The sequence below is a fragment of the Erigeron canadensis genome, chromosome 6, assembly GCF_010389155.1.
Source record: "Erigeron canadensis isolate Cc75 chromosome 6, C_canadensis_v1, whole genome shotgun sequence".
NCBI lineage: Eukaryota > Viridiplantae > Streptophyta > Magnoliopsida > Asterales > Asteraceae > Erigeron > Erigeron canadensis.
In genome coordinates, this window is record NC_057766.1 from 29,229,758 (window position 1) to 29,347,406 (window position 117,649).

Below are 117,649 nucleotides of genomic sequence, written 5' to 3' on the forward strand. Positions count from 1 at the left end.
ATAAAATATCATAATTTTCGTAGCGAGTTCATAATATATAGATTAACTATGATGCATGCATGTCTACTTGAATGAGAGATGAATGTGTATTTTATTATGTAAAACTTGTGACATGTGGTATCGTGTCAGTAGAAAGGGTGTCTTTTGATTTTCGCTATAGTGAGGGTTCCTGCCGTATACTGAATTATTGATACGTGGAATAGGTTCTTGGCCATCAGAAAAAGTCTTTGCTTATTATTGTTTATCTCTACTATACTTAATCAGGATGCTGTATAAGTTTTGTATCTTTCGTTGATTCAGTTATGTCTTGCTTATTTTCTTTTTCTATTTGTACGTGTGGAGGAACTTGCGAACAAAAAGAAGCATATCCTAATCCCTATAATTACTATAGCTTTCTTACCAGTTCAGGTCTAAGAGAGTGATAGTACTTGGATCAGGATACGGCCTAACAGCCTTACCAATTTGAATTTTCATAAAGGCATACAGTAGAATGTAGAGGTTGGGTAAATGGTGAAAATGGATTCGGGTTGAAATGGGTCATTTTTTAGTACATGTAGAAAACGGGCTGGTTGGGTTTGGTTGACCCACAAACACTTCTTTGTCTATTTTTAAATTTATCAAGTATTAATAGACTTTGGGCTACTTTCAATCCGTTTATCAATAACTAAAATCTATCCCAGCTTTGCTCATATCTTTGCCGTACTTTCTTCAAAGAATTCCATAAAGGCCTTGTTTAAACTTTGAAATGCTTATTAATTAAGGAATGAAGGGCCATCAGATGTCATTATTTTGGGCCCTAAAAAAGGCAAGTCATTAGATGATTGCAATTCACAGTTGATGATCCATCCACAACACGTATGAGAAGGATCACTGCTACCCCTTATTGGTCAGAATTACACTACTTCAATACTGAAGGTTTTTCATAGATACTTTTTGCCTTTACTTATGTTACCTGACTTTAGCACGAGTCCATCCTCGTTTTTCTGGCTGACTCACTACATTTTCTTCAATAAAGCAGAATGCATGGCTGCAAAGGGGTATTGATTTCTAAAGCATTTCTCTACGTCGTTAAAATATGCACACAATAATATCATAAGAAGATATCAAATTCAACAAGGAAATCGACATATGTAACATCATGCTGATGATAAAATTGATGAAATGCGTTTAATGCTAGCCTGTCATTATCAATTTCATAGTTAACGCCATGTTTGAATTCCAAGCAAACACATATATACTTCATACAAAAATATCACTAGTATTTCTTCACCGACGCTTCACCGCGGAATCGGGAAAAAAATCAGATTTTTGAAAAACGATGTGTGCAAACCATACTCGTATATGTACGCCGTAGGCAACTTCTATATTTATTCACGTTCAACACCATATATCCTCACTATCTACTTTTCCCTAAATATACAACCCATATACAGGGACGGAACCAGAATGTTTTTGGTAAGGGAACAAATTTAAAAGTCGTTTATTATATTAATCAAAGTCATTTTAAAAAAAAAATTTACTGTAAGAAAAAGGCTCTAGCTATAAAAAAAAATGAGCTCCTAAATAATTTGGTTAACATCGGGTTTAGTCAAATTATCAACAGTCAGTGTTGAGATGGTCGAATTTCGCTGAGGTAAGTGCAATCTATAGGAACGACTATCTTTAACATCGGTCTTTGAAAATTTGGAACATGTTATGACGAAGGAGTTGCGTTATATTAAACAAAATAAGGGTAAGTTCATCGAAATCAATGACATAAACTAGCTTCTACATTATACTATTATGATTACTATTATATAATCATCTGAAAAGAAAATAACATTTACACATACACTATATTATTAATGTATTATATGTTTACCCAAACAAAGAAAACCCCTTTTTTTTCAACCTTTCTTATTCTAATCTATTAATAATCAAAATAATTCAAGATTTTTACTTTATCGATAGAAAGATTTATCTCAAAATTAATGCTTCCAGTGATATACTTTCGAATAAGAGGCTTATGACAATGAAGATGATATTTGTATGTATTCTCTATTTGTTTATATTTTTGAAAAAAAATATACGTACAAATTTACATTTAAAAAAATTTACATTGTACCAAAATTGGACTGGGGTAGTTGCCCACAATGCCCCCATTGTAGCTCGTCCATGCCCATATATCACCATTTCTTACCATTCCACCATTATTATTTATTACTATAAAATATATAGTATTAAATGAAAATAATACATATTAATAATAATAATAATAATAATAATAATAATAATAATAATAATAATAATATAGAAAATGAGATTATATGATGTATAGTGTATATATATATACAACATAAACACCACATACAGGAAAACAACTTACACCTCTTTATCTTTCTCAATTGATCTTTCTCTTTCTCACGCACCTCATTTAATCTATATTAATTAATAGTTATATCAAAAAAATTTAACTTATGTAGAAAACATGAAACTGAAACATTTCAAAGAAATTAATAACCTCGGGAATAACAGGACAAGGTAGGTAGCTAATTGATAACCTCGGGAATAACAGGACAAGGTAGGTAGCTAATTGGCAGGTGTGTCGCATTCAACCATATGAAAGAATCTGCTAAAATTCTTGGGCTAATTGGCAATTTGGATCCTTCCGTCTTTGACCGGGGTGGGTAACACTGCGCACAAACCTTCTGGGATCCAAGTAGGACCCATGAATATGGGTCGACCCCATCCAAAATCTGCCTCATATATAGAAAGCCCAGCCCAGCCCAGTTAGAAACCCCAAGGTTTGGACATGAAAATGTTTGCGGCCCACGAACCAGAGCATTCATATACGAATGTAGTTCCAATTAGTCAATTGTTACCTTTATGGAACCACTGAGAGGTGATCGACATACAGAATTGCTAACAAATAGACAACAAAACAAATTATCATAATTTTTATTGATACGTACATTAGAAATTTTTAAACCATATGATTATTAGTTAACCCATTAGTGATCTACGAAAGTTACATTATACAGTAATATGTAACTTTTGTACATTAGAAAATTTTGAAATGATATGATTATTAGTTAACCCATTAGCTTTAAAAAAATAAAATATATAATTGCTAATGTACAGTTACATTATAATATATCAGATGTACAAAAGTTCAGATTTAAAAAGTAAAAAATGGACCCAAAATGTTAACAAAAGGTAATTAGAGAGAATCTGATTAATAGATATATACTTTTTCAAACGAAATATAAATAGAATAACGCTACTAAACAAAAAATAAAAATAAAAAAATATGATCGCAGCCGCCTCGGGACCCGATAAAGATATGTCCTTGATTATCGGGTATAATATGATATATTTATTTAACATTTTAAAATATTTAATATCTTTAGAGATGCCTTAAGTTTCTTTCTTAAATTTATTTTTTATTTTATTTTTATTTGTGCAGTTTGTGTGCCATACAGCCATGTGCGTTGAAAGATTTTTTTTTTTTAAGCTACACCTTTCTATATTGGATCTAACTATTTTTAAATTATGTAATATTATACAGTATTATACTACAATTTATAATGTCAGTAGCAAAAGAGACCTCTATGGCTCCATTCAAAATAATAGAAGTCAGTACAAAAGTACAAAACTATAATTATCATTACAATTACAAAGTCTAAAAAAACAACATGCGAAGGTTAGTTATTTGCAGCTGGGGATCTTCAAAAAATTTTAACGGTGGAGTTTACGATTTGTTACAAACCATTATGATAAAACTGTTCATTTATTTGGAATTGAATATCGGTGTAATTTATAGCACCAAGTATTGCTTGATCAGCCGGAAGATCTTTTTTACCAAAAGCTACATAAAGAAAATATTATTTTGTTTTTTATCTTATAACATTCTTTACATTTGAACTGAATAGTTAGTTTTTATGTATATCTTCAACTTTGAAATTATAAGTTTTTATTACTTTAATGTATAAATATCTAATATTAATAATATCATAAGTCCCGTGTCGACACGGGTCTAAAATCTAGTTTAGATATTATATTTGGGTCTCTAAATTTTCTTCAATTGTCGTGAGCTATAAAAAATTAAATATGTAGTTGGTTTTTTTAAAAGATAAAATATGTAGTTATTAATGTCTAAAAAAAAAAAAGGTTTAGATTTAAAAAAAGTGGACCCAAAATTTTAAGAAATCAAATAAGAAGCGGAGAATAAATGGCTAACCCCTACGGGGTGTCCATACCGGTTCGACTTCTGTTAACGCCCGAAAGGGTTTGTTCGCAATGTGTTTGATAAATATAGCGTTGTTAATGGTGTTAACCAAGTAGTCAGGAAGTTTTCTCGAATATCATTTTCTCCAAAAAAAATTTCAAATTCAAATTTTATTACATGTAAATACATATAGACTAAACCAAAAAATGTGGGGGAGGGAAGACCGAAGCCTTCATAAAGATCCATCCATTATTGGGAGTAACTAGAATCTTTATCCGGGTATTGTCTTGGTTCGCGTTGCATTATGTAAACATACATCTAGCATTGTTTAAAAGTTTGGACACTTAAAGTTATTATAAAGGGTAGAAAGTTAAAATAATGGAAGTTTGGACACTTAAAGTTACTATAAAGGGTAGAAAGTTAAAATAATGGGTAGCCAAAGTTGAAAAAACTAAAAGTTCGATTATAAAAGTTAGATACCTTATAATAACAGAAAGTAAAATGTAAAAGTTTGATTATTAAAGTTAAAAAACATAACCTATACTTCAACTTTGTAGACTTAGACCATATTTAAATTTGTATAATAATGTCAGACCAAAGTTAAAAAAACAAAAAGTTAAATGGTAAAAATATGAAAATCTAAAAATGTACCATTGTAAAAAAATAAATAGAAAAAGACAAAATTAATGATATCAGCATGATGTCAGTCGGGGTACTGTAACTAAGGTTGTAGATAATATGATATCTTTATTTACCATTTTTAATTCTTTATTATTGTCAAAGATGCTTTAAGATTTTTTTTAGTTTTTCTTTTATTTTATTTTTTATTTTTGTAGACCTGTGCCATGTGCATTGAAAAATTTATAGCAATACTTAAACTACAACTTTGACTTACTATAGATCTAACTATTTTATATACTGTATTATTTTATATTACATTACATTACACATTACTATTTTTTAAAACGTCAATAATAAAAGAAGCATCTATCAAAATATCAGAAGCTAATACAAATCCTTATTCACAAAGGCGAACCACTGGTTCCACTGTGTAGGGGTTTTGCTGCAAGCCCATATAAACCCCAAGAATCACAAACCAAAAAATAACAACTCCACAAACACGAATATAAAAAAAAAAAAAATTCGAAACCACTCATTCAATGACAGACACATTTTACACATTTTGCACCACCTACTCATGACTCATAATAAGGATTGAGAGACAATGAGATCGAATATTCAATTTGACTTGTTAAGTTTTTATGTATAATTTTGATCATAGATATTTTTGGTTATGTTATATAATCTTTGATGTAAATAAATAAACAGATTGACTTTTAAATTATCTTAATCTATATAATTTTTATCATATTTTTTCATTTTTATTCAATTCTATATATGTGTACTAGTGCCCAAGTCCGTCCAATGAACGAGTATTCTCAAAATATATTAATCAAAGTTAAAAAACTGAAATTCAAGTATATTAATTAAATAGATACCGAATAAAATTAAAATACCTAAAAATAAAACATAAAACGATTCAAATAAGACAAAAGGTTGAAGAAGTAATGCGTAATAAACTAATCTTTCGGGGAATGCCTATCATACATATCGGAATCTTACTCATTATCAAAACATAAACATATATTGATAATTAAAAAATAAAGAAGTTGTATTGCATAATAAATCTTAATGGGTAAGTTTCTGCTTAATAAATCTCTATATATATATTTTTAATAAATTGATTCTTAATGACAACTTTTGATTATAGACGAATTAAAAATTTACACAATAACATTATAAGTCATCAATATGACCAATATCACAACTTAATCAATACGAAAGTTAAAGAAGAAACATATGAAAATTAACTTAATATAAATATTGATGACATTTTACCCTTTTTTTTTCAACTTTAGTTAAATAAAAAAAGAAACAAAAGGTGTACAGTATATAATTTGAAAAATACATACCAATTCATCAACAAAGACCATCTCGAATGTTTTGATTTTTTTCAGGTTGTTCCATTTCGAAACAGTCCATATATGCACAACACGGAGTCGTAGATGATAGTTAACATTTGTTGGTTTAAGATTTTCAAGATGAACTAATGTGATCTTATTTTTTGTTGTTGAAAAAGAAGTTATAATGAACCTATAACGGATAACAAACTAAACTAAAAAAGATAATAATAATAATAATAATAACATAAGAATTCAATGTTAAATAATAATAATAATAATAATAATAATAATTATCATTATTATTATTATTATTAAATATGAACAAAGTATATAATAAAAAAAACTCGTTTGGTAGTCGATCATAGGTGTGTTTTTTTCTTGCCGTAAGGTTTTTTTTTTGTTGAAAATATGTTAGTGTTTTTTCTAGGTTGTATATATATAAATAATAATAATAATAATAATAATAATGATAATGATAATGATAATAATAATAATAATAATAATAATAATAATAATAATAATAAAGATTTTTTTTATTAAAGGTCAGCCATTATTTATTAAATAAATATTAAAAAATAAAGGATTAATAAATATAGAGTATTAGGCTAAAGGAGAGAGATTAGGGGTGTCAAATGTACCCCCAACCCCCTATTTATGAAAGTTCATTGCATATAATAAATTCGTGTATAATCATTACAATTCGGGATCCTAAACCTTTGCATATATTGATAGATTATAATAAATGGTATATGAATGAAATACAACCTAAAATAAAAGAAATTAATTATGTGGGTATTTTTTTGAATCACCAGTAAGGACTTATGTTTTAGATCTCATAATCTAGGGTACGTGTAAAATTTCACCATTATACAGTGAAGTGTTCTATGATGTCGCATATCGACTAACTATTAAAAAAAATTAATTATATTAAAAAAGAAACCGAACAAAAGTAGATGTCGTACTCGTATAATTTGAGATAAATAAAAATAATAATATGATTGCTAAGTTGGTAAGTTTTGTTTATATACACGGCATGTATCTTGCTATGTTAGTTTTTTATTTTTATTTCTTTATCTTTATTTTAACCATATCTTTTTAAGTTTTGTCTATAATAATACACCGCATGTATCTTGCTATGTTAGTTTTTTATTCATATTTCTTTATTTAATCAAAATAAATTTAAAAAAGACCAACTAATATGCAACCTCGTTTTTTGTATGTGACATTTCAATGGCTATAAGTACGTATCAACTAAAGTTCTTTAAGGAGCCGCACCACGACATCGATGGATCTGATTTTGTTAACATGGGTGCTTGACAAAAAAACGACAACTCGGGCCGCAATATGGATGGTCATGGAATTTTTAAATATGTATTAGTTGTAGTTTTATTTTAATTTTTGTAATGGACTTTATCGTATTTTTCTTTTTATTAGTTATGTAATGGACTTTTAAGTTTAATGCAATACTATAGTTAAATTTAAATTTTTGGTTTTATCTACAAAATAAAAGGGAAAAATATATTTGGAGCGTTGAAAATTTATCGACTGTCAGTATAAATAGTTGGAAGAGTTGGTTAGGGGTTAAAAGGTTAAATCAAATTGCAAAAATATAATGTATTTAAATAAATATATATTTGATATGACAAACATTTAAATTGATACATGATTGAATATTTTTTAATGTGAATAGTGTGACATCTATTAGGGTTGTGACATGTGGCATTTCAACTTTGAAATTTTTTTTATTCTTTCACATTTTTTATTTTTGATTGGTTGCACAAAATAAAAAGTTTTATTTTTTTAGAACCGCAAAGTATCTTTACTATTTTATAAAGCATTTTAAGTTTTTTATTTATAATATGTCTTAAGAAAGAGAAATGATTAATCATCTTAACCAAATAGCTTAATAATCCTTCTATCTATAAGATAATGACATGTGGAAAAATCAGAGGGCAAGATTACAAAAGAGAATTAGTGGATACCACATGTCACCTTCCTGTATCCACTAATTCTCTTTTGTAATCTTGCCCCCTGATTTTTCTACATGTCATCATCTCATAGTTAGGAGGATTATTAGGCTATTTGGTCAGAAGGATTTATCATTTTACCTTAAGAAATTAAGCATATTTTTTATTCCCAAAAAACCTCTTTCAACATACTCATGGTTCCCAAAACGTCCCTTCACACACTAAAACAATAAATTATCATATCTATCCTTATAACAAATTATCATTACTAAAACAAAATTCCGTCGCAACGCACGGATATTATGCTCGTATAAATATAAAAAGGATCTAGCAAAGTACTAGAAACCCAAAGTACAAGAGATAATTACGATAAAATTACAAAAGCAATCACGCTATCTAGAACATGTAAACAACACCTAGATCCTTCCTATGGCTTGAACTGTGAGGATTGCAACTTATAAACCTTTAAAAGTCATTGTGGTATCTTTTTTATTATTATAATTGACAACTTAAACTTTATATTAGCATAAACTTATAAAATGATTAACCGAAATTAACCGACTTTATCGGGTAACCAAAATTAACGGTTTAAAATTTTTAACTAATCGAACCGAACCAAAACCTGAAAAACGGTTCGAATCTTTTAGCTAACCGAACCGAACCATTTACAGCCCTAAGCATAACGTGGTTCTTTTTTTTTTACAAGTGAATTTTACATCAGACGCGATGATGTGTGCTAATCGCACAACGAAAGGGTCCCTCACTAAGCGGATTTTAAATAGTCTTTCTCACCATACCACCTCTTTAATTGAAAAATATCGCTGAGGAGAACCTACCAAGAGTCAAACTCGAGACATTAAAGTAAACTCTCCCGGGGCCCCGCATAGCAGGTTTAGTGAAATACCCGTGCCACTGGGGTTTAACCCAGTGGTTGCATAACGTGGTTCTCTTGCAAAATATATATATATATATATATATATAATATATATACATATAGAGGAAAGTTATTTTGAGAACTTAAAAAAAAAGAACTCAGGAACCAATGTGGATCTCTCATTTTCTTATATTTTCTCTCTCCTCCATTAAATAAGAAAATTCACCCAAATCATTTAAAATGCTTTATCTCACAAACCGTAAATCGTTAGACAAAACAAAAAACATGGGTAGTCTTATAATTTTATCCTCTTTCATTAGAGATCCAATTCGATATAATTTTGATGACTTTTTAATTTTCATTTTTTTTCCCATCACGTTCATCCTACACATGTGTAGGTTCATCCTACACATGTGTAGGATCATTGTTTTCAGATGTAAATTAGTAAATGAACATATGTACACAACAATGAAGGTCAAGGGCGGAGCCCATCAATCTATGGCAGAGCCATGGTGGCCAAAGACGGAGCCCGTCAATCCATGGCGGAGCCATAGCAGCTAAGGGCGGAGCCCATTAGGTAGATCACCCCTCACTGGTCACCCCCTATGACCTATCACCCTATGACCTATCACCCTCTATGACCTATGACCTATCACCCAATGACCTATCACCCTCTATGACCTATCACCCCCACTAGCTTTGGTTTATGAATATCCTTAAGGGCGAAGCCCATTCCGAATCATAATTTTTGTTCAACCTACACATGTGTAAGTTCAACCTACACATGTGTAAGTTCAACCTACCCATGTATAAGTTATGTGTAACTACAAAAAAAAATGAAAATTAAAAAGTCATCAAAAGTATACCGAATTGGATCTCTAATGAAAGAGGACGAAATTTTAAGACTACCCATGCTTTTTGTTTCGTCTAACGATTTACGGTTTGTGAGTTAGAACATTTTGAATGATTTGGGTGAATTTTATTATTTAATTAAAGAGAGAAAAAGAGGGAAAGAATGTGTGGTCTAGATTGGTTCATGAGTTTTTTTTTAAGAGTTCTCAAAATATATATATATATATATATATATATAGAGGAAAGTTATTTTGAGAACCATAAAAAAAAAAGAACACGAGAACCAATCTGGGCCACACATCTCATCTCCTTTTTTCTCTCTCATCACTTTCATCCAAATTTTTCAAAACGTTTTATCTCACAAACCGTGCATCGTTAGACGAAAAAAAAACCATGGGTAGTCTTAAAATTTCGTTCTCTTTCATTAGAGATGCGACTTGATATACTTTTGACAAACTTTTAAATTTCGAAAATTTTTTTTTTTTCGAAAATTTTTTTTTACCTGCACATGTGTAGGACATACCTACACATGTGTAGGATGTATAACTTACACATGTGTAGGATGTGTATGATGTATACCCTCTGCACATCTGTAGGATTATCGCTAAAAAAAAAAAATTAAAAAAAAAATCGAAATTTAAAAGTTTGTCAAAAGTATATCAAGTCGCATCTCTAATGAAAGAGCACGAAATTTTAAGACTACCCATGCTTTTTTTTCGTTTAACAATGTACGGTTTGTGAGATAAAACCATTTGAATGAATTGGGTGAAAATGAGGAGAGAGAAAATTAAATATCATCAAGATCAAAATCAATGGCCAGGATTGGTTCTCGCGTTCCTTTTTTTTTTTTTATGGTTCTCAAAATAACCCACCCCTATATATATATATATATATATATTTGATATTTGAAACTTTTGAGCATAAAGGTAATGTGTTTAGCTAAATATATATTTAATAAGATAAACTTTTGCGTTAACATATATAGGATTGACTAGTTTTCTTTTTTTTAAACGATTGTGATTCAACCAAAGCCACTAGCAAACGTAATCTCAATGACAAACGTAATCTCAATAGTTGAAGTCTTACAACGCACGAGCCGGATTACCTAGTATTTATTTGAATAGTTAGTACAACTGTACATGTCATCTTTAAGGATTTATGATTTTAGGACAAGTTTAGAAAAAAAAAAAAACTTTTAGAGTAGACATTACAAATTAAATTATATTGACTTTTTTTAGGACATTAAATATTAAGTATTATATCAACAAACATAGTAAAATTAATCATATATAAAAAGTTTAACAAAATAAAGGAATTTTCGTACTTCTCTTTATAACTCACTGGTTGAGGACCAGCTTACATGCTGTAAATCACGAGTTTAAGACATAGAATAAACATTTCAAGAAATTTCACAAATAAAGTATTTCAATGAAACAAGTTTGAGTCTTGCAGATGGGGCATAGTTTGATCTCAATTAAATGTCGTGCCTTTGGACTGTTTAATTGGAGAATTCTCCTCCTACTAGGTATTGAGGGCGAGGGGCTCTATAGCGCTGACCTAATTAAGACAACGTAATCTAAATCCCTTATTGCGAGCAAATGATCTAAACTTTCTATTTTTTTAAAAGAATTTTCAAAGATAAAGACATAACTATTAATTTATCTATACTCCATTAATAAGCAAACTACTTCACCCCCCTTTTAACACCTCTACCTTTAAAATGTCTTTTATGCCCTCCTAATTTACACTACCCTATTTTTCTCCATCACGCTCATTACACACACATACGTTCATCCGATTTCCGAATTTCTCTCCCTTCCCACTTCTCTGATTTTCTCCCCCCATAAACATCATCCATCACCGCCCCAAATACCACCATCCACCGTCGCAATCCACCTTCTATGTACGCTATCCCCCATAAACACCATCCACCACCGCCCCAAAAACCACCATCAAACCACTATCCACTGCCGCCGGTTTATTTTTATTTTTTTTTCATCGTCGCCGCCCCACAAACCACCGGCATTTTTTTCTTATTCCCCGCTGCATCGCGCGGGTACAATGCTAATACTACTGAATTAAGTTCAATCCCATTTAAAATGTAATTAATTAACTCAATCATTGATTTGACGTTCCTTATATTATTGCTTGTTCTCAATAAAGAAATAACTAGTACTGTATCTGCATAATGTGTAAGTGGTCGTGACGGCGACGGCGACAGTGTGATGGTGTGAACAATTGTCGGTGGTGGAGGCGACGTCAATAGATGTAGATAATCGATATAAAGGTTACTAATTTAAAGAGTTATTAGAGATATTTTAAAAGATAAAAAAGTTGATAGTATATTTTTACTAATTAATGTTAAGAAGATAGTGTATATAAAAATATTTTAAGATATACTAGATTAAAATATTACATAATATAAATTAAAAAGGATATTTTTAACATTTCCCTTCATGTAACTTCCAATCAGGTTTTTTAATTAATAAGTAGTATAAATGAGAAAATACTCTTTTTCCCGTGACAAGAAATAGCGAAAATATATTTTTATTAACAAAATGCATATGTTTTTTATGGTATAAATTATATGATTTCAAATTTTTAATGGGTTTACTTGACTATGTATTTATACTATATTATCTTCTCGCGTGATACGTGAAATGTACAGTTAAAAATTTTTTAATAACATATTTATATAGGTTAATAAGATTTGTATGCTGTATATTTCTATACGATGTTGTAAAGTTAAATACAAATGATCTTGTAGATTAGTCTGTAGCTAGCATATGTTTGTTATATCTTTGTAAATGTTTTACAATTTATATCCTTTTAACTTGTAAATCAAAGTAATTTTTTTCATTTTGCATACTCTAATTATATTTATTATTCATATGATGGGGGCTCACTAGAGGGGTTCATATTGCGGTCCAAACCGAGAAAACCGGAAAACCGAACCTACATTGGACTGAAACCGAATAGAACCGAAGAAATCGGTCCGGTTCTCGGTCCTATAAAATCGTCCAATTCGGTTCTCGGTCCAGTCCATGTATAAACCGAGAAATTGCATGTTCGGAACCAAACCGAGAAACTAATACAAGTAATTTCAAGTGAGATTCTAAGTTCCTTCTAGTTCACTTTTCAAAGATAATAGTGAGCTTATATTAATCTCATTATCATGGATTCCTAGTATCCTATTATATATTGTGTATAAATTCTTGTACATGCATATCATAGTGCTTACTGCCACGTACATGCTCATTCATAAATTATGTTAGATTTGATTACATCTCTAATAGAATTAATTTACTTGTACGCATGACATGTAACATATCTATCTCTTTTATTTTGGACCGTGAATACCTCCTTTATAGAATTGACTTTGCTTTGGAATAAAGAACGTGGTCAAAACTCATTACATGTTAGACTTTAGTATATAAAAGTCATGTTATTTAAATTAAAAAACTCATATAATGATCTTATAAAAAGAAGACACAAAGTATGTAAATAATTTAATGTTACTTACGAATTTTATACTCATTGTTACTTGGTCTCGGTCTAACACTTTAAACCTGAGGACCGAGCACGGCCTGAGCATGAACCGAACCGATTTAGTTGGTCCGGTTCTCGGTCCTATATTTTCCTATAATCGGTTTTCGGTCCGGTCCCGGGTTGGTCCAGTTTAGTAATTAATGAAGTAACCCTCTCTTTAAAAGTTATGGAGTAATTATCTAAAATACAATTAATAAATATCAATCATTTATCCAAAATATATGCATTAACCTTTTACATCAATTATCTTTACATCACTTATTTACATCACTCGACGCTGCATTCACCACTAACAGTCGACCCTACCACCACACCATTGTCGTCACAACCACTGCCGCATTGCGCAGGTACTATGGTATCATATTTTACTTGTAAAAAACCTAAAGTATATCATAAAAGTTTTATTGATTTTTTGGGAGGTCTGACTATTTTGTCTTAATTGCATGTGCAATTATTTTAATTACATTGATTATTTTAAAGTACAGTATATAAGTATGAAAGTTATATAAAAAAACTTAATTATTTTAAAGTACAGTATATAAGTATGAAAGTTATATAAAAAAACTTAATATCAAATTAAAGTAAAATCTTAACAAATAGGAGTAGAAAATCTTAACAAATAGAAGTAGAATATTAGAAGGGAACTTTTCCTAAATCACGTCTGATGTAATATTAATGATTCTTCATTATTTAATATTTACATTACAATATATTATGTGGGTATATTTTTACCAATTATTTTATTAGTTTGTAGACTTATTATCAATTTAAATACGAAGATATAATTAAAATTATATAACTATGATCCAATTCCATATTTGTTTCGAAAATAAATTAAATATAAAAAGCAAATTGAAACATAAAGAGGTTTTGTTAAAGTTTATACGGCTATCCTCTAATCTTGACATATTATCATTTTACATATGTGTCAAATTCTTATATTTTTCCCATTTATCTTTTTTATTAATATATTTTGACTCATCTAATATTAATCATAATCATGCTTTAACATATTTGAAATATATCATATACTTATAAAATCCGTAATCTGATAACTTTTATCATATCATAAACTATGAATAATACAGTAACTTTCAGTATATTTGTCATTTACGTTTTCAATCAGACCCAGACAACCCATAAATATAAAGTAGTCGATCAATTGTTCAGATTAACATAGAAAAATGAAATAAAATTTAACCAATTAAAAAAAATGAAGAAAAAATATATATAGAAATTAACATAAACTATATTTAAATTATTTGAAACTTGTAGCCAATTCAATGAAATCAAAAACAAAACAAAAAAATCAAAAATCAATTAGAAATTCAGAACAAAAGTACTCAATATAACTAAGAATAGAATAAACTTTTTAAGTCCATGATTTTTTATTATGTTTTAATTTGGAATAAACATATGTAGTATTAATTAGTAAGTTTATTGAAGAATTAGTTTATTTTAGTTTAGTAAAAGTCTAAACATAGAAGATGATGTAAGAAAACTATTTAAAGGTTCTAATTCAATTTTGCTTTTCATTCAAGGGTTGTGGTATTTCTTTAAAAAAGAACTTAGCGGGCTCTTTTATTGCTATTTGGAGATGGAGATACTAGCGCATTCTCGCACGATGTGGCAGCGATGATAGTAGTGGTTGAGATGTGGTGGTAACAGCAATAGGTGGTGGTGGCGTGATAAATAATGGTGGTGGCGATATCTGGCGGTGACGGTGATGAGTGGTGGTTTTGAGCTATTAATGTAAAATACGGTATTATATAATTATTTTAACGGTCAACATATATGTTGTAAATTATATACAATATTAAAAAATAAGAATATTGTATTATACCGTAAGCCGTCCACGACTATATGTTTAGTGTATATATAGAGAGAGAGACAGACATATGGTTCGATCATCTTCATAATTGAGTTGGTTACAATTTGTTTTATCAACAATGAAAACCATCACAAACCAAGAAACCATCAAACCATCATCCCCAACACCCCCTCACCTCAACCGTTATAACCTTTCATTCGTAGAATTGAAGATGCCCAACATTCACGTGCCAGCCATCTTCTTCTACGAAAGCTACAACAAAGATCATGACGTCATCAACAACTTAAAAAAATCTTTGTCAAATTGTTTAACAAAATACTATCCATTCGCAGGTAGGATCCCATCACCGCCTGCGTGTTACATCGAATGTAACGACGAAGGAGTCGAGTTCTTGGAAGCTTCCATCGATCTTCCACTCCAAGAATTCGTTCTCAATAGAGACCCAGATGAAACCTTAGTTAGCCAACTCGCTCCTAACGTTGGTTTCGGAAGTAACCGTTTGCTTGAGGTCCAAGTCAACCATTTTTCTTGCGGTGGAATTGCGGTGGCTGTTTCACTCTCACATAAAGTTGCTGATGGATCTTCGGTGGCGAATTTCGTTAACTATTGGGCGACTGTTACACGTGGTGGATCGCCAATTATAGATCCAACTTTCATTTCTTACCCCGTAAGAGATATAGGTACTGTTCAAGGTGGTCCGCCTATGAAATCACCATCCAAAGATAAGTATTCAACAAAAAGATTTGTATTTTCTAATTCAAAATTGACTGATCTCAAAAGCAAGATAAATAATATGTCGGGTGTGACTCCGTTGAACCCTAGTCGGTTGGAATCATTGGTATCTTTACTTTTTAAATGCGCGGTGAATGCGGCCACAACCAAGGCTGGAGGCTCTTTTCGGCCTTCAAAGTTGAGTCTAGCGATGAACATGAGAGAAAAGGTTGCTAGTACCGCTTCTATTAATAACCTGGTAGGAAACGTCGTAAATCTAGCCGTTGCAAAAATGGCTAATGATGATGACCAGCTAAACGATGTGATTACGAGTTTGAGGAAAGATAGAATGGAGCTGCAAGGGGGGGTAATAAAAGATGTTGATGAAAATGGGGAAATATTTTTAAAAAGGAAAATGGGCTTAGTACTAGATCAAAGCCATCGGATATATTCATGTACGAGTCTATGTAATTCTCCGATTAATAAGGTGGATTTTGGATGGGGAAAGCCAGCGCGTGTGATTAGACCAACTAATATGTTGGATGCAGCTAGCTATTTTATTTTCATGGATACGGCTTCTGGAGATGGAATTGAAGCAGTAGTGAAATTGATAGAAGAAGAGATGCATATTTTTCAAAATGACAAAGAATTCCTTGCTTTTGTCCAAGACTAGCAAATTGAATAAGAGTAGTTCAATTGGGTGATGACCCGGTCCACTCCATGATTCCCATGTTTACAGGTCATGTTTGCCTCTGCCAAGATTTTACTAATTTTTATCATGTGATTTAGTATGAGAGTTTTTTTTCAATATCCAATCAAGTGCATGTAGCACAAATCATGGGTTACCCACGATTTAGTAATTAACCGTTTATGTTATTGTTTTTTTATGTACTACTTAATTGTGAAATGAATAAGGCACAGAGTTTTAACCCCAAATATAATATATTATCTCTTGTTCTTGATAGCTCCATTCCTTATCCTAATCATGGCAGTTTAGGTGGTGAACTTTGTAGAGCCAATTGAAGCCTAGTGGTGATCAGTCTTTATCTAGATTTTAATTGACTTAGCTCTGCAACTTCAATTGTTTGGTGATTCTGTATCATAATTGAATAGAATTTCTAAGTTTTCGAGACAGATCCGACTATCCGAGTATTACAAGACAGTGGTTTGAGTAAATAATTAGAGTATATCGATACGTGTTGAACTCTTTGGCTATGTCATTCCATTTATGTAGTTTTGTTCTGTTTTGTTAAGTCAACTACTTTCCTTTTGTAATTTAACATCATCTTTACGGATTTGCTAACTAATACTCTAATACGTTAGTAAAACCATTTAATGAACTTATTATTTCCTTATTAATCAAAAATTATATTTAATGTTAATTAATTCAACTTAACAATTATAAAAACACAACATTTCATTAAAATAAAAAATACATTTAACAATATTTATAAAAAAAATTTCTAAAAACTTAAATTAAAATTTACCTTAAAAAAAAGAATCATTGAACAATTTTTATGCTTTTGCTTCCCCGGGATGTCTTTTTCTTCCCGCGCACATCAACTTATCGTACGTCCTCTTCTTCCTCTTTTTGATCCATATCACTACTACATAACTGTCATATTCCGACAGAAAATTCTATCGGAAATCCGTCGCTACGCTCATCACCGACAGATTTCCAACGGAAATATGTAATATCAATAAGTATAATTATTCATAAAGGTAAATTCGTATATAAAAAAGTAGGTAAAAAAGATGCGATTATGGAAATAATTCTATCATAAATAATTCCAACTTTCACACACGGATGTTGAAGTGTAGATATATGATCCGATGTTCGAGAGATATATAATCGACACAACAATATGCGACCAAAGTGAAAAGATAAATAGAGGATTAATTTATATATAAATGCTAATCATAAAATTAGAGGATAAATATTATGTTTATAATTGTATCTTTATTTTATTAATTAATAATAATAATGCAGTTAATTGGCTACATGGCATTCATATTTTCTATTAATCTATAATAATATAACTAAAAGAGTAGGTTGGGGTACATTTGGTACCCCTAATTTTCCTCCTTGAGTCTAATTCTCCATCCTAATTACTCCTCTACTTTTTTTTATATTTTTTAAAAAATTTTCTAGGCCAACATATATTCTATTAAAAAATAAAAAACAAATCTTCTTATGCTTAAAACTCTCCAAAAGATTATTATATATATACAACCTAATAAATAAACCCTCACGAATTTTCAACAAAAAAAAAGGTTCAACTAACTCACGAAATCTCAATAAAAAAAAAGTTCGACTTACTCAACAAACATAAAGGGTTTTTTTAATATATAATTTGTTCATGTTTAATCATTATTATTTGACATTGAATTCTTATGTTATTATTATTATTCATCTCTTTTAATTTAGTTCTAGGATAAAATCTTCACGAATTCTAAAAAAAATAAAGTTCGACTACCTCATGAATTCTCAACAAATAAAAAGTCCGACTTACTCAACAAACAAAAAAGCTTTTTTTATATATATATTTTGTGTTTAATCATTATTATTTGACACTGAATTGTGATGTTATTATTATTATTTATCTCTTTTAATTTAGTTTGTGTCTATTATAAGTTTATTATGGTTTCTTCTTCAACTACAAAATATAAGACAACGTTAGTTCATCTTGAAGATCTTAACCAAATACATGTTAACCACCATCTATGACTCCATCCTTACAAAAAAAATGTTATTTATTCATACTTACTAATAAGAAGTGAGAAAAAATTTCTTAACTTGTTCACACTTTAAAAAGTTTAAAAAGTATTCATATTTAAAAGTATAAAGGAATTTGAAAAATCATAACTTTTTCACACTTAAATATGTGGGGGGGGGGGGGGGGGGGGGAGTTCAAATCTCCAAGTGTGTAAAATTATATCAATTGCTCACACTTAAAAATATAAAGATTAATTTATAACACCAAATTTCTTCACACAAGAAAGGTGTGAAGAAATTTGGTGCTACAATTTGACTTTCACACTTTTAAGTATGAATATATTTGACATGTCTTCATACTTTTAGGTGTTAATTTTTTCTTTTCACATATATAAGTGTGAAAAAGTTATAATTTTTTTACACTTTTACATGTGTATACTTTGTAAACATTTTTAAGTGAAAAAATTAAGAAAATTCTTCACACTTCTTTAAAATAAATGTGAATAAATGAAATTTGTGTTGTAGTGCATGTTGTGCATGTATGAACTGTTTCGGATTGAAACAATCCGAAGAAAATCAAAATATTCGAGATGGTCTTTAAATTGGTGTGCATTTTTATAATTTTTAAAGTTTCTACTATATCTGCATATTTGTTTTTGGGTTTTTTTAAAACATGTTGCATATTTGTTTTTGTGTATCTTTTCAGTCTTTGGGCACACATATAAATATATAACCTAGGAAAAAGGGTAAGAATGTATATTGGTTACAACTTCAGGAGATCGAAAGATCTAACTGATTGTCTTTACCTCTTTCATTATCTGTCATCTTTCTTTTTTTTTTTCCTTCAAACTGCAAATTATTTATTTTAACTACTTATTACAAATTAAAAAACTAAAATAACGAATTTTTCAATAAAAAAGAAGATGAAAAAAAAGTTAATTGAAATCGATATTGATATGGAGTTCATCTTTATATGTTTCGTTTTTTAATTTGTACTTTATCTATTTAAATTTTATTTTGTTTTTATTTAACATACTTCAAAAAATTTTAAAAACTTTGATTTTAATATTTTGAGACTATCGTTCCTAACGACTAGTTTGATTACAAAGGGTCATTGTTATTGTAATAATCATCTAAATCTCGGAATAAATAAATTTAGGAGGATTTATGTATTGTAAATACATATTAAAGATAGACGTTGGGCTACTTTCAAGATGTTTAACCCATATTTATTTAAGTAGTAGTAGCTAGTTTATCTCTTAATGTATAATGGGCCACATAACAAATATACCTGCATGTTTAAAATTCCAATTAAACACATACTTAATGTATAAATGTCAAACATTTTTTACTTAGAAAACATCAAAAATAAAATTGAAACTGAAACATTTTAAAGAAATCACCATCAAAATAACAGGACAAGGTAGGTAACTACTTGGCGGGTGCGTCTTATTCAAACATATGAAAGAATCTGCTAAATTTCTGCATATGTTGCGCTCGAAGAGAAATGGCAATAGAGACTCTTCTGTCATTAACTGGGTTTGGGTCCTTCACTTGCTAGTGCAGTGGTTGGACACTCTGGATGTTGTAACAAGGGTGACATATTCGAATCTCGTCTCGAGCATTGTTACTAGCCAATATTCTTGGCGTGCGAGTTGAATTTACCGGATGGGGCGGGCGGGGGAGGAGATCGGGTAGGCCCTCGGTATCTAGTCCGGATACCCGTGGTCCGGCTTTTCGCTATTCTAAAAATAAAAAATAAATAAACCCGGGTTTGGTAATACACTACGCTCAAACCGTTTGCGATCCAAGCAGGACCCATGAATATAGGCCGAGCCCACCCAAAATCCGCCTTATATATGGGGAGCCCAGCCCAATTAGAAATCCCAAGATTAGGACATCAAAATGATTGCGGCCCACGAACCAGAGCATTCAGATCTGGCTGTAGTTCAAGATATTCAATTGTTGACTATATATAATCGTTATTCACATGTGCTATTGCATCATGGATTTTATTTGCAGCATAATAAATAGTACTGTTCGATTGAAGCTTGCCGGCTAATGATTTAGGAGCGGCCATTAAAATGGCATTCCCAAAATAACCTAGTGGCAAAGGAGGATCAAGACGAGACCGCCCATCAACTGGGATGTAGACAATTGTCTCCCGGTCATATCGTAGCCCACGGGCTTTAGTCACCGACCTCCAAATATGGCCTGCGAGAATTTGGTAGGAGCTGAATTTGATTGTGCTTCCATCTTTGTTGGATTTTGCTTTGAGTACTTTCATTTCATCTCGTGTCAACTTGAAAATACAACTCACGGTTTTATCATAAGGTAATTTTAATAGTGGATTTAGTTGGAATTCGTTGTGTTCGTAGTAGGTCGTGATGGGTCTCGAGCACAGAGGAGAATCCTGTCTAGGAAGGGTTGGATAGTAGCGGCAAGGCCACGGGCAATATTGGACCAGGAATTCGTGAAGTGAACCGCTGATGAGCCATCCACAACACGATGGTGGGTCCCAAATCCAAGGGAAACTCCTCCACATTTGAAACAAGTCACCTGCATGTTCAAACAGTCAAATTGACATATGATACTCAACGGTTAATGGTACATAACAGTGGTATTATAACTTTATAAGGTCTCGCGCGGATCTAAAAATAAAAATCATTTATGTCTAATTAATTACTTCAAATGATTTAAAATGCTTTCTTTATAATTTGATCCATAGTTTTAAATAGCATGTGTCCAAACATTATTTTCCATATTCATGCTAATTTAAATTTTTTTTATCTAACTTAACTATGTCAATGTTAAAACTTGTGTAATATTTACACATAACACGCCTTAAATATTTTAATCTACACTACTCTTTAACATTAATAATTAAATTACATTATTAATCATTTATCGTCCAAAATATCTTCATTAACCCTTTATATCAATTACTCATATATCAATAATTTACCCTAATCGACACCACCTCCGCCACCAACCGTCGCCCTCACCACCACACTGTCGCTGAGACAACCACTGCCGCCGCATTGTGCAGATACCGTGCTAGTATATATTATATAGTTGACTCCATAATCTTTATGCTTTTACTCATGTCTCTACCAAATATAATTCCCACACGGTTATTTTGTACGTAATTTGAGGATTAATATAGGCAAAAAAAACATGGCGTTTTATTATCTATTAGTATTATACACAGAGGCGAAGCTAAGATTTAACGTTGAGAGGGGTTGTTTGTAATTTGGTTGTTGACAACACTAACCACTATTAGTCCCTGTCATTATTACATAAGAAAAATTTAACTATAACCAAGTTTCAGTAATTAATTTTGTACAACACTCTCAGTATAACACTAATGAACGACTAATCTAATACTAAAAATTTATATAACTTTACATTTAAATAATAGAAACTTAACTTAGCTTTAATAATTTAAATTAAAATATTACTGTATATTAATAATAAGAAATATATTTCAATAACAAAAGTTAATAAAATATTATAACATCTAATAAATAAAAATAATGATTACTGAGTTAAAAAGATTACAAGTGTTACATTGAAAAAATTAAACAACATTACACAAAGACAAATGATTTTAAAAGAAAAGTAGTTCTAAATTTAAAATACTATTTAATTTATACCAAAAAGTTTAAACTTTCTACAAATACAGGGTCAAAATGTAATATTTAACTACTAGAAGGATCTTATTAGAAAAGAATAAAGAAAAGAAAGAGGAAAACTGCTAGATGTCGACATCCTCCTGGTAGAAAGCCTTCAAATCACCTTCAGCATTAACACACAACTTGAAGCTTTTCTTCCCATCTAAATACAAATATAAAACACAAAACGCTGGTCATCACTATGTTAAGAGGTTGTTTGCAAGTTGGGGGTGGCTTGGAACATGCCGCCCCCTTATCAGATCCGCCATCAACTAGAGCAATGAAAGCTTCCTTCTCAAGAACCTTTAAATATTATTGGTACAAAATTTTCAATGTTGGTTTATTATTCATTATTTTGCGTAATCTTTTTTAATTTAACCAAAATTTTTAAGGGCTAGTGCCTGCTTAAAACATTAAAAAGGAAATGGGTCGAAATACTACCCTTTTTCAATTTTATAGATTTTATGGTAAAAGATATAGAATGAGGGTTCTTTTTTTTTTGGTTCAGTCTAAATCCGGGATGGCTCACATCAATGGTTTACTAATTTGATACGTCGCGGCTTTAGGAGACATTCGTTGGGTAATTCGGCAAAAGACCACACAGGCGATAGGTGACGGCTCTTAACTAATTAATGCCTTGCTAATTTGATACAAAAATAAAAAAAAATTGCTTTATTGAACCTCTCGGATCGGCCTGACATACAAGATAGCAAACAAACAACAAACCAAATATTATCATCATACATACATAGATTGATACATTAGAAATTTTTAAACCATAGATAGATGTGATAGAATGCTCGGTATTTCATTCTCAAATATGCTGATAGAAGCATGCATCTGTTTAGCACCAAGGGACAAGCCGAACTCCAGATCTCCTGGTGATTCTCGGCTCGCATCAACAGTGATCACATCAATTACGGCGTTGTCATTCATGATAGCCTCATGCCTTTTCGGCTTTCTCCATCCAAAATCAAAATCGTAAACGTTGAACTTTGGAGATCCTGCCACACTTATTGCCGGGACATGTAAGGAACTAAATTTGAGCAACCATGTCTCCGCATCTTTCAATATGTCTTTCTTAATATTAATTGATGGTTTCTCTTATACATTTTACTAGACCTTCAACAGCAACTGGAAATCCTTTGTTTCACCAGAGTTATTTTTGTATTTAAGTATATATTTATATATAAAATATTTCTACCAATTAATCACTTTAATTGTTTAATTTTGTGAAGGATATATAGAAATTAATTGTGCATCGATCATGAACTACTAAAGCAAATTTTCCTATATAAATAAGAGTGAAGGTGCTTATATTGTATATAGAAATTTTCCTAATAAATTATTTAATGAATAATATGATTGAATTGAGTTGTGAATAAAAATGTTTTTAAAAACTAGGATTGTTACACATTGTTACTAAGGCAATACAAAAATAAATAAATAAATAAATGAGAAATGTTAAATGTATTCTCCGGGGTTATAGAATATAGTTAATTTGTAAACATGCATGATATTATTATACATTGATATTTATGCATATTTTTAGGAAATGGTTATATGAAATGTAACATTTTTAAACATGTCTTGATAAATTAAAGTTAGATGTGGGACTATGTTTATCATTTCCCATAATTATTTAATAAATTATATGGCTGAATCGGGTTGTTAGTTTTCACAAATTATCATCTACTTGTTACTAACCACATAAGGACCAGATATCAATTTATATCAACGGGGCCCAACAGGAAATACTATGACCCCTCCACGTGCTAATTAGTATCATACTCTCATGCGGACCACACTTTATTTTGTAGGCCCAGACCCGGTCACACGTAAATAGTCATATGTGTATAATTGCTAGCATTTTAGATAGGCCCAATATAATGGAAATAATCATATATAATAGTGATATTTATACTGTACTAAAAAATTATAGAAATGTACAAGTAAATTATGCGGAAAATGTATAAGTTCGTATAGCACATAATAAACTTTTACCATATTTCATTTTTAACCACATAAACTTTCTATCTTTTAACTTTTATCCCATATTAAAGTTTTCGTTTTTATTTTATTGACACTAAATTATTGGATTCTCATGTTTTCATCAAATAACTTTCGGCTGATCACGATTTTACTTTTAAACATTTGGTTTGACTATTTTTATTCATCTTTTTATATACATAACGTTTTTTAATTTGTCCCATATCAAAGTTTTCGTATTTATTTTCTTGACACTGAATTTCTGGGTTCTAATGTTTTCATCAAATAACTTTCACCTGGTCATGATTTTGCTTTTAAACATTTGGTTTGACTATTTTTATTCGTCTTTTATATACATAACGTTTTTAAATTTGCCCACATCAAAGTTTTCGTTTTTATTTTCTTGACACTGAATTTCTGGGTTCTAACGTTTTCATCAAATAACTTTCACATGATTACGATTTTACTTTTTAAATAAAAAGTTTTGTTAATGAAAGTACTTATGGATGTCGGTATTAATTTTCTTGACACTGAATTTCTGGGTTCTAACGTTTTCATCAAATAACTTTCACATAATACGATTTTACTTTTTAAATAAAAAGTTTTGTTAATGAAAGTACTTAAGGATGTCGGTATTAATTAATTTGATACATTAAAGTTTGTATTTTGTCTTATAAAAATTCAGGAAGGCGGTTATTGATATATAAAGTACTACTTTTTATGCATGTAATAAGCCCCTTAATGACAACCCTTTGAGTTGTCATTATCATTTTCCTTAAATATATAACGTTTTTAAGTTTGCCCCACATCAAATTTTTTGTTTTTATTTTCTTGACTATTTTTTGGATTCTCATGTTTTTATCAAATAACTTTCACATGGTTACAATTTTACTGTTTAAAAGTTTATATTAAATTTAAAATATTACTTAATATAGTTATTGTTTATGTTTTTATAAATCTTATAACACGTTTAAATTTTTCTTTATTATTGTTACATGTTTAATTGTCTTTTTTATTTTTTAGTTCAAATATTTGACATAAATTTGAGTCTAAAATTTTGTCGTGTATAAAGCGTACCCCGCGGCAACGCGCGGGTACGATAACTAGTTTGTATCTAATAATGCATAATAAGGGGTTACATAATGTAAAACAAGTATTAAAGTAAAACAAACAATACACGATATTGACCTTTAGATCATGCTTAAATTGATGCACGAAGATTCACGAAGCAATTGATATAAGATGAATTTATGATTCACGGTGATTATCGTTGTAGAAAAACCTATTGTTTTCTTTGTTTTACATTAATACTTGTTTTATAACTTATAGGAATGTACAAATAAATTATGCGCAAAATGTAAAAGTTCGTATAGCACATAATAAACTTTTACCATATTTCATTTTTAACCTCCTAAACTTTCTATCTTTTAACTTTTGTCGCACATTAAAGTTTTCGTTTTTATTTTCTTGACACTAAATTATTGGGTTCTCATGTTTTAATCAAATAACTTTCGTCTGGTCACGATTTTACTTTTAAACATTTGGTTTGACTATTTTTATTCGTCTTTTTATATACATAAGGTTTTTTAATTTGTCCCACATCAAAGTTTTCGTTTTTGTTTTCTTGACACTGAATTTCTGGGTTCTAATGTTTTCATTAAATAACTTTCACCTGGTCACGATTTTGCGTTTAAACATTTGGTTTGACTATTTTTATTCGTCTTTTATATATATAATGTTTTTAATTTTGCCCGCATCAAAGTTTTCGTTTTTATTTTCTTGACACTGAATTTCTGGGTTCTAACTTTTTCATCAAATAACTTTCACATGATTACGATTTTACTTTTTAAATAAAGAGTTTTGTTAATTAAAGTAATTCGGGATGTCGATATTAATTAATTTGATGCAATAAAGTTCTTTGGGCCGTCATTATCATTTTCCTTAAATATATAACGTTTTTAAATTTGCTCCACATCAAAGTTTTCGTTTTTGTTTTCTTGACTAATTTTTGGGTTCTCATGTTTTTATCAAATAACTTTCACATTGTTACAATTTTACTGTTTAAAAGTTTATATTATATTTAAAATATTACTCAATATAGTTATTGTTTATGTTTTTATACATCTTATAACACTTTTAAATTTTTTTTTATTGTTATTGTTACATGTTAATTTTGTCGTGTAGAAAGCGTACCCCGCGGAGATGAAGAAGAAGAAGAAGAAGAGGTGGAGGAGGAAGAGGTAGAAGCAATACCCGAGACCCAAGTCTCGGTTAAAGGTAAAAGAGAGTGTCGAAATTGGGGGAAGGATGAAGAGGCGTGTTTGGAAAAATCTTGGTTAAACGTTTCCGAGGATCCATACGTCGGAAACGCCCAAACGGCGGGTTCGTTTTGGAAGAAGGTGAAGTTTCAGTTGGACTCACACTTGAACCGTGAGTCAGGACGTACCCCAGAAATGTGTCGGTCGAAATGGAAGGATTTGAAGCATAAGGTGTTGGGTTTTTGTGGTATTTACAATGTGAAGAAAAGTAAGATGTCGAGTGGCCAAAGTGACGAGGATGTGTTTAAGTCGGCTGTGGCATTGTATATGCGGAAATACAATAACAAGTCCGGTTTCCGCATGTAGAGGCGTGGCAGTTTTGAGGAGAGGACCGAAATGGTCGGAGGTTCTTACTTTGGAGGGGATTTGTGAGGAGTCGGGTAGCAAAAGGGCAAGAACGGAAGGGTCTGTCCATGTACGTTCATCAGGGGAGCCGTCGGTGCATATTGACTTGAATGATGACCACTTGGAGCAAGAAGGGGAGGGAGGGAACAACATGGATGATGCACCAGTACATCAGGCTAGACCCGTGCCACCCCGCCGTAAAGCTAAGGGTAAGCAGGCTGCTCCTTCCGCCTCTACTACATCTGAGGAGTTCTTGAAGATGGTCGCGGAGTTGAAATGCGATAATGAGGATAAAAAACGATCTCGAGAGGAGAAGATGCAGATGTAGAAGGCGATGATGGATAGCTATATGGCGGCGGAGGAGGCTAGGAAGAAACGGGAGAAGGAGATGACACGGATGGTCCAGAGTCAGCAGCGACAAAATGATATGGACTTCGTGATCAGGCCACACGATCACCTCAGCGGGCCGATGTTGGAGATGGTTTTGGCGCAGAAACGCGCCATTTATGAGCAGTACGGATGACCGGCGCCTTAGTTGTATGTGTTACTTGTTTTTGTGTGTTAGAATAAAAATTATGTGTTTTAATTGTGTTTTAAGTTGTATTAGTTTTAATTTGTTAAATAAAATATTTTAGTTTTTAAAAATAAATATAAATTAAATTAAATAGAAAAGGGTGGGGAGGGAAGGGGAGGGGTGGCGAGGTGCTCCTAGCAATCGGGGAGGGGAGGGGAGGAGATGAAAAATCAGGGAGGGGAGGGGAGGAGTGGGCAAACCCTCCCCCCACCCTAACAGCCATTTATTCACTTTTCTGTAGATATATATATATATATATAAAACATATATGAAAAAAATGAGTATAAATTTGTTAGAGGGTATATAAGCCCTCAAATATGAATTTTTTAATATTTATTATATAATCGTTAAATAATTGGCTCCATGTTTTTTATGGATTAAAAAGTTAAATTGTAAAGGATTCTATATCCAAGCTTAAGTATCTAACAGTCACATATTCTGTTACGCCAGTTTTTTTTTTTTTAAAAAAAGAAAACTTCCTTTATTTTTCTATAGATAAATATGTATTCAGTAAATACATATTTATTCGACAATGCCGAATACTATTTTATTTCAAACGACACAATGTAAAAATTAGAAATTTCAACATGATCTCATCGTAATATCAACAATCAATACCTGCTAGTTTTCAAAACAACCTGCTTTAAACAACCAAAATACTTGACACGACTCAGTTTAATGACTACATTACCAATTTAAAGTAATCGGCACATCAAGTTCGTAAAATATGGGCTAGTAATGTAACAAGCATAATATACTCGGCTGTAATTTAAAGATAACACTTGTGTAAACCTTCTGCAAGTGTTCATCCACGGCTATGGCTTCTTAGGGCTCATCCTTTATGGTTGTTTATCACTAGCACCGAATCCCTTTGTACCTACAACATTTATAATTAAAAGGATAAGCACATCGCTTAGTGAATATATAGAAAGTAAACATATTAACCTTCTGCATTATATAAACTGCGTGTATATATATATATATATTAACTTTCTGCATTATATAAACTACGTGCATATCGTACTGCGTAAGATAAACTGCATGATAGTCGGCAACTATAATCTGCCAGTTATTCAGTAATATGGACCATACTACACGCATATAGTCAACCTCCATATAATCAACTCTGACTCTGCCTGCTAAAATAGATTAATTGTGACAAACTATAAGAAAGTAAATAATATAGCTCTTTGCATCAAGGATTAACTGTTTCTACATCGTCAAATCGCATATATCCACAAAATCTACACATTAGCCTGACGTATCCAAATTAACAATACACAATCACATAACACTTAAGGCATGTTTGATTACATAACATACACACTTAGACAACAAAACATCTACATACACATAACAACATAACTAACACAATTTTACGATCACATAACAATTAAAGCACGTGTAGTTGAATATAATACACACTTATGGATGTCGGTATTAATTTTCTTGACACTGAATTTCTGGGTTCTAACGTTTTCATCAAATAACTTTCACATAATTACGATTTTACTTTTTAAATAAAAAGTTTTGTTAATGAAAGTACTTAGGGATGTCGGTATTAATTAATTTGATACATTAAAGTTTGTACTTTGTCTTATAAAAATTCAGGAGGCGGTTATTGATATATAAAGTACTACTTTTTATGCATGTAATAAGCCCCTTAATGACAACCCTTTGAGCTGTCATTATCATTTTCCTTAAATATATAACGTTTTTAAGTTTGCCCCACATCAAATTTTTTGTTTTTATTTTCTTGACTATTTTTTGGATTCTCATGTTTTTATCAAATAACTTTCACATGGTTACAATTTTACTGTTTAAAAGTTTATATTATATTTAAAATATTACTTAATATAGTTATTAACATGTTTTTATAAATCTTATAACACGTTTAAATTTTTCTTTATTATTGTTACATGTTTAATTGTCTTTTTTATTTTTTAGTTCGAATATTTGACATAAATTTGAGTCTAAAATTTTGTCGTGTATAAAGCGTACCCCGCGGCAACGCGCGGGTACGATAACTAGTTTGTATCTAATAATGCATAATAAGGGGTTACATAATGTAAAACAAGTATTAAAGTAAAACAAACAATACACGATATTGACCTTTAGATCATGCTTAAATTGATGCACGAAGATTCACGAAGCAATTGATATAAGATGACTTTTTTGATTCACGGTGATTATCGTTGTAGAAAAACCTATTGTTTTCTTTGTTTTACATTAATACTTGTTTTATAACTTATAGGAATGTACAAATAAATTATGCGCAAAATGTAAAAGTTCGTATAGCACATAATAAACTTTTACCATATTTCATTTTTAACCTCCTAAACTTTCTATCTTTTAACTTTTGTCCCACATTAAAGTTTTCGTTTTTATTTTCTTGACACTAAATTATTGGGTTCTCATGTTTTAATCAAATAAGTTTCGTCTGGTCACAATTTTACTTTTAAACATTTGGTTTGACTATTTTTATTCGTCTTTTTATATACATAAGGTTTTTTAATTTGTCCCACATCAAAGTTTTCGTTTTTGTTTTCTTGACACTGAATTTCTGGGTTCTAATGTTTTCATTAAATAACTTTCACCTGGTCACGATTTTGCGTTTAAACATTTGGTTTGACTATTTTTATTCGTCTTTTATATATATAATGTTTTTAATTTTGCCTGCATCAAAGTTTTTGTTTTTATTTTCTTGACACTGAATTTCTGGGTTCTAACGTTTTCATCAAATAACTTTCACATGATTACGATTTTACTTTTTAAATAAAGAGTTTTGTTAATTAAAGTAATTCGGGATGTCGGTATTAATTAATTTGATGCAATAAAGTTTGTACTTTGTCTTATGAAAATTCAGAAGGGCGGTTATCGATATATAAAGTACTAATTTTTATGCATGTAATAAGGCCTTAATAACAACCCTTTGGGCCGTCATTATCATTTTCCTTAAATATATAACGTTTTTAAATTTGCTCCACATCAAAGTTTTCATTTTTGTTTTCTTGACTAATTTTTGGGTTCTCATGCTTTTATCAAATAACTTTCACATTGTTACAATTTTAATGTTTAAAAGTTTATATTATATTTAAAATATTACTCAATATAGTTATTGTTTATGTTTTTATACATCTTATAACACTTTTAAAATTTTTTTTATTGTTATTGTTACATGTTAATTTTGTCGTGTAGAAAGCGTACCCCACGGCAACGTGCGGGTACGATAACTAGTTTATATCTAATAATGCATAATAAGGGGTTAGATACTGTAAAACAAGTATCAAAGTAAAACAAATAAGACACGATATTAACCTTTAGATCATAGTTAAATTGATGCACAAAGATTCACGAAACAATTGATGTAAGATGATTTTTATGATGCACGGTGATTATCGTTGTAGAAATACCTATTGTTTTATTTGTTTTACATTAATACTTGTTTTATTTTATCTATAACCTGCATAATAATAATAAATTTATCAAATTTTGTGACACAAATAATACTTTTATTATGTAATATGGGAACTAATTTAAGTGGTTAATTAATTAATATTAATTTTGTATTAGTTTTTTCGAAACAATTGATCATTTTAACTAAATGAACCAAAAAAACATCTCCTAAGGCTGGACGGAGTGAAGTAGGCACCGGACCGGTACCGGGCCAGTACCAGATGGCACACCGCCCCGACCCCCCGGTACCGGTTGGGTGGGGAGGATACTGGGCACAATGGTGCCAGTTTGGGTGCCCAAAAATTTGAACGTTACAAAAAAAAAGGCCGTGGGTCCCATTTTTCCTCTTTCTCTCTTTCTCTTTTCTTTCTCTTCTCTTTCTCTTTTCTTCTTCACTTTTCCTCTTTTTTTTTTTCTGGCCGACGCTGCTTCTTTCTTTCTTCTTTTTTTTTTCCAACCAAATCATCCATCTAAACCCACAAAAATGAATAGGGGGAAGAAACCAAAAGAACCCAGTTACTCAAATCTACTAAAAAAACGCAGAAACGCGCCACCGCCAAACAATCGCGATATTATGCCACCTCCTCTTTCGCAAAAAAATACGGCCGAAGATGTGTATAGGCCACAACATGTTGAAGATTTCTTGAATAGTATGGATCCATTGTTTTTTGAATCTGTCCCGTCAAGTGTCCAACCGAATACCGGGTTTTTTCGGGTTTTGCGAATGAAACTCAACCCGGGTTTTCGGGTTTTGCGGGTGGTTCATCATCACACTTCGTGAGTCAGTAGGTTCAAGATGAAGAAGAAGAAGAAGAAGAAGAAGAAGAAGAAGAAGAAGAAGCAGAAGAGGTGGAGGAGGAAGAGGTGGAAGCAATACCCGAGACCCAAGTCTCGGTTAAAGGTAAAAGAGAGTGTCGAAATTGGGGGAAGGATGAAGAGGCGTGTTTGGAAAAATCTTGGTTAAACGTTTCCGAGGATCCATACGTCGGAAACGCCCAAACGGCAGGTTCGCTTTGGAAGAAGGTGAAGTTTCAGTTGGACTCACACTTGAACCGTGAGTCAGGACGTACCCCAGAAATGTGTCGGTCGAAATGGAAGGATTTGAAGCATAAGGTGTCGGGTTTTTGTGGTATTTACAATGTGAAGAAAAGTAAGATGTCGAGTGGCCAAAGTGACGAGGATGTGTTTAAGTCGGCTGTGGCATTGTATATGCGGAAATACAATAACAAGTCCGGGTTTCCGCATGTAGAGGCGTGGCAGGTTTTGAGGAGAGGACCGAAATGGTCGGAGGTTCTTACTTTGGACGGGATTTGTGAGGAGTCGGGTAGCAAAAGGGCAAGAACGGAAGGGTCTGTCCATGTACGTTCATCAGGGGAGCCGTCGGTGCATATTGACTTGAATGATGACCACTTGGAGCAAGAAGAGGAGGGAGGGAACAACATGGATGATGCACCAGTACATCAGGCTAGACCCGTGCCACCCCGCCGTAAAGCTAAGGGTAAGCAGGTTGCTCCTTCCGCCTCTACTACATCTGAGGAGTTCTTGAAGATGGTCGCGGAGTTGAAATGCGATAATGAGGATAAAAAACGAGCTCGGGAGGAGAAGATGCAGATGCAGAAGGCGATGATGGATAGCTATATGGCGGCGGAGGAGGCTAGGAAGAAACGGGAGGAGGAGATGACACGGATGGTCCAGAGTCAGCAGCGACAAAATGATATGGACTTCGTGATCAGGCCACACGATCACCTCAGCGGGCCGATGTTGGAGATGGTTTTGGCGCAGAAACGCGCCCTTTATGAGTAGTACGGATGACCGGCGCCTTAGTTGTATGTTTTACTTGTTTTTGTGTGTTAGAATAAAATTATGTGTTTTAATTGTGTTTTAAGTTGTATTAGTTTTAATTTGTTAAATAAAATGTTTTAGTTTTTAAAAATAAATATAAATTAAATTAAATAGAAAAGGGTGGGGAGAGAAGGGGAGGGGTGGCGAGGTGCTCCTAGCAATCGGGGAGGGGAGGAGATGAAAAATCAGGGAGGGGAGGGGAGGGGAGGAGTGGGCAAACCCTCCCCCCACCCTAACAACCATTTATTCACTTTTCTGTATATATATATATATATATAAACATATATGAAAAAAATGAGTATAAATTTGTTAGAGGGTATATAACCCCTCAAATATGAATTTTTTAATATTTATTATATAATCGTTAAATAATTGGCTCCATGTTTTTTATGGATTAAAAAGTTAAATTGTAAAGGATTCTATATCCAAGCTTAAGTATCTAACAGTCACATATTCTGTTACGCCAGTTTTTTTTTTTTTTAAAAAAAGAAAACTTCCTTTATTTTTCTATAGATAAATATGTATTCAGTAAATACATATTTATTCGACAATGCCGAATACTATTTTATTTCAAACGACACAATGTAAAAATTAGAAATTTCGACATGATCTCATCGTAATATCAACAATCAATACCTGCTAGTTTTCAAAACAACTTGCTTTAAACAACCAAAATACTTGACACGACTCAGTTTAATGACTACATTACCAATTTAAAGTAATCGGCACATCAAGTTCGTAAAATATGGGCTAGTAATGTAACAAGCATAATATACTCGGCTGTAATTTAAAGATAACACTTGCGTAAACCTTCTGCAAGTGTTCATCCACGGCTATGGCTTCTTAGGGCTCATCCTTTATGGTTGTTTATCACTAGCACCGAATCCATTTGTACCTACAACATTTATAATTAAAAGGATAAGCACATCGCTTAGTGAATATATAGAAAGTAAACATATTAACCTTCTGCATTATATAAACTGCGTGTATATATATATATATATTAACTTTCTGCATTATATAAACTACGTGCATATCGTACTGCGTAAGATAAACTGCATGATAGTCGGCAACTATAATCTGCCAGTTATTCAGTAATATGGACCATACTACACGCATATAGTCAACTTTCATATAATCAACTCTGACTCTGCCTGCTAAAATAGATTAATTGTGACAAACTATAAGAAAGTAAATAATATAGCTCTTTGCATAAAGGATTAACTGTTTCTACATCGTCAAATAGCATATATCCACAAAATCTACACATTAGCCTGACGTATCCAAATTAACAATACACAATCACATAACACTTAAGGCATGTTTGATTACATAACATACACACTTAGACAACAAAACATCTACATACACATAACAACATAACTAACACAATTTTACGATCACATAACAATTAAAGCACGTGTAGTTGAATATAATACACACTTGCACAGCAAAACATCTAGGTAACACATTGTTAATCCAACAAACAACACGGATATCACCAATCTAGCCTCCTTAGTGTTCTATCTCACAATTAAGTCGATTTAGCGTTATAATCATACCTCAATATACAACATCAACTGCCTAAATTCTGCTTCTGGCATGATCATTATCTAAGGCCAATAACAATGTTTAACTGCAAATACTAGCTATTAATCTTCAGGTTGCTTATTTATTGCTTAAAACTTACAACTACAATAAGTTTTCTGCTCATTATATTAGAAGTTAAATATTATCGATAACAACCAATTTTACCACTAACTTCTCTATTACCCTGCTAATTACCATAATCTTATCAAATGAGTACTCTCATTGTTATAACTTATTTATCTTCATAATTTTAATAAAACCAGATCACATAACTAAACAATACTGCACAACTACTACTATATTAGTTCCAACTGCATTATTACATGAAATCGATCACACATATATATTCGAGTTCCATATAATTCAATGTTACGGCTCAATCCTGCATAATGTAATTAATAACAGCAATTTCAACATATATTTCCAACCATTAAAACAACTAAACCAATACGGCATTACATAACTATATGATCATATGAGATCTCTTACGTACAAGTAATCTGCCATAATATAATTAACCTGCTAGCTTAAATCATATATACTCACCTGTGGTCCTGCTACAACATACACTTGTATTACTCAAAATCCTTGGTTACCTATTAACCATATTCATATAATCCATCAGCATCTATATATATTGTCTTTAATTTCTAACTTTTTCTTACCCAATACTTCTTATGTCAATTATTTTTACTTCCTTATCATTATTTCATCAGTGCATTACAAAATCATAATTTTGTTGAACATTTTATGCACATAAGGTGACACAAAAACTATCTCCAAATCTTACAAAGTTTTAATATATGCTTCCTAGCTTAGCCCGGATACTAACAAATTAATATGAACTTAAACAACCACCTTTTATTGACCTAGGTTATTTTTATATAACTATTAATTAGACTAGAAAACTAAGAAATAGTACCTTAAAAAGATGATAATCAAAGCCTATAAGCGATTAAGAATAATTTGGCATATTTAGTTTGATCAGAAAGCCACTATTTCTTGACCCTTGAAGTTATCCCAATTTGAGGGGTAAAGTTTGGAGGATCTTGACCCTTGAATTAAAATCAAAGGTTAAGATTCAAAAATGATTATCAAATCTTAACCCTTGATTTTAATTCAAGGGTTGAGATCATCCTAACTTTACCCCTCAAGTTGATGATAACTTGAGAGAATCCCCACTCTATTACTTCTATGCGTGTAACAGTTAAAAATTTAAGCTTGGGAAAATTTGGACCCCGGACGTACTTTTATGCCATCCATATATGTTAGTGAGTCACTTGGTTTATATATAGAGAGACACATATATATGTGGTTCATTTGCATAATTGAGTTAGTTACCATTTGCGTTATCTACAATGAAAACCATCACAGACCAAGAAACCATCAAACCATCATCCCCAACACCCCCTCACCTCAACCGTTATAATCTTTCATTCATAGAATGCAAGATGCCGAACATTCACTTGCCAGTGATTTTCTTCTACGAAAACAACACCAAAAATCATGACGTCATCAACAACTTAAAAAAATCTTTGTCAAATTGTTTAACAAAATACTATCCATTCGCGGGTAGGCTCCCATCACCGTCTCCTGCGTCTTACGTTGAATGTAACGATGAAGGAGTCGAGTTCTTGGAAGCTTCCATCGATCTTCCACTCCAAGAATTCGTTCTCAAAAGAGACCCAGACGATACCGTAGTTAACAAACTCGCTCCTGACCTTGGTATCGAAAGTAATCGTTTGCTGGAGGTCCAAGTGAACCATTTTTCTTGCGGTGGATTTGCGGTGGGTGTTTCACTCTCACATAAAGTTGCTGATGGTTCCTCGGTGGCGAATTTCGTTAACTATTGGGCGACTGTTACACGTGGTGGATCGCCAATAGATCCAACTTTCATTTCTTACCCCGTAAGAGACTTAGATAATAATAATAATCAAGGTGGTCGGTCTCATGATGATCGTATGAAATCACAATCCAAAGATAAGTATTCAACAAAAAGATTTGTGTTTTCGAACTCAAAATTAAATGATCTAAAAAACAAGATAAATAATATGAATGTAACTCCATTGAACCCTAGTCGGGTTGAATCATTAGCATCTCTACTGTTTAAATGTGCGGTGAATGCCGCCACAACAAAAACAGGTTCTTTCAAGCCTTCAAAGTTGAGTCTCACTATAAACATGAGAGAAAAGGTTATTAGTACCGCTTCTCTTAATAATGTGGTAGGAAACGTAGTAAATCTAGCCGTTGCGAAGATGGCAACGGATGATATCCAATTAAACGAGGTGATAACGAGTTTGAGGAAAGATAGAATGGAGATGCAAGGAGGAATAATAAAAGATGTTGATGAAAATGGGGAAATGTTTATAAAAAGGAAAATGGGCTTAGTACTAGACCAAAGTCATAGGACTTATACATGTACTAGTTTATGTAACTCTCCGATTTATAAGGTGGATTTTGGATGGGGAAAGCCAGTGCGTGTAATTAGACCAACTGATAAATGGGATACAGCTAGCTATTTAATTTTCATGGATACGGCTTCTGGAGATGGAATTGAAGCAACAGTGAAATTGATTGAAGAAGAGATGAATATTTTTCAAAATGACAAAGAGTTTCTGGCATTTGTCCAAGACTAGCAGCTAGCTTCATTATTGTGATAGCTGAAGAAGGTATATGCTAGCTAGTAATTTCTTAAAATAAAATAGTTTCTTTAAGATGATAATAATGGTCAACGTTTGTTTTGTGTTGAAGTACTTCTTTTGGCATTCGTTCCTTGTCTACTTTTACTTCTTTGCTAGCTTGATTTATCTATTTTTGTTAAAAGTGTTTTGTATTGTTGCACTATATATATATATATATATATATGTCACTGTTATTTTGTTTTAAATGTATAGCTTCAAAAATAAGCTGCTTTACTTTTCACAATGATTAGTGTCGTTTGCAACTACTCCACTTTTGTAATTTATCGTCACATATATATATATATATATATATATATATGAGAGCTGCAAACGACACTATAGCTGCAACAACCATATATATGTGTCGCTGTGTCTCGGCTGTGAAGGCTCTGAGCCACATGGATAGTTCAATGTGCTCATCAGCGCCTGACCCTGAGATGTGGATCATATATCAATATCAATACCAAGTGTTAAATCATATCGACTAGCTACTTTTATACGTTGTTATTTCAGTGTTGTTGCTATATTATAATCCGTCTGACATTGTTCAGTGTTCACCCGTGACTTATCCAATTAATTAGCACTATCATCGTCAGAGTGGAGCTAGCTTGTTGTACCTGGATTTGTTTACTTAAGCTTCAAGAACTAGCCCCATTATGCAAAGAGTAGTAGTAGTAGCAGCAGTAGCTGGTAAACTGTAATCCTAACTATATAGTCTATAATGAATCTGGAAATAGTAGATTAAAGTAAGAAATTCAGTACCATTTGTTTACTTAGCTACTTTGGTTGTTGTTGCATAGTTTTTGGGAGATTTGCAGAGGCCTAAAATACCTTGTAACCATTTTTATAAAATATTTACAATACGAGACAAAATATCCGTGTGTTGGGCGGTAAGATGGTGGGGTAATAGGTCATAGAGTATGATAGGTCATAGGAAGTGATATGTCATAGAGTGTGATAGCCAAATGCTTTAGCCGTACGGGCTCCGCCATTGGATTTAAAAATTCGTCGAAAGTATAGCGAATGATATCTCTAATGAAAGAGCACGAAATGTTAAGAATAACCATATAATTTTTATAATTTATCGATATACGGTTTTTGAGATAAAAGATTTTGAATGAATTAGATGAATAAAATGACTTTTAGAAGAGAGAACAATAATGAGTGGTTGAGATTTGAGGAGAGAGAAATTAAGTAGTTGAGATGTATATAGATGTATTGTACATTATGTATTAGTAGATATACATTGTTGAAAAGTTAAAAATTTTTGAAGAAAACAAATGTTTTATAATATTGTAAAGCTGTAGAGATAAGGATAGTAAATATAGAGTTAGTCCATTATTTCAATATATCCACACGTTTTTTAATTTAATATTAGAAATCCCTTACTCCAGCATTACCGTTGTACATAGAACCCTGTTTTGTCCCATGCGTTCCTGTTGTACGTAGAAACCACCTACACACCTATAAAAGTGTGATTGAGATTATTTAAAATTCAAATAAACTTTATAAGTAAAGTTAAGAGATTTTAATCATTTAATTAAAATCAATGGTCAAAGTTAAAAAATTAATTTTAAATTTTAATATTTAATTTTAATCCAAAGGTCAAAATTCATCCAACTTTACCTATAAAATTATTTTAACTTTAAATGATCTTTATCCATAAAACTGCATGCTACATATTGATCTGAAAATTAAATATCCTCACATGTACGTATTCGATTTATGTGGATCACATATTCACATGCCTCATGTTTATTTCAATTATTTTTGATTCATTTTCAATCCAAGATAGGTATAATAATTGAATAAATATCTAGATATTTTTGAAATGTGTATACCGAAGAAAACTCTCGATCCACATCCCGTGGATATTAATTTTTTGAAAAATGCTAAATGACTTTACTTAATATGTATAAAAAGATTGTACATTTTCATATTAAAAGTATACCTCTGAATTTTATGATAAGAGTACAACTAATTAATACACCTTAACGAAAACCCTTAGACCTTCGTTTAACAAAACTCTAATTTTTTACAATAATTAATACAATTTAATGCATACATGTGCATATATATATATATATATATATAATTTCCTTATTTTGAGAACCATTTTTAAAAAAAAAACTAGAGTATGTGATGTACGTTTTTGAGATTCTATGTTAAATCAAGAAGTAATGCAGTGTAAGAAAAGTATCCAATTATTCATTGTAGACTATAGTCAATATTTCTTATATTTTACATTGCAGACTTTTGCATTTTAGGTATTACAAGCTTTTAAACGATCTGTGTATAAGATTTTTGGATTTATAAATAGCATAACGCAATCGCATCAATTAACGTACATACGTAAACACGATAGTTAATGCCCCGTAACACGAGGCTTATTAATCCCACTAGTTTCTACTAATACAACAATAGTATAATAAACTAAGAGGATTAGTATTTCAAAATGTAAACAATTTAATATGAATTGTCATAGTGTGTATTGAACTTCAATCTTGTGCATTGTATGTAATTAACTTCCAAATCTTGTGCATTGTATGTATCCAAACAATTAAAAATTTACAAGTGGCCGTTTATATGATTTTCACATATGCTCAGATACTTACAATGCACAAGATTTGAAAGTTTATTACATACAATGCATAGAATTGAAGTTCCATACACACTATAACAATTCGTGTAAAGTTGTTTACATTCTGAGCTCCTTAATCTTAAACTAAAAAATGTATATAGATGCATCCCAGATTATATATACTTTCAAAGTTTCAATACATGCACAAACTTGAGACGAATTTTATAATAAACTTTACCTTTTCCTTTTGACCAACTGACCTCAACTTTGACGTATTGTCATCTGAGGTACGTGCCCTTATCTCACTTACATGTTTCATAACACTAGACTAATGCGTCCACGATGCAATGAGGATGATGGTAGCACGCGAAGGGGGTGGGGGATACCTGGTGACAGTTGCGGCGGGTAATTTACTCATTCTAGAAGTTGAAGGTTAAATGTTGTAATTTATTATATTAATGGTATTTTTGATAGATCATGTATATTATTTGGTAAAGTGTGGTGAATGACGGAAGGTATATCAACATTAATATAGATAGTTTTATATAATCTAAGAGTATGTTATGTGTACGGTATGAATTACTATACTACAGAAAATAAGTCAAATATCACAATATTGTTTTAGCCATATATTCACACTTAATTGTGTACCAGATTAATAATTAGTATAGATAAAAATGATGTGCCAAATGATTAAATATGTGAGTTTATATCTAAGATAGTACAATTTTAAAACTCTACATTTTTTTAGTGTCAATAAATTTCTATATATTTAAATGATAACTTTTGTAGTTTATAATACATATCGTGTAAAATTAAAATTGTGAACTTTTAGTTCAATATAGTTTTATATACATTAAAATGTGATTATAGTTGTTTGTAATAAATAAAAGTGTGAATAGTAGTAATATTTTGTGTAATGTCAGAAAAGGGGAAGTGTATGTATTTATCAAGGACAATCTATGCGCAATTCCTTTATGTTTTGGATTCTAAAATAGTGTGATATTGGGCTTCCGTTGTGGGAATATTGGGCGGAATAACAAACTGAAGCCCATAAACTAGAAGTTGGACCCTTCCCTTTACTTTCACAAATTAAGAGATGATAGTATCCTGTCATCAACAAGAAGTGTTATAGTGTTTCGACATAAATAGCTATAGTATGGTATGATTTGAAAACTAAACTTTTCGTAAAACTTAAAAACTGACCAAAACACATTATGATCTGAATTTAACACAATGTGTTTTTAACTTTTTTTTGTAGAAAACACATTGTGTTAAATTTATATCACGGTGTGTTTGAACAATTTTCTGATTTTCACGCGCTATCAAAAACACACTGTGATTTAAAACTTAACACAATGTGTTTTTATATTACACAATAAAAACACATTGTGTTAGATTCAGATCACAGTGTATTTTAGTCAGTATTCTAGTTTTCACAGAAATTTTAATCTTCAAATGAATATTTCACGGTATGGTATATATGACTGTTACACTTCATTTTTTTTTTTAACAGCCAAAAATTCTAAGATTAGAAAGCTTTTGGCAAGAAATCGAAAGCAAAAGTTACTTCAAACAATTCGGACCTACATGCCATAGAGGCCACATTAGTTTGTCTTTCCTACTTCAACAATTGATCCAAAAGAAGATAATCGACTTTGGCAAACTTTTAACCGAATTTTTAACCAATGTTCCAAGTTTCTATCTATGGAAATTTAACTTACTTTGAACCCATGTAGTGACAAATCAGGTATTCAGATGGTATAGGATTCACTTTTGTGTTCATCTCTCCATGTGAGTTATCAAAAACAAGCATACAAAAAGCCAAACAATATTCACATGACTGATGTCTAAATTGTCTAATTGTTGTTATACAGTTTAAATTAAATGGTGGTGGTTGTTATATTCCTTTTTCAAAGTTATGCTTTAAAATTTCGTTATCAAATCTTCTGCACATAGTATAGAATTAAATTAAATTTATTAAAGGTATATTTGAGATTTTGCTCGATCTTATAAGAAAAATGGGTAAATATAATGAATACATGCAAAACGTAAGACCAACGTTTTAAATTAGTCACTCGAGAAAATTTTTCCGGCTGTCTTTTTGGTTCCGTTCCAGGTTACATGGTACAGCTCGATTATTAGATCCAAATACAAAATACTTAGTTTTAATAAGACAAAACATGAGAAGTGTCAATCATGTATTCATATGACGAGTACATGTGAGGGAAACATATATGCTATAAGAATTAGTTAATCCATGTGTTTATAGGTTATATCGAATCCATGCTTTCATTATCGTTTGCACTCCTTATTATCCTTTTTCTTTCAAGTATTTTGTTTACATAGTTTTGGAAATTCCTTGGCATATTCTTCATTTTCTTTGCCATAAGATGGCGACACACGTTTGTGTGAGTAAGAAGAGAAAGTATCAAGCAAATATGAAAAGCAAAAAATAGATAAATAAAAATATGACTAGAAAACTAGATGTCTAAATAAAAAATTTTTTTTTTTTTACATAACTTTTTACTTTCTCTTTTAAGTAGAAAGTGTTAGATGTTATGGATCAAAATAGCATCCATGGTAGACAGTATTCTAAAAACTAAAGTTTGCACACTCCTGCAGAACAAGAGTTATAACATGTATATACTCAAGCTTAAAAAATAAATGTCTAAAACCATAAGAAAACAAGATTCAATCATGAGTCTTCCAAACCAACATGAGGTGGCCCAAACGTAAGTGGTTAGATGTCTACATAAAAATAGATAGACTAAATCCTTTTCTCCGAATATTTAAAATTTAAATTAATGATACACATAATATCTTAGACTCATAGGAGTACTATGAATTAAAAGACTATATTTGAGGATATTTACAAGCATTTAATTTCCACTTATGATGAGCTTAGATGAGTTTTTCTCTCCAAATCAATGGATGTAGATGTTTCTCATCAAAGTTTTAAATTGGGAATCTATTCAATGAAAAAACTTTCTGGCACGGACTCAATTAATATGACGTAACTTAGACCTTCCAATATTTTGTGAATAATTCACACCTTTAAAAAATAAATTAAAATACTACTTCATACAAAAAACAAAGGATATACCTAACAAAGTTAACTTATAGTTGAAACTGGATTGTTAGCTTGTAGTTAAAATTTTTGGCAGTTTAATGGGTTTTAATAAATATAGTTTTAGCAAATAGATTGATAAAGTTAGGGCGCGTTTGGTTCACAGAATGTTTTGGAAAGGAATGAAATCTTTCAAAGGAATTGGAATTTGAAAGAATGAAATTTGACGGAATGTTTTTAATTTTTTGAAAATTCAAGTCCTTCCTCCATCCCCAAGGAATGGAGATTCCATCAAATGATGGAATATTTACATTCTTATGTAATGAGATTCTCTCTTCTTTGTGCAACCAAAAGCACTAAGGAATGAAATTCAATTCCATCAAATTCCATCAAATTATATGAACCAAACGCGACCTTAGAATAAACTTGGCAGGGGATCCCTTCCCATAATGATGTATAAAAAATAGGAATGACAATGAGTCGGGTTTGGGGCGGGTAGTGCCATACTCGAACCCGATCCCGATAAGAAAAACACTACTCGAACCCGATCCGATACCCATGGGTACTTTATAAGGGGCCCCATTGGGGATAATCTATTATCCAAAACCGACCAGAAACCCGAGCCCATTAAAAACTCAAAACCCGACCCGATAGTACATGGGTTATTAGTTCCGTTTATAAACAAACTTGAATGAAACTATAGCTAAAGTTATACAGAACGTGGCATGTGTTATTAGTTGGTTTATAAACAAACTTGAATGAAACTATAGCTAAAGATATACCTAACGTGGCATGTTTTATTAGTTTGTTTATTATTTAATAGTTTAATATAGCTTTTGCTTTTAGTTGTTCATGTATCCATTTTCTATTAATTGAAGAATACAGTAAGTAGATTTTCATTTCATAGCCATATTTTTTTTTTTAACTTCGTGTATATATATTGATATACTTACAGTCACAGGTGCATAATTAGGGTCTTAACAAATAAACGTTGCTCGCATATTTGGTCGATGTCATGCATTACCAATAAAAAGAGTATTAAAGCACTTGAAGGAATGGAAAAAACTATTATTAGAATGTATAAAGATAGCAAATATATGTATATACATATTATCGGGTTCGGTTCGGGTCGGGATAGGCATACCTTGGGGTATAAATGAGTCAACTCTGCTCGCGAAATACTCAAAATCGATTCGTAAAAAGCTCGTTTCGAGTCGAGCTTAAACGAGCTCGAGCCGAATTCGAGCTTAACTGTTGACTCGTTTAGTAAATGAGCTCGAGCTTTCAATCCATAACTCGATTAAGCTCGCGAGCCTAAACGAGCTTTCATATACTAATCGAGCCGAACATAAACGAGCTTTTTTCACGAACCTCTGATAATCGAGCTTAGTTTTGATCACTTACCAAGCTCGATCTCGAGCCAAACTCGGACTTATTTAGTTTTTTTGACAGCTCGAGATTTCTTAACAAATCACGAGCTGAGCTCGAGTTTATATGCTAAGGCTTGAACGAGCCCGAGCTCCTTAAACGATCTCGAGCTCGGGCTCGGCTCGGCTCGTTTACACCCCTAGACATACCCCAGGACCCGAAAAAAGTACTCAATAATTGCCCCGAAACCCGACCCGTGACCCGATAAGCTTGTCCTGACCCAATTTTTTCGGATATCGGGTATCTATGTTAATTTCACAAGTTTGTTGCCAAGAATACCCAAAATACATATTGTATAAAGATATGGAAACGGCATGAATCATCATCATCATATAATATAATTGTTTACTAATATACGGCATGAATCATGAATCATGGTAATTGTTTAATTATAATGTACAAAATGTAATGTAACTGTTTATTATTCTCTTTCAAAGAAAATTAATTTAAGAGGCCTTTTAATAACTTGAAATAGAAATTGATTAATAATATAGTAAAAATATTAGATTTAGACATGTGTTTAAATACACGGATTGTTTATAACTTATTAAAAATAAAATCAAATATGTGTGATTAAAGAAAAGTTGTGAAAGAACAAAACAGTAAATTAAAATATAAAAAATGTGATGAAGATCAAAGTAACATAATTTAATATTGGAACATTGACAAAAACGTTCAACTTGTTCGTCTATTAATAGCATGTCAAGGCTTGTTGTCCGTTTTCTTAACAATACAATTAAAAAGTTTTTTGTAGTTTTTATTGTGATATTTGTTTTTCAGGAAAGTTTTAAATTTTAGATAATAATTAATTTACTCTTACTATAGAATACAAATTAAATAACCACTATTTGGATAAGAAACTTAATTAGGTGTTTGGTTTGTAAGTATAGGAATGAGAAATTGAGAAGTGTTTCCACCTCTAATATAGATATTTAATTTAATTTATAAAGATTGGATTGCCAAAAATTGGGAATCAACCTGTTACATCTACATTACAGTACAACCTTGCGAGTAACAAAACATTGGTCTTCAATTCCTTGATCTTAAAAGAATGTACATATATCTATATGTGAATATATAGTTCCATTTTCGAACCGCTAAAATATACAATTGGCCACATCAATTGGAAAATTAAGCCATTTTGGAGAGCTACATTTAATCGGCTTGTGTAAAATGAATTAGCTAGCCATCTAGCTTCTTCTATAACATCCAAACCAACCTCAATATGAAAACAAAAAACATAACATAAGATAAACCAAAACTTTTAGCCAATGAGCCGCTGCCGCTACTGTCAGCCGATTGGCCAGCTCCCGTGGTTTTGCGGCTGCACGAATTTTAATAATTTTCAGATTACCCAAGCATATAAAAACTATAAAATAATTTCCTAGATTTTGATAATATTATTATTATACAAATAAGTGAAGTCGATATGGGGATTGATCTACCATATAACACGGTAGCGTGGGCGGCATATATTATGTTTCCAAAATGTATTTATTTGTTTTTATATATATTGTTTTCATTTAGTCGGCACACCGACTTTGGACAGGCACATGTATCCAAATATTTTTATTTTATACCTCTTTTTCAAGTAGTAACAAAAAATTTAAATTTAACTATATATCTTTTATAAAAATAAATTTTATTAAGTCGATGTTCAGGATCGAATAAAAGACAAAGACTCGCAGCTTTTGCTTGAACCATTAGACCAAAAGTTTATTGGCACTTAGGTACTTAACTACTTATAAAGCTACAATATTTAACAAACATCCAATTAGGTCTACGTAATTAATCATAACATAATTTTGAGTAGGTAAAAGTTTAAAACGAATAATTTAATCAAGTAAGCATAAGTTTTGACACTTAGAAAAGGAGAGATAGCAAAATACATACACTAATTTACATATATACTTGAAACTTGGAAAATTCCTACACCGAGTAAAATTAAGAATATCTGTACAATATATGAATTCGAAATTGATAAGTTTGTTTTTTGATAAGACAAGAAAGTGTACCTACATTCATGTCATGGACCTAAATTTGGCCAACCATAATAAAGATGTGGTGACTGTTGCATTATATATAGCTAGCCTTGATTGACATATATAATAGAACGAACAATGGTTTTGTCGACACGAAAACGTTACACTTTTTCAAGGCTAAAATAGTAAAATTAGTTTGAGTGTACATAGTTCGTGGCTAGCTAGACATAAATAAACCAAAAACTTGCCGATTATAGCTGGTTACTATATTAAGGTTTATTTTTGGAAGCTGTTCAAAAAAAAAAGTTTATTTTTGAAAGGAAATTGATTAATCCTCTTAACAAAATAGCCAAAAAATCCTCCTATCTATTGGATTATGACATGTGGAAAAATCAGGGGGCAAGATTAAGAAAGAGAATTAATGGATGCCACATGTCACCTTCTTAAACTATTAGCAGGATTTTTAGGCTATTTTGTTAGGAGGATTAGACATTTTTCTTTTTGAAAACAATAAACTTTATATTATAGTATAAGAATATAGGAACAACTAAAAAAATAATAATAAAATACTTGAACTAGCAAAACTACGTACCTGTTGGCCGGCGTAGGACAGAAAGTGATGACATAATTAGCGGATAAACAAGTAAAGGTGCTTGTTCCATCATCATAGGCGTAGCTATAAGCCGTGGGACATGCCGTTTTAAAATACTGTGAATACGACGTCGGATTGCACGTTTGTGGAGTCGAGTATGCTCCGCTACAACAATACATTGGATCACCAAATGCCTCGCACGCACTTTTACACGCAACTGATTCGTCAACGTTGTTGGTGCTTGTTAATCGGAGCTCCAACGGGCAGTTCTTGTTTAAGTCGACTACACATCCTGTGATGTTACAGTTTCCGCCTGTCCCGCCTTGTGGCACCACCATCATTGGAAGATTGTACCTAATTAATATTAATTGCACATTAGATTAGATGTATTTAGAGACATACAATATATTATTATTAAATCATATTACTAGCATCTATAGAAACGATATCATTAACGGAAATCAACTCTCATTTACCGTTAAATAAAAATACACAAACTTTAACATAACTATTTACCAATGTCTAAAGTTCATTTTTATTTTTCACATTTCTAATAGATACTATTCAATAATTAATATGATGATGAACTATTTTATTTATATCAATAACATTATATATGGTTTTATGACGTCTCTAAACAAATCTAATTAAGTAAAAAACACTAGAAGATTTCGTTACCCATCAACAAGGCTGACATCATAAAAGTCCATTCCATTAGCTCCATTAAGTGTGAATTCAGCCAAGGTGGCCGGAGGTGCAGCTCCACCACCGTTACATTCCATTGTTCCAGACCCACAATCACCTGTGACACAAGTAAACCTGCCAGTGGAATCTGTTGAGCAAAGGGTACGACCCCATATGCGTCCGGACCAGCTCGGTGGCATGGAAACCGAATTCGATTGGCCCGGTTGGAGAGGGAAGCCAGTTGTGGGCAATGGAGGTGTCCCTGCCCCGGATAGAAGACCTGTCCAAACCGGATAGCTGCATTGGTTTGTAAGCGTAAATGTTGATGACTGAATGAAGTGAAAACATGATATTAGATATAGAGTTAGGATGGCTATATATATTTGAAGTTTAGCCATTGTGAAAAAGAATGTTGATCGATCGTTGGTGAGTTTGGTTTGTTTGAAGTTATTTATAGACAAAAATTTGCCATTTTGACCCAAATATTTTAGGGAATACGTCGTATTGACCCTTTACTCACATTGAAGCTTTCAATAAATATTATATATAGAAGATTTCTTCTTCTAGATATATTAGAGATATAGATAGACAAAGTGTATATTATATCTTATCGATCTGCATCATAATATTACAAATTACAATTACAATCGATGTTGTTATATTATGTATGACTATAGTCAATTAAAATAGAAAAAGTTGTTTCATATACAATATCTTGTATAGCAATAAGAAAAAGAGTATTGATGGTACAAATGGATTACAAATCCTCTTATGTTTTATAAAAAAAATTTAATCGAATATTTTAATAAAATTCTTCCGTTGTTCTAAAAAAAACTCTTTGCTTCTTCATCATCGATTTTTTTCTATTCTGTGTAGTATCATGAATGCAAGTATGGGCACAGCTTTATAAGTACATATATAGGAGCGGGTCTGAATTGGCCTTTCGAAAACTCTTTGAACTATGCTATATTGCTATACAAATTTTATAAAGGTTTTATCAATAAGAAATTTTATGGATGAGTTGGTTAAAGACTACCTCGTATATACAAGTCATCTACTGCCATCTTTCTTATCTAGGTAAGCTAATATTGGTTTTCAATGGAAATCAATATATTACGAATAAGATAAACGCTTTTTGAGACTATCGTTTTTCACTTTTTGGTTGACAAATAGGAACTGACCTAATGGTAACAGCCCACCAGCTAAAATATTATAGGTTCAATCAAGTCTTATTAGAAACGAGAGAGAAAGCTAGTGTCCGTACGTTGCGGCGGTGAGATGGTGGGGATGATAGGTCATAGGAGGTGATAAGTCATAGAGTGTGATAGTCAAATGCTTTAGCTGTACGGGCTCCGCCATCAGATTTAAAAAATCCGTGGAAAGATCAAATGACATCTCTAATGAAAGAGAATGAAATTTTAGGAAAACACTCATACAATTGTCTATAAATTATCGATATACGATTTTTGAGATAAAATATTTTGAATGAATTAGAAGAATGATTTATGGATGAGACAAAAAAAATGAGTGATTGAGATTTGAGGAGAGAGAAAAAAATGAGTGGTTGAGATTTTAGGGTATTATAGGTATATTAGGTAGATATATTTAAATTAGTGAATAAAAAAGAGGAGTATATTAGGCATTTCAATTCATTAATTGAGAATTTAGGTAAAGGCGTTCCTTCTTTATAATGTACAAGAGATAGTACCCGCACGTTGCGGCGGTGAGATGGTGGGAGTGATAGGTCAAGTCATAGAGTATGATAACCAAATGTCTTAACCGTACATGCTCCTCCCTCGGATTTAAAAATTCATCGAAAGTATATCGAATGACATCTCTAATGAAAGAGCATGAAATTTTAAGAACACTCATACAATTTTTATAATTTATCGATATACGGTTTTTGAGATAAAAGATTTTGAATGAATTAGAGTAATAAAATAATTTATGTTGGAGAGAGAAAAAAATGAGTGATTGATATTTAAGGATAGAGAAAAATGAATGGTTGAGATTTAAGGGTATTATAGGTATATTAGGTAGAGATGTTTAAATTGGTGAACAAAGAAGAAGGGTAATTTACGCAATTCAATTACTTAATTGAGATTTGAAAAAACGGCAAAATGTTTTATAAAATAGTAGTTAATGGAAGAGAACGTACTTGCACGTTGCAACGGTGAGATGGTGAGGGTGATCATAGGAGGTGATAAGTCATAGAGTGTAATAGCCAAATGCTTTAGCCGTACAAATTTTAAGAACACCCATATAATTTTTATAATTTATCGACATACGGTTTTTGAGATAAAAGATTTTGAATAAATTAGAGGAATAAAATGGTTTTTGGATGAGAGAGAAAAATGAGTGGTGTATATTATAGGTATATTAGGTAAATATGTTTAAATTAATGAATAAAGAAGATAAGCAATTTAGGTAGTTCAAATCCTTAATTAAGATTTTAAAAAAAAATTGCTCTTATATATAGTATTATAGAAGATTATAGATTATAGATTATAGATATAGATACTGAAATAGAAACACATGTACGTGAGAATAATGATACGAAAATAAAACTGAATATATGTATTTTAACAAAAAGAAAATTCAAGTAAATCTTGATATATCATATTTAAGAAGAAGATAGCATGTCTCAAATTTTATTAATCACTGATGCACGAAATGTTATAATATTCCATGGCTTTGGACTAAATGACTTGTAAGATTATCAGTTACTATCTTGTACAAATATATGCACACTAAATGGATAATGTCGTCCAAAGATTATGTTTCAGTGTATGTTTCTCACTAACTACAATATAGTGTGTATTTAGGAATTAGAATACAACCCCAAGTATAAAAAATACAGTAGTTTATTACAATATAATGGGCTTTTGGGCTATGATTTGGGATACCAAAGCCCCAAGGGTCGGGCTAATGTTCAATGTCCAGCCAAATACATCGTTGTCTACCTCCTCGGCTCCTCCTATTGTCTTTGTTTAATTGACTTTTTGGAAACGTTCGTTTTGGATATTTGAAAAGGTAAAACTCGTCAGCCATTCCAAAACGCCTCCATTGTCGTCGTTTTCATCCTCTATTTTGTTTATGGATTTTGCTGGTCAGTAAAGAACAGCTAAATGCATTGAAATTTGTATTTTAGTGTGAGGAAATTCATAATGTTCGATAAGATTATCATTTTTTTTATATATACTATATTATTAGAATGGTACTTACACAATACGAAGATGTAAATACGTTTCCCAACTTTTTAAACTAAATCTAGAAGAATTGCGACTAAAGTTGATGATGTAAATACGTTTCCCAGCTTTTTAAACTAAATCTAGAAGAACCACATAACTATAAATTCAGCTATCAAATTAAGTATTGTGTTTTTATTGTTGATAAAATCTTTAGTGTTGTTTTATTGTATATTAATGAACTTACTATAATTTTGTTATTCTTAAAATTTCAAATTACAAAACCTTAAGTTAAATGCTATATAAAATAATATATATATATATATATATATATATATAGATCATGTAGATTACTTGTAAATTAATGAACTTACCATAGCTTTATTATTTTTGAAGTTCTAAATTTAAAACTCTTTACAAATGTTTTGTATGATAATCTACCAATAAACTAAAACAGAATTAAGATATTTTTAAAAAGATACGTAGCGTAATTTTTTATCGACATGTGTCTTTTTAATTTATTTGTTTTAAAAAATTAGTTTTTTTAATTGTATATGGATTTAATTTTCTTATTAGACTTAGAACTAAACTCTAACTCTTGGTTTATAGATAAAAAAAAAAAAAACTCATTATAACTTTATTTGATTGATCATTTTCTCATTAATAAAATTGTATTTTTTTTTTCTTAATTTTTCAACTTCTATTACTTCTATTACTTATAATAAGTTATTAACATGAATTTAAAGTTTTGAGTTTACGATTGGAAATCATAAGGCTATTTGCCGTCATCCACTATGCTTACAAATTTTGATTTTGATATGATTGTAAAAGTTTAAGGTAAAATCAAAAATTTAACTAAACACACACACACACACACACACACATATATATATATATATTATATTTATCATCACTGTTTATTATAACTTAACTTCAATCATCGGTTTACTATGACCACAATTTATTTCATACACACAGATTGAAGCATATTCGAATTTCTTTATGATATAATCTATTATCATACATCGTACGAGTATTAGGACTAGTATCTACCAATAAACTAAAACAGGATTGACATGTTTTTTTTAAACGACACGTGGCGTAATCCTTGATCGACACGTGTCCTTTTAATTTATTTTTTTTATTAAATTAGCTTTTCTAATTGTATATAAATTCAATTTCCTTATTAGACTTATAATTAAATTCCAACTCTTGGCTTATAAATACAAAATGCATTATAACATTATTTGATTGATCGTTTTTTCATTAATAAAATTATCTCTTTTTCTTTCTCAATTTTTTAACTCCTATTACTCTAACTTCGATCATCAGTTTACTTTAACCATCATTTTTTTCTACTCACGAATCATGTATGATGCACATTTGAATTTTTTATGATACAATTTATATAGCTACCGTACATCTTATGGGTATTAGGACTAGTAATGGGATAATTTATCTACCAAACTGGTGTAATGGGAAAATTTATTAACCAAATTAGTATGGTTTTAAAAGTATTTACCATTACTAAAATGATAAATATTTTTAGAACCATACTAGTTTGGTAAATAAATTTTCTTATTACACCAATTTGTGAATATATATATATATATATATATAATAAGTTATTGACAACTTTTAAAGTGTCATTATCAATTTCCTTTATATATGTTGAGTGGTGTCTTAACATATAAACCAAAATAATAGATTACCTTATCTAAATAAGCAATATGTGATGTGAATTACTACTAGTCCCCTATTGACTTTCACCTTTTGAATGTAAGAGGCGAATTTATGTCTCATGCTGTCATGCACATATTAATGAATTTATTGATTTATTCACATTATCGCACATGAGACAAGTTGTTATTTTAAAGCTTTGAATTAACAAACACGACAAGTAACAAGTTCTTGAGATCATATGTTGTCATCTTTACTCGACACCAACTTGGAACTTGCGAGTTGCGACTTTATGAATTACAACTAGAACCAGCAACTCAGCAAGCCATAATAGCAACCCATAACGAGGTTGGTTAACATGTATACGAAATCAATCTTTACGAAACTAGGCCTCGTATAATCCATGAGTTGATGTCGTTAATTATACGCAAAAATCATGGCTTTCGTTGTAATCGTGGCAAATGCCGAACTACTGATCGATGGGGAGTCACGACTATCCATGCTTCTATAAGAAGCTAGAGACCGTATGTCAAATTGACATATATTGTATGCCCATAAAACATATTGTACAATTTAGTGTGAAACATATGAATAAAATTATTCAAAAAGCTACCACAAACGACCGTGGGAGCTCAAAACTAAAATATTCTTACTCATATGTGATATGTTAATCTTCGCCTTCATAGCTCATGTTTAGCAAAATGCATTAATATATTAAGAACTGATGGATCCAAACATTTAAGCTAATGAGGGCTAAAAACAAAAGAATTCATTGTCGGGGTATAATATATATCAAATTTCTATTGTTCGGCTACAAGGATGTAAACGAGTCAATCTTTAAATGAACTACTCTCCAGTTTGAGGTCGTTTAAGTCAAATTCGATCATAGTAGTTTTTAAAGTCCAGTTGATCTCAACACAGACTTACCGCTCAATTAGCTTCATGAATTAAGCTTGAGAAGTTAATACTTATTGACTCGGCTTTTTCGAAAATTAGTTTTAGTTTTTCAAATAGAGGGCTTCACGAGATAAACAAACCCAATGAACTTAGTTCAAGTGAGATTTTTTAAACTATATGATTAGTTTATTCATGATCAAAGATATGATCATTTAAGCTTGAGTTCAAGTACTAAGAAGAATTTATCAAGTTTGAGGTCGTGAAATATAATTACATAAAAAGGCTATAAAAACGTAAACGAATATAAGCCCAAACGATAACTAAATATTCAAGCTTGGACTTGAACGCACTTCATTCACGCTCAAGTCAAGGCAAATAATTATTAAGCAAGCCAAACCTAAAATTTCCCTCTCGACTCAAATCGGCTCATTGAGTCGACATATATAATAATAACAATTGACAAAAATTTAACATTTTATACAACTACTCAAGTAATTTCAAAATCATAAACCCATCGCATGACATATATGGGGGAAATACATCAAACTTAAAGAATACTCCCGAGTAAATGCCAAAACATTTGTTGAAATATGAACAGAAAACTGTAAAATCATAAATATATTATATACATATAAAAAAAAAGTAACACTATCACTACCTATGCTTTTATATGCAAACACTCATTTCCAAGCAAATGAAACAAGTCTCCATTGTTGCCATTTCCCTGCAAATGAAACAAGCACTCTCAAAGATATCTATGGGATTGTATTAGGTGTACTTATGTAACTATCCGTGAACCCATGCTTGCAGTTCTTAACAACCTACGAAACTCCGACAAGCTAATTTTACCATCTTTGTCAATATCGGCTTCTTCCAGAAGTGGATCTATTGAACCCTTCAAGCCAGTATGCTGCAAACCAATGAAAACAGTTTGGTTGAGAAAAAGATACATAGTTTGACGTTTAAAGCGAAAGCAACTACTGATATTTAACTTAAAATTGAAAGAGAGTTAGATGTTTTCAAAAGAACTATGAAGTCTAGTTCAGTTCTATAATAAAGGGTAAGATAAAACATATGAAATTGTGGTGTTGACCCAAAAAGCCAAAAATCATTTTTAACAACAAAACTCGGAAAGTAGCAGCTTTGACCTCAAAGTCACACCATTACTATACCTTTTGAAAGTTATACTAGAGGTCAGAATGTTTAAAAGAGAACTTAAAAGCAATGGCATACCATTCGGAGTTCTTCTGGAGTTATATATCCATCCCTATCAACATCAAATTTCTCAAATGCAGCTTGTGATATATGTTGCCATTTTTCAGAGTTGTGCTCCTCCAACTGATGAACATGAAGAGTGGCTGCAACAAACTCCTCAAAATCAACACGCCCATCAGTGTTGCTATCAATCTGCATCAGAAAGATATAACCATAAAAATTCACACAAAAGAAGTTAAGGGGCTGTTTGATGTGCATTTCAAAGTGAATCAGATATTGAATAAGCAGAATTACATAATAAAGTCGATAATAAATAGTGTTTGGTTGTGTTAATTGTGTTTGAGGTTGTAATACTGATAATAAAATCAAATGATTGGCAAGATTTTACTTCTAAGGAATTAATACAAGATTACCATAAGATGACTTTATGTGAAAGAAATACACATGTTTTACGAAATGGAAATATAAGTTTCTCAAATAATGTTCAAAAAGAGGTGATCAAGTTCAAGCCATCCTAATTTACCCTTAGACAATCAAAAAATGTAGATGGTATAACAGATGCCAAATATGTTTCCAGGTATCAAACTTTTACTATTGTGACAGTCACAATACCAAATGTAAACCCAGAGACACCCTATGAAATGTTGTGGTTATAAATTTTTTGACTTTTGATGTCAAATGGACCGAAATCTAACAGTCATATTTCGAAAGGATGGTCTTACTGCTTCCAGAATCTCTGAAACACGAGATTCGTTCATCTTCCAAGGAAGATCTTTAGCAAGGGCCTGTCACAAAATCAAAATACTTAGTAACAATACAGAATGCAATAGTTCTGTTTAGTTAGAACTTTGAGGTTAAATATACCTCCTTCATTTCCTCAAGACTAATAGCACCATTTTTATCTACATCAATTGCATGAAATTGATCTCTGAGATCTGACAGCTCCTCTTCATCAAGCGTGCTAGCCAATGCCTATGCAAGAATTTCGAGTCTTAGAATAAGTTATTCTCAATGATAGTTATAATACGATATAAAGTACTCGTAATACTTACCCGTAGAGCAAACTGTTTTAGGCGACTATATTTCACAAATTCACGCATGTTGGACAGAACGGAAATGTCAAGAGGAATTTCAGAAGCATTGCCACCTTCCCGAACCCATGGGTGTGCTATAAAAGTCAGATATACACTTAGCTTAACAGAATGATCTCATTGCACCAAGGGACTCTGGATGATAAAGTCACCTTGCATATTTGTTAGAAGTGGCATATTTAAATAAGTCACTTATTAATGAGCTAATTCACTTGCATTGCATATTTAATGGGTCAAATGAGTAAAAATTAGTAGTTTAAAATAAAATAAAAAACTATAGAAAACCTCCTAAATCATTTATCGAAAATTTTAGATTATAATTGGAAATAATATAAGATTGCAATCATAATTAACACACTAACTACTTAAATAACTAAAACTTTGGAATAAAATGTTCTGGGTCAAACTAAGGTGACTCATTCAGACCCATTTAAAATTTTACCTCCAGTTGGTCCATTACTCTACCCAACCTGTGCCCATTTACAGCCTTTAAATCCGTAGTGATATTTTTGTGGCTAAAACTAGTAACTTTCTACACATAAATAAACAAGAACAAGAGAACTGATACATACATAGGGCTTGAGCAGCAGTAAATCTTGTCCGAGGATCTTTCACAAGCAATTTCTTTATAAAATCTTTGGCACTCGGGCTAATGTTTGGCCATGGTTTGCGTCGAAAATCAGGTTTGTTTCTTAATACCTATCAGTTCATAACACTCTTGTAATTATCATTTAGTAATTCTCCAAATAACAATTTAGTATTATTAAATTACCTCTTTAAAAATCCCATTTTCAGTTTTATCCCAAAAGGGACGACGGCCACATAGTAGAATGTATGTGATGACGCCTATGCTCCAAACATCTGATTGGGGGCCTGATTTACGCTTCAATACTTCAGGAGCAACATAGTATGCACTCCCAACAATATCAGTAAACTTCTTGCCTATAAAGAAAAAACAAAGATTTCTGTCTAAAGACGCATCCATAGAAAAACATTTGCTGAAAATGTAGCTCTTATGTATATACTACTTCCACTAGATAATAACATTAAATTTCTCAACCATTGCGTCGTTTTCATGCAGCAAAGCATTATTCGTGTGGAAAAGGAGAAAACTATACACATTACATAAGAATGAGAATTTCGGTCAAATTGTGCATACGTAGATCCAAAACTGACCACACTTCTTGGAACCCTTGTCCAAAAATCACTCCTCAAAGAGAAGTTTGAAGGGTCTTTGGATGTGGAATTTTGCAGCTTGACATTGTAAAACAAGTTCCAATGTTTAGATAAACAAGTCCTGTTTTTGTTTATTTAGGGTCTACGGGTCAAATTACCAGTTCCATACAAATGCAACAATACTCACTATTCAAGGGTAAAACAAAATTATCTAACTACCCCTTTTTTTACTAGACTTGAGACTTGCACTTTCATTTCACAAGATGCCTCTTCTTCTTTTTGTATTCCTTACAATTGACTTACCTTGACACTATCCCAGCTGGGGGTTATGTGGGTACCAATTTGGTACATGAGATCAAGCGGTTCCTATCAATCTACCGTTTTTTTTTACAACTGTCATTTTGAGTCGTTTTATGTATAGTTCCTTATACTCAAACAGTTTACTCAGTATTAAATGATTATGACAACTTCAAACTGTGGATTGAAAGTCTAAACATCGTGTCCCAAGACCTGATTTATTGCATCTAGTTTTCTGATTATTCAACATCAGATGATCACTTTTAAAAACACGTCCAAACACCCACTTAGAGTTATTAGTGTACTCCAGCAAATCTTGCCTTGTTTTGAACAAATAAAAAATATAAATTTGATGGTTTGATGAGGTATACACTCAAAAAACTTACAAAAAAATATAAAACTAACCTGGCTTGATAAAATCGGATAGACCAAAATCTACAGCCTTTAGGTGTGAATCATCTTTTTGCGACTTGAAAAGAAAATTCTATCAGAAATAAGTACGAGACAAGGTTAGCATTCTTCAGGAAAGTCGAAATAACATAACTGAGGTTATTTGTTTTGATACCTCTGGTTTCATGTCACGGTGTACCAAACCTTGTAAATGGCACTCTGCAGCAACTTTAAGCATTTGTCTTACAACAATTGCTGCATCTTTCTCCGAGTAACGGCTATCTTTCCTGGATAAAGAAAAAAACAACGCTAAGTGATAGAACCATACCAGAAAAGATGTATTTTACTTATTTGGTCGAAAGGATTAGTATCTTATTGAAGTGATTAAGGTGTATAGACTTTATACCGAAAAAGGATTAGTATCTTATTGAAGTGATTAAGGTGTATAGACTTTATACCGAAACTCAGTACATTCTGCGGTTACTACTGCTAACAGAAACTTATGAATGTTAAACTTTCCCAAAAACTAATTCAATAGTGAATTTAGAAACTACTAATTTAACCAATGGCAACATGAGCGTAGAAAAGGATGGGAGTTCTTACTTTCCTAAAATCCGGTCCAACAACTCACCACCCTCGCATAACCTGAAAAGGGTGTCCAATAACATAAAGTCAAGTCCTTGATACTTAAGAACAAAGCATTGAAGAAAAGGTAACGACTTTATACAACATACTCCATAACTATGTACACGTAGGAGTTATCTTCATATGCGTTATGAAATTGAACCACATTTTCATGCCCACTTAAAGCTTGCAATATCTTGACTTCTCTTTTAACATCTTCCACAGCTACCGGAAGAATCATCTGTTAATAAAGGCGAAAAAACATCTCCAATTTATTAAGTTCATACTTGCTAACCATAGTATTATGTCCGGGTCAGCCTATAGCTAAAACTTTCTGTTACGTAGCAAAAACAAGAGAAAGATAACTAGCTTACATGTCTGCATTTTTCGGCAATATCTTACTTAAACTGTTAAATATCTAAGACTAGTATGATTTACGCAAATAGTCAACAGTTGCATCTTACAAAAAAGTGATAAGCTTTAACTAAACTATCAAACTAAACACATAACACACACTTATGCATCATTCATTCATTCATTCTTCACATAATCTTTACAAGTTTCAAAATTTCTTACAAAAAAACAAGTCTTAGGCTCTTAGCAAATATAATCAACACAAAAGTTATGCCAATCAAAAACAAAAATTTAAAAAGTTAATATCACAAAAATGAGAAAATAATACCTTATTTTTGTCAATTTTCTTGACAGCAACACGATCTCCATTAACTTTATCAATAGCAACATAAGTATATCCAAATTGTCCATGGCCCAATAATTTTCCAATTGTGTATTTCCTATCAAAATCTTTTAAATATCCAAAATCTGTTCTTTTTCCACAAGCAATCACTCCATTTTTTAAGCTACATTTATTTTTCCTTTTATGTTTATTATTACCATTTCCTTTATGTTCTTTGGGTTTGACATTAGACCCACTTTCATCATGTTTTCCAGCAGGTGGTCGGCGGTGGTGGTTCTCGGTAGTGGAGGGTGTGGTGCTATTTGAACCACTTATTTTAGTAGTTGACAAACAAGCACCCATATGTATATGTATATGTATATGTATAGTATTGTATACAAAACTTGATCAAAATTCAAACTTTTTCATGGGTTTTTATGGGAATTGGATTTAGAGTGATTCATGAGGTGGGTTTTTAATATGGATGTAAATTTGGGAAGATAGAGTGTGAAAATGTGTAAGAAAAAATTCAAGAAAATGTGAAGTAAACGGGTGGAAGGAGTTAGATGGAAGATGATGGTGGTCGGTGGTGGTGGTCAAAAGACTAGAAAGGATTTTTTATATTTTTTTACATAGAAGAAGAGAAGATTTAGGAGGACCATATCAATATATAAACCATATTTTGCAATTTTAAATTTAAGTTTTTGGTATATTCATCATGTTTTCTTGTTTATTTTAAGTTTGGTATTGCAAATTTACCCAACATGTTGTGCTGTTCAATGATACAATTTGGCATTACATGTTTGGAATATTTATTATTTTTTATAACAGTCCATCTATAATATAACTAAAAAATGGATGAGATACACTTGACAATCATAATTTATTTCTTTTAGTCTAATACTCTCTTTTTATTAATCATTATTTTTTAATTTTTATTTAATAAAAAATATCCGACCTATAATAAAAAAATCTTATAAGCCAACACATGTTAACCATCATCTACGACTCCGTGTTATGAACAACTCGAACAAAATCAAAACATTTGATATGGTCTTTGTTGATGAATTGTTATGTATTTTTCAAATTATATAATCTACACTTTTTGTTTTTCTTTTTATTTAACTAAAGTTGAAAAGAAAAAAGGGTAAACTATAATCAATATCTATATGATGTAAATTTTCATATGTTTCTTTTTTAGCTTCCGTATTAATTAAGTTGTGATATTGGTCATATACTTTTTTTCTTTTTTTATTTAACTAAAGTTGGAAAAAAAAAAATAAACTGAAATCAATATTTATATGGAGTTAATTTTCATATGTTTCTTCTTTAGCTTTCGTATTTATTAAATTGTGATATTGGTCATACACTTTTTATTTCATAATTATTATTAGATTTATATATATTGAGACTACCTGTTCAATAGACGGGTCTCAGCACTAGTTAAATATATTATAGCCTGAATTCCGGCTGATGATCTAACCACAACAATTAAGCTAGATGCTACTTGTTTTACGTAGGCTATGACTAACTTTTGAGAGGTAATGTTATAACTAATTAACCATTCATTATTCTATATACCCATTTATATAACGTGCATAAAGCCAACAAATATTTAATTAGATTCCGCATTTGTAGTTTCAGATTTTAATGGTAGCCAAGTTGCAGCCATATTTTATAGATGATCATCACGTTGATTTCACCTAAATAAATTTTATAATCGAGATAGATTATTTTAATAGCGAGAGTCAAGTATTCTAAATTTCGTAAACAACCCAAAATAATTGATGGGTCATGTCATGATGTACACATCTTATTATTTATTGTATGATTCTTACACAAGCATTTGATGAAGGGATGCAATTTACAGTTTTTGCAATGTGTCTGAGTCTATCATAAGTCAAAGGTGGGCATTTTGAATGAGTTGACGAAATGTTACCGGTGTTTTAATGACAATAACTAAGCGTGTTCAAATGGTTTAGTCAGTTTGGTCTGATCGTGTTTTAAATAAAAATTTTATCCAACTAATATTCAAGCTAAAAATGTAAACAATCAATTCAGATTTTTCAAACTACATTTGGTTTTAAAAAGATAAAGTGAATCAAAAACATTACTAAAAACACTAGACATTTGCCTGATGCAATGGGGTGGCGGCAAAATGACAAGTTGGCCCTTTGTATATGTTGTCGGGAATAACAGAGAAATATATAGGGAAAAACAAATATACCGCTAAAAGCATGTATGCTTCTCCATTCCCCTCACAATCTTCCCCCTAAAAATCACATGTGTAAATACAAAATCATCTCTCTCACAAAATCATGCTAGATGCACAACATACTTGTTATCCCCAAATATATATACATGGTGCACAAGAGCCATTTTTAGAAAGCAAAATATGAACCTTCTCAAAATAAATTGTTGGGAAATGACAAGTAAACTGATGCATTTATAAATGGTAAAGCAAGTTTTATAGAAAGGATGTCCTGCAGTTGTCTTTCTGTATTGTAGTTAACTTGCAACACACATGAAAAATATATGATGTAAACTAAGAAATTCCCACCATCAGAACTCATAAATCCTTTAGATTAGTTGATTAATAACTTCAAATTACCTATGACAAATGAGTCAAAATACCATGAGAGCCTAAATAAAAGATTTTAGTAGCATATGTACAACTCAAAAGATGTTCTACCATACTAACATTAGTACTACATCACAAATTTACTGCTGCTGCTACTTTATCTACAAAACACATGCTTCTGATCTTTTCCTAAGTTTAAAACCAGGGATGCCAAGTTGGATCCATCATGCATAAGTTTCTTGGAGTAAGAGCAGCTTCGACAAGTTCCGTAACACCTCTTTGCACCGACTGTGGCGGATCCATTGAATTTTCCTCCTAAATTCCAAAAAATATATACATGCAGATTGAAATAAGAGATACAATTTATGAAATTGAATAAAGAAAGAGTATGAAATGGTCACTGATTTATTGGACGACAATATACCTCTTCTGATATGAACTGAGGGGCAATCCCATTTATTCGGACAATCACTTGCTCTACATTTGTGGTGATCTTTTGTTTAAATTCAGTGGGGTTCATGCTACCCCCACCAACAACCGGGGCCAACGGCATTCCAAGAGGCCTTCTCCATGACCAAGATAACAGCTCATCACGGAAAAACATAGCTAAATGATGATAGAGGTGTTGACTTTGCTGCAATGTACAAGATTATAAACGTTTAGCACCAAATATCAGTGATTGCTAGGATGAATCAGACATTGCCTTCTGAAAGTCAGACTATTACACTTTCATGTGGCAGGAAATAATCAGTTTATAGTGTCTAGGACTTTTTTGGGTAACAGGCTTTAGTGAAAGCAACTCTAATAAATCTGAATTAGTTATTGATAATCGGTTGAAGGGTAGCTCAAATAAAACTGATTCGTTAGACCTAGAATTATTAGTTAATGAGTAGGTGCAAGTAAATTATTTTTAATTATATAATAATTAGGGGCCATATTACATAGAAGTTCTTAATAATTAGGAATCTGCAAACACTGATTATCGATGAAAAAGGCAAGGTATTCATTTAGTGATGGGAAGGCAAGGTATTCATTTAGTGATGGGAAAGCTACAAGCTACTAACCTTGGGGGATACAACAGCCTGAGCTGCTGCACACATGGCAGACACAATGAGTCCCTCAACACCAAAATGAGAAAAAAACGCCTGCAAATTTCTTGTCAGCCGAAAAGGCACTGGTTCATTGAACTCAATCATACCGTTGGCATCATATGCGGGGTGGAAATCTGTTTGAAATATTTTCCCAGTGTTCTTAGCAAACAATATTTTGTTAGGAGACCTCCCACCTATTTGTAGCATGAAAGATGTGAAACTTGAGAGGGCTAACTGGATAGCAAACTGCTTCTTGAAAGCCCACATGTGATTTCCACTCAGTAGTGTTTTGTACATATACTGAGAGAATATATTTTCAAGGACATAATCTTTAGTAATGTGGTTGTAGGCTTGAAGACGGAGATCAACTACAGCTTCTGGTGATATTTGACCCGAGATTGCTTGGTTTAGCTGTTCCTTAAAATAGGCAATTGGTTGGTCAGCCTCTTTATTGTTTCTTGAACAATGGTTCTCGTATACCTCCAAAAAGGTACTGTATGTTAAGTCATCTTCAACCATTCGCACCTGAAGATTAGGCATACATATCACTTTAGAGGTTGAAAAATCAAAGAAACATAAAGCTCACTAGATGGTCGAGTGGAGTGGTTCACATAACTGGAAAAAATAGTCTCACCCGCAACAACTTTTTCCCAATAACAGTAACTAATGAGTTAGGAAATACTAAAAGGGAAAACGTTACATACACCGCAAAATTTATTTATACATCGCCTGCCTACGTTTTACACCACGAAATGTACAAAACTAGGTTAAAATTGGTGGTGTAATGATAAAACTTGTGTATTGATAAAAAATGTTGGTGTACGTATTATCTCCCATAAAATATTATCACAAAAATAACCTATCTTAAAGAAACAGATAAGGAAGTTGTATGCATTAAAGTGACTTTAGGTATACAATATTATGACAGGAATAACCCATTCTTCAAATTAACACATTAGGAGGTTGTATTTGTATACTTGCATGCTTTAAAGTGACTTTAGGCGACTTATAACCCATTTATGATATGTCCCCCTTTTTGGTTAAAAAAAGTATTCAGCTTGTTTGAGATGTAACAATCCATCAATAAGTAATTAGGTCAGTTCCCACCACCATAAAAACAACTTCTCGGGTACATATAGCATATAAAACTCACAAAAATCTGATACGATCTTGATTTCTGAATAATCTTTTATATATCTCATACCTGAGACCAAACAGGGATGATAATAGGTGTATGAATGTTTATGTGTCGGCGTCTTGATTCTTTGTGCTTATCAAACATCCGATTCATCACACGGAAAAGTTGTAAAATCCGTTCATCGCTCCTGGCGTTTGGAGTCAGGGATGTTTGTACTATAAAATGTCGTTGCGAGCCATCAGAACCAATGAGAGTCAAACGTCGGAAACTGCTCCCATGCCTACGCACAATTGGAATATCTGCCCCTACCCGGTCTAGCTTCACAGTATGATCAGGTGCAACTTCCTGCAGTAAACAGATAAGGTTTGAAAAAGATACAAAAAGTAAAAGATAAAAGATGTATACACACATAATGTCCATTAATCCATATTATATGCGCAACCAGATATGTACTTACTTGATCAGTGAAGTACTGTCCTGGAACCTCGACCTCGACCACATGGAAGTCACGCAACACCCTGCTTTCTTCCTCCAGTTTCAATACAGCTGGGAAACGGTCCTCTACGTTGCTCTGAAGAATGTTTTTCCAGTGCTTTAGTCTTTCAGTTAGATCAGATAAGGTAGCTGGGAAAGTAGCAGTACTCTCTGGATCAAGGTCACGTTCAAAATCCTGCTTGTACTCTCTTACAAACTCCACATGCTTGTTAACCGCATCTGCTGAGAAACATGCCCTGCAAACACCTGAGAGCTCCTTTTTAAGAGACTGTGGAACCTCTGCTGTTGTGGCGGTAGGGTATTTATAACAACGATGCAGCAGAGCATTAACCACAGCCAACAGTCGCTCCTCTGGCAGGGTCACAAACCTTGAACCTATTTCCGTGAGTAAACTCTACCAAAATGAAAATAAATATATATGTTAGACAACTAATTAAGAGTATAAATTAAGATACTTGCCACCAAAAGTTTAGTTACCTCAAGTTCACTAGCTAAGTTGGTGTGTTTGCTTCTAAGAGCCTCCATTATATCTTTTGCAGCATCAAAAGCACTAGCAGCAGAAGCAACTAAACCCATGGCATAGTTACGCCTTATAGCATTTTGACCACCATCACTAATCGAAGAAGGATTCTGTTGTTCATTACCACCCAGCACACTGCCGTCAGGTGCTGTAGACCGTTCAGGTTCTTGACCTTGAGAGCTACCACCCTCATGGGACCCAACAGGGCCTGTCGATTGTGTTCCTTGGTGAATCTGGTTATCCGAGGCTGAAGAACCACCACCCTGTCTGCCATCAGCCGCACTAGCCATGTTTTGATGCATCCTTTGTTGAGCCATTGCCATTCGGCCAAATTCAGATTTATTTGCAACATCACGCCGCTCAAGCAAATATGTGCGCAGCCAGTAATACAATGCCTGAAAGTCAAATAAATATTATAGAGTCAACTTGACAAACCTAAACCAACTACAAAAAAAAGCACAATATTAACCTGTGGATATACGGTTGCAACTTTTAGCAGAACAAGTTTGCAATGTGGGGCTTCAGATCTTTGCAGGGACAATAATAGTTGTGGAATCCAAGAAAGCCAAACCCAATGAGGTATCTGATCAACATATTTATCAAAAGCTCTTCCAACAGACTCATTGGGGGTGTCAAAGCTGAGAAGGTACAGAACACGAGCTAGATGGCTTCTGGAATTAAGAATGCCAAACTTAATACCTTGCAGAAAACAACTCACAGCATACTCCAACCAAATCTCTTCACGTGTTTCTTTGAAAGCCTGTCAAAGCAAGATATCAGAGCAGTCTATGAATGAAATAGTAATATTAATTAGGCCTGGCAAAATTTACCCAAACAATAAAACTTGGGTAAGTTTGAGCAACTTTTCAGTCATTTGGGTATATTTGGACACCCTTGGAATGATAGAACGGGTTTGAATTAGTATGTCAGGTAAGCCTTAAATTTCTTGTGCGGGTCGAGCGGGTCTATCTAGCGGGTATATATGGGCACCCGATCGATCAAGCAACGATGTACAACTTTCTCATCAGAAGTCAACAACTCTGAGTTTGATTTACTTGTATTTGATGTTGGCAGTCGCAAATATGGTTGATAGGTAGTGGTCACACGGTGGTGGTTGGACCGTCGATCCATGGTGGTGTTAGTGGTTGGATCGTTGAAGCTTATGCTTGTGAGGTCGTCAGTGATGTGGTCGGAGATGTGAGATGTCGATCCATGGTGAATCACAGAATCAGGAAGATGAAAATCTATATTTGTATATGTATTATATATAAATATAAATATAAAATAAAATGTTTAGAGAGAGAAACTGAGGAGGCGATCATGAAGAAAGTGTAAGTATATGGTCAGAATTTCAAAGAAAGTTGGGTGGGGTAGGTAGTTTCTTGTGTGCATCTCAAATATTTTGTACTACAGTATTTCTTTTTATATATATATATATCTTTTTCTTTAAAAAGGCATATACATGTACTACTTTTCAATTTGGGTTTATATTTTTCCTTAAAACTGACTCTTTCAATTTTGGGTTAGTCTTAGCTGTTATATATTCAAAAGGTGTTAAATCGGGTTAAAAAAAAAAAGAGTGGGTAGACCCGCACCCAACCCGCTTTGACCCGCATTCCTGGAATTACACCCTTGGACCCGCACCCGTTTCGACCTGTGCCCGTTTTGACCCGTTACCCAAACCCGTCCGACCCGCCCATTTTGCCAGGCCTAATATTAATGATGCAAGTAATAAATAAATGCATACCATGTCACAATAATTTCCCCAACTTATCCACCCTTTAGGCAGGTTCTTGAAAAGGCTGATGGCATTTGAATATGACAGATTGGCTCCCTCACAATCATGTAGCTTTAACAAAAAATCCCCTTTGATGCGGAAAATTTCTGCTTTATGTTTGACAGGAAAGTATTCCAGATTGGTACTGTTAATCAAATTAAGACCACTTGTAAGCTCTCCTTTCATTTCCAGATATGCCTTTGCTTGCTCCCTTATCTTAACAAAAGCCTCCTAAACATACACACAAAGAGACATAAATAGTTGTTAGGTTCAAAATAAGAATTGTGCAAGTTTCAATTCCAAGAACCTACTTCAATAGCAAGAGAAAACATTACACGTGAGCAAGTTTGAAATAGAGTGGCTGTACCTGCACTTCCATAGTTGAGTGGCCATACATTTTTTCCAAAACGGTGACACAAACATCATGAAGACTCTGCTTACGGGCAATATGAGCAAGTTTATTGACATTCCATGCCTTATCACGGTAACCAAGGTGATGAAGTTGAGGACTTGAGTTGGCCATATCTTTAAACGCATCAATCACTGCATTATACATTTCATTCCTCCACTGCAATAAATCATACCAAACAGACAAATTATCCCATTCATTTGGAGTTCTGAGTCTCCAGGTTTCAAGAATGTCTTTCAGATCGGCATACGAACTACCATGTACGCCAACAGAAGGATTCGCAGCTTGTTTATTTCCATTTGCTATATCTACTATAACTCTGGCTGATTCTTGAACCTCTACTAATTGTTGGAATTGCTGCAGAAGTGGAATTCTAGCGTGGATAGACATCTCAGGCAACTGCCACCATTGTTCTAAAGCAAGGTCAACACCTTTACCAACAATATTTTCGGCATCACCAACACCATTGGTATTTTTCTCATGTAGAGAAAAATATGCTTGGATTATACGAAGCTTTGGAGTTTCTTCAACTTGAGCCTTCGGAATAACATTTTCTTTCAAATATGCCCAATCTGGTTGTTTCCAGAGACTATCAAGTAAAATTTCATAATTATCAACAAGTTTACCAAAGTCCACCAATACATCCCATTGACTGAGTTGACTAGCACAATATAACCATTGCTCCTCCCAGAGACACATCTCAGCTTTGGGTACAGTGTTATTGTAAGTGCCTTGTGTTGCCTTAACCATGGCTTGGTAAAACAGACTTTGGGCCCGCTGCCAGTAACCATGCTGAACAAGTGATAACCCAACCCGAGTTTCAGCAGTAATTGACCGTTTCTTCCACAATCCATACCTCATATCTTCCTCATTCAGCAACCGATAAAGTTCAGCGAGAGACTCGGAGCACTTTGTTTCATTTTGAAACAGCATCACATGACTTTCTAGAAGATTTAGTGCTATGTGCCATGCATTGTAAGTCTTTCCAATATACTTTATGAGTTCACTAGGCATTCGAGGTTGCGGGTGGCTTAACTGGAGTCCTTCTAAAAGAGCTTGCACCACATTTGGCCTGTTACCCTGCTGCTTCTTATGGTAATCTTTTGATAAGAGAGAGATTATCGGCTTAGCAAGTTTTACTTGCTCTTCCTTGCACAGAGTCACCCAGACAATGGGAAACACCAAAACCCACAAATGATATGCAACATTTGCATCTGTATGAGCGAGCTCTCTCAATGGAATTACCAGATCACCAACCTACAACAAAGTAAAAGAAGCTAAGCAAAATGCAATACACACATAAATAAATGAGGCCTTATGATACCTGAAGCCGGCTCATCTCGCTCATGAACTTAGCATGCTTGGCAACAAGGGAATCAACAGTTAAAGGAGTATCATCTGTTCCCTCAGATGAATCAGTAACCATATCAGTAACCACAGATTGGGGTCCAGAAAGTTCTGGATGAGAGCCTGCAGCCAGAAGAGATGTAACCTTGGCAGAATTTGGAGGAAGTGTGATAGGTTTATTCTCTACTAGAATGGCAAGAAGAAGATCAAGTCCTTGTTTCAGCCAAAAGACATCACTCAGAGCCTCCCAGTCCTGAACTTGAATAATGTACTGCAGTCTTGTGAACAGTGTTTTCTGAAGAGATTCATGGTAGAGGGAGAAAAACCTCATCCGCATTTCAGGATCCCTTGCTCTTAAACCTAGTAAAAACTGTCGCTCTACTTTTTGAAATACTTCTTGGCGCAAAGTCAATGGATACCTATGAATCAATGAAGGGATTGTATAATGCAAGCATGTAAACTTAAATGGCTTTACCTAAAAACTAAATGAATTCAAAGTGGTAGATTACTGCTTACTTGTCCGCATCTGCACAAAGCCCATAAAGGAGCTCAAGATATTTTCGGTCCCACTCTTCAAGAGAAGTTGGGGAAAAATTCTGCTTATCAACTTGAGAAAGCTTCTGGAGGAAAGATACAACTTCTTTTGGGGTAAGGAAAGAGACAGAAGTAGTGTTCATTCCGGGCATGCCAAGATCTTTGTCAATCCATCCCTTTATTACATCAAGGATGCAGAGCAGCACTGTCTGATCAGTTCCTTTCTCAGAGAGCAAGGAATTTAGTATCTGTGTTATGGACTTTTTGAAGTCAGGCACAAGCATCACCTTCTCACCAATCAGTTTCATGACGGATTTAAGATTGGCAATCACCACTCCAAGATCAGTACCTTGACGAGACGAACTGACCGCAGAATCTGGGTCTGTCCTTTGACCCTGAAACGAAGATAACCAGCTTTATGGTGAAAGCTCATTTTCCAAAAAAAGACAGTCTGAAAGAGAAGCAATGCAAATGAAAAAAGGTAAATAACTCGATCAGAATATACATACTTGTCTTGCGTATGACCCAGGAGCAGATGCCAAATCACGTGCTAGCCGTTGAAGAACCCGAACCAAATTAAAAGGGTCAATGACACTCTTTTGCACTTCAGCTAACGTTTGTATGATATATAGTACAAAGCTAATCATAGAAGCGGAGTTATCTTCACCAGCTGTCTGAGGAGCTGCAACAGATGCAAGGTGCTTCTGTACAAGCTCCTCAACTTTTTGATACAACAACTTCACATCCTGTGGGGTGCTAGTTGCTTCTGAAGGGAAAGCAACAAAAACCATCTTCAACAATGAACACAAAGACTTACCAACATCTAACATTTTATACTTGAAGCAGGGCTCAAGTATCTGCAAAGAATTATTGAAAAATACAATTAAACATTTTGAACAAAAATCTAGAACATGTAAAAAAAATCAGAGTATACCTACTTGAGAAATATGGATTATATTATTACGGATGAATAAATGCGGTTGTTTCTCCAAAACTTTATTCATCACATCCAAACCCTGTGCCAGAGATGCAGATGGGTCCTTTGACTGAGTTGGCGGAATGCTGCTGAGAAGCTTCTCTAAATAATTGAACTTAACATTAGCATTTGGCCAAACCTCCAATGCCTGTGATAAGAGCTCTAATGCTTGCTTATACATGAGACTTGCTTCCTTGTCCTTCGGCTCTATAACCAAAGCAACCTGTCATTAAAAAATCCACCAAAACTTAGATATTTCACTTCACAAATATTCCAACTATATTAAATGGACACGTACTCTTATCAGAAAATTGATAATCATTTCCTCCATTGCAGCATTAGGTTTAAACTCCTCATCTGGTTGTCCAGCAGACCCTGGTGTTTCTATATTTGGAATTGAAGAGGCACCACCAGGTGACATGACACCAAAAGATTGAAGACCGGGCTCAACCTTTAATCGCTTGGTTTGATCTTCGGAAAATGAAGGCCCATCTACTGATCGCTTAATGTCACCACCAGAGGGACCTAGATTTGACCCATCATTATTTTGACTAGTGCCTTCACCGTCATTGACTATTTTCATCTCATTTTGTCTTTGCCTCTCCCAATTAACAACCAACCCAGCAAGTTCAATTGCGAGACGCCGGTTCTCTGAAGTAGTATTATATGGTAAACCAAGGCGACTAAGGGAATTAACCATCTGAGGCACAAACTGGGCCCTACAACTGTAGAAAAGATCTGAATGACGAACAATGAGCTGGAAAATGTGAATGAGATTAGGAATTGAATGTCCTTCCTCCACAAGGATCTTTTTTGTGTAGCGTATCCAAATTGGCATGCGGGAATTGTCACCAATGGGTAATCTTCGTGGAAGTGCTGGCATTAATATGTCAAGGGCTTGCTTGACCAACATTTTGTTCTCTGGCTGACAAGTCCGAAGAAGGGCTACAAACACCTACAAAATTAGCTTTGGGGTCAGTAACTCGCCCAAATTGATGTAAACTTGTAAACCGGAAGTAGCTAGATCCAGGAAGAAAGCATTTGAATAAAACATGTAAAGGAATTTACTTGCAGCGAGAACTGAGAACTTTATATCACATTTAAGTACTATCTTAATGTGTCACGTATTTATGGAAGTACCTGCAGTATGATCTTTTCTGGAGCTTGATAGGCCTCCAAGAAGTGGCATACATTGACAAAGGCCCATTGCTTACTAGCACTATCTTCACGTTTTAGGTGATTCCACCCAAATTTTATAAGTTCCTTCCTATGATGGACGAGGTCAGTCTGTAGATACTTGAGAAGTAAAGTAGCAAGTTGAAGAAGCTCTATCCTAAAAGGTTCATCATAATCAGCAGAGACCTATGCATGATAAAGTAGTCAGTATGGAGGCATGCCAATTAGAAACCATTAAGGTTTTTTATTAAAAAAAAAAAGAAAAGATAAAAGATAAAAACATATAGATGGGAAGTAAAGTAAAAAACTCACCTCTTCAGGAGGGTCCAGAAGCTTGTCAACAATTGTTTTAATGATTGCAGGATCTATAACTTCCCAAGTTTGCTCATTCTGAAATGCATGAGCCAGCATTGGAAGAATCAGCATTTGCATGATGACTACCAAATGATCAAGACCCATTTGTTTTGATTGAAGGACGTTAAGAAAGTGCAAAAGAAGGGTTTTCTTCATACTGGTTGGATATCCCTCAGCCACCTAGATGAAATGACACAATTAGACTTTGCAAGACACATACATAATATTTTGTTTTCACTCGCAATATGAAAGCATCCTCTTCCAAAATACCATACCTCAATGATGTAAAACTCCTTCAAGAAGGTAAAATCAATGCGCGTATGATATAAAAAGATGGAGAGAATTTCAAACAGCACATTCACTTCAGTTTTATCGTGGCGTAGATAGTTCAGAAAGCATTTGACTAGCCATTTGCTCTCTTTCACCTGCATTTCACAATGACAGATAATTAAAATAACACAATATGTCAAATAGAAAATATGTTACAAGTCCGTTGTTAGTAACTAATGTAGACGTCACTGAATTTATAGGCAACTAGGCAATAAAATATATACATGATCAATAAATTTGATGTAAGTTTAGACTAGTGTATTTTATGATGGGGAGCTACTTGTAAGAAAACTCTTAACATCGAAATGCATCTTCAATATTCCGTAGCATTCAGAGGTGTAAACAGACTAGATCACAAAACAACTGAATCAATGCCCCCCACACACACACACAAAACAACACAAAAAAAAAATAAAAATCAATGTCCCCATTCTGCTATAGTTTGTTCCAAAATTACAAATGAACCTAACAATTCTACCCTTGACACTTCTTTTTGCAAAACTGGATTCCTAAAATACTGCAAAAGCAAGATTAAAATTGTCATCCAGCTAGGCAGGTATTGATGCAATTATAAGACATTTCTAGAACTAGTGCCTTTCTCATCATGGACACTTATTTTGGGACAGAGGGTACAACATTTTAACTAGAGTACTGCAACAAGATGCAGAATGCACGTCATCAAAATCACAAGGACTTAAATAGCTACAACATCGACAAACATGCCTATCATACTCACCTGCACCAAACTCTGTTCTTGCTTATTCTGCAGCCGAGATATCCTAGCAGGGGACTTCCAACAAAGAACCAATGTATCAAAAACAATCCGGTTACTCTGCAGCCATCCGGGCATGAGTTTGACCAATGTTTTAATAAGAGCGAGACCCTGGAAATAAGCATCTGGCAAGACACTTGTGGTAGCAGAATTAGAAAGGGATTGCGTATTGTCATCACCCCCCAATGAAGAAGTCTCTACTGGCCCCTGAGCCATTGATGGCTCAGCTGCTGGCATAAACTCGGGGAATGCACTTGAGAGTATCTTCTCTGGTGACTTCGCAAGTTCTTCTCGTAAGGGCTGACCAGCATCTGATCGTATGATGTACATTAACCTGAATAATGCTCAAATATATCAAACTAAAACTTATACAAAGCAAGGTTCCAAGCAGAAATTGAGCTACTAACTTCAGGAACCTACCGACGAAAATATTTTGGGTCAGATAATCGGGCAAGAAAATAATCAATAGCAGCTTGCGGATAACGATTCAAGAATTTTGTCAGTGGAAGACGATAAGGACTGTTGATCTCGCTATAAAACTGCCCAGGTGGAAGGAATGCTTCTAATTCAATAGTCAAAGTTACAAGTTCATCAAGAAACTTCCCTGCCGCACTGGGTAGCAAGTGAAAAAGTTCGATGATAGCTGCATTAAAGATCATTGGAGCATATAAATGGATATGATATACTACTTACTTTATATAGATAAAACAGAGCATCTTCAGAATAAAAAAATAAAATAAACAACCCACCAGCTGCTATCTTTGGTTCTTCACCGTTTCTCCAAGATTTTTGCATCTGTTGAAGTTTCTCTGGTTCCAGCCATCTCTTCAGATGCTCCAGCAGTTTGTTTCCCAATGCCACGTTAAACCAATTTGATAGAAGTTCAAGAAGGCGGGCCAGACCAAGTAGTAGAGGCATACCGAGGTTCTTCGTATGAGCCAGATTAACTAGTATAGGCCTCAGGCTGCTCTGCAGAAGGTCCTTAGGCATCCGTTGCTGCAAAACAGCCTAAATGACAGCATCACCAAACATAAGGTAAGAGCGAATAGCTTAATAGGCTATATATACAGACCACACAGACATAATATTAAACTCTACGAGAAAAACTATGCAAAATAACAGCATGATGTCCAGTGAAATAGATCAAATTAGCCGCACATGACGACTAACATCCAAGAGATATTATCAATATTTACAAAATCCAGCTTTACTTTCAGGAATAACGACCCTACAGATTTGTAATTTACACTCCATTATGCCTTTAAAATTTGAAGATCAAGGTTTCTTTAATTTACAGAAAAGATGTCAAGTCAAAGAAAATAACCTGTCGCAATCCCTCTTTAGAAACAGCTATAATTTCAGGGCTCCTGCTAGTCAAAGCCTTGAAAAACATGGAAATGACTTTTGCACGTAGCTCCGCGTGATTTTGAGTCTTTAAATCTGCCCATGCCATTGCTGTGCATAGCAATTCGATGCAAGCAGTGCGGAGTTTGGTTAATGACATGGCCACTTTTGGGTTCATAAACTTCGCAACCCATACAGTCTCATCGGCCTCAGCAATCTGTAAAGCCTCTTGAAGAAAACTGACCAACTCTGGAGTGAACTTCATAAGAGGGGGCCTCAAGGCAAGGCAAAAATTTAACGCTGTTACAGTACCAACCTATTAAATACACAAAGGTTAGCAAGCAGAAGGACAAAAAAGATTATAACTATTTACAGCAACATTAGAAGAGACTAAAGTAAAGGCTGGCATAATGGTTCATGTACCTGTTGATCCACATTTTTTGACCTGAGGGGACGCATTAAAAGTGAATGAAGCAAGGGCTGGTATAATGGTTCAAGTAACTCAGACACCTCACTCCCGGTTCTACTAGCCAAAAGTGCCAAGCAGGACTGCACTATTTTACTGACTTTGACAGTTGCATTGGTATTTAATAGCTCTGAAGCAAGAAATTCAACTACTCCTTGAAAACTCTGCTTGCGGGCATCACTGTTTGCATCATCAACATTATTTACAACTCGAAGCACCTGGGTGAGCACCTGACTAGTTTCTTCGTGTTCTTTTGCAGCATAAACAGGAAGCCTTTTAAGAACAAATACAAGTCCACGTACAACACGCACTTGGAAAACACATAAAGTTTCAACAGTGACCTTTCCCACCAATGCACCAAGACCAATAACCCCACCCATTTGAGCTTGCCAAGTACTTCCATAACAACAGTGCAGCAGACGAGGTAATAACTGATCAAAAATGGGAACTCTGACACTAGGAGGAGGTGAATAAACCGGACTCATTGATGGACTAGAGACTATCATTGGAGTACCAGGTCCCCCTCGTGACATGAGGACATCAGCATGTTTGGAACGAGCTAGTAGTAGAAGAGTTTCAGAGAATACATTAAGTGCACTAAGAGCAGCTTTGGCATGGAGCCTGTTTTCACCTGCGAGCACTTCCACCAGAGCATCCAAAAAGATAAGAGGGTCCAACTCTTTCAAATTAGAGCTGCTACCATTTCTTGGCTTCAAACTATTACTTGTATTCGATGAGAGTAGAGGACCACCTAGTGGTATCGCAGAAACAGGAGTGTTGGTTGAAGAATATTCCAAGTGAAATATGATCGCAAAATGGCGGCAAACATTAGTAACATATTCATCCTTTGGGTCAACTATATCAGGATCAGCACTAGCTGCAATAATGGTCATGAGAAGAATCTTGAACACAGATTTCTCAGCCATTAGTTGTGTTTTAGTCTTGACCCCCAAGTCAGTCTGCAAGAGAAATGTATATGCATTAAAATAGAAGAAAAGAATGTCCCATCAATAAATGAATTTTAAAAAAAGACATTAGAAATCAGGGGGAAAAAAAGAGTTCTAACTTCTGATCTCACTTAATATGTCCAAAAACAACAAATGTAAGAGATAACCCAAGCAGAAAGGTAAGGAAATAAGATGTTCCGAATAAGCCAGCCTAAGACCAAGCAGTAATAGCAAATATGTTAAGAAAATTTGTGTACCTTCTCATGAAAATTAAGAAGGGAAAAAAAAAGCCTATCATGCAGAGCATCGTGCTATGGTAATCAAAAGGATCATTCGATAAAACTATTAAGCTGATTGAAAACTGTAAGTAAATCAAACAGATCACTAATGGCATCAAAAATGTGTCATCCTTATCCAATAGGTGTAGCTGATTCAGGAATTAAGTAGTTATATGCAATAGTACGACACGAGAGCATCCAAGCAACAGAACATAAACCAGTCTCGATAGAAGATATCATTCATAAGATGGGTACGCAACTAGTACTATACTATGAAGAGTATCTTCAAACATAGATATAAATTACAAGTAATCTTAAGGTAATTCAGATTTTTGTTGCTCATACCAAAAAGCATAGCCTAATCTCTTAACAAAGTATGACTTGAGCAAGTTAGCAAGGAGGTAAGTACTATGAAAATACAGTTTGTATAGTTAACCATCAAGGCAGGACGTAGAAAACAATGAAGAATCCAGAAAGAATGGCATGAAGAATATGTCCTCAATAACCGATAACTAATTTAAGAATTTAGTGGCAATACACATTAAAAATATAAAGTACACATTAGATACAGTCACCATTGGCCTTTGAGAGAGTATAAAGTACACATTAAAAGACGACAAAATAACATCTTTAGCAAGTTGAATGGTAAAATAGTTTTACAATAAGATACAGTCACCATTGGCAGAATTTGATGAGCAATGAAGAACTTAAATCAAACAGAAAACAAATGCATCAAGCATGTGTACTCATTATCCAATAGTTGGCACAAGAACTTTAGGGGTAACAAAGCAAGAAAGAAAAGAGCAGAGGGTAAGTAGAGCATCCAAACAGCGTAGTGTTAGTGAACAAGTTATAAAACTTACCAGCATAGATACAAGTGTTATCCATATAAAGATATATAAAGGACGCATACAGTAATGGGTTACATCTAGTTCTCTTAGATAAAGGTTCTCGTCAAATAATAAAATAAGTCACATCAGAATCACATAGATAAGATCTATTTTAGCCACTAAAAGGATGAAACTATGAGATGTCAGATGCTCCAAAGCTGAAGAAGACCAAAATTCAGACATTAACTACATCCCAACAGCTTTTGAATTTTAAATTCTTTCAGAAGATGAAAAAATATCAAAAGAGATCCAGTAAGAGATTCGGTGGCAATCAGTTACAAATTTAGAGAGCATTCTGTCAAGTCTTCAAATTACATCATAACAATGTTATAAAATTTTCAATGCTTGGATTATATTACATAATTAATAAATTCTTAAATATTTATGAATGTATTTGATACTGCTTAAACGTTACACCATTAGATACATTTCTTTATTAGGCTTCCAATGAAACTAAAATCATGAAATTTAGAGGTTATACCCGGCATTTATAACTAAATGAAAACAAAATTTGTAACTAAACCAACCTTTACATCGGAGGCCTCGGATCTTCTCCAGGATGGATCAACTGACGAGACCAAAACTGTCGATAAGTGCCTAGATATTAAAGCATCATCATGCACACGACCTGGCAGATCAAGTTGTGATGATAAACATACACGGAGAAACTTCAAAGCTTGTTTCCGATAAAAAGCATCCATGCTACAGTTTTTGTTCATAACAGCTGCTATAGCAAGATTGATACATCGATCTAGCGGTACCAGAAACGGGGTTTCAGGCTCAAATGTAAGAATCAAGCGGAGTCCATGCTCTGGATTTTCCTTACACTCAAGTGCAAGAGGCTCTTTGAGAAAGCGTCTATTACGACCCCCTAACTTACCAAGGAGTTGTAACGATTTACCACCCCAAGGATATGGTGCAGGCCTTAAGTGAGACCATAATGCTAAAATCACATCAGACATCACATTAGCCATACTTGGTTCAAGAAAATCGGGGTTTAAGCTATCAATCCAAAATTCAAGAGTTCTCAATCCTAAGCTCACTAGTTCGTCACTCCCATTAAGGCACATTACAAGTGGCTTCATTAATCGAGGAAGGTGAGGCAACAAAGAGCTTAACCGTGCAGGTAGCGTTAAGCAGAGCTCTAGCAGAAGGTCCCTCATCTCTTCAGCTGTAGGGCCCTCAAGCATAGCCAACAACATATTCAAGCATGGTTGTAGAGTGGGAATCAAGTCTCTCAATAGAAGCTCAAATTTGCCACCACCTAGGGCACGGAACAATGTCCTAAGAAGTTGCAAATAACCAAATGGTCTCTCAATTTCACCAGCATTTTTCATGCAAGTGTCCACAATAACAGGCACATGAGGCTGCAAAATGCGTTCACAATCTGTCGGAGACTTGGCTACAGCACCAAATAAAAACCGGAAAAGATGTAAAACAAGTTTTGCTGCAGGTGAGTCTGGATGCTTCAGAACATCAAGTTTGCTGCTTACAAGGAAATTAACTAAGACATCTGCAAATGGCCTAAAAACCTTGGAAGCCTGAAGAAGAGTAGAAAATATGTGCACAAGCTGTGTGTTCGATATCATGCATTCAAAAAGTTCAGGCATGCACAACGAGAACATATCCATAAGATCCCGAGGTTCCATGATAGCCAAAATCTGGGAAAAGAGATGGATCATTTCTCTCTCCTCATCTTTCTCCTTGAAGAGAGCCAAGCAACGCACACCACTTTTCAAGACACCAGAAGCTCTCCATACCTACCCAAAGTCATTTCGGAAATTAGTCTACCTATGTCATGGAGTAAAAGTGTTCATCTGTATAAAAAATGATACCTCTTCTTCTCTCAGCCCTTTGAATGTCTGGCCAACGGAGGAATTAGGTGGGGTTCCGGGAAGCATTTGTGGTGTCCCTTGAGTTGATGAAGGAACCTACAAAGTGGAAAAACATAAGATCACATAGTCTGAATGTAGTTACACCAGTGGTAGAGTTAGATAGTTAGAAACCTGTGATCGGGGTAGATGTGCGTGTGTGATGCTCCATATTATTGTTTTCATTCCTGGTAATCAAACAAGTTAGACTCTAAACACACAAGGGTTCTCAATTTACAGAAAAACTTACCAATTATCCAAAATTTTCGATCACTGATGTAATATCAGCCATATAAAGTATGAAAACAACTTACCCATAACCAAGGTCTTGATCAGATGTTTACAATCACTCACTTCTTTGGCATGTTCCACGGGAACCTGAATATTTAGAACCGCCTGACATATAGTTTACATGTTTACTCCAGTGTCAGTATGGCATACTATTATAAATATGTGGGTATAGCTGGAAAAACCGAAGTTATGAGTGTAAAAAGTTATTTAATTGAACTTGCCCTTCGATATGTTCATATAATGATTAGCATACTGCATACATAAGATATTGTGGTAAATCCTTGGTTCAAAAAGTACATTGCTATATTTGCTTGGAGTCTCATAAGAATGTTTTGTCAACTAAAGATCTTTGTGGTGAGTAGACCTAAGTTATCAAACATCTCCAGAGTCTCATAAAAACGGACACCACAAAACAGAATATATATTCATAATGATGCAAATGAAAGTTAGTTAAAATTACCTGCACTGGCAGCTCAAGTTTTGACTTTAAGGTAGACCGATCCTTGCCTTCCTCTCCCTCCTCCAAAAGCTGTTTTAAATAACACATACAATTAGTGAAAGATGCAAGAGTTAGTTGACAGGAATGAAGCAACAAACAAAAGTGCCTTGCATGATACGGTCATCTACTTTCATCTTCATTTAACCTTGTTAAGTAGCCTGTCCTAGAAAAAGGTTATCCAAGAATGGGTTAGGCATGATAATCTTATTCCTCTTCATTGGCAATCCCAAACTCAGCAGAAAACCCTTAGGCCGCGTTTGTTTCACAGAATTTGATGGAATCTGATGGAATTGGAATTGAATTCCATTCCTTAGTACGTTTGGTTGTTCAAAGGAGGAATCTCATTCCGTGGGAATGTAAACATTCCATCATTTGATGGAATCTCCATTCCATGGGGATGGAGGAAGGAATTTCATTCCTTTCGTTACTTGAATTCTCAAAAAATCAAAAATATTCCATCAAATTCCATTCCTTCCGATTCCAATTCCTTCGAAAGATTTCATTCCTTCCAAAAACATTCTGTGAACCAAACGCGCCCTTACTTTCCCTATAATCCAATCCCACCAACAAAACTCTGTTTCTAATAAGACTACTATGTGTATAACTTGTCCAGGAATCATCCTTATTTGGTTGGGTACATTAGTTTGGCACTTTGGCATTCCTGCATTACCGCTTATACTAAAATTGAATGGAAAGAAGTGTCTGGACTTCCAACTTTATCTAATAAATCCTCAAAAAGCTTGGGAACAAAAAATTGGTTGGGAGTGGAACTTACAAAAAGTGTGAAGAAATAGAACAAAACAGGAGGATTCACCACTCGTATTTCAGCATGCAATAGTCTTTAAAGCAATGGGTGACATCAGAAGAAACCCCATCTATATAGTTGATGACAGTGGTAGGATGAGGTGGCATCGGAGATGCGGCAAGCGAGCAACGGCGAGCATGGTGGCTGGTGTTTTGAGTTTTAGTGGAGGAATAAAGAGAAGCAAGAAAATGAGGAAAAAAATTGTTTTTTTTATTCGTCACCTATCAATTTATTTTCAGCCGCAGCAGACAAGGCAAATTCAATGGATATATGATCAGTTATCTTCTTTCAGCAGGCTTGAGGTTTAATTGATCACCCATTCAGATATAGGGCTATACCCTTACCGCAAATCATAGTCAAAGGAAGCAGACTGGTCAAATGCCAGCTCAATAGCACCAATTAACCTCATTAAAGAGGTTTAGATAGTGAAATCGAGGATACAGCAACGACTAATCTATAACATATGCTAGCAGACTCAAAGGTACTTACCAATATAACTTCTTGTTTATTTTACCAATGATCAAAGACAGCTAAACATGTATCATCAAGGCCTCCCATAGCATAAGTGTGTAATCCATACATGTCCAGGTTATGCTTGAGATGGCTCAAATAGAGTCCACAGATTTAGATACAAGAATATGCTTAATTAAACTTGTCAAGACCAACACTTTAAACCACATGCCCGTCAATAATAATAACCCAAAAATGCCATAACACAGCTTAAACAGCGGTAGATCATGACCATGATTGGACAGGTGATAGATTACTGATCAATAATTATTAACAAAAAGAGGGTTAAGTGTCCTTTGAGGTAATGCCAAGTGCCAGATATAGTAACCAACTGTTAGTTCAGTATCTGTGTTCTCATCAAAGTTTTGGTTAATCACTAGGATGTTAAAGTCGGTCCTTGTCATATCTTAGTTATCTGGCCATTACAATATATTGAAACACGGGTTAGCAATAAAAAGTGTACCTGAGGTATACTACGCTTAAAAATGCTAAATTTCCCGACGAAAGTGTCCAATATTCGCCCCTGAAAAAAGAAAACAAAACTAAGCATCATCATTCTGAGAAAAAAAAAGGAGACCGGGGACACACGTCATACAAAAATTCTTACCAATAAAATCCTAGCTTCGTCCATAGATGGCAGGTCGACGCCTTTTTCAAAAATCGGCTCCACCTAAAAACATATGAAAAAAAGATACTTATTACTGATAGCCAACAGAAACCAAATCAGATCACTGATACCAAAAAAAAAAAAAAAAAACATGAAGAATTAGGCAGATGAAATGTTCTCAACATTTTAAACTGAGAGATCCAGACTGTACCAAATTCAACATCAACCGTGCACACGTGGTATGGATGCTCAGAGATAATGACGCATCATGCATATTACTCGAAAATAGGTATATAATCCGTGATAACTGCAGCAGATTGATGATATACAACAGTGAGAATCAAGATATGTACATGTGTTTCAATCAAATAATATATATATTATATATATGGGATGATTACGGTAAAACTAGTATTAAAGTAAAACAAATACGATCAAATCTTGATCATTGGATCATGATAAAACTGATGCACGAAAATTCGTAAAGCAAAAGTATATACAATGATGCATTGAGATTTTCATGATGCACAACGATTTTCATTGGATCATGATAAAACTGGAACCACCCTAATTGCTGGTTTTGCCTCATTTTTCATGGGACTCTCTAATGTTGTGTAAACCATAACAAATGTGGCCTAGTACGTCCTGATGTCCTCATGAGAGATCTCAGTTCCTAACCTCCCTAGGTAAACATCTTGGGGGTGGTCAAGGAAGGGGTTCAGAAACGGTCACGGGGAAGACACAATTAGACTGCATACATCCGAGTCAAGCTTATAATCACCCTCCCAGGGTAACCTGAACAGGAAGAAACCACCTCCATTTCTCTAATATTGGTTATGCATCACTCACAAGGTTAATAATCCACCCACGTTGTTAGAAATACAGTCTCCTCTCCATTAGGGTGATTACTATTTTTCTTTTTTTTTTGAAAATCAACTTTTATTCACAAAGAACCAAAACCCACAAGTGTGGGTCGGTGGTCACCAAATTACACCATCCTTTTATTTACATACCTCAAATCTATTCCAATCTTCTAAGCTAATGGTACAATTTCTTGATCTATTTTTAAACCAAAAATAACTAATAGACTTAATCTCTTGGAACACCTTCTCCTCCCTTATCATTTCTTCATTGAATCTTTTGTTGTTCCTTGCCCGTCATAAGCACCAACATGTTACAAAACTTATTCCTTTGACGATCTTCTTAGCTGTACATCCAAGCCCCAAGTGTTCTTCAATCCTAAAGATGTCTTTCAATGAGAAGAAGAAAAGCGGCCGCACCTTACACCACAAACTAATCTTGTTCCAAATAGAAATCGCCATGTCGCATGAACATAGAATATGTTCCAGGTCTTCTTCCACAGCGTTGCATAAGACACATCCCACGCATTCCAGTTCCACCTTCCTGTTCTTGAGAGCAACCATCTTCGGGATCCTATCCATGGACACCCTCCACATGAAAATATTGCAATCTTTTGTAACCCATTTAGACCATTTAAAAATGAAACGCTCACTAAAGTCTCTATCACCTCTCATTACTTCTTTAAAACTCTTAACCGAGAACAAAGTGTCCTTTACATCCCTCCATATCCATCTATCCGGTGCAATTTTCAGACTAATTCCGGCAGTCAATCTGCGCAGCTCCTGCCATTCAACCAGTTCCTCCACCGAAGCTGGAGTCTTGGACCAATTATGTTTAAAGACGAGGCTGCCATTCTCAGCAGCCACCCGGTCCCTTACCCAACATTTTTTTATCTTTCTCTAATTTGAAAAGTGCGGAGAATCGTTCTTTCAAGGTTTCATTAGCCCAAACATGAATCCAAAATCTAATGGTCAGCCCGATTCCGACCTCCCCGTTAAATAAATAATTAATACCTGTCCCCTGTACTTTATCTTAACTATCTCACTGACTATAGCTTTCCATGTTCCAGTAACAGTGCAATTTAGAGGCAAAGGTTCCCAGCATCATTTGACAGGGTATTACTATTTAATAGGTATTACTATTTAATACCTATTTTCAATGAGAACTTCAACATTGATCTACGATATTTGCGTGTATACATTTGACAGGGAAGAATAGGACACACTATGCCTAACAAAAAAAGATACTGAAATAACAAATCAAAGCCTTCAGCAAGCTACAAACCTGTGACAATGAGAGATCTCCCCGAACATGATGAACTATTTCTGCCAGTAGACTATACGCCAGTGGCCTCAATGTCTCAAAACAAGCCCGGCCAATTCCCACGAGAACCCTAACATAGTTCAAAAAATCTCAAAACATTTTAGACATTATATTAAATTACAACAACAATACCCAATACCATCAAAGGCGGGGTATGAAATTATATTTAACGCCAAATATTGTATAAAATAAATTAGAGCAAGTTATGTTTGTCTAATGCAACAGATCCTTTCATATCTAGCTTGATCACAAGCAGAACCTAAATGTACTGCCGCAAAGTTTCGCCTTTTATAATACTGTAATGATTATAATTACATCCAAAAAACAAGAATATAAAAAGTGATCAAAATCATCATGTTCTTGTATGGCTGACATAAATATTGCAAATCACATTTCAATTAAAAAAACAACATCAATGTTTAATTTCCATGGCACCGAGCAATCAGATGACGAAGTTAGCAAGCTGACTATGTACACAATACCAAAGTAAGGTAATGTTATGTTACCTCTCTTCCAAAAGCGTATCAATTAAGGGAAACAGTCCCCTCTTGAAATCCGTACCAAGAACATGCTTCAGTGCTATCAACAATTCCTGTGCATAATATGATTATATAAACAAAACCAGTTCACATACCTGGGTGATTAACAAAGAATAAACATATCTAGGGGCATACTCACTTTTCTGATGGAAACAGAATCTGAACAAGTAACAAGCAGGTTCACAATGCTCTTACAAATGCTATCTTCATGAGGCCTAATATAATCAGCAAAGCTCTTCAAAAGGTAAGTCAGGAATGAAACCGTCTGCAACAGGACCAAAATTCAGATAAGTGGATAGATAATGAGAGCACACTGCCTCATCGGTAAATTCAGCATCTGGGTGGTAAACCCATGCATACAGTCATAAATGTTACATTTCTGCAAACTCAATATATCAAAATGATCTTATACAGTACAGGTTTGCATGCACAAAGCACCACTACTGCCCAAAATGTGTGATCGTACTAAACATCCTCAGTACTTCTACAAACATTTACTAGCATATGACGGGGTATAATGCCTCAGATATGATTAGAATGAATGATGCAAAAATGATCCCAAAAAATTACCTTAACTTGAGCCCCTTTTAGCTCAGTGAAGTGGGTCTTCAAATGCGGTGGAACCTTGTCAGGACCTGGGACTGAGATAGCAGCAACCATCAGAGGCAATAACTGAGGGATATTAGTCTGGACAAGCCGGTTATACAGCTGAAACAGAAACATAACTACCAACGGACTCTCTGTCACAATCTTGAACGATCGAGTACTTGGATTAAGTTGGCCGGCCCCAGTGCTCAACGCAGTGGAGGACCCAACTTGATCTGAAATATCCATTGGCTTAATGTCATCGTTGCCAAGGGAAGGTAATGCCGACATTGATGAAGGGGGTGGCATTGTTGGAGCTACAAGTGCCCCACTTTCAAAGAAATAGCTAACTGTGAGTCTAAAATTATGGTATATTTTACATACGAAGTCAAGGAACGGCTGCACTTCAGTCTCTTGGGTTGGTCTGAAGTTCCTCAATAGATCAAATATAATGCGAATGCAAATCAACCCATTCTCCTCATTGTCCGTAGTAAGCACATGCATTGCGACTTTTAACAACTCCTGAACAAAAGGCCTTAACACTTCACTATGAGGAAGCCGATTAAGAATTTCAACAATAACATTCCGCAGCTTATGCTCAGGGTTGTCAGTAAACTGCGGCTTTGTTATCTGATACAAAATCACTGAAAACGGACGAAAGTAACACTTCAAGAAATTCAAGTACTCCCCGGTATGAGTTATCTCTAAACTATCCCGCACCTCCATCGCCATTTGAAGCCTACTTTGAATAGCTGTCCAACCAAATTAAAAATAAAAAAAAACATTACTCACCAAACATATAACTTCCGCCAAATAACATCCATACTCCAACTTATCCTTAGCAAAAACAAATAAATAAACTTTCGTTCAGTATCCTAGTTTATCATATATTACAACTAGAATGTGCGTAAAACCATCTTCCACGACTGTAAAATTGACAACCGTACAGCTAAATAACTCCATATAAGCTGGTGAGGTTAACTATTTCACAATCCACATATATTTTACAACAAATAAGTTCCATACTGGATTTCAAAAGACCATAACTTTGCCTAAAATTACTCATTTCTAATCACCTATAGAATATAATACACACATTTATATCTTAATAATAATAATAATATAATAATAATGATAATCATTCACACTTCACAAACAGTTACTATAATCAATTTTAAAAAATTAACAAATACAAATAAAAAGATATGAATATAGAGATAGAGAATGTATATATATATACGTATATCAGGCTCCATTAGATGGCGAGAATGCTGCTCGAAATTCTGAATAGGACTCATGGCTGTAAATAAAACCCGAACTCTGATAAAATAATGAAACTGAGATATCTAGGGCTAAATTACTGCTTCTATACTTGCTAGTAAGATTGTAACTGTACAAAAATTAGGGTTTAATTTAAGAGAGACAGATATAGATAATTATATGTATTGAATTTAATTTAATTGAAATGAGTCTAGGGTTTTGAAACCGGGAAGTTTGATGTTTTACGTGATCATTGAATGAAAATGGGTGTCAATATAATAATAATAATTAGCCCTATACTCGTGGATACTGGGAATTATAGGCAGTCTCGAAATTTATAGAGCGATGTATGCACGACGGGGGTGGTGTTTGTAAAATGGAGTGGTGGGTTTGAGAGAGTTTGGGAAGTGGTCCTTTTGGTTTAGAGGCTTTGTAATTATGAAATTAAACCCCGTAGCTTATTTGGCAACCTTACACTTCACGAAAAGATGAGAGGTGGATTCTTCATCACTTGAGCAAATTGGACATAACACCGAGGGTAAGTCGATCCCTTTACTAGATAGATTACAACGAGTAGGAATCCGGTTTAGGAGCACTCTCCACAACAAAATATTTACCTTTCTATGAACTATGTTATTCCATCTAGTAACAACTAAAGAATCGCTTAACTTCATATCGTCAATGGCCATTCCAGTTTCCTTGACCGAAAAATCACCATCATCTGAATCGCTCCATCTCCATTTATCAGCTCTCGCTCAGAGTCACATTGTCAAGAATTGCTTGAAGACCCAACCATTCTGTTTCCTCAACTCCCCCTATAATAGGGCGGGGCCAAGAATGTAGAAAAGAAGAACCATTCCAACGATCAGAAACACAACCGTTCTTAAGTTGTTCAAGACGAAATAATCTAGGGAAACGTACCTAGAATGAGGTATGACTTGACCAAATATCATGCCAAAAATCAGCCATGTTATCGTCCCCAAGTTTAATCTTCAACTTGTGAAGAAGAATAATGCCCTTGTCATTGAGCTCAGAAGCAAGTTTAGAGATTTGATGCCAAGTACCATGCTTAGCGCCATCACCAGTAGTCCAGAACCAAAACGAATCAGGACTGTAGAGGTTATTGAGAACCTTCACCTATAAAGCATCGGGAGAATTAACAAAACGCCACCTCCATTTTAAAAGAGGAGCTTTGTTAAGAGCATCAAGTGAGCCAATACCAATACCACCGCAATGCTTACTAGCAATAACATGATCCCATTTAATCCAATGCATTATATTCTTGTCATCATGACCTCCCCAAAAAAATTTAGCACGCATAGATTCTAATTTTTTTTCTCACCGCAACCGGCATGCGAAACAGGGACATGTAATAAGTGCCCAACGAACCAAGAACCGAAGAGACCAAAGTACTACGCCCCCCGATAGATAACATATTAGCCTTCCATTTAGACAAACGTTTAGAAAACTTCTCGACGCTAGGATTCCAAGATTCACATTTAGACATATTAGCACCAATAGGGACCCCCAAATATGAGAAAGGAAATGAGTCTTTAGAACATCTAGCCACAGTAGCAAAATGATCCAAATCCGAGCCCCTAACCCCAATTCCAAAAAGCTTGGATTTATGAAGATTGATTTTCAGACACGAGGCCAAGAAGAAGCAAGAAAAAGCAGCCATAATGTTTCTCAGATTTTCCTCTGACCAATCACCCATAAATAAAACATCATCGGCATAAATAAGATGCAAGAGAGATATATTACCAACCTGGATACCTCGAATATCACCAGAAGCTTTCAAGTCCTCCAAAGCCACATGTAAGCCTTCCATAGCAAGGATAAAAAGAAACGGAGCCATGGAGTCACCCTTCGGATACCTCTTTCAAAAGCAAATTCTTTAGTAAGACTTCCGTTAATAAGAATGGAAGATTTTGCATAATAAAGACAACCCGAGATCCAACTAATCCAACGTCGACTAAAACCCATAAAAGACATAATGGACAACAAGTAACTCCAATTAAGAGAATCATACGCTTTAGCGATATCCAATTTCAGGAATAACGCTTTTTTCTTCTTCCTCTTGTAAAAATCAACAATTTCGTTCAAGCTAAGAGGGCCATCTAGAATATTTCTTCATTTAATAAATGTCAACTGCGTAGAACTGACTACCGTATCCAATACAGTAGACAACCTGTTCGTCAAAATCTTGGCAATAATTTTATATTGGATACCTGTAACATCCCGAACTTTGCGTGCTTAACTATTTGACCATCCGTTAGTTAACGTTAGGTTTGTTAAGTAAATATGCCTTATATGTGATTACATGATTAAATGCTTATGTATTTAATGTGAATATGTAAATATGATATTTGATGAAGGTAATCAAAGTGACATTAAGTAATTATATGCTTGATTGAGTGTTAAGACTCCCGGTAGGAAGTTTAGGCTAAGAAAGTTAAGTTTAAGACTGGAGGGGCCCTAAGTGTAAGCTAAGAAGGGATGGCCAGGGATTAAAGGGCAACTAGGTATCCTTAATTGTCACAAATCATCTGCCATCATACATGAGAACCCTCCGGCCGATCTCCCTCTCTTCCAAACGAGTCTTCCCTCTAGATTCAATCGTTTCGTGCCGTTTTGATCAAGGATTGTTTAGATCTTAAAAGAGTCTTTTTCTGGTGTAAAACTCGTTTTTTAGGTAATAGTAAAAAAGGAGACTAATTTATTGGGTAATAGTAAAAAAGGAGACTAATTCCTAGGGTAATAGTCTATAAATAGACAAAAGTTGAGAATAGACCAAAATAGACTAATTCCTAGGGTAATAGTCAAAAGAGACTATTATTTGGAATGACGGTAATTAAAGGGTATGTGACACGTATTTAGACTGTAGGTCAGTTTAGTCTCGTTATACTCATAAATCGGTCCTATGTTGATTATAGGTAGTCGGGAATATGTGCAAAGCTCGGTAACTTACGTTATCATTTGTTGTACGCTTCTACGAGGTAAAATACACTATTTTGACACGCTGAGGGTTCAACAAAAGCATGGTTTTCATACTTAAACTTCCCTAATGATATCTTGTTTGCTTATGGGTATTCGGGGGTATACGGGAGGTGTTATGGATATGTAAATGACGATTGAGGCCTGATATGCAGTCCCTATGATATGAAATGAAATGAGGTGATATGAAATGATATGCTATGTTTTGAGATGTATTGAAATGTGCATGTTTGTATGGCTTGTTCATCTAGTTCACTAGACTTATTTGGTTGCCATGACACGTGCACGTTTAAGGGCCCAACGTTAATGTGAATTGATGTGATGTGATATGTGCTAATGCTCGAGCTATTTTACAGAGATGAAAGTGTTAAGCTTAACTCGTACATGCCTTTGCCAGGGTTGTGCGTTTGATGTGGTTGCTTGGGTAGCTCCTTGCAACGAGGTACAATGTGTAGAGTAATACAGGAGGTCTTACCAACCCCATTTGTCTTGTACATACGGATTACTCAGGGATTGGCTTGCCATTCCTTAACAACATTGATGTACTACCGAATGGTCGTTCATCTAGTCGGGTGTGAATTATGTCACCACCACAAAAGATGTATAGATGCGATGCATGAAGATGTTAAAGATGTATAGGCACAATTAGGATGATCTATCATATATGAAAGATGTTAAATGCAATAATGTGATGTTTTGAGATGATATGTGCCTTAATGATGTAATACGATTTTTATATAATGTTTTAATTGCACAAACGCTTTATAAATAATATATGTGTTATCTTACTTAGCTAATTCGTTAGCTAACACTTGTTTCTTGAAATGTGTTGTTCCCTCAAGTTTAGCAAGCTTTGAGTGTTGATGAATAAAGAGCGAGACATAGGTAGATTGCTTGGAGATGATCATAGTTTACCCATAGTGGCTGCTCCTTTAAACCTTTAAATTATGTCAAGATTTTGATGGATTATTAAGACTTGTGATCGGTTGTTTTATGTTGGGCAACCGATGGATTTCCATTTAGACTTGTTTCAATGATATGGCAAGTAACACCAATTAATGAATAAACCAAACTGAATTTACTGGTTTGACTTTTATGTCCGTTCCGCATTCTTTGACACCGTTAGGTGAAAGTTTTTGGAAATCCTTACTTTTAAATGATGGGTGTTACAATACCAATTAAACTAATAAGTCTATAATCATCCACAAACAGGGGGTTAGTAACTTTCAGAATAAGAGTGATAAATGAGGAGTTACAACCAGGGGGAAGAAAACCTGTTTGGAAAAATCTTACCATGAAATCCACCGCATCAACTTTGAAAATATCCCAATGCTCTTTCAGAAAACCAAAAGTGAAACCATCCGAACCGGGAGATTTATCACTGCCACACTCCTAAACAACTGTATTGACTTCACTTTTAAATGATGGGTGTTACAATACCAATTAAACTAATAGGTCTATAATCATCCACAGATAGGAGGTTAGTAACTTTCGGAATAAGAGTGATAAATGAGGAGTTACAACCATGGGGAAGAAAACCTGCTTGGAAAAATCTTACCACGAAATCCACCACATCAATTTTGAAAATATCTCAATGCTCTTTCAGAAAACCAAAAGTGAAACCATCTGGACCGGGAGATTTATCACTACCACACTCCCAAAGAGTTGTCTTGACTTCAACTTCAGTAATATCACACTCTAAACCCGTCGCCTGATCCGGAGCTAAGGATTTAAACCTGTTACTTCTGGAAGTAATATTCAGAAAAGGCTTCCTTTTGAATTTGGAAGAAAAGTGATCCAGGAATGCATTTTTAACTCCTTCGGGGTTATCGACCCAAACACCTCCAACCTTGACACCTTGAATAGAGATGTTCTTCCTAGCTTTATTGACATAAGCATGAAAGAAACGCGAGTTTTCATCAGCATCAATACACCAATTAATTTTTGATTTTTGCTTCAAATCCATAGCAATCTTGAGTTCAACCTCCATGATTTTATGAACCACCTCTTTTCTATTATGCACAAAATTATTACCGCCTCCTCCATTATGAAACTCATGGTCCAAGTCAACTAAATTTGCCTTATGAGCAACAAGGTCACTTTCATTTTTATTAAGAAGAATCCACTCTTTAATAGCACTTTTGAGATTTTTAAGTCTAAGCCTAAACCGACTTAGAGTGGAGCCAGAAATGGAACCAGAATTCTCCCAATGCAATTTAATCATATCTTTAAAACCATCAAGTCGAGACCAAGAATTGAACACCTTGAAAGGAATCGGTCCATAGTCAAGGGACTTTTGAAATAGAAGAATTGGATGATGATCTGACACAGTTCTGTCCAATACAAGAGCATGATAATTCCCCAAGAGAGACCAAAGATGATTTGAAATCAAAAATCTATCCAGTTTAGCAGCCAAGTTACCCCCGACACGAGTAAATTTATAACCACCTAAAGAAACATCAACCAAATCGTTATCAACAATAAACGAATTGAATGCATCTGCATTACCTTGATCGAAACTAGACCCAATCCTTTCAGAAGGATTTCAGACAGAGTTAAAGTCACCAAGCACAATAACATGACAGGCGCAAGAGGAAATAAACGAAGATAAGAACCTCCAAACCTCTCGTTTAGTGGCTTCATCCTGAGGAGCATACACATATATCATGAAGTAATGAATATCTGAATTAATCCACGTGCAGACATTTAGTGGATTTCATCGTCAACGTTATAAATATGCTATATAACAATTAAAAAAGAGAATAAAAAACGATAATTGAAAAAGCACGAATATACAATGCAGACATCTTATTACCAAATTAGTTTTGCCTTCGTTGTGATCAATTTCATCCAATAGAACAAATTCATTGAACATATCAAATTCATCATCACCTTGCAAGTTCTCCTATATAAAACATCAATATTTTGTTAAAAAATACATGGAATAAAAATTGGGAGTTAATATTGTATATACGTTACTAACATGGTTAAGATTATTTTCAATAGGTATAACATCATCCATGACGACGAAGTTATCCAAGAAATGAAAATCATCATCATCACCATCGTAATTCAATTCGGAAATTTGGTCATCATGATCATCATCACCATTGTAATGCAAATCGTCAATTTCTTCATCTTCCGAATCGCTAAGCACGATCACCTCCTCCTACTTCCAATTTTTCAAGTTATCCTCGCGTTTTTGTTTTTTGAAATCGAAGGTATCATTGCGTTTTTATTTTTTGAATGGTTGGATGACAAGGTAACATTTGTTTTATTGTTTAGAGCCATTGTTGTGGAAAGTGTATATTTTAGTGATTTGAAAAGCTTGTGATTTGATTAGTAAAGTTGTGGGAAAAAAAAGCTTAATATGGATCTCTTTATATAGACGTCGATTTTTTTGAATTGTTGGAGGGAAATTGTGTGAAATTGAATTTTAAAATGTGATAAATTTCTCATTAGTTGTTGTAATGGAAAGTGTTAAATTTTTTTAACATGTGGAGGCAATTAGATAAGGGATAAGGCTAACAAAGTATCCTTTTTTAATGGAAGATTTAATATGGCATAGCTCCCCTAAGGGTGTAATTTAGTACATGTTTTTTAAGAAGCTAACAAACTTTTGGATAAAATGCTTTTTAAAAGGAGGAGTTTTAACGTGTAAGATAAGACAATTGGTGGATCTAACGGACCATATTAAATTTAAATCCCACTAACCGATGACAATATTTATATATAATATTAAATGGTATGAAAATGGAAAAAGCTGAAAGGAAGAAAGAAAAAAAGAGCAAAGTGCTTATAGAGTAAGTCGAACTTCTGTTTTTCAGAAAGCATACCATCCCATCTACTATTATTAGTGTTAATTTCCTGTATATAACATATACAATTAACCAATTAAACAAAAGTAATGTTCATACGAATTTTATTTAAATAGGTAATAATTTGGTTTTATATTTTGGCTTTTTTTAAATACAAACAATAAATGTAACAAAATATTAATATAGGTGAGGTTACCAATGTATCTACTCTCAAAGCTTACAACAATATTAATGAAAAAATATGACTTATGACAAAACACATAATGTATGTTGTCATTGGAAGAAAATTTAAAACATAATATCTACATTGATATTTTTTTTTCCATGTTCATTGTCTACATTAGAACAAAACAAAAGGTATAAGTTTTACTATATTAATATTATTACCATCACCCTTAAAGAGACCTTCCAAGTTAAAGTATGTTTCGTGACCTTATTTATGATATATATGTTATTTCTAGACATCTTTGTTAGATTTGTGTGTATTTATAACTTTTGTCCTTTTTTAATCACTTTGGTTTCTTTGTCTACTTTTTATTACAAATTATCATATGGAAATTTTAACAATGTTGTAATGTAAATACATTCTAGAGGCTAAGTATTTGAAATTCATTTGACGAATTGTTTGAGATATACAAAGCAAAGTTTGATGCATTAGGTGTCCAATGGGTCGTCAAAGAGCTTCTCAAAACAATTTACTTTCTCTCTAGATGACAATTCGGCAATGGATATTTTCCTATTTGATAGTAGAGACATCTCATATAAAATTCTAATCGAATTTGGATACATAAAAATTATCTATATATAAAAGATCAAGGGATCCAAGTTAATTGAAGATGAGTTATGATTTAAACAATATTGTTTCATATGTTTTCGAGTAATTTTGGCTATTTAGATTATGTTTCATTTCAAGTTTTAGATATGAGTTAGGTGACATACAAAGCAATTGATGCATTAGGTGTCAAGTGGGTCGTCAAAGAGCTCCTCAAAACAAGTTGCTTTGTTTCTAGTGACAATTCGACGATGGATGTTTTCCTATTTGATAGTAGAGACATCTTATATGAGATTCAAACCGAATTTCAATTCATAAAAATAATCCATATATAAAGGATCTAAGAATCCAAGTTAATTAAAGATGTGTTATGATTTACACAATATTGTTTCATGTGTTTTCGAGTTATTTTGACTATTTTGATTATGTTTCATTTCAAATTTTAGATATGAGCTATGTATATCAGTTTTTGGTTGAATATTGACATATGTATTTTGCTTAATGTATTTTGGTAAGCTGGTTCATGCAAAATCTATGATATTTTATAAAATTCCCCCCCCCTTTTTTTTTTCTTATGAAAAGAGATAGAAAAAGCTTAGATGCAAATTAACTAAAGTACCCTTAATTAACCTCCTTTTATAAAAAGAATTGGATGCGAAATGACCATTATATTCTTAATGAAGTAAGTTACACAATTAATCATTTATCTTTCATAATAGTTTCATTACCTCCTTTAAATCAAATAACTTTACATCAATTATGTATACCATTCGTCACTATCACCTCCACTAGTGGTCGCTCTTGCCACTATATTGTGCGAGTACCTTTCTTAGTTTTCCAAAAAAAAAAAAAAGTTTCAAGTGTATTTTGAATTTTTTTTATGTTTACATTAACGGTTAAAACCATTTAGCTAAGCCAGCTAACTATATACATCATTTAAATTATAAAAGCCCATACACATGTAGGCATGTAGTAGCCAGATACGAAACCCACCTTCACAAAGCTATATATTGAGATTCACTATAGCAGCCCATATACATGTAAATTATAAAAGCTCAACAAGCCAAGTCCATTTACAGTTCAACTATAAAACCCAAAACCTATTAAGGCCAGTCAATTAAGAACCTATACAAAAGAGCCCCGATGTTTTCTAAAAACAATAAAGCTTTTGCCCCTCGAATTACAATCGTCATAATAGCTGTCAAACTCGTATGAGTCATGACTCAAGTCAAAACAAAATGAAAACGAGACAACTTGGTGGGTAACTTAGTTTTGCTCCATACTCGTCCGAGTCAATGTTGGTCACCTTTCGAGTCTCAATATCTAAATCTATATATTATCTTATAAAGTATTTTGTCCTTTTTTAAAATTTCAAAAGATGATTTGAACTACCTAAATTATCATCTTTCTTTATTCACTAACTTAAACATCTCTACTTAATATACTTATAATACCCTTAAATCCCAACAACTCATTTTTCTCTTTCTCCTCAAATATCAACCACTCATTTTTTTTCTCTCCTTTATAAATCATTTTATTACTCTAATTCATTCAAAATCTTTTATCTTAAAAACCGTATATCGATAAATTATAAAAATTATATGGGTGTTCTTCAAAATTCATGCTCTTTCATTAGAGATATCATTCGATATACTTTCGACGAATTTTTAAATTCGAGGGCAGAGCTTGTACGGCTAAAACATTTGACTTTCATATTCTATGACTTATCACCTCCTATGACCTATCACCCTACCGTCTCACCGCCGCAACACGCTGGTACTTTCTCTTTTGTGTGTGTATATATATATATTTCATTTTTTTTCTTTTATTTCTACCATAACATATTAATATTATATTATATTTGTATTTGTATAATAAATATATGTATATTATTATAAGAGTATATATTATTTAATATAATGATTTTTAATATTTTAATTATAAGTTAAAAAAATCAAGTTTTCGAGTCGAACAATGCTCGTGAAGCAAATTATATTTAAGTGCTACAAATGTAACTTAAACCCTGGCCTACAAAAAAGAAACCCCACTATGAAAAAAAACCTCCTCACCATCAAAGATATGACAACGAGACCCCGTTATTAGTCTACAAGTTTAATTTAGCCATATTAGTATTAAACTATCTATTCAAATCCGATGTTACATGCATGATGCATATATGAGATCTAATCAACTTAGTGGATCAAGCGATTGAAGCTATTGTTTTTAGAGACATAAATTTGATTTTCATTTCTAGCAAAGCTCGAGATTTTTTTGTATCATTGGTTAGTACCTAAAAACAATATCTTGAGCTCATGTAAATATAAAGTTAGACTATATTTTAATCTCCCTTATACATCGAGACATAAAACCCGTAAAAAGTGGTATTGACAAATTAAACCACCAGTGATGAAAAAATATTAGATGTAACCATTGTATTTACATATGCCTTTCAAATACATAAGATTGTGGCCCGTGGCTACGATTATATATAAAAAAAAACTCTAATCATAGAAAACACACCCTTAAATGACGATTGTACATGATCATTACACTCATAAAAAATTGCATTTTTATCTTTAATACTGTACAAAGCATTATTACTTGTCTATTATATCATACATTAGTAGTTATATACAAGTAAGGTGTGATATGATTCCTCCTTTCAATGAATTATGATTTAGTTATTGCCATATACATAGGAAAATGATTAGAAGGAATAAGATGGTGCAACCACCAAAACAGAAAAACATCAACTTCAATTAACAGAATTTAGTGAAGTGGAAGCCAAGATATATATGCCTAATTATATATCATATCATATCTTTGTATAAATCTTTCTTATCTTCATTGATTTCACAAACAAGTTGTGGTGGTTTGATATGTTGCATGTGTTGTCAACGCACTAGTTTTTAAAACAAAAACTTGTTTTTCAAAAAGGATATGGAGGAGGGTTTAGTGGTGAGAGGGAGGGTGGAAATCGATAGTAGACAACCATTTAAGTCGGTAAAAGAAGCTGTTTTATTATTTGGCGAGAAAGTTTTAGCTAATGAGGTTTATGCCAACAAGCTCAAAAAGGTTATATCATTCTTCAAATCATCTTTTTCTTTTTATGTATGTTTTACAATGTGAATAGTAGCCTAAAATATATGTATTTTACGAGTTTTAAAAAGGTAAAAGTGTGCTTAAATTTATAAATGTATCTATATGGCCCAAATAAATGTATATTTTTTTAATAGAATGTTTTAATAGATGGAAAATGTAGCAAGAGAAAACAACCAAAAGATATCACAAAAGGGACTTGGAGAGGAAAAACACATCCCTGAAGACTCAAAAGATGAGAAAAAGTTAATGGCTTATTATCTTATGTCGTTAAAACAACAATTGGAAGAGACTAAATCGGAGCTCAACCATTTGAGGTCGACAAGAGAACCTCATCCAAGTCATCACGAACCAAATGACACCGATATAGAAGAGATCAAGTTTATTCAAAACGCAAACCCAACTCGATTGAAGCAACAAGTAGAAGACAAGTACAAACATGATGATGATAACAACGTGACCGAGTTAAAACTAAAAACGACTCGTGAGTTTGATATTCCTTTACCTACCAAAGTGATTGTTGAAGTACCAAAAATCCAAGGGAACACTTCGTCCTTTAAGACCAAGAAGGCTAAAAAGAAAACCTTCATTCCATCACTTGGTAGGATGTTTTCAAAAAGTAAAAGGTAATCGATTAAGAAATATTTCTACTCAAAAAACTTTTTAAACCAAGATTTGTCACCTAAAAGGTAGATCCCAATTTTCTTACATAAATTTGGAACGCCTTAATTACAATTTGTTTTAATCGTACTACAATTCATTTTAGTCCAGTTTTGCGTAAATGTAAAATGAATACTTGAATGAAGTGAAATGAACTACATGATCGATCATATAATGTTCTATTTATATACGGTGTATTATATTAATTTTGTATAAATCTTTATTATATAATGTGCTGGAAGTTCTAAAAAATATATGTTTGTCCAACTAGCTTGTACTTTCATTACTTGTTTTTAATGGGGAATGTGAAATAGTGTGTTACCGTCAAATTTTTATTCAAAGTTTAAAAAGTAATTGAACGTAAAATGACTACTCGTATTATTTTAATGCAGATTTGACAGGCTTAGCAGTTACCATTAGCCAATTTTTTTATTTTTACCATTAGCCATTATCCTTCTTACTGACAATTTGATAATAATGATCTAATTTCAGACTTATACTATAAGTGAGATTCTAAAATAGCATATAATAATTTTATTGATGTAAAAATGACAATTCAACAACACAATGATATGTTGTTTTATTATAACTTGTATACAAAAATAATTACTATATAACAATAACTATTCTCAATATTTGTACGATGTATGACTTGACTCTACATCGTACGTTTGATACTTTGTGTAAAAAAAATATAATTTAAAGATTTCCATCATATGTATTTGGTATTTCCAATGGTAACACTTGATCAAGATGTAATATTACTTTTAATATTGATAATGTTATCACCAAATTTAAAATCGTGATGATAAACCATGGTTCTTATCACTTTATACATTACCAATCTAACATAGAACCGACAATAAATGAAATTAGGTGAAATCACTCCACCAATATTCTCATGTCCATATAGAAAGTTTAAGAAAACTCTTAGACACGACATGATCATAACTAGTAGTGCTATTATAAGAAAATTATTTTTTGTAAATACAATAACTACTACAGTAGATTCTCTCATATATCTGTCTGTTGTATACTCGTATATAATAAGCTATTAAGTTAAAAAAATTTTTTTTTTTGAACAGTAGCTATTAAGTTAAACTAACTAGTTATGCTTTTTAGACACAACTTGCTCAACTTTAATATCTTAAAAACTACGCCAAACATCCTAAAAATAATCGAACAAAGTGGATCGTGCGTTACTAAAAGTCATAAGTTATTTGACTTATATTTCCTACCAACAAAAGACTGAAAGAGAGTATACCACTATACCACTTACCAGTATAGGAGTTAGTGGGCCGGCCCAAGCATAAACTAGAAAGAAACCTTCACATTAGCCCAAACTTATAAATATCTGAAGCTAGGAAAAAAGTTATAAAGTTATTTGACTGTGAAATCCGGTGAATCAAAACCCCAATTCCCTCCATAAATCTCACACCATCCTTTGCCCTAATTTTCCAGATATACAACATACATCTATATATCTATACATACAGAAACAGCGAGATAAAAAAAAAAAAATTCGACCTGTCATTCGTAGAAGCTAACTTATGGCAGGTAAGTAATTTTATTGAACTCAATTCGAATTATTCGTAATTATATAATTTTTTTATATATTTTGTGTATGTATGTATGTATGTATAGGTGGTGGACAAATATCAGATGGAGAAGATAAGGTATCATTAGAGCTAACTGAAGAAATTATTCAGAGTATGGAAGTCGGCATGGCGTTCCGTGATTATGTATGTATATCTCTATATCTTTATCTTTATGCTATGAATGTAATTAGTGAGTATTAGATTAGGGTTTGTTGTCTAGGTTTCTATATAAAAATGTTAGCTTTTTTGTGTAACTGTACCCGAGCGATGCAGCGCCGGTGCTGGTTGATGTAATGGCGGTGGAGATTGGTGGCAGTGGCGGTGGCAGCGATGGCGAGTAGTGTAGGTTATTGATGTAATTTGATTTTGATGAAATGTTGAAACTTAAAATGTTAAACAAGGCTTTTTGCTTTTTAATATAGTAGTATAGATATAGATATAGATATAGATATAGAAGTATAGATAGTATAGAAGTATAGATGATTAATGTCAGTTGATTTTTGGAAGTTTTTATGACTCAAAAGGGAAATGAGACCGTCTTTTAACGTTAGAAGGTTCGGAAAGAACAAATGGGAAAGTACTTAGGTATTCTAACCTTATTGACAACGATAAAAAAAATTATCTTCTCTTATAATAAATTAAAATTTGTTATTTTTACGCCTAAGGATAAAATGGGAAAGTACGTGGGTGTTCTAGCCTTCTGGGCAATAAACTGGGATAGTTATATATATATATATATATATATTTTTTTTTTAATATGAAATATTGTTATTTTTCTGCTGAAATATTGCGTTATTGGTAAGACAGTTACTGAAAATGTATAAATAATACCTTTAGAGATAGGGTTTGCAGTGGCTGGGGGAAGGGAATAGATATATGTGGGCTTCTTTGTTGTATTTTGTGGAAAGGTTGGATAAGTATGTTATTATTGCTTTTGCAATATTTTCTCGTGTTATGAATTTAGCATACTGATTAATGATCTATAAAAAAGTTTGGAGGTCAGTTCATGTGTGCTTATGTTGGTTGAACAAGGAGGAGGAAAATATTTGCTTTTGGTGGATTTCGTAGAATAATTATCCAGAGATTGAATTTTTTTTTTTAGGCTTAATATATACAAACATGCAGATAATGTTGCTATTGGAATATTCTATCTATACCATGTACTAAGCACTTATCCAGTTGTTCCTCTTAAAGTCTTAAAGACGACGGTCTTAAAGCTAAGGAGTGGGAAAGTCGCTGAATCATTCATTTAAAGATCTCAACAGCACATCTGCCATGTTCAATGTGTGCATTTTTAACAGTAAACCATGGGACTTTAGCTATTACTAAGAGTAAATCAACTTTAATGGTTATTCTAGAAGTTGGGAAAAGCGTAACTAATATTGATGACATATGAAGGGAATCATTTCATTTGGCATAATTGAGGCATGGTAACTTAGTCGGTTGTTTTATTTGGCATAATTGAGGCGTGGTAACTTAGTCGGTTGTCTGTGGTTCTTATTTCTAAATCATGAATGATCATAATATATTTGTACATGTAATGATGCTGGTCTGTGTTTCAAACAGAACTTGTTTTTGGCATCAAGGGGTCCATATAGAATGTCATCATTTTTTGTGCTCATCTCTTATCGGTGCTATAAATGTTGCTAACATATATGATGAATTTAATTTCAACTGCTTAATTTTAGTATTGCGGTTGAGGTATATATGCATGGTTCTCTGTGTTCCATATCTGTTGCCATACTGAGACTCACATGGAAGTCAGTTTTTGCTTTTGAGGTGCATAATGCAGTATCTTATTTTCCTGAATTGTGATCATTATTGATACACACAATCTGTTTCTCCTATCCGTTTCCAAAGATATAAGTTGATGTATGATTGGGTATATATCTGTATGTCATGTTAATCAATATATTGAAACTAAGTATACTTCCTTGCAGAGTGGTAGGATAAGTTCAATGGATTTTCATAAGACGTCAAATTTTTTGGTGACTGCTAGTGATGATGAGTCCATTCGACTCTATGATGTGGCTAATGCAACGTATGTTTTTTGGTTGAATTATGTAATTTTTCTTATTGAAAGAAACGAGCTCTGGTCAAGGCAGTCAATGAGTATCGTTTAATTTTCTGTATTTATTTGTTGCAATGCATAATCACCTCTTTGTGTGCAGATGTTTGAAGACAATTAATAGCAAAAAGTATGGGGTTGACCTGGTTTCCTTCACATCGCACCCTACTACTGTCATATACTCCTCTAAGAATGGATGGGATGGTTAGTCTATCAATTTGTTCTTCAATAGCTGTGCATTTTATTAGTCTTTATCCTTATTTTGTTTGCTAATGCAGAATCTCTTCGGCTTCTCTCGTTGCTTGACAACAAGTACTTGCGCTACTTTAGAGGTCATCATGACAGGCAGGGTCTTGCTTCATATGCCATTCTACTTGCATGCTTATTATTTACTCAACGTTTTGTATCGTTTTCATTCTCCAGGGTTGTCTCTCTTAGTTTATGTGCCGGGACAGATTGTTTTATATCTGGCTCCCTCGATAGAACTGTTCTGCTATGGGATCAAAGAGCCGACAAATGTCAGGTTGTCTTCTACTCCGTTTGATTTTTTTCTTTATATATGTTATATATATGTATGTATGTATTCCATGCAAAAGTGGTGCTGATTAAGTTTTTGGATTAAGGGTCTTTTACGTGTTAAAGGAAGACCAGCTACAGCTTACGACGATCAGGGGCTTGTATTTGCAGTTGCTTTCGGAGGATCCATAAGAATGTTTGATTCTCGCAATTATGAAAAGGTACTTGTTATACATTTGGAGGTCTATGATCATAAGCTGTAATATTTTTAATGAAACTAGAAGTTAAACTATCATTAAGTTTTTGAATTTTTATCTCTTTAAGGGTCCCTTTGAAATATATTCTGTTGGTGGAGATTTGTCGGATGCAAACGTTGTTAAATTCAGTAATGATGGTAGACTCATGCTTTTGACAACTATGGACGGCCGTATTCATGTACTTGATTCCTTTCGCGGCACACTCGTAAGTGATTTCGTTACTCTAAAAGTTATAAGGATGATTTCACTTCATATATAAGTTTGTGCTCATGTTTTCTAAGGATTGTTTTATATTTTTTGTAGCTGTGCACCTATAATGTGAAACCAGTTTCAAGTCATTCCACTTTGGAGGCCTCTTTTAGTCCTGAAGGATCGTATGTAATATCAGGTAATATCAATATTAGTTTGTACCACTAAATGATATCACAAACAAGAAAGAAACAAAATAAGTTCCGTAAAATACGATCAAGCGTGCACCAGATTGATCAGATTGTTACTTTACAGGGTCAGGCGATGGCAGCGTGTATGCTTGGAGCATTCGGAGCGGCAAAGAAGTATGATTCACTAATTCTCCTAAACTTCCCCTTCTCTTCCCTCACACCCCAAAAGATACAAATAAAATTATAATGAGTTGATTTTAGAAAGGCAATGCATTTTTTAAACCTTAATTTTCAACTCCCCAGTACTTTGTGCAATCATATTGATAATCAAGCTGTGGTTTTTAGGGTTGTCATCTGTAACTGTAAGAAAAAACCATCTGCTGGAATCTTATAAAACAACAATGATCTTTCTTGCACGTTTGGACCCTTGTCAAAGTTATTTGCACGAGCGAGAAACATTAGCTCTCACTAAAAAAAAAAACCATTTTAGTTGTAGAAAAATGCAATCAGAACACTACATTAATTTTTTTGATGTAAAAATGTTTCATTTCCCAGATGCGAATTTTTTTTGGTGTTTTTTTTTTACCATAAGAATGGTTTATTAAAAGCTAAAACCAAGCATGATGGTCACAAAATTTTCATTTTTATCAACATGGTGTATTTTAAAACTCCCGAGTGCCTAAGATTATAGAGACAAGCATATTTAACTTTTTGCCATTAGAATCCAATAGCTAGAGGTCAATTTCGGCTCATTTACTTACGAATGGATAAAATTGGGTTGTGTAATATGTCAAGCAGACAATGAGAAAATTTAGCGAAAAGGGGAACATGTCAAATGGGTTGAAAGTCACCCAATGTCTTTTATAAAATGCATACAATTTCCATTGTTATTTTTATTGAAAGTTCAGTGGTATATCTCTGTCGGCATGCCTTGATTATTAAGTTTCATTGCTGGTATAAAAAGATATATTACTAAATAATAATATCACTTCTAGTCATAATAAAAGCAATAATTGTATTAAAAATTTGTTAGCAGACAAATATTTGCTTGCGGGTCAACCTAGCTTCTGGTTTTGGTGTAGCCTAGAAATGACTTATTTCGGTTGGAACTTGTGACCTCTACAATAGCAACTAGGACTGTCCTGTCTGTCCTATTCTTCTGGGATTCTTTTTGTTTCATTTTATATCAGTTTCAAGTTGTCTCTGTAATTGCTTTTTCTTGATCTTCCCTGCCTATGAGCTGTTCATGCCACTCATTTTTTATGGTGTTTCTAGGTGGCTAGTTGGCTAAGCACTATAAACGAACCCCCTGTTATAAAATGGGCCCCAGGCAGTTTAATGTTTGTTACCGGCTCTTCCGAACTATCATTTTGGATCCCAGATTTATCAAAATTGGCAGCATATGTTGGAAGAAAGTAACTTTGTACACAAGAAGCTAATTTAAAGAGTATTTGGATGGCTGCTGTTTCTCCAATGATATTGTATTTTTGTATGATCTACGTGTTGCTTGCTCTCAGATAATATGGACTTGTTCTAGTCGGCTGTCTTCAGCATGCAAATCCCATCACAGGTACTGCAGTATGTACAGCTTGAAAATCTAGCCATTATTACTTTTTTGCTGTACAAAAGTGTAATATAAATTAACCCGATCTCAGTTTTACATATTCTTGACTGTAGTAGTAACAATCTTGAATTTTGCTTTTACGAGTAGATAACATGGCTCATTTGTTATAATCTCACTGCTATTTAACATATTATGTACAAGACCCTTTACTTGTGTACATTGGATGCCTGGAGTTCTAATCTGGTAATCTGTGAGCCAGTTAGACAAACCTGAAAAAACTTAATGCAAGAAATGAGAGTTAATTAGAAGTTGTGAATAGATGGACGAATATTAAAGTTTGAAGAAGGGAAAGATGAAATTATATGTTTTCATAGTATCTCTCTTCATATGTATCTCTTCATGTTTAGCATGTAAATATTGGATGTTTTTACTTGGAGTGTTGGTTTTGTCAAGTGTTCAATAATCTAGGAGAATATGATATGAGAGGGAATAATTTTACTTTTATGAAGGAGGTTGGGGATCGGAAAAAATTCAGTAAGATAGACAGGTTACTGGTGGGCAGTGAGGTGTTCGCTAAATGGCCAGAAGCCTGTCTGAGAGTATTGCCAAGATACTTGTCAGATCACAGCCGCTTTTATGGACAGTGAAGGATTCGAATTATGGGTCGAAACTCTTCCGGTTTTTCAGTTCGTGGTTAGAGAGGGACGACCTCAAATATGTTGTCTCTGAGGCGATGGATTCTTTCAGTTACCATGGTTTTGCAGATGTAAAAATTATGTTGCTTTTTAGACATCTTAGAGCGGCTATTCTTAAATGGAGGAACGAGTTGTATGAGAAAGAAGGGGAAGAGAAGGATAGGTGTCGTGTTGAATTAGAGGAATTAGATTTGTTGATGGAGGAAAGGGACTTGGAGGAGGACGAGGAATGGACTAGATTGGAATGTAAGAAGAGACTCATTGAGTTGGATATGTATAAGGCTAAGAAATGAGTTGGATATGTATAAGGCTAAGGATTTAAAGCAAAGATCTCGAATTAAGTGGGCAATAGATGGAGATGAAAATACTTCTTTCTTCCATGGCTTTATCAACAGGCGAAAAGCTAGCAATTTTATCCAAGGTCTGATGGTGAATTGTATATGGGAGGATAGACCGAAACAGGTAAAGAAAAAGGTGTTTGAATTTTTCAGAAACAAGTTTCAAGAGACATGGAAAGATAGACCGAAGATTAAAGGATGGGACGGTTCGTGTCTTTCCACCGAACAAGCCAATGGTTTGGTGGAAAGATTCACTTTGGACGAGATCAAAGAAGCGGTTTTCGAGTGTGAAGACGATAAGGCTCCTGGACCTGATGGCTTCAATTTCAAGTTCATAAAACGCTTTTGGGAATTCTTGGAACGTGAGTTCATTGTTCTATTTAATGAATTTTTTGTTTCAGGTACCTTACATATGGGGTGTAGCTCGTCTTTTATTGCTTTGATCCCAAAAAAAAAGGACGCGATCAATTTAGACGATTATCGCCCTATTGCGTTGGTCGGCATTATTAACAAAGTGATTTCTAAGGTCTTGGCGAATCGTTTGAAAAATGTTCTAGGGTCGGTGATTTCTATCAACCAAACTGCCTTTCTTAGGGGTAGGTGCATCATGGATGGACCCTTAATTCTCAATGAATTGATCGCCTTCCTTAAAAAGAAAAAAAACAAAGCGTTTATTTTCAAGATCGATTTCGCGAAGGCTTATGATAATGTTAATTGGGGTTTTCTTCTCTCTATTCTCGAAAAGATGGGGTTCCCAAGCTTATGGTGCAAATGGATTTTCGGTATCTTATCTTCGGCTCGGGCGTCGGTCTTGGTAATTGGTTCACCGACATATGAGTTTCAATGTCATAAAGGGATGAGACAAGGTGATCCGATCTCCCCTTTTTTTATTTTTGGTGGTTATGGAAGCCCTTACAGTGTTGATTAATCGGGCCACCGGGAATGGTACTTTTCATGGAGTTTGTTTGTCGAATGACATCTCTATTTCTCACTTGCTTTACGCCGATGATTGTGTCATTCTCGGTGACTGGAGCAGGGATAATCTGAAGAATATAATTAGATTACTAAGAATTTTTCACTTATGTTCCGGGTTACAAATTCATATGGGCAAGTCTAGTTTGTTTGGTGTGGGTACTACAGGGGAGGAGCTCGACGAGATGGCTGCTGCTACTCGATGTGCAACTGGATCTTTCCCAGTTAAACATTTGGGTATATGGGTCGGTGCAAATATGAATAAGGTGTCCAACTGGTCTTTTTTATTTGATATTTTTGAGCACCGGCTGTCAAAATGGAAAGCTAATAGCTTGTCTATTGGGGGAAGAGTCACCCTCATTAAATCTGTCTTAGAGAGCCTTCCTACTTACTATTTCTCTTTGTATCGGGTGTCGAAGAAGGTTTTGGATGGTTTGGAGAAGTTGATTAGACGGTTCCTTTGGGGTGGTTCGGAGGATGTTCAAAAAATTAGTTGGGTCTCTTGGGATAGGGTTGCGTCCCCTAAGTCGGCGGGTGGTTTGGGCTTGACAAATCTTAATGATAACAACTTGGCGTTGTTGTCTAAATGGTTAGGAAGATACAAGGCTGAGCCAAACAACTTATGGAGGGAGGTTATTATGGCTGTTCATGAAAAGAAGAATAATTGGTACTCTCTCCCGGTGGACAGATATATGTCAAGTAATTGGAAGTCGGTGGTTAAAGCGATCGAGTCAATTAAAGTAGCGGATAAGGGCCTGAATAAGGTGTTAAAAGGGATTTGTGGCAACGGTCAGGAGCTAAAGTTCTGGTTGGATGTTTGGATTGGTAATGACACTTTTAGAGATAGGTTCCCTGATCTCTTTCGGCTCGAAAAGAACAAGAACTGTAGGGTTGTTGACCGTTATGATGGTTCCTTAAATATGTTTTCATCGCTTTGGAATTGGAGAACACCACCTCGATCGGTTGAGGAGCTGAATGAGTTGCAGGACCTGAATGCTCTACTTATCGGAAAGAAGCTAATGGATACTAACGACAGATGGATATGGCAAGGAAAACATGGTACGGAGTTGACGGTCAAAGCTGTGAAAGAGGCCTTGACAAGCTCCCGTGATTATAGTAACAGGTATGTGCTTCAATGGTCTAAATGGATACCATTAAAGGTTAACATTTTTTGTGGAGAGTTAGTTTGAATCCTATTCCTACATTAAAGGCTCTTAAAGATAGGAATTGTGTTTTTGGAGATGGACTTTGTATTCTATGTGGGGAGTATGAGGATTCAGTGGATCACCTCTTTTGTGGGTGTGAATTGGCTAATTTGGTTTGGACTTTCATTAGCTCGTGGTGTAAGGCTACACCGTTCTTTGTTTTTTCAACAAAAGATCTAATCGAGATCCATGAGAATGTTGGTCTTGGGAAGAAGGAAAAGAAGGTTCTGAAAGGGGTTATCATGGTCGCGTGTTGGTGTATTTGGAAGGCTAGGAATGAAGCGAGGTTCTCAAATGTCCAAGTTAAGATCGAGAAAGTTGTACAAGACATAAAATCTTTGGCCTTTCTTTGGTATAGTAATAGAAAGAAAAATGTTAATATTACCTGGGATAGTTGGCGTAGATTCTTGATATAGTATTTGTACATAAACGTTGTATGTTGTTTGGTATCGCCACTTTGACGGATACTTATTGAATGAAGTTCACTTTTCAAAAAAAAGAAAAAAAAATTTTTTTTTTTTTATTTTGAACGGTCAAATGGACCCACAGGCCACACCTACCTCGTCCCTTCTTCTTTGGTTAATCGTCCACACCAATCGACGGGGCACAAAAGAATAGGCCGTGCCAACGATTAGGTGAACTGACGAGCTTGTTATAGTTTTAATCGATGAAGCTTACCGGTCTTATAACTTTTTATGTGTTAAATTGTTAACGTAGGTAGTCAAAGTTACAGTAAAAGGCCAATTTATATAATTTGTTTGCATAAAACATGTACTTTTCTATTTTTAAGGCTAAGTTTAAATAAGATAGTTTTAAATAAGTTATCTATTATATTTTTTACTCAATAGCAATATAACATGTCATTTTCTGTAGCATTCCCCCCCCCCCCCCCCCCCCCCCACACACACACACACACACACACACAACTCTGTCTCCTCTTATATCACCAGCAAAAGAGACTACCAAGAATACCAACGATCATTAACAACAAACCACACGAAAATTGAAAACCTCAGCTGAAATTTGTTTGCACCGTTGCATTAGCAAAGCATCGTACTAATAACACCAAGTATGTAATTGCTTCTCACGTTGGTTCAGTTCGGTACACTTTTTAAAACAATACTCCAAAAATGGTTTAGATGATGTCTTTCTATCTGGCTATTTGTGTATTTGGTTTCGCTTTGATATGGATTCTACATGATCAGTAGTTGTGTGCCCGTGTTTAAATTTGACATATAAAGTTAATTCTATATAATCAACTAACCACAACAATTACTTGTTTAATTTAATTTAATGAACAAAAAGATATGTAATCGGACTAATTACCCAAATTTACTCATGAACATGTAATCTCTTATCTAGCGACAACTAGGTGATCGATCCGGCCTGTACAAAACTGCCATTCTAAAACTAATATAATACGAGTAATAATAAGTAATATCTACGTACTCATTTTGTCACTCTACAAATAATTGGCTTCTAAAAAAGAGTATTAGAAAGATGCCAATATATGCACACGTACTACATTACTCGATGTATTTTATTTTATTTCTTGTTTTCTTAACATTACGTAAGGTAGACAAAGTGAAGGCAAGAAAGGCAGAAAGGAGTGGTACAAATTACATGTACTTTAAGTTTATATGAAAATGGTAACTTGTTTACACAAACTTTGCATTAAAATGGTTACAAATGTGATGACATACATTTTTTCCTAGTAAATGGCATATTGCATTTGCTATTTGTGTCTTCCATAAGTTCTCAATGTACTTTAGAACATCCAAACAAACCTAAAAATCAATTACTTACTCCACTGAAATATGATACCATGAGTGTTTTTATATCTTTAAATATCACATAGATTTGATTTTGAATCACATGTTGTACTTGAGAGTAATCATAAAGGGATGAGATCATCTTACCCATATAAAAAATTTTTTTAAATCCTTCGGTTATACTTCTGTTAGCAGTTTATTAAAATTAATATTTATTGATCTAAACTTTTATAACTAATTTTAGTATACTAGAAACATGGACTATCCGCGCATTGTATTTTAGTAAATGGGTTAAGTTTACAATTTGATATACCATAAATTTAGTAATAAAATTTTCAGGAGTTCTCAAATGACAACATTAAATTCCGTCAATATATAAAAATTCGTAACTATTCATCATTTAAAATTTATGATAAAAATACAAATAACTTATACACATTAATGACATAAAATTTTTCTCATATGTGCGGCTTAATTTACTCTAACCTCACCGGCCTCTTTCGTACCCTTTTTCACTACAATATTAACGTCACATCACCTCTTTCGCATTTCATATTTCAAAAAATACCACTCTCAATTATACATCTCTCATACTTTTTTCACATTTTAAATTAATATATATATATATATATATATATAAGAATATACAAACGTTACGATCCCAATATAGTAATAATTAAGTAGTATTGAATTTAGTTATCAAGTAAAAACGGAACCGATATTCACTTCCTGATTGAGGTTGGTACCGGAACATGATACCGAAAGTGGTACCAAGATCAATCGGGATAAGGTATCCCGGTAACACCAATTAAGACGGTTATGAGAGGATACTAGCACCTATTTTAATCAATAAATACATATACATATACAACTTAGAAAATGATAAATCCTCCTAACCAAAAATCCTAATAATTCTTCTAATACATTAAGAAGGTGACATGTGATATCCACTAATTCTCTTTCTTAATCTTGCCCTCTGATTTTTCCATGTGTCATCATCTCATAATTAGGAGGATTATTAGGATATTTGGTTAATGACATAGGTTTTTTCTTCATATGTGCGGCTTTACTCAATCCTGACCTCTTTAGTACATCTATTTCACTATAACATATATCAACGTCACATCACCTCATTCTCATTTCATATTTCATAAAATACCACTTCCAAACTATAGATGTCTCTCATTTTTATCTCACTTCATTTTTAAATAATTTATTATATAAAAAAGCAAACGTTTTAGTTTTTAATTTTAACTGAAACTATACACATGTGACCCACTATATTGTTTCTTATTAGAAAATTTATACCTCTTTTTTCAGAAAAAAATAAAATGAAAGACATCCAATGTCATTCTTGAGAAAACATTGAGAGAAAATGATTGAAAAAATAAGCATCTAGAAAATTGAAAACAAGATTATATCGAGTTTGAAAAATATAACAAGATTGTTCTTGAAAACATACGGAATGATTTCTTAAATTATAGAAAATTCTTTCCATATGGTTCTATTGATTGATATTAGAGATATATAAACAAAATTTTCTAACTCTTGATACTGTTAAGATCCCAACATCTTAATAAGTGGTATTGAATTTTTCAAGTAAGATCGGAATCGATATTCACTTTTGTTGTTTCTGAATGAGGTTGGTATCGGAAAATAATACTGAAAGTGGATATCATATTTCGATACTTTAGGACCAATAAACTAATTAAGACCGTTATGAGACGATACTAGTCTTGCAACTATTTTAATCAATAAATTTTTTTTACATATATAACTTATAAATACTTTTCAAAAAAAAATAAAAATAACTTATAAATATATAAAAAAAAAAGCGGCACCAATCAAATATTAATATATGAGAGATAAAGGAAGCTAGGAAAAACATTCCATTCCAAGGAATGATGATGATTTTAGGTGACCGGATTTTTGTAAGGCGTCGCAACACCAATTTTCAAGACAATTCGAAATCATTAGCTTCCGTTGCCATATCTTTTCAGCCCCCTAACTTACGCACTCTGTATGTGTGTGTGATATAATCTGCTTTGATGGGTACAGGCCCCTGCAAATTGGTCCCATCCAGAATATATGTCTCACCCAGCCTAAAGTTAAACATAAATATATTATATTATATTCAATGTTGAATCACAAAAGATTACCATGTACGTACGGTATATCCATCCTTTAGATCACCACATAATTTATTCATATTTTGTACATATATCACCCTTCAAAATTTTAAAGGTTATTCATGCATTTGTTGAGAGTGAGCATAAATATACGTATACTTGCTAGATAAATGTTCGTGTGATGCGACAACGATGGTGACGACGAGGCCAACGACGGATAATAATGGTGGTGGTGACGGCAATGAGTATCATAGGTTATTGATATAAAAGAGACAGTGTGCGTAGTTATTTAAGAATTAAAGGGTAGATATTATAGATTCATTTCATTAACGTTATATTTAATATATTAAATGGGCTTATTGATAATGTTACTTATATTAAAGAGATGCATTTTAATTGGTTATTTATTTGATAAAAAGTTAGAAAATGACAGGGAAAGATTTGCTTAAACAAAGAGTTATGATAAATTGATAATGATCGATCGATGATCGATGATATTAAATAAAGTTGATGATTTTATAGCTTAAAACTTGGGTTCGAGTTCCATTCATATAATCTTACAAGGTATATTGTGGGCAATGAAAATTGGGTATTGTGCACAAGAGAGGATTTATGAACTTGTTCGGTTTCCACCTATGAAGTTCGAACTTGGGACAGTGGTTAGTTTCAAGATTACAAGTTGTAAATTGTGATATATTTGTTGAGCCAACTAATTGTTAAAAATAAAAATATATATAGATGTATATTAGGGAGAGAGCGCAAACAAAAAAACATATGATGAAATGAAAACGACTTGTGCCAATAGTATATCATCAATATATATCCGTGCCTATATATCAAAGAATAAAAATTAAAAAAAAAAAAAAAGAAAGAAAAGCTGAAGTTGAGATAATTGATGAATAATTGGAACTGGGAAATGAAACTACTGTAACATGGTGCATTCAAGTGATGAAATCAAGATTTCCTTTTTCTCGAATAACATTTGTACATCAAGCTAGGAAACAAAGATGATGCATGTATTATTATATGTTTGAAAGCATATGTATCAAAGTTCTATATATTTATGTTTTCATGTACGTACCACCATTTTGCTCATCCAATTCCTACAATTTGTTATATTAATTTGACCCCTAGCTTCGATCCTCATACTTGTGGCTTATAACTTTTATTATCAATTAATACTACATCAACACACCTTAATTTCTTTTATAATTAACTTATACATATATAACAAATTTAAGCATGTGGGAGCAAAAAGTTATCCTGCTCGATCGATTGTTACGTATTACTAGAAGCCTGCTTATGTTGCTTTGGCGGTGCACATACATAAAGATATTAAAAAACGCAAAACCACGTCTCATCACAATCTCGTCGGTGAACCGAAGGAAGCAACTGATCGATGCATCCAATGGCATCACAGCTGATCATTCATATGGAGCAACTACTCACTGATATACTTAAAATTTGGAGGAGCCTTGTAAGTTTATAAAATATACCTCAAATTAAGTAATCTACAATATGCATGGATCATACAGAGTAATTTTTATACTAAATCAATAACACATTTGACATATATATGGTTTAGTTTTCGGGATCAATTAATCAAGGATTTTTAGTTAGCTTCGATCAATTCTAATCCATTAAACAATAGTTGCATGCCTAGCTGGTAAAAATGATACTTGTATGATACAGTAAAACATAAAAAACACATTAATTACCAGTCATACCCCTATGAAAATACTACAATATCCTCATCCTATATATGTGAGTCCATTCTTCTAGCCAATTAATGAAAGCTTGGAATATTTATATACATACGGCCGCCTTGATATCTTTAAAAGGACTATGTAAACTAGTATAAAAAAGAACTTGCATAGCAAAAAGTAAAATCACACACGTACTGCCCACCCCCATTCCCCTAAGCTACCTGAAGTCTCAAAACCCATATATTTGTCTCACATATATGCATATGAACCTCCATTATTAATATATATGATAATGGTAGGGTAACTTGCATATTTTTATTACCATCAAATAAATGGTTCATGCTTTTAGTTTTGAGGTTTTCCATACGTGTGATTAACAACACGCCATCGTCTCAAACAAACAGCTGAATTAAGGTTAAGACTTAAGATTTATCAACTCATTTGAACAGAGTATATTATTGTTAAAAAACAGGATTGAGATTCTTTAAAGTTACTTTAACTAACACTACTATAGTAGCTAGCATGAGACTATAGCTAGAGTAAAGTTTAGTGAGGAGAGAACATTAATTAAGTATATGCATGTATTTATGATGAGCGTGCCATTAATTACTTTCAAGTATCTCTTAATTAAGAGTAGTGATTATTATCTATATATATATATATATGTTTTTTTTTTTATCATATCATAAAGTTTATGATTAAAATCTTGAACAAATATTGCATATGAAGAATTGTCACGATCAGAGACTGCATCGATCTCATATACTCCAAATTAATGCCCCATGTCATACATACAAATGACCTTTCTAAACTTTTTTTTTTACCGGCAAACTTATCTATGTAGTCATTCTCTTAAACTATCCGTATGCATATAATCGAATCAAGTAGACTTCTGAAATACCCCAAATACCCCTCTTTATCCCTTTCTAATCAATGTGATGATTGATGAGTTAAACCCGGAAGTAAAACCCAAGGTATGATGATATTACAAATATGCCGTTGGCCAATGGCGTGTTCTAAAATTATTTTTTTTTGAAATGTGAATTTCACTGGAGAACTTTGTGTCGCGATTCGACATCGGGAGGTCTAACATACGTTGTCTTAACCGGGTTCGCGTTAGAGAGCTCTCTCGAAGTAGAAATGCCTATTTCAAATACCCGATGGGGGAAAACCCCCTATTAACCCGTCTGAAGGCACGACGATCAATAGGGGTACGTAAACCCTGCCTCCTCAGACTTAAACCTGGGTATACCCAAGCCAAACCTTCCTAGAAGGGCTTCCTATGTACTTCCCAAGTATTGAACCCAAGACCTCTTGAATCTAAGACAAATGCTCAGCCACTTGAACTAACTAAGAAGTTCAATGGCGTGTTCTAAATGATTATAAACAGATTAAGAGAATGTTTAGTTGTTGGGATCAAGTATTAAGGGTAGGGAACAGTAATGGCGATTATAATAATAATAATAATAATAATTAATGAAGTTTGGTTAATTAGATATAGTAATGCAATCAATGATTACTGACTAAAGAGTAATCATATCTCAGCATGATTCTAAGGCCTCTCCTTATAAGAGGAGTCCTTAGGAGTCCTGACTGCCACGTCAGCAGACTCCCTTTAGAACTCCGGTCAGGACTCTCCCTGCCTATAAGACAAACTTCTTAAGGACTTCTTCACCACACCCTACCCCGCTTTGCTCCTCACTCACACAGTTCCTCTCTCCTCCTACCCTACATCATACCCCACTTTCCTCCGTCCTTGAGAGTCCTCGCCAAGACTCTCCCTTGAAGACGCACTACAAGGACTCTCCGTGCCAATAATGTCCTCCGTCCTTGGTGCCTAGGACTCCCACCAAGGACTCTTATAAGGAGAGGCCTAATTACATTTGGGTGTAATAGACTAGCTAGGTCATGGAACTATGTTAAGTCTAGGATTCGCTGAAGTAGACTTGCTCGCTAACGTATGTCGTCAGCGAGTCTTCAGCAAGTCATCAGCAGGTGAAGTGACTTCTTCAACAAGTTGAATAGTCCAACATGTTGGTCATGGCGGGAAGAATTCAAATTAAATGAAGACAAGAAGTCACATGGTGGTTAACCAACTGTAACTTGTCTTGTATGGCAAAAGTACATGTTGGGACCAAAGCAAGGGTTTTCTCTCTCATACCCGATTTGGTAAAGAAGACAAAGGCACATGATTCTGGTACCGTGAGCCAATAGGTTATCGACAACCACCATCAAGTCACCATCAAAGAAGGTTGTGTTGCCCTAATCCTTCTCTATAAAAGGCAACACAGCCGCATTGTTACAAGTGTGTTAGTCACCTCAAAAGTGTGTCACTTGTATTTGTATTGCTTAAGTTTCTAGTGTGTCTAAACTTAGCAATTTACTTTTGTTCATTTGTATTTCTTGTAAGTCAAGTGTGTGTAATCGACCATGTATTCACTGTTTAATCAATGAATCATATGATTATGCTTGCCTAGATATATTACTCTTGAACTTGTTCATTGTTCTTGTTTATTTACTTATTTATATTCTTGTCTAGTGGAGTTAATATACAAGTCGTGCATTCGAGGACCATCAAACTACAATATTTTATTAAAATTTGTGACTCTCTACTTTAATTTAATTTTCTCCCACTAATTGACGGTAATAGATTTTCTAATCAATGGATATATACCAACAAGTTATGACTATATATAATATGTATATATAAATTACTTTAGGAAAATGCTAAAAGAAGCCCTTAGGGCTTTACTTAACGTGTATAAAAAGGTTGTACATTTTCATATTAAATGTCGGCCCCCTGATTTTTATGGTAAGTGTACAACTAATTAATGCACTTTAACGAAGACCCTTAAGGCTTTATTTAGCAAAACCCATTACTTTATAGATTCAAATCCACCTCAGGTGACTAGCACTACAAAAAAAATTTCATTTATTCACACTTCCTCTAAAGAAGTGTGAAGAAATTTCTTAATTTATTCACGCTTAAAAATGTTTAAAAATACAAACACATAAAAGTGTGAAAATTTTTGAAAAAATATAATTTTTTCACATTTATATATGTAGAAAGAAAAAATTCACACCTAAAAGTGTGAACAAATGTCAAATATATTCACACTTAATAGTGTGAAAGTTAAATTGTAACACCTAATTTCTCCACACCTTCATTGTGTGAAAAAATTTAGTGTTACAAACTATTCCTTATACTTCTAAGTGTGAACAATTGATATAGTTTTACAAACTTGGAAGTGTGAACTTTTTTTTCCTCACATATATAAGTGTAAAAAATTTATGATTTTTCAAATTTTTTCACACTTTTAAATATGAATACTTTTTAAACATTTTTAAGTGTGAACAAATTAAAAAATTTCTTCACACTATAAATGTGAATAAATGACATTTTTGTTGTAGTGTAGGTAACATAATTAATTGATGGATGGATGGATGAATAAGGCCGACTGGATTTGGATATATAGGAAGCGATGCACGCTCACACAGACACACATTAATATATATATTAAAAACAAAGGTACGGAAATACGTGTAAAGAATAGTAACGGGCCAATTTATTTCTTTGGGCCCGTTTTTATTTTCTTAATAGGCCACTTGATTTTCTTATGTTTTGGGCTTGACAAATTATGTTTTGATCTTTTAAATTGCTTTCAATTTGTTTACAAAAGATCACTTATTTTAATTGCATATTATTATTTTTTAAGTTTGTAACATTTTTAAGATTATCTCATCTTATTACAAGTGAACTATTACATAGTATATATACACATAACAATAGGGTGTATGTTTTGAATATATACACCTAAACATCTCCGAAAAATTTGTTTGCAATACTTATTAGTTTCAATGTTTATTTCGGTTGATGTTTTATTATTATAGATTATTTTTGTTTCACTTTTTATTTTCAATGATTTGGGAAATTAACTTTAATTATGTTTGTATTATTAATTTGTTTTTTTATTTTAAATATTTTATATTCATACTTATTATCTTTTAAAATTTATATAATATATTAATCTGTTATAAAATTATACTATCGATTTTTTCTAATTTATAATTGCTTACTCATTAAAAAATCAATATCAACTCAGGTTTTGAGCTATATAATATTTCTAAAAGCATGTAATAATTTTTACATAGTACGGAATACAATAAATATAATGTCTCCCGGGCAACGCCCGGATAACGTATCTCATTATATTAAAAATATATATATATATAAAGAAATAGAACATAAAATATACATATGGATCCAACGTACGTATGATTTTGTAGAATTCATTCCACTCAATCAAGAATCTCTCCCGATCTTCAAATTAAAGGCTAGCTACAAGAAAAAGAATCTTGAATATATACTACTATTAATTTATTAGAAAATTCTACTTTAGTGTACGTACTAGTGTTCTCTAAAATTAATTAACCATCAAACAACTTAACTGCATAAAAATTGGGCTACCTATAGCTATATATAGCTCCTTTCTTGTTTTAACAAGCAAATTTTTAATTATATATAGCAAGTTAATTAATTACTTGAATATAGAGTTTATATAATAAGAATACTGCGAAATATATACAAGTGTACGCCACTAATTAGTTAACATTCAAAAAGGCTTGATTATAATATCCTTGGAGAGGACATAAGGAAGTCCTTTTATAAAGGTTTGGTTTGGGTTTTTCAGGTTCAAGTCTGAAGGGGCAGGGTTTACTCCTATTAATTGTCGTGCCTTCGGGCGGATTAGTAAGGGGTTTTCTCCCCATCGGGTATTTGAAATAGGCATTTCTACTCCGAGGGAGCTCTCTAGCGCGGATCCGGTTAAGAAACCGTATGCTAGACCTTTCGTTGTCGAATCACGACACGAAGTTTTCAGCGAAATTCACCTTTAAAAAAACTATATATATATATATATATATTTACATCATTTGTCATGATTTGCAACGGTTTTTGCTCCAACATGAAACTTGAAAGAATATATGTAAATTCAACATTACAAAATATCTAAATTCAGATAAAATTTGCAATTATGTAGTCATATAGCTAGAATTCTAATGTCAAAAACGAATATGAATGATCAATTAATGGACTTGTATATATATATACTATACGAGAACTAATGTTCATGAGCATATATATTATGAAAAGTTTTTGAAAGCTAATAAACGAACGAGTTTGTTCGTTTCAGTAAGTGACCGAATTACTGTAACTCTTTTGCTCATATTCATTAATTTGTTGAACAATAATTCATGAACGATCCAGAATTTCAGTTTCTTAAAGATCAATTTGCATACAAGATACAATTATTAGCTCTATAAATTAGCTAGTGAACCATAACAAAATAGTTTGATACACGTGTACGACAGAATAAAAAAACAACTACTATACAGAACTGCAGTATGCATTCCCAATGGTATATTGTATACATTTCATATATTGTGATCATTCATAACCTAGCTAGCTAGATAGATAATATATGTCATATTCAATATGATACTACGAAAGAAATTAATTCCCCTAAGCTTGTTCAAACTAGCTAGAATTCTTAACGTGTACTTTAGATTGGTGACAATACAAAAAAAAGATGATCGAGTAGGATCAGCATGCATCATAAGTGTTGTACATAAAGTAGTAAATCTAAATGATCATTGATCGAGATATATTGATCGATCTCAAGAGCTAGCGTACGTCATATATATATATATAAATAAAAGTAATGAAAACAATAAGTGACTGCATGCTCACAAAATGGCTTTTCATCCAAGCTAAAAAAACCCTTTTATTTTGTCTAGCAACCTAATTTCTAGTCCCT

The 117,649-nt window shown here is 33.3% G+C and overlaps 8 protein-coding genes and 1 pseudogene across 9 annotated transcripts; 5 read left to right on the top strand and 4 right to left on the bottom strand.

Annotated features, from left to right (window-relative positions):
* Positions 1-15,318: 15,318 nt before the first annotated feature.
* LOC122605698 (acylsugar acyltransferase 3-like) lies at positions 15,319-16,919 on the top strand. The gene has a single exon (XM_043778654.1). It carries the CDS (start codon positions 15,363-15,365, stop codon positions 16,626-16,628), a length of 1,266 nt encoding a protein of 421 aa, XP_043634589.1. The 5' UTR covers positions 15,319-15,362; the 3' UTR covers positions 16,629-16,919.
* A 3,721-nt stretch (positions 16,920-20,640) lies between these two features.
* Positions 20,641-21,236, bottom strand: LOC122606032 (annotated as a pseudogene).
* Positions 21,237-24,836: 3,600 nt separating this feature from the next.
* On the top strand, positions 24,837-27,325 carry LOC122604649 (glutathione S-transferase T3-like). Its single transcript, XM_043777522.1, has 3 exons — positions 24,837-24,846; positions 26,519-26,915; positions 26,959-27,325. The coding sequence occupies exons 1-3, from the start codon at positions 24,837-24,839 to the stop codon at positions 27,323-27,325; spliced, it is 774 nt and encodes a 257-aa protein (XP_043633457.1).
* Positions 27,326-35,771: 8,446 nt separating this feature from the next.
* LOC122603459 (acylsugar acyltransferase 3-like) lies at positions 35,772-37,282 on the top strand. Its single transcript, XM_043776169.1, has one exon. The coding sequence runs from the start codon at positions 35,818-35,820 to the stop codon at positions 37,093-37,095; it is 1,278 nt and encodes a 425-aa protein (XP_043632104.1). The 5' UTR covers positions 35,772-35,817; the 3' UTR covers positions 37,096-37,282.
* A 7,921-nt stretch (positions 37,283-45,203) lies between these two features.
* LOC122605048 (thaumatin-like protein 1b) lies at positions 45,204-47,887 on the bottom strand. Its single transcript, XM_043777921.1, has 3 exons — positions 47,472-47,887; positions 46,794-47,147; positions 45,204-45,543 (listed from the first exon to the last, which is right to left on the bottom strand). Exons 1-3 carry the CDS (start codon positions 47,873-47,875, stop codon positions 45,420-45,422), a joined length of 882 nt encoding a protein of 293 aa, XP_043633856.1. The 5' UTR covers positions 47,876-47,887; the 3' UTR covers positions 45,204-45,419.
* A 5,811-nt stretch (positions 47,888-53,698) lies between these two features.
* On the bottom strand, positions 53,699-59,334 carry LOC122603052 (calcium-dependent protein kinase 18-like). 2 transcript variants are annotated; one of them, XM_043775666.1, is made up of 13 exons: positions 58,718-59,334; positions 58,146-58,276; positions 58,015-58,056; positions 57,587-57,698; positions 57,427-57,505; positions 56,321-56,490; positions 56,121-56,247; positions 55,510-55,625; positions 55,322-55,429; positions 55,180-55,242; positions 54,476-54,649; positions 54,092-54,152; positions 53,699-53,966 (listed from the first exon to the last, which is right to left on the bottom strand). In XM_043775666.1, the coding sequence occupies exons 1-13, from the start codon at positions 59,072-59,074 to the stop codon at positions 53,923-53,925; spliced, it is 1,584 nt and encodes a 527-aa protein (XP_043631601.1). In that variant the 5' UTR covers positions 59,075-59,334; the 3' UTR covers positions 53,699-53,922. The 2 variants fall into 2 exon arrangements, with proteins under 2 accessions (XP_043631601.1, XP_043631600.1); XM_043775665.1 differs by having other exon boundaries at positions 53,699-54,152; positions 58,718-59,333.
* A 1,942-nt stretch (positions 59,335-61,276) lies between these two features.
* Positions 61,277-85,427, bottom strand: LOC122603235 (transcription-associated protein 1). Its single transcript, XM_043775893.1, has 35 exons — positions 85,268-85,427; positions 84,013-84,779; positions 83,582-83,707; positions 83,410-83,495; positions 82,865-82,973; positions 80,931-81,026; positions 80,720-80,782; positions 80,576-80,635; positions 78,759-78,827; positions 78,322-78,403; positions 78,143-78,195; positions 77,972-78,067; positions 76,664-77,896; positions 73,979-74,980; positions 73,536-73,871; positions 72,961-73,219; positions 72,632-72,854; positions 72,176-72,545; positions 71,385-71,534; positions 71,068-71,289; positions 70,720-70,941; positions 69,878-70,534; positions 69,542-69,802; positions 69,113-69,460; positions 68,586-68,998; positions 68,047-68,488; positions 66,681-67,979; positions 66,284-66,544; positions 65,006-65,296; positions 64,494-64,931; positions 63,979-64,410; positions 63,588-63,866; positions 62,357-62,908; positions 61,717-61,926; positions 61,277-61,607 (listed from the first exon to the last, which is right to left on the bottom strand). Exons 1-35 carry the CDS (start codon positions 85,323-85,325, stop codon positions 61,488-61,490), a joined length of 11,685 nt encoding a protein of 3,894 aa, XP_043631828.1. The 5' UTR covers positions 85,326-85,427; the 3' UTR covers positions 61,277-61,487.
* Positions 85,428-95,814: 10,387 nt separating this feature from the next.
* LOC122606206 (WEB family protein At3g51220-like) lies at positions 95,815-96,821 on the top strand. The gene is made up of 2 exons (XM_043779165.1): positions 95,815-95,949; positions 96,124-96,821. The coding sequence occupies exons 1-2, from the start codon at positions 95,815-95,817 to the stop codon at positions 96,601-96,603; spliced, it is 615 nt and encodes a 204-aa protein (XP_043635100.1). The 3' UTR covers positions 96,604-96,821.
* Positions 96,822-98,036: 1,215 nt separating this feature from the next.
* LOC122603982 (protein ANTHESIS POMOTING FACTOR 1) lies at positions 98,037-103,216 on the top strand. Its single transcript, XM_043776855.1, has 11 exons — positions 98,037-98,190; positions 98,278-98,375; positions 100,172-100,272; positions 100,403-100,503; positions 100,578-100,644; positions 100,723-100,822; positions 100,923-101,036; positions 101,140-101,277; positions 101,376-101,460; positions 101,577-101,626; positions 102,728-103,216. Exons 1-11 carry the CDS (start codon positions 98,184-98,186, stop codon positions 102,869-102,871), a joined length of 1,005 nt encoding a protein of 334 aa, XP_043632790.1. The 5' UTR covers positions 98,037-98,183; the 3' UTR covers positions 102,872-103,216.
* The last annotated feature ends 14,433 nt before the right edge of the window (positions 103,217-117,649 follow it).

Bases quoted from the DNA above. Each gene is read 5' to 3' on its own strand.
- LOC122604649 (XM_043777522.1), top strand. The intron at 26,916-26,958 runs GTATATGCGGAA...TTCCGCATGTAG, and splicing joins TTTAAGTCGGCTGTGGCATT to AGGCGTGGCAGTTTTGAGGA.
- LOC122603982 (XM_043776855.1), top strand. The intron at 100,504-100,577 runs GTTAGTCTATCA...TTGCTAATGCAG, and splicing joins CTCTAAGAATGGATGGGATG to AATCTCTTCGGCTTCTCTCG. The intron at 101,278-101,375 runs GTAAGTGATTTC...TATTTTTTGTAG, and splicing joins ATTCCTTTCGCGGCACACTC to CTGTGCACCTATAATGTGAA.
- LOC122606206 (XM_043779165.1), top strand. From the start codon at position 95,815: ATGGAGGAGGGTTTAGTGGTGAGAGGGAGGGTGGAAATCGATAGTAGA. The intron at 95,950-96,123 runs GTTATATCATTC...ATGTTTTAATAG, and splicing joins ATGCCAACAAGCTCAAAAAG to ATGGAAAATGTAGCAAGAGA.
- LOC122605048 (XM_043777921.1), bottom strand. From the start codon at position 47,875: ATGGCTAAACTTCAAATATATATAGCCATCCTAACTCTATATCTAATA. The intron at 47,148-47,471 runs GTAACGAAATCT...AATATTAATTAG, and splicing joins GATGTCAGCCTTGTTGATGG to GTACAATCTTCCAATGATGG. The intron at 45,544-46,793 runs GTACGTAGTTTT...AAATTCGTGCAG, and splicing joins TGTCCTACGCCGGCCAACAG to CCGCAAAACCACGGGAGCTG.
- LOC122605698 (XM_043778654.1), top strand. From the start codon at position 15,363: ATGAAAACCATCACAAACCAAGAAACCATCAAACCATCATCCCCAACA.
- LOC122603459 (XM_043776169.1), top strand. From the start codon at position 35,818: ATGAAAACCATCACAGACCAAGAAACCATCAAACCATCATCCCCAACA.
- LOC122603235 (XM_043775893.1), bottom strand. From the start codon at position 85,325: ATGAGTCCTATTCAGAATTTCGAGCAGCATTCTCGCCATCTAATGGAG. The intron at 78,196-78,321 runs GTAAGTTGTTTT...TTTGATTACCAG, and splicing joins GATCAAGACCTTGGTTATGG to GAATGAAAACAATAATATGG. The intron at 68,489-68,585 runs GTAAGCAGTAAT...ATTGATTCATAG, and splicing joins CTTTGTGCAGATGCGGACAA to GTATCCATTGACTTTGCGCC.
- LOC122603052 (XM_043775665.1), bottom strand. From the start codon at position 59,074: ATGGGTGCTTGTTTGTCAACTACTAAAATAAGTGGTTCAAATAGCACC. The intron at 55,430-55,509 runs GTAAGTATTACG...ATTCTTGCATAG, and splicing joins TAAAACAGTTTGCTCTACGG to GCATTGGCTAGCACGCTTGA. The intron at 54,153-54,475 runs GTATGCCATTGC...ATTGGTTTGCAG, and splicing joins CTCCAGAAGAACTCCGAATG to CATACTGGCTTGAAGGGTTC.